Source organism: Rhinatrema bivittatum, chromosome 11, assembly GCF_901001135.1.
Source record: "Rhinatrema bivittatum chromosome 11, aRhiBiv1.1, whole genome shotgun sequence".
NCBI lineage: Eukaryota > Metazoa > Chordata > Amphibia > Gymnophiona > Rhinatrematidae > Rhinatrema > Rhinatrema bivittatum.
Genome location: NC_042625.1, coordinates 92,183,914 through 92,292,461, shown reverse-complemented (window position 1 = coordinate 92,292,461; position 108,548 = coordinate 92,183,914). Strand labels below are relative to the sequence as shown.

At 45.9% G+C, this 108,548-nt stretch overlaps 2 protein-coding genes across 4 annotated transcripts; one reads left to right on the top strand and one right to left on the bottom strand.

Annotated features, from left to right (window-relative positions):
- Positions 1-13,489: 13,489 nt before the first annotated feature.
- FHL3 (four and a half LIM domains 3) lies at positions 13,490-65,843 on the bottom strand. Of its 3 annotated transcripts, none has more exons than XM_029571213.1 (6): positions 65,821-65,843; positions 29,250-29,432; positions 28,067-28,241; positions 24,190-24,359; positions 23,152-23,338; positions 13,490-21,149 (listed from the first exon to the last, which is right to left on the bottom strand). In XM_029571213.1, the coding sequence occupies exons 2-6, from the start codon at positions 29,403-29,405 to the stop codon at positions 20,998-21,000; spliced, it is 840 nt and encodes a 279-aa protein (XP_029427073.1). In that variant the 5' UTR covers positions 29,406-29,432; positions 65,821-65,843; the 3' UTR covers positions 13,490-20,997. The 3 variants fall into 3 exon arrangements, with proteins under 3 accessions (XP_029427073.1, XP_029427072.1, XP_029427074.1); XM_029571212.1 differs by lacking the exon at positions 65,821-65,843 and adding an exon at positions 64,954-65,106; XM_029571214.1 differs by lacking the exon at positions 65,821-65,843 and adding an exon at positions 48,494-48,619.
- Positions 65,844-69,682: 3,839 nt separating this feature from the next.
- On the top strand, positions 69,683-90,156 carry UTP11 (UTP11 small subunit processome component). Its single transcript, XM_029571215.1, has 8 exons — positions 69,683-69,872; positions 73,894-73,955; positions 78,850-78,952; positions 79,640-79,753; positions 84,507-84,600; positions 85,517-85,647; positions 88,753-88,863; positions 89,543-90,156. Exons 1-8 carry the CDS (start codon positions 69,810-69,812, stop codon positions 89,624-89,626), a joined length of 762 nt encoding a protein of 253 aa, XP_029427075.1. The 5' UTR covers positions 69,683-69,809; the 3' UTR covers positions 89,627-90,156.
- The last annotated feature ends 18,392 nt before the right edge of the window (positions 90,157-108,548 follow it).

The following is a 108,548-nucleotide window of genomic DNA, read 5'->3' as shown; positions in this document are numbered from 1 at the left end:
AAGAACAAAAGAATTGCCATACTGGGTCAGAGCAAGGGTCCATCAAGCCCAGCATCCTGTTTCCAACAGAGGCCAATCCAGGTTACAAGTACCTGGCAAGTACCCAAACATTAAATAGATCCCATACTACTTACACACAAGGATAAGTAGTGGTTTTGCCCAAGTCTTCCTGGTTAATAATGATTTATGCATTTTTCCTCTAAGAACTTGCTCAAACCTTTTTTTTTCAACTGAGCTAGGCTGCTTTTACCACATCCTCTGGCAATTAATTCTAGATCTTAATTGTACATTAAGTGAACGAATATTTTCTCCTATTTGTTTTACATGTGCTATTTACTAACTTCAGGGAGTGTCCATGAGGTTCGAATTTTTTGAGAGAGTAACAACCAATTCATATTTATTCTATTCCACTCATGATTTTATAGACCTCTATCATATCTCCCTTCAACCATCTGTTCTCCAAGCTGAATGGCCTTAACCTCTTCAGCCTTTCCTCATCGTGGAGCCATTCCATGAGGAGCTAAAAATGGTTCATACCCTTGGATCCTGGACTGTGTGCCATGGTCATGTTGCAGCCTTAAGTGGCTGCAACATGACCATTCATCTTTGGGAAACATGCAGGCGCTCAGCTCTCATCTACTGCTCCATGAACATGGCCTCACTTTCTCTTGCTTGCAGCTATACTCTCTACCAACCTCTGCCACAGGCAGGAAGCTCTGGCTCTGCTGCACTCCGATAGAGAAGTGGCACAGCTGAGCAGAAGAAATGTGACTTGTAAATCTGACTGCAGATGGGTGATGGAAGGGACCCTAGTGCTGAGTGATGACATAGGACTTGGCCAGTGTGGAGAGCATGCAAGAACCTCCATGGCAGCCTGCACGTTCTGGACACTTTGTTAAACCAGTAAAAAAAACTCTGTTCTGCCATATATATTTTTCCCTATTTAAAAAAAAAAAAGCATACAGGAAGAGCAATGCCAGAGAGAAGGGGCAGGCTAGTCAGTATCCTTGGGGGTAAGGGGTGCTGGGGATCTCCTCTTTACCTTGTGTGGTTTTCTCTGTCAGCCAGCTGCAGTGTCATTACGGAGATGGAGGATTATTTTCTTATGTATCTCCCTTCACATTTCACTCAGGTATTTGTTGGTGCTCTGGTAGGGTGGCGTTGGACTGCTGCTCCCCATCTGTTTTCTTCCATTCAGGACCAGTCACTCTATCTGCCCATTCATCCCATTGCCTCTCCAGGTAGCTGTCATATAGCTACCCCCTGACAAATCCCTCTCCTCCTTTCTCCACGACTTTGATTCCTGGCTTTCCTTTTATCTTGATCCATCTTCCCCTTTCCTTATGCTTGGAGATTACAGCCCCCATGCTGATGACCTTAATGCCTTAACCTCCTCGCTTTACCTCCAGCTCTGCTCTACTGCCCCCCCTGCCTTGACCTGGTCCTTTCCTCCCACTTCTGTCTCTCACCCTTCTCCACCTCAGCTTTTCCTTTCTCAGACCTTCATCTGATAACTTTCACACTAAGCCTCTCTCCCCCACAGCCTTAGGGCTGCACTGGTCTGGCAGTGCTCGCTCCGTGCATTTCCATGGATTAACTTTCTGCTATGTGGACAGCAAGAGCTTGGACTAACATTTGTTTATAGAAAACATCTTCTTACTGTCCAACCCTGCCTCCTTAACAAAGGATTGTATTGTACATTTCCTAGGTCAGATGGAGGACAGCAGCACATCCACTTTGGGCTGAGTCACAGGATTTGGGGGCAATTTCGGTTGCAGGATTGGGAAACCCAGTTATCATTCGTTCCTTATCTTCTTTTCCTAGTGACTGGGACAGAAAATTATTCTGCAGGCAGTTGTAATGCAAGGAGTGAAATGTTCTATGCCAGCGGGCTCAGAAGATAGGCCCAGATCCTGAGGAAACATCCAAAGGCAAAGCATAAAATTCTGGAGCTAGTTCAGACCAGTGCATCCCTTCTGAACACAGGGCGCTCATACATAGCTCGTCCTTAATGGCAGCAGTGATCCAAGCTTCTTGGAACTACACGACTCCGTGATTCTATTGCATCTCGCTAATTTACCATTGGTTGCTGGTTGCCTTTTGATTTTTCCCATTTGACTCTTTTATAGCGCTAGAGATTTGTTTAAATGTTTGTTTTTTCCTAAACATTTGCTGTGACACTCGGCACTGGAGCATGTGCTGTGGTTATTAGTAATGGATTCCCCCAACAGATTAGCAAAGGAAACAAGCAGCGTGCTAAATCAGTTCTGTGTGAGTACACAACCCCTGGTGTGATAAATCATTCAAGGGGGGAGGGAGTTGTCAACCAATCAGATAAGTCCATGCTCTCTTCCTTTAGGGACTGGGTGCTCCTGTGGTGGTACTTAAAAAAAAAATTAGCAAAAGGAGAGTAGAAGGCACAGATGGATGAGAGAACTCCCTCACCGCTGAACAGAACATTTAGTAATGCTTCCTACCATGCACTGTATATGATAAGAGCAGCTAAAGGAATCCTGCTCTGTTATCAGGTCACACCCTGGCAACCAGGTCAAAGTGGATTCTTATGCACCGCCTAACCATAAGTCAAATACAGAGCCGAACCAGATTAGGGGCAGTCTGGCCCCCTCTCTGCTAAATGTTAGAACGAGCTACGGCGATCGCGTTGGCTGAGATGCTTAAGTGTCCATTCCCCCACCTCATGCGCACACACACACATACTGAACAGGTGGCCTCCGCATAGCCCTGGGATGACATCAGGGTGAACAATAACTCTACAGCATAACTGAACTGCTTGCAATAGATGAGTCACCAGATATGCTGGCTTTGGGTTGATCTTGCAACAGGAACTGGAGAAGGCAGGGGAGCCGCCGTGAGACCCATGAAGGTTATTAGGTGAAACAGTCATTTGTGCAACAAGCAGAGAAAGAGAAAAAAAAGAGCCATATAAAAAGTAAAACTTCCAGGACTGATTTGGGAGTTGAAGCCTTTTCATCTCCTTAATGATCCCAGATTTGGCTTGTTGGCATGCTCGTTGGCCAGTACAAGATGCAAACCAGGAACACCATAAGAGCTTTTACACTCAGGACAGTGGGAAAACGCCTTCTTTCCTCCTGCAGGGCCAGCTCTATGCTAACCGGCACCCTCTGGGAAAAACGAAATTTGCAGCCCTGACAAAAATGCAGTGCACACAGGGCAAATGGTGCCCCTTCCCTCCAATGGATCCCTGCTCCTCAGGGGCAAAGGGTAAGATAGTCAGACCGAGGGAAAGAAGGGAAAAAGGCTAACAAACCCCCCCTTTGGATTGATAGATTAGGAGCAGGGGCCACATTTTCTCAGCACCACCACTGCTAGCCTTAGACATATAGAAATACACATCCTCTAGCATCTACAGAAAAGGCATTTTTCATTTTGTATCACTAGTGAATCCCTGGATCACACATCACCAGCAGTACTGAGCCAAAAAATCTCCAACACCAATTTCAAATTTTGTCTAAATAACCAAGACGTAGAGCACACCTCTAGACTATGAATACCTTTGTCTGTCATCAACTAGATCTAGCAACTTCGCTATAAGACACTGCACGAAAAACTCCTGAGGGCTCTCCATGCAGTAAAGAAAGCCCTGGCCAGGTCTAGCCACCCAGCAAAACTATGTTTATCATCTGACTGCACTGCATCAACAATTTTACAAAATGGATACAAGATCTTATTCAGATGATATCTAACACTTCATCGATTAAAAAAAAAAAAAAAAATACACCCACCGTGTCCGCTAACTGTTGGAGAAAAATACACAATAAAGAGACCATAAAGCATAAATAGAAATGTGCAGACAAAAACTGAACTGGAACCTGCAACAAGCCAGAGTCTGGATGCAGTGCCAACAAACAAGAAATATACATCATGAATCAGAATAGTAAATATTTCAAAACATCTGATGAATAAAACATCCAATAATTTAAAAAATTAAGAATTTCACACAAAACCAATACAATATTTAAAAACAACAAACATCAAATAACCAAAATTAAAACTAATAAGGATTTAAAAATTTGTTCTGCTGTTAGCAGGAAGGGGGTCTGCTGCTGGCTACCAGGTTGCTGATTCTTCTGCTGCCACACGATGGGCTCCACGTTGGCCTGCAGACCCCCCTCTTTCTTCAGCCACCAGTGGGATGGGGCTCTGCTGGTAGCCACTGGGTTGCAGGTCCTCTTCTGTTTTTCAAGAGGAGTAATATCACTCCCCTTTCGCCCACGGTCATGGCATGGGCTGTAAGCGGCAACAGGAGTCATGGGTTAATCAACATCATCTTTTGTTGTTTCGGGGCCGATTTCATAGTAAGAGCTGCGAGATCCACTCTGTGGCAGCAGGAGATGAAATTTGGTTAAACGCCACTCCTGCTGCCAGTTGTGGGTGGTGGAAAGGTGGATGGAAGTGGAGGATCACTACAGTTGAAGGCTGCACTGGATTGGGCAGGGATTTGGTTTATCCCTGCCTGATCCAATGTATAACACTGGGGTAGCACTTGCCAACCTGTAGTGATGCCTATGGGATCCGCCACAGCACCCGCTCAATCACTGCACCCGGTGCAGCTCCACACCCCAAAAGCTGGCAATGTCTTCCTGACCTCCATGTCTTTGTGCTAATGGCAACCTGCACAGAGTGGCAGTTGCTCTATAGGGGACACAGTGGGATTGAGCATTGGGTTCCACGTGGCCGCCGGAAGCACTAGGTGGATGCCTAGAGCGCTAAACTTTTTGTCATTATCTGTCATTCAAAATCAAGTGTGCGTATCTATTTTTCTGAAACTTTTTTTTGTTGCATTTAAAACTCCACAATTCCTTTAGAAATTAAAAAAAAAAAAAAACAACTGCACTTATCTGAGTGCTGAAACGGCCGGGAACAAAATGTCTCCCTCCAAGGAGAGCACCAGTGTGTCTGATCTCCAAGATGTTTTTAACAACCTTCTTCTTTGCCCAACATTGCAATGTTTCAGAAGGAAAACTCCTTTCCCTCGTCAGGGGTTGTGCAGATCACACCCATGGTTTAAGTGGGAATCCCAGTTTCTAAAAGAATAATAAACTGCATTAAATGTCTTTTGAGAAAATTCTTACACTGTCTGGGTTATTTCTGTGATTGAGCATATTTATAGGTATGAGAGAGAGGAGAAAGGTTGTGAGCAACAATACCGCTAATTCATGAAAATCTCAGGGCATCTGGAAATCAAAAGGTCCCAGGCATGGACAGCAGGGAATTTGTGAAAATCCGTTTTAAGTATTGAGTGGTGTTTGGGTCTGCGGTTTTGAAATATTTTGTTGGTCTTGGGAAAATTTGAGTGTTATATTATTGGATGTTATTCTATTTGTCAGAAGTTTTGAAATTATTTTTACTAGTATGGGTTTACTTCTATTGATGAGTTATATTTTCTGATTTTGTTTGATGTTTATGAGGAATAGTGATGTTTTTGTTTTTCCATTGTTGCACTGCATACATAGTTTGGCTTCTTGCAGTTTTTGTCTGCAAGTTTTTGTTATTACTTTATGGTCACTTTATTCTGCATTTGGTGAGGGTCTGTTTGTATTTTGCATGTGTGACTGAGCTGGCACATTCTGTTAATGTGTAGGGATCTATAGCAGTTTGGCTTTTTCTGTTTTCCTAATAGGAGGTGTATTGGTGTTTTAGGGCTTGGTGAAATAATTGCAGTGTTGCCTTTTCATAAGTAGGGTTGTTAGTGTTTGAGTGCTGGCAGTTTTTGCAGTTTTGATATGGGAGATTTACTAATTCATTTTACTTGTGGCTTTTGGAGGGCCAGGCCCATACCCAACACACATTACAATAGACCTAATACCAATTCCAAGGGTCCTTTTATCTTTTCGGCAGGGTTTTACAGCACTGCATGTAAATATAATATATATGTTGTAAGTGACTGCACTTTTGATGTTCTGTTCCATGTAAAATCTATTATTATCATAAATGCATTATTTTTAAGTGTGTGTGTGGGGAGGGGGAGCGGCGAGCGGGAGTGCCTAGGGCACCTGATACCCTTGCACTGGCCCTGGGTCCTACTTTGGGTAAATTTCCTGGATGGGTCTTTTGGTCTTTATCCGCCATTTACCACATTTCTATGCTACAGATTAAAGGACCTACTTAACCATCGTGTCTGACATCAGTCTAGGATGAGTCACGCCAGCCATTTACAGGGGGGGCTGCAGGTCATTTAAGAAATGACCTATTCGCTTAATTCGTCCCTAGAGGAAGGCACAGCATGGAAATTTACTGGACCTGCTAAGCTTTCTCCCCCACCCTCCGAGACCCTTCTTAAGCTGTCATGACCCATCGGCTGCAGTTTGTCTGTGCTTAGCTTTCCTCAGCCTCTTCAAAGAGCAGAATCAGGCTCCCACCCTATTAAAGCAGCAGCCCTGCTTTAATGTTTTTGCTGTGTTGTATGCAGTTCATTTTACAGTATTTGTGAGATGGATATGCGTTGCATTACATCACCTTCAGTTGCTTTCATAAATCAGACCCCGGCAGTACCCACCCATGACCTATTCATGACCAGGATACAATCCAGATGTTTCACTCCTCAGCCCCCTCCCCTAGCTTTACTTCAACCATGGATGAAGCTATTTCCTTTCCTTTTTTGGCTAATATACGGTTCTCAAACTCCGAGGTGGCCTGACTGAATATCTCCTGACTCTGCTTGTAATAAATTACCGGAGCAGTGTCACACAGTGCATAATATGTGAGAGCAGATAAAGACCCAAGTGGTCCATCCAGTCTGCCCAGCAATGTGCTTATGGTAGTAACTGCCGCTCCGTGCAGGTTATCCCTAAGCCTTCTGACAAGGGCAGTAACTGCCGCTCCGTGCAGGTTACCCCCAAGCCTTCTGACAAGGGCAGTAACTGCCGCTCCGTGCAGGTTACTCCCATGTTTGCGTTAAGGGCAGTAACTGCCGCTCCGTGCAGGTTACCCCCAAGCCTTCTGACAAGGGCAGTAACTGCCGCTCCGTGCAGGTTACCCCCATGTTTGCGTTAAGGGCAGTAACTGCAGCTCCGTGCAGGTTACCCCGAAGTAGGTTCGACCTAAACAAAGGTTACCCCATTTATGTCTCATCATTAGGGATCCTCTGTGTTTCCCCCATGCCCTTCTGAATTCCATGGCTGTTCTTCTCTTCACCACCTCTTCTGGGAGGGCTTTCCATGAAGAAATATTTCCAGACATTGTTCCAGAGTCTTCCCCTCTTGGAGTTTCAGATCATGAACTCTGGTTCTACAGCTTCCTTTGTGCATCATTTATACCTTCAAGGTATTAAATATGTTCATATCTCTGCTGACGTTTCTCTTCTCCAGGGTACACATATTTAGGTCCTCTAGTTTCATCTGTGTCTTTTTGTGCAGACTTCATACCACTTTGGTTGTTATTTCATAGCAAAAGGGTGGAGGGACTGTTTCTTTGGGAACTGCATCCTAGTCCTCCTAATCCAGCTTGCGTGACTCTCTTAGTTCAAGTCATGTTGGGGCCCGGTACCTACGGTACCTGAATGCAATCTGCTTTGAAGTGGCTTAACCAGTCACCAAAATGAAAGTAGAGGCAGCTACAAATTAAACTATAGCCATCCTTGCAAGGTCCTGAGCGAGTGATTTCATGGGAGAATCCCTGCCACAGCTTGGAGGAAGAGAAATTTTCAAAAGGGACGACTGTGGTAAAATGGCTACCAATTTGGATGAGTAGCACCAAAGCTCCCTCCCAAATAAATGCCGCCTTTGGGATCAGTGTAAGAATTACACAAACATTTCTAAAGAAGGGGCCTGTGGGCTGGAGAAAGCAGTAAAAGGTCAGGCGATGACCAGTTCCTGCTGGAACCACTCACATTCTCCCTTCCACCCGCCGCACCGCTCTCAACTCTGTAACCGTTCCACCGTGTGCGCGCACGCAGCCCCGGCTGAGGACGGTGGGGAAACGGCCGAGGTCCCGGAGGGTGCACCTGAGCCGGTGCGTCCGAGATGCGGGAACACCATATGCGCAGGGGGTCCCGCCGTTGGCTGAGGTCTCAGCGCAGTAAGTGGGTCCCGTTGATGGTCACTGGGGTGCATAAAGAAATCGCTTTCAAAACCATGAAACTGAAGATTTGGGGAGCTCAAGCTTCTCCGAGGCAGGGCTCGAGAAGTCTCCGGCAGCCGCGCTCTCTTGCTTTCTCCAGGGGACTTCAGGACAGGTCCAGTAAATTCCTGCTGCCTCTTGGCTCCATCTTCCCCATCAGCTCGGCCGCCTTTCTTTCCAATCTGGAGACGTTAATTGTGTGATGAATTCGTTCCCGCGAGAGCTCAGAGTCTGTGGCGGGAGCGTACGCTGCAGCCAGAACGCAATGGAACAACACCAGCACCACTTCACTATTGCAGATTTTCAGCAATTTTTTTTTTCTGAGACTATTCCAGAACATCTGCCAACATTATTTTGTAAATGTGTCCTCTTCCCAGTGGTATTTCAAAATCTCCAGCAAGCTGTCTCTGCTTTGGTATTTCTGGCTCTGCTTGGATATGAAAAAAAAAAAAATAAGAGACAGAGAAAAAAAATATGGGGGAATTCCTGAGGCTTACAGAAGGGTGACTCACACCAGAAGGGGAAAAAAAAATCCTTCTGCGTCTTAAATGAAAAGAATCTGTTTCAGATGCTACAAAACAATCCCCCTGCAGCAAATACAATAATTGGTCAAGGCCTAAGAAGAGGAAATCTGCCCAAAATGGGACCAAGAACGTTTTACACGTGATCCTAGATTCCTAGCCAAATACATTTCATTCCAAAAGTACAAACCCCACCTCGAACGATCAAACTAGTACCTAAATTTAATGCAGAAAAGTTCAGATGAATCTAGCTCAAAAGGGACAAGCTGAGTCAGATGCACCTCGATAAAATCGGGCCTATTATAAAAAAAAAAACACAACAGTGGGGTTCCAGTCCTCTTAGAAAGGCCAGCAATGCACTGGGGTAAAACTGCGGCAGTCATCGCTCCTCTCCATGTGCCCTACTCCTCCCCTTGGGTGACCTTTAACACATTCAGACCCGTCCCCCATGGGCATCTCTACACATGCCTCCCACAACTCGCATGCACTGTGCACACGACTCGAAGACATTTCTGTAAGAGCCATGGCAGAGCCAGGGTTGCCACTCAGCTCCATGCCAGCTGCAACAGGCCGAGCCATGGCTTCCATGGATTTGTACTCTGTTTCTATGCCTTGCCTCAAGGCCGACAGGTTTGCAGATCCTGTTGCCTGTGGGGGCAGCTGCTCGCGGAGGTGTCTGTTTTCCATTGGTACGGTCCTCGGGTTACCAGGCTGCGTTTAGGGTCAGGGCGCCTGCTGTGGCTCACATTTCATGGGAATGCGCAACCAGTCCCAGGCACAAGTGTGAAGCAGGCACCTCACCAGAAGACAAAGTGTGGTAGCGGGACATGAAAGCAACAACACTGCAGTGGGAACAAATCCTGATAGAGGTCCACCTAAGCAAGAGCTGCTTGGGCCGGTTATCGCTTTAAGCTGGCCATTGCTATGGATCTCGCCAACCGTTGTTGGGAAAAAACATCTGAGCGCATGCTAGAGATGAACAAGGCAAATCACTTATCCAGGTGTGGTTACTTTATGACAGCCACACCAGGGCAAAGAATGGGGATTCTACTAGTCATTAATAAGAATTTGTTTGCCCAGATCGCTCTATGGAATGGTCACATTCAGGCCGATACAGTATGGTGTGTGTTAACGGGCAGGCGTTAACTTTGAAAGAACCGTGAAAGGTTTACAGAAGAGCAGAAAAAACTGCTTTCCTGTACACCCTCCGACTTAATATCATAGTGATATTAAGTCGGAGGCCCCAAAAGTAAAAAAAAAAAAAAAAAAAAATCTGCTCGCCGGCTGGCGGGTTGGAGAACAGATGCTCAATTTTGCAGGTGTCCGTTTTCCAAACCCATGGCCGTCGGCGGGTTCAAAAACAGACGCTGGTAAAATTAAGGAGGCGCTAGGGATCTCATTTAAATACAGCACACCACCTCATTTAAATACAGAATCTCACGCCCAGGAGAGGTACCTGGGTGCGCGTCGGGAGAGCCGGCGCTCAACTCAGAGCGCCGGCTCTCCCGCAGCTTTTATTAAATCGGCCTGATTGTGCATTACCAGGGCTATACTTGGAAAACAGACCTGCATCCAGATACACTAACAGGGTTTTCCCAAGGGAAAATAAGCTTAGAACATCTGGCCCCGTCACCAAAGTCTGCTCTAGAGGATGCATCAGACTTTGTGACATTTCGGTAGAATCAAAGGGGACAAACCCTGACATCTCATTAAAATGCAACAAAGGGAAGGGGGAGGGAAAAGAACCTTGCGCATTGGGGGTGGGGTGGTTAAGGCATGGGGAGATCCTCCCCATCTATAAATAGTTTAGCTTGCTAACTGCAGGTCCAGGGTTACTGCAAAAAAAATAGAAAGCCACATCCCCCAGAAACCCTCTTGGAGTGCTGTGGTCTGTGACTAAGATTACAGGGCCCTGCTTCCCACCAGATGGCAAGCCAGGCTCTGACATGGGCCGAGACTTCTGCCTGGTAGAGGAGGTGCCGCACGTAGGCAGTCAGGAAGCCAGGGATTAACCAGTGAAAAAAGAACAAAATGTTTATTTCTCGTTCAATACAGGAACGTACCACGAGATGCCCCTCGGCCTTTAGGTATCCGCCTGGCAGCCACCTCACTTTTACAAGGGACTGCCAGCTCACATCTGCAGACGTTTCTAAATATAGCCACCTTTGTAGTAAGCAATTAAATCCATGTGCACTCACTGCTGGACAGGGACAAGCTCCGAGAGCTTAGTGTCAAGGATTGTAAACTTAAATACATGTGGGAGAGACTCCAAGATAGTGATGCTCGACCTCTGAATGTATATGAAAGATGAGGGAATGGACAGTAGCAAGCGTTGAAGCCTTGATGATTGTCATTCTCACTCATAAGTGCTAATTCAACCCTTTTTTTTTTGTCTGTTTTCTAAGGTTTGAAACTTATAGGAAAAAAAAAATAGCAAGCACGCTGAAAAGGTGTCGGTCCTGGGCAGGAAGTGCCAGTGCTTTGCAGGGGACAGAGATGGAACGTGACAATTTCAGCTTTACGTGGCCAGTGACTTTGTTAGGAAGGTAGTAATGAGGTCTTAGTCTCCCGCTGATTCCTCTCAGCCAGAGGACGGAAATGATTTCTTCTTGGCCCTCCAGGCTCTCTGCATAAACTTCCAGACTCGTGCAGGGGATTCTTTTTTTATTATGAATTTTGATGGGGTCCCCGATGAAGTAAATGGATACCCAGGAGCTGTAAAGGGAAGGCTTCGGAGACCCCAGAAAACAGAGTAAGGAGGGGCCGACAGCCGGGATGAAGCGAAATGGTTACATTCTGGGAGGATCACACTAGGTTGAATTAATTGGCAAAGAACCTGATCTTATTCAATGTGGTGTTTACAGGCAGCGCGTGTAAAATAGTGTTCAATTTATTCTTACACGTGACACCTCCCTCACCCCCACATCCCCTGGTCAGTGTCCAAGTAAAGGCCCAGTCTGTGCACATGACCTCAGGCAACTCTTAAAGAAAGGAATCAAGAAATCTCCAAATTCACCCAGGCCTATTCACAGAAATAGCAGTATTGATGGAAGAGTCTTCAGCACAATCACAGAGTGATGTGTGGTTTGGCCTCAAAGAGCTGTTACCTAATGGTAGAATCCTAGAATACAAAACAAAAAACTTTTTACAAGGCCAAGGGCTTGAAGCAAAATCTTTGTTTCAATATTCATTTCCACTGAAGTGGACCGGGCTTAGACTTCCTCTCGAGGCCAGGCTAACCCTGTACAGAAGGGCTCGGATCCAGTCTTTCACAACCCGCAGGCACAAAATAAAGGCCACAATGTGGTTCCATATGAATACTTTATTATTATGTATGCTTTATAGAAACACAAATGAAATTTATTTTGCAGGCTACAGAAAATGTCTTTTCTAAAGACCCTACATCATGCTTACAGGTGATCCTCAATGTGTACGAAGGTGGCAGATTGTGATATGACAGCATTGACTGGTTTTTCTAGTTCAGACATCTGCATTTGTTTTATGGTCATTGCCTTTGGGAGCCAAATCTCACACCTTCGCCCCCATGGCTGCACGTTCAGAGAACAGGGCTAAATCACTGTAAAGCAGGCAAAAAAAAAGTAATTTGTGTTCAGCCACCAGACAAGAAAACAATTCAGTGATGAGGTGGACAACCTACAAAGCTCAGAACCCCCCCCCCCCCCCCCCCCCCCCAAAAACAAACACACTGCAAACTCTGACCTGCCTGCATCAAAGCTGTCAAAATAACAAAAAACTTAGTGTGAATCATATTATACACTTAATAACCAAGTACAACATGCATAACTTTATGGACAGGTGACTTCCTTCTGTTCCTTTGGCATCAGCTCAATCTGAACCAGCCTCTACCGCCTCCGCGGTGCTGTGAACCTCCACTCGCAACCACTCAGGGGGCATTTCCCCCCCCATCTCATTCCAGCCAGGAGCCGCAAACTGCAGCTCCATCAAACAAGTCCAGCCGGGACCCCGCGTACTGAGCATTTCCCCCATAGATACAAAATGGGTGAAGACCTTTAGCACCTAGCGCCCTGGGTGCTGCTGTCGTGCGATAGCCGAGATTCCCTTCGCTGCTCCCTCTGAAGCATCTGCAGCCAACTCGAGGGTCAAAGACCTGGTATGGCAGTGCCCAGCACCTGCCATGGGGCTGGCCCATTCCATTCGGAAAGGCAGATCTTGCCTGCGTTCCCAAACGGTGTCCAGTTACAAAGGTGACGCACATTTACATAGATATCTGTATACAAAATACCAGCCGAACAAAGTGAAAGTCTTCCTCCAGCCTGCATGCTCAGCTCACAGCGTACTGTACCTGCTCTTCTAAATCCTAAACCAGCTGCTCAAACTCATTTCCACTTTTGGTATCAAAACAGACCAAACACCTTCATTCTCTCTCTTACACGTAGAACTGTAAAACGGAGCAAAACATTCCCTGGTCTTGTGCTTCCAGAATGGGAGGTGCGAACAGGTGAGGCGAGGCTGGACTGCTCTCCCCCTTCACCCTCTCATGGGCAAGGCTGTCCAGCGCTGAAAAAGCCACAGAATGCTCCACAAATCCTGGTTTTTAATCAACCCCCCTCTTCCTCACAAAAACTACTGCTAGCTGCAATCAAATACACACACGTTATCTAAATTAGCATGACTGGGAACACGGGTCTATATTAGGCCTATTTGGCTGACCCAAGAAGACAGTCCTGGGGGTGTGCGCAGCAGCAGACCACATACTGTCTCCACCTCTTATAACCATTCACCGTTTCCACATCTATCTGATGAAATTTTCTGGGTAGAAATGAGACACTGACCTTGTTTACGGAGCAGTCAATCATAGACCTTTCACTTCGTACCTGCTTCATTTGGTGGATCAAATTGCAAACTCCCCTCCTTTTTTTTTTTTTTTTTTTTTTTAAAACACTCAATTACTGCATAGAGAAATTGGAACTGGAAGCTCAGGCTGTGTTCACCATCTGTCATCAAACAATAGGTCGGTCATTAGTATGTTGGCCTACTTCATGATCGACAGCGTTGGCCATGCCTTTACGGCCATCTCCAACGTCAGCTGTGCTGAGTGGGGCCAGTTGTATATCCTGGTTAAAAATACATTGTTGTTAACCTAATCTTAGGTTACGTTTTATGTTCTTTTGTACAGACTGGAAAAAACTATCTTCAATTCTGCATTGTTGTCATTGCAGAAGAGCTGAATGCGTTTGTCATTAGGAAAATGCTGCTAGACTGCTAAAAGAAAATTATTCCTTACCTGCTAATTTTCGTTCCTGTAGTACCATGGATCAGTCCATACCGTGGGTTGTCTCCCCCTTCCAGCAGATTGAGTCAGAGCAAAAACTGAGAAGGCAGTCCCTTATTAGCTGGTGCGCCCTCTGTATCCCCTCAGTATTAAGAATATCCAAGCAAGAAAGAAAAACACCTTGGATGGATCTGTCAAAACTAACTTGAACTGTGGATGGAACAAGCCAAACAATTAGAAAGACATGAGTAACCAAACAAGCGAAACTTGCAAAATGAATTCTTAGTCAGTTACAAACCAATCCTGAGACCGAAATGAGACAGTCGAGCTGAAAAATGTACCCCAAAAACCCCCCATATTCCAAGGGTGGGCGTCTGGACTGATCCATGGTACTACTGGAACGAAAATTAGCAGGCAAGGAATAATTTTCTTTTCCCTGTACATACCATGATCAGTCCAGACCATGGGATGTACCAAAGCTTCCCTAAGTATGGTGGGTCCCTGATAGCCCAGCTCGAATGACCTGCGCCCCAAAAGAACCCATAACCGGTGGCTGGAGGTTCAAACGATAGTGACGAGCAAATGTGTGCAAAGACTTCCAGGTGGCTGTTCTGCAAATTTCCTGCAGAGAGACCACTTGGCTTTCAGCCCAGGAAGCTGCTTGAGCCCGGAGGGAGTGAGCCTTGATGCCCACCGGAGGCTGTTGACCAGCACCAATGTAAGCGACCGAGATTGCTTCCTTCAGCCAGCGAGAAATGGAGGTCTTCAAAGCCTTGTGTCCCTTCTTAGGGCCACTCCAGAGGACAAAGAGGTGGTCCGATAGGCGAAAATCATTAGTAATCTCCAAATGGCGCATGAGCATACGCCTGAATTCGAGCCAGTGAAGTTCTCTGGAATCCTCTGCAGAAAAGGATGGGAGTTCCACCGATTGATTCAAATGGAAGGCCGAGACCACCTTTAGCAAAAAAGATGGAACTCGGGGCAAGATGGCGGCTGTGTAAGTTGGATCGGAGGAACGCTCTCTCTGTCTGCTCACGTTTCTTCTTAAGATGCCTCATAAAAGAAAGGGCAAAGTTCGCTTGTATCCCACCGAAGCTGCTATGCCCTCTTCACAGAGATTGATAACATCTTACCGTTCCACTCCAACCATCGAAAAGGAGGGTGAATTCCCCGCTGTGAGTAACCTCGAGGGAGCGAGGGAACCACCAGGGGAGGTGACTGAGCCCTCCGTACCTTCAACCTCCTCAGGTCCCGAGATTGTCTGGCTCCTCTCCCAAGCCCGGGGCGCCGTTGGACGACGTCGAATGTGTGACTCCGGATGGTGGGGGCTCGAGAGCGGTCTCACCCGGGCAGAGCTTAGCACAGTCGCGGTCGGAGGACCCGAATAGCGTTGGAGCTGGGGCGTGTTTTCTGACCTCAACGCCGGACAGAGAATCTGGAACCTCGGCTGGAGCGACAGGAATGCCCGGGACAGCAAGGGAGGAAAGTGACTTAGCCCATCTGGAAGATTTGGGTGAGTCTTTTCATATGCCACCTAAACCTGAGGTTGTAACGCTGGAAGCGTTATGGGATTTAATGGCCACCTTAGGCCAGTGTCACAAGGAACACGGGTCAGAACTGAGGCGTGTAAAGAAAAAGATGGAAGTGATGGAAGGGAAAATGGAGCAGCAGACTTCTGGATTTAAAGAACAGATTGGAAAAGCAGAACTATTGACCACTAAGAACTCAGACTGTGTGGTTAAATTAATCAAGGACATAAACTATCATAATAGGAGACTAGAACAACTGGAAAATTTTAATAGAAGATTAAACCTACGTTTCTTGAATTTTCCTAGAATTTTAGGCCAAGATTTGCTTATAACCTTGAAAAAGTTTATGTTGGACGTGTTAAGATTTGAAGAACAATATTTACCTGTAGTGAATAAGCTGTCTTTTGTACCAATAACTCCTAGTGTAAGAAACAACCAAAATAAGCCTGAGATACTAGAGAATTTAACGCAGTTCTTGGAAAGTTCTGTGGAAGAAGTATATAAACGGGGAACCCTGATAGTGACTTTTTTCAATGAGGCTGATTTAAGTCAAATAATGCAAAGATATTTTAAAAATTTATCAACTAGAGTCTTTACTCAGCAGGTCAGAATTTATCCTGACCTCACTCGAGTCAAACAGGAGAGCCGCGGTGAATTTCTGACCTTAAAAGCACCAAGTAACGGCTCTTGGTTATAGTTTTACACTAAGATATCCCTGTAAATGTCTCGTAAAAGTGAATGATGAGTCCTTCATTTTCTTTATTCCAGAACAACTGAAATCCTTATAAACGCTAGGACCATAACTACCCAATCCTTAGTAACAATCTAGTCCCTGAAAGTACACGTTATATAGTGTTGGATACACAGCCTGTTTCTATATATATTTTCTTTATTTACTCCCAGGATTTCTTCACCCCCCCCCTCTAGTTGTTTCTTTATTTCCTTTATTGTGGGGGTCATGAGTATATGATTAATATAGATTATATGTTTAAAGATTATTTTTGGGCTATCTGCTTGTGGATATTGTTGAAGATTTCCTGTGTTGTAACTGTGCTTTAACATATGCTTATGTATGTCTAATTTTGTTGGAAGTAAGAGTGATTACTTAATTGTAGATGAAAATGAATTAAAAAAAAAAAAAAGAAAGATGGAACTCTGGTCAAGGAGACTCCCGAATCCGTGAAGCGGAGGTAAGGCTCCCTGCACGATAAAACTCAAAGCTCCAAGATCTGGCGGGCAGAAGAAATGGACACCAGGAACACTGTCTTCAAAGTGAGATCCTTGAGAGTGGCTCCTCGTAAAGGTTCGAAAGGCGGACCTCCCAGAATCCGAAGTACCAAGTTTAAGCTCCACGAGGGGCATAACCCGCGAATCGGCGGTCTGACGTGTTTCATCCCTCGCAGGAACTGAACAATATCGGGATGTGAGGAAAGCGGAGCTCTGTCTAGGTGATGTAAGAGCGCTCCAAGAGCCGCCACCCGAACTCTCAGGGAATTGAAGACTAAACCCAAGTCGAGACCCCGTTGCAAGAAATCCAGTATCTGGGCTATAGTCACCTGACGTGGTGAGATATGCGAAGACACACACCAGGACTCAAAAACCTTCCAGACCCGGACATAGGCTACCGAGGTGGAAGTTTTCCGAGCCTTTAGGAGAGTAGATATAACCACTTCAGGATACCCTCGTTTTCTCAGCCTGCGCCTCTCAGAAGCCAGGCCGCAAGACAGAAGCATTCTACCTGGTTGAAAAATACTGGCCCATCGTAGGAGGTTCGGTAGATGGCCCAGATGCAGAGGGTCTTCCTCTGCCAGGTTGACTAAGTCTGCAAACCATGGACGACGGGCCCACTCCGGAGCCACCAAGAAGACGAGCCGCTGGTGAATCTAGATTCTTCGGAGTACCTTTCCCACTGGGGCCAGGGTGGAAATACGTATAGCAGGATGTTCTGCGGCCACTGGAGGACTAGGGCATCTACGCCTTCTGTGTCATGCTCCCTTCTGCGACTGAAGAAGTGCGGGGCCTTCGCGTTTCTTTGAGTGGCCATCAGGTCTAGATGGGGGACCCCCCACCTCTGGAAGAGAAGTGATACTGCCTCCCATTCTCCGGGGTCGATGTGCTGACGACTCAAGAAGTCTGCTTGAACATTGTCCACTCCCGCGATGTGCGACGCCGCCAGGCGGGAGAGATGGAGCTCTGCCCACGGCATGAGCTGGTCGGTCTCCTGCAATACATGTAGACTTCTGGCCCCTCCTTGATGGTTGAGAGTACTCGAACCGCGCGACCCTGAATCAGCGGAAGGAAACGCTGCAGCGCAAGGCGGACTGCTCTCGTCTCCAGACGGTTGATAGGTCAAGTTGCTTGTTCCGAAGACCATTGTCCCTGCACCACCTGCCTCCCGCACACCGCTCCCCAGCCGGAGAGACTGGCATCCGTGGTGATGACTACCCATTGGGGGATCTCCAAGTCCACCCCCTGCAGTAAGTGATCCAGATTGAGCCACCAGGATAGGCTGGCGCTGACCATGGGTGGGAGAGGCAGAGGGGTCTGAAATTCTTGGGATATCGGCTTCCATCAGGAAAGCAAGACTCTTTGCAAAGGACGCATATGCGCAAAAGCCCACGGACTACATCTAATGGAAGCCCTGGTTCCCAGGACCTGCAAGTAGTCCCAGGCTGTGGGGAGCTGGAGGTCTCGAAAACGCTGCACCTGAGAAAGAAGAGACTGCGCTCGCTCCAGATGAAGAGAGACCTTGCTCACTTCGGTGTCGAAGTGTGTCCCCAAAAAAATCGAGGAATTGTGACAGCATGAGCCTGCTCTTGGCAAAATTGATCACCCATCCTAACGACTGAAGAAGATGGAACACCCTGTCGATCGCCCGCTGGCGGAGCATTGAGCGGAGCGCGGCATGGAGCTAAGTAGAAAGTAAAGGAAAAAAACCTCCTTAGGCTGCCGGCAGCGGAACTTCCCCAATCAACGCTGCTACTGATAGAGGTGACCAAACAGTCAGGCGCAAGACCTGACTGCGTATATATATATATATATTTTTTTAAATCAGAGGGATGTCGCGTCTCTGACCGTATCAAGCTGTCCCTGAGGAAAACGACATCTCAGGACAGTGGGTCGCTAAAATGGGGGGAGAGGCTGGACCACCAACTTTCACCCCAGGCAGCAAAAAAGGGCAGTGCTGAAAGTTAAATTCACAACTTACCCCAAAAGAGAGAAAGGAGAATAATAGACAAAGTGATTGGAACGTCCCTGACAGGAGTCCTGCCTGCAAGTTCAGCCAAAAACAGAACACCACCAGAGACTCTTAAATTTCCTAACTTCTGGTGTTTTTGGGTTTTTTTTTTTAAGATCCATCCAAGTAAGTAACAAGAGAAAGGATAAAGATATACAAGTAAAAGAACTATCCTTTCTAAGCTTAGTGGGGAACCGTAGGTGCAACCGCCATCTGCTGGAGTCAGAGAAATACTGAGGGGATACAGAGGGCGCACCAGCTAATAAGGGACCTCCTTCTCAGTTTTTGCTCTGAATCCATCTGCTGGAAGGGGAAGACAACCCACGGTCTGGACTGATCCATGGTACGTATGGGGAACATAGAACATTTAGCACGCACATGCCCAGCCACAGCGTCTGCCACCGCAGGGACAAACTCCACATTCTTTGAAGAAAGATGCAATTTTGAGAAGAACCTTTGCACCCAGATGAAACGGGCATCATCTGTCTGCAAGCGTCACCCGCCACCTTTGTGGCACATAGACACTTGGAGAAAGCCCCTTGTGCCTGCCAGGCTCTCACATCTCATGGCCAGAGGTTGCTTGTGCCGACTGATCCACCCTGCTGAATATTTTATTACTGTGTTTGATAAGAACGGCCGTCTAAGCCCAAAAAGGCCATGCAGTTAGGTGGGCCGACGCTGACAGAGAGGACTCAAGTGCCATTTCAACTCAGCCAATCAGGTTGAAGTGCTGAGAGGGTGGATAGTGCTAGGATACAGCGCCACACTTCTTCAAAAGGGGAGAGGAGGGACTTTTAAATTCTTCAGTGTTTTTCTTCAGAAAGTCTGAGGCCTGCTTCCATCTGCTCTAATGCCTCCGGGGACTCTCAGGGATCTTAAAGCAGCATCAGGGAAGGAACAGAGGTTCAAGCCTACACCAAGCTCTCAATGTATTTTTTCCTTTTGGGATGATAACATTGCTGGTCTGACCCTGTGCTCCATGTAACCCCAGGATCCATGCTAAGAGCCTCAGCGTCACAATCCTGCAGCCACAGCTCCGATCTTGGAGGGCATTTCCTTCCCCATGTCCTTCAAAGTGAATATATGCAGGAAGGAGGAGGCCCTCCAAATGTGCTTACAGTCCCAGAGGCTCCAACAGAGGAGAAAGTGACCAAAAAAGGAAAGAAAAAGAGAAAAAGCAACAGGACTGGTTTGACCCTGCCTCTTATCAAAATCAAAGTGCGGCTGGGGGAGGGGAGAGCACAGCTCCCAGAGGCTGGTAGTACCTCCAGCCTACATACCAAGGCTCTGGGGGAGAGAGGTCTCCAAACAAACAGAAAGGCAGCTTACAGTCTCTGTGTGGGGTTTCTAGGAGCAGCGGCAGCTCCAGCGCAGGAACTCTGTCCCTTGTCCCATGTGCTGAAGGCTTAAGCCTCTCCTTCCTGGTCGCTGTCTGTCCGGTTTAGACAATGTCCGCTCTTTCAGCCCACACGGTCCACACAGAGAGGAGCACTACCCCAAGATTTTAGCTCTGCGTCTTTCCCCAGCACATTAGGACATCTAGAAACTGAATATTTTATAGACATGGAAACTCATTAAACCATTTTGTACACACATTTTTTTTTTTTTTTTTTGCAGGTAATGTAAAATGAAGGACCCATTTCAATGCCTGGACTATGCACAAGCCTGGAAAACCAAAAATATTTCAAAATGTATTGCAAGGGTAGGTGACTATCATTTCCCACCCTGTGTATAAACAGAGCTAGAACCAGGTCTGCTCTCGTTTTTTTATACCGTAAAATTAAACACTTTAAATTGAGGGGGTAGGGATATTATTGCCTTGGCTGGGGAGAGTCCAGTTACAAACATCTGGATAGAATCAAGCAAAAGACTGAGGAGTCACATGGTCAAGCTGAAGTTTATCCACTTAAAAATTGTATCTCGCGGGCATAAGCTGACATCAACCCTGAAGAGAGATGCGGGGCAGGGGTGGGACGGTAAGCCGGACCCATGGTGTACAAGAAGTATTATAAAAGGAAGAATTAAGGACTAGTTTCTTCTCCTCCCACTTCTCTGCAATGCAACCTTTACCCAGTTACAAAAAGCTCTCATATTACTATTTAGGATGGCTCCTAAGACAGGGGAATCAGGTAAATGGAAGAGTGGCATACTGAAGCTGTGAAATCTAAATTATAAAAAAATAGAAAGCTTTTTTTTTTTTTTTTTTTAAACAGCTTTTCCATTATTTTTTGTTGGTTTTTTTGCCACATGTTTCTAAGTGTCATTATTCAGCGAAGCTCTGCTCGTCTGCTCCTGAATAAGTGGATAAGCTTCTGAAATGTAGTCTGCGCATGAAAGCTCCTGAGGCAGATGGCTTCATAGGTCGCTGCTGCAGTTACGGCAGAATATTTCCCCCTTGCTGGGAATGAAGCCTTTCCCCACCAGTGAGGTTGCACAGCGGGAGCACTTGAAGCAGTTTTGGTGCCAGTGGCGATCTTCGAAGGAAATATATTTGCTGCCTCCAAACCCTGAAAGGAAAGGGGGGAGGGGAGGTTAAGGGAAGACACCCAAGCTTAGAGCATTTCACGAGCAGATACACAGATATCAACATCATGACTTTAAGGGACGAGGGTCGAGGGCTTCAGAGGGGTTAGGGAACATATGTTAGATGAGTAATGAATTAAAGCCATCCCTTGCCAACAGTGGCATGCAAACTGCAGAACAAGTCTTTAAGGGGGTGACATCAGGTCAGCATCAGATGAGCACTGCCTGATGAATGTTCAAGGAAGAACCAGACTTTGTATGCTCCAGACTAGAAGCTTTAACAGGTCCTTGAAGGGACAAGAAGTTGTTTGTTTTCAGTAATTAGTAAAACTGGGTACATTTCATATCACCAGACCCACATCGGTATCAAAAGAAAGCAATGGCCAGACCAAGGTCATTATTATGACCCGAGTCAGCTGAGTTTACAAAACATATCATGCAACCAACACAACTTTGAGGGATCCAGCCTATACTCACCTTAATCTGGCTAAGAGTAATGTCAAAATTATCTCAACTAATGGATGCCTGCTGATCTAATCAGAATTTAAAAAGTGCAAACATCCTTAAAATTAGAAAGGTCAGTTTGTAATCCAGTGTCAGAGTCCATGAACTGCAGAAAGTTAGATTCTTTGAAAAAGTATGGAATGTAACTTTCTTCATCCCCAGATAGATCTATCTATACACAGACAGACAGACAGACACAGACTTTTGCAGAAGGTTTAATAATCTTGCTTTTGGCAATTGTCTTTTCGTCATGTCCCCACTGGAGATGGGTAGCAAATTGCCATTTTTACAGGATCAGCAAAAGGCCAAGAAAAAAAAACCCAATCAACCAAACGTTCTCAGTTCAAGGCTTGGATCTTAGCCAAAAGGCCAAGAAGTGATCATCCCAGTGTAGTCCTTCAGCAAACACCTTTTCTTGATATAGGGGCACAGAGGCTGCCACCCTTCCTGCCTGAGTAGCACCCAAACTTGAAAGTGAAAAAGCACGGATCTCTTCAGTATCTTTTCTTTCCCTTAGGAAGCCTTGAACCACCACGCCAGGCACGGACCTCTCATAAAATGAAACAAGGCAGGTGTCGGGCGCTCTTCTCGCAGTGGTTGCTAAAGGAAAGAAAAGATCCATGGCATGTAAGTGCCATGCTCATTTTTTAAATTAATTCACTAATCAAAAACGTTCTCAAAAAATGTACCGAGACTGATGTTTCAAATCCCGAGCGGCTTCAAACTCTTGAGGTTCCTGCGTTGCCACTGATGTGCTGAATGGAAAATGTTATTGCAAATATATGCGGCTCAGACATATGAGGGGTTTTGGATGTGATCACTTTGCTTGTCGTGAACTGTTAGAACCCGGATTTTTCAGTTTCAAGTTCTTGTATCCACCTGTGGCATTTGACTACTTTAGTACCACTCTGGACATAGAGAGGTATAGGGTTACCAACTCCATCAGGGGCAGGCTCAGCTGGTCCTGCTTTCACCTTGTGGCATCCATAGGCTTGAAGTTGCATATTCTTTAACAATAAAGCAGGATGGAATGGGAGGAAAGCAGGACTGGCCTGGCCTGACTCTGATAACCTGGAGCCATCAAGCTTAAAGACAAACAATGGCTGCCTACTGTAGAAATCTATGAGATTCAGTCATAATAATAAGGGAGACAGGCACTGAGAGGCTGGAGGGAAGCCAGATTTCTTCCTGCGGGAGTCAAAGACCAGGCAAGCACCCTGGCTCTCATCCGGCAAGGCTTTGCACTAGTGTACAACTACAGGCACTTCCAGACATGCGGGGGATGAGGTTCATGGGTTATCCAAGCCTCATGCAGGGATTTCACAGCCTATCTTTGCTGAAACGTGGCATGGCTCGTGTGGGGACGTGAGGCATTCAAGTCAGCACTCAACCGTCCCTTCTAGAAGGCGCTAGCTGCAGTCTGTCCCCTGGAGAAGAAAAGTAATTTGTGACTTTTCTAGGGCTGTGAAGATGGTGACTTACCTGTGATTGGTGCTACGCAGGCTGAACATTTTTTGGCATAGAGATTCCCAAAGCATTTAATGCAGTACGGCTTTTCTTCCTGGGAGGTGAACTGCTGCCCAGCCAGCTGAGACTTGCAGCCCGTGCAGACGAAGCATTCCTTGTGCCAGGGCTCGTCGCGGTACGTCACACCTCCTTTAGTCAGCGACTACAGATGGAAGAGAAAGAGGGACATCACATGGACTGACAGACCTAGGGTTTGGGCTACTCCTTCCTCCCTCTCCCCTGTTTGGATTCTGCTGCGGCCCAGCCCCATATGGGAGCAGAGGTCTGGCCATGCATGCAGGACATTTGGTTTCTCCCGCAGGTTGAACTAGAGTCTTCACCAATGTGGGCCACATCACACTCCATGGAATCACGAGAATTTGACGCAACTCTGCTTTCTAATTTTCATCAAAAGCATTTCCTTTTGCCCTTCAGTCACCTAAAATGCTTCTCCAAGTGTTCGCATTTCCCACCCCAACTCTAAACCAATCCCAGTTTCTTCCACTTAAAGCAGCTCCTAAGGGCCAGCTATGGCTACAATGCCCCCTGCATAGATGTACAAGTATAAAGCTGCAGACTCTTAAAAGAAATAAAATGTCAGAGTATGATGCACATTTTCTTTGCTTCGGGACTTTTGTCCCAATGCTATATTTGAAGTTGCCCTGCAACCATGCCTTCTCGCCTCCCTCCCTGCCATGAACCTATTAATGAGCGATGGGAGGGAGCACGGCAGTTCCTGTTAAACACAGCTGGAGGTTTGAATGTCACTAGCTGGGAACACACAGTTCTCCAATGCATGCCAAGCCCCAAAATTATGGAAAATATTACTTTACTACTAAGTCCTTTTCTTCTTTTAAGGACAGAGCATTGTGCACCATTCAGAAGCATTTCAGCTCAGCTAATCTTGCTCAAGTCAGGTGGTCACTTGGCATGGCACTTGGATCATCAAGTCAGGTGGTCACTTGGATCATCCGTGCAACCAGCATCCAGCGCTCCAGGGGTCAGCAGCCTCACCTTCTTGCAGTGGGTGCAACGAGGTGCAAATTTGCTCTCGTAGCAGGGGATGCAGTAGTGATCCTTGTTCACGGGGATGAAGGAGCAGGAACCAATGGGCTGTTTGCAGCTGCTGCATGTGAAACAGAGCTCGTGCCAGGTCTGTCCATTGTACTCCAGCTTGCGGGAACCTGCCAGGACAAAGAGGAGGGGGGGGGGGGGAGAGGAGGTCACCGTGTTAGACAGGCAGGAGATGGCAGATTGGCTCTACTTTATTTATGTGAAGGTGGAGGGAGACAGCCCCATGGCTACACAGGTTCAATTCTCCCGAAGTAAAGCAGAAACTTGAGATGTGCATGGAGGTAGGTGGAGTACCCCCAGTGGCTCTCTCTGTTTGATTCCTTTTTCTTCCTTCCCCGAGAGTCCAGGTCGTCACTCCCTCCGGGATCTGGAAGGAGTCACACTTCTGGACATCAAAGACATGGCACCACCATGACATCTGCTCCATTCAGAAAAAAGAAGGCATTGGAGGGCATTCATTCTGTTATGCACAGAAACTCGGGCACTATTTTCATGTTTGACCACTGTTTCTCTTGAGGGGCCACCAAATGAGTCCATGGCCAGATGGTTGGAAACATCATTCAATAATAAATGGGACCTTTGGTTTCAGTTTTTATCTTATTTTTCAAGGAATTTCTATGTGTATTATAATGAACAAAAACAGTGGAAATCAATTGCCTACAGTACCTGAATGTAATCAGCTTTGAAGTAACTGAAAGGTAGAATATAAATTGCATAAATACATTTTACATGTTCAAATTACTCACTGGCTTTTGCCTATTTCTGTTCTTTATAATAAGCACTGATAAATTCCTGGAGAAAATACCCCCCCGCCCTTGAAAATGAAGGTCTCCAACAATAAAGCGTCTTTCTGAATATTCATAAGAACATGCCCCGTCCTGCCTCTCTGCAGTAACTGAGGAGGGAAAATCATTTTTAATCCAGAGATGCAGCCACACCAATTTTCCTTCCAGCTAAGACTGAAAACTATACAGAATAAGCAGGACATTCCTTTTCAGTTTATTTTTCCTGATAATTTATCAGCGTTTATAACAAAAATTACATTTACCCAGCAAAAAAAAAAAGCAAGTTTGCTTACCGTAAACAGCGTTTTCCGTAGATAAGATGAATTAGCCATGCTCAGTGGGGTGACGTCAACAGGCAGAGCTGCCTCTTAAAGCTAGCAGGGCTTTCAGCTGGACTGGTCATGCACGGCAATCCAGAGTTCCAGAACTCTCTTCAGTCTATTTCAAAGCTTTGAAGTCTTCTTCAGGGAAGAGGGCGGGATCGCATGGCTAATTCATCCTGCTATCTACCGAATACACCATTTACAGTAAGCAAACCTGCTTTTTTCCCCCATCGATAAGCAGGCTGCATTAGCCATGCTCATAAAACAGGGCAACTTGTTTGTCTGTATGAATCATTATGTCTTCTCCTTGAGAAAGTGAGGGAAGGCTATCAGTGCGAATCACGTTGCTCAGAGTTCCAATATGTTTCTGTGCAGACCTCTTTCCTGTTGAGATCAGAGATTCTGTGTTTTGAAATGATGTAGATTGGCTCCCCATCCTATCGTGGAAGCGTCGGTGGATAGTATAATCTGGTACGGCATTGGCTGGAGAGTATGTGTGGACGGATTCACCAGCAAATGTCTGTCTTCATGCGGCTTGTTATCTGAACTGTGGTTGATAGAGGATGAAAAAACTGATTCCACTGAAACTGGAGGCTTGCAGTGCATATGAAGGAGAGTTAAAAGGTACTATATGTAGAGCTGCTGCCATGTGTCTCAGAAGAACTAGAAAGTGGTGTTATAAGCAAACAAGTCACTAAGTTGGGTAGGGTCTAGGCTTTGTCCTTGGAAAGGAAGGCTCTTGCTCGGAGTCGATCTGAGCCCCTATGAATTGTAGGGATTGGGTTGGTTGCAGTATTGACTTTTTGTAGTTGATCAGGAATCCCAAAGTTTCCAAGCAACTGATTGTTGTTCGAGTCCATTAGGAGAACCTGTTTGTCAGGGGCTACAATCAGCCAGTCATCCAGGTGTGGAAAAACTCGAATTCCTGACCTGCATAAGAATGGCATCGCCACAGCAAGGCATTTTGTAAAGCACCTGGGGGCAAACAGTCCAAAGGGGAGAACTTTGGATTGATATGGTTGGTTAGCCACCTTGAAGCAAAAGTACTGCCTGCAAAATGGGTATATGAGGATATGTGCTGATGCATCCTTGAGGTCTAGTGAGCACATCCAATTAATTGTGCAGTTGAAGGAACCGCAATATTTGTTCCTGTTCATTCATTGCTGGTTGTCCCAGTGGTAAAAGGGAAGAGACTTGTTCTGGAAACTGGAGGCATAGACCTTGTTGTCATAGACTAGACATGAGCAAGGGTCTGGGACCACTAGTGGGAAAATGAATGGCAGTTTTATAGACAGAGTAGACTCCTCGTGGTAATCAGTGATGTAGCAAAGCTGCCCATATAAATGTCATATGTTGAGGCATGCTCCTGGTCTTGATGAGAAGGTGATGGACTCCCATGTGGGTGCAGTGGGCATGGAGTGCAGGCCTGTCTTCCCTGCTAGTCTCCATGAGCAATCGAGGGAGCAGCTAATGTCCACTGCCCCGTGATGATTGAAACAGGATCCTTGGACATGAATGCTTTGATGGGGGAGCAGGGACATCTTGGCCACGAATTATTGTAGGCAAATGGGCCGATGAAGAATCTTAAAGACTGATTATTTTTGCTGAGGTGTCTCTATAACTTGCTCAGTTGTGGCATTTTTCTTATGCTCCTTCAAGGCATGCTGTTTTTAAGACTTCAGCACGGTATGTGTCATGTGGCATACACAGAGAAGCCTCATGCGTCGATTGATGCTCTGTGACATGCGTCGGCTTGGATTGTGCTTCATGAGTCAACCGATGCGAGTTGCGAGCTATGTGCACAGCCAAGATTGGTGCCGAATGGTGTTTTTTTGGTTTGGCGCCTTGCATTTTCCCATACTTTAAAGTGGTTTTCAAAGCAGTCTTCAGCGCATAGGTCAATTCCAAGGAGGCCGGCCAGAGCTCCTGGGTTGTAGTCTGCACAATTGGACCCAGAGAGGAGAATGCCGATCACCTACCTTCCCTGCTCTGGTTCTTGTGGAGATGAGCTGGGGAGGCTGTGATAGGGGATTTCTCTTTTCCTCCCAGCAGAAGTCGGGCTATTTTCGCCATTGTTTCTGTGCTCAGGTCATTGTTCTTCCACAATCCCTGCAGGAGGCCTAGTCATGATCCAGCTCGAGGCATAGATGATAATTATGCCTGTCCGTTACGGACATATGTCCACACAAACAATATTTAAAACCGGAAGTCTTCCGGGCAGACATCGTAACACTAAATAGTGCTGTTGCTGGGTTGGCAGAGGTGAAAAAACAGTTGAGGAGAGAGAAGATTCCACTGTCTGTGCACAGCGCAGAGAAAAAAAAAAAGAGACAAAGGAGAGTTCTGAACAGTGGATTGTGCAGGAACTGCTGCACATGTCCAGTACAGCTGAAAGCTCTACTAGCTTTGTGAGACAGCTCCGCCTGATGCTGTCTGATGATGGCACCCCATTGAGCATGACTAATTCAGCCTGCTTATTGATGGAAAAAGGTCAAGTCATTTTCCCCCCACCAATTTCTCCCAGTATTTTGTTATAAAAAATGCTGATAAATTCCTGGGTAAAATAAAAACAAGAACTGAAAAGAAATAAAGAGATGTTAGGAGCCTCAGTGCCCTGGCTGCAGACAGCATGCTACCTAACACATGGAGTTAAAATGAATGAGGTTTTACAATGCGATGGAAAGCCACGCTCGCAGGCCTGTCGCATACCTGGCATGACCGTCTTCTCACAGTAGATGCACTTGGATGAGTATTCGCTACAGTAGCAATCGTTGCAGAGGAGCTCATCTCCCTGGCAGGTGAAAGGCTCATCTGCCAGGGACCGGTCACAGCGGAAGCAACGGAAGCAGTGCTCGTGGTAGTGACGGTCCTCATAGTACAGCTCCTGCGAGTCAATGGAAAGAGAAGAGTTGGGAAAGGGGATGCTCAGCGCACGAGGGAGACAGGGGAAGATCTGCCTTACAAGCAAGGCAAGGATTATTTCTAGGTGTGTGCAGTCAGTCTGCAATGCACATCGCAGGTGGTGCTGTCCTCTTTATTTTTTATTTATTTAAAATTTATGGTGTTTATGAAGGTGCTCTTCTAACTGGGGGTGGAACATGTTCACATGAGACTGCCAAAATCAGAAATGCCCTCTTAAGATGGTGCCCTGATAAGACGGGTCCTCGACATTAATTCATACTGTTCCACAGCAGATTGCCTTCGAGCTAAATCTCCAATGAGCCTCACCATTCATGGCCCTGGCTCATCGTCTTGTGTACTTACCTTCGGTGGGCAAGACCAAGCCTGGATTTGTCTAAGGTGCCAAATATCTGGAGCAAAGAGGAGCCTGTTTTCTCCTTGCTTTAGGGGCAAGCAGCACTTCAGAGAGGTGCCAGAGGGGCATTCTGCTCACTGCCCACACTGCTCTGCAGCAGGAAAAGAAGGGGCTACGGGTGCCAAAATCTTAAATCCAGCCCTAAGCATAACACAGCAAAGAAGGCCCCAGAAGAAGAGAAAGTATTTGAGGGTAGAACAGGGCGTCCCAAACTGGAGATTACAAAACCTTCAGTAGGGGGATAGCATGGCGGCACTCTTCTGGGGGGGGGGGGGGGGGGGGAGATGATGCTGAGAGGCGAGAGAGGATGGGAATGAGAATGAAGAGGGAATGGGGGGTGGGATGACAGAGAATCACTTGGGGGAGAGAGAGAATCAGCTGGAGTGTGGGGAGGGTGAGAAGGAGTGATTGTTGGAGGGGGACCGTACCTCTGCTAATTTGTTTTGGTCATCCATTGGGGCCATGTGAATTTTTAAGTGCTAAAATGGGGTCGCATTGGTTAGTTTGGGAAGCTCTGGAGTGGAGCATTTCTGTCCAGTTTCTCGTGTGCACGCCACTGTCTCATCACCTACTCACCCTCGCATCGTGGCCAATCAACTCTTTACATTCATCACACGTGTTAGCAAAAAGATTGTCGTAGCAAGGGATGCAGTGCGGCCCGTCATCCATCTGAATGTACTTCCTCCCATACAGGGATTCCTTGCAGCTGTCACAGTCAAAGTTATCACTCATGATTCTTTACTGGGGCTCCACCAGCAGCTGAGAAACGGGAGATAAAGACGAATTAGACAGAGAACACCTGCAGATGCACGCCCCCCTACCCCACCATGGGTCTGCTTTTCAGGTTACCTTCACTGAATATTCATGAGATCTCGCGGTCCATACATCCTGATCCAGAGGACCCGACCTAACAGGCCAATGCAACAATCTGGGCACTAATGAAATGTGCCCAGATTATTAATATTTAACAAAGCCCAATGCAGTAAGCTAAAGCTATGCAAACGCACATTTTAACTGGGTAGAGTGAGAGGAGGCAGCCCTTACTTAAAGATCCCAGCCACTTGTACTGAAATGCCTTGCAAAGTGGAGAAAACCTGTGCAGCGGGCTCCGGCTTCCCAGTGTCGGGCTAAATTCTTCATTTCTCCCTTTTCAGCCCATGGCCCTGGCTCTCACCCGCGTCTCCATAATCTTCCGATCTTTAGGGCTTTATCCGGGTACAAGGTGGCAGCTGTTGCCACTTCCCCGGATAAGTACAGATTTATTTGGGTAAGTTTTGCGCACAGAAAAAGCGCGCTGAAGTGTAGGCAGAAAGGTGGATTCGCCTGAATGCACCTTTCTGCATTGGCCTATTAGCGGGTACTTAAGGCAACAGGAGATAAAGGGGATAATATTTACAGCTGGATATAACTTACTCGGCTAAGTTCCACAGTATATTCAGCGGCATGGCTAAGCCGCTGAATATACACGTACACAAGCTGTAACTGTTCGTCTAAACTCAGCCACATAACTTATGCAACTAAGACCGAATATTGGTAGTCACATAACTTATATGGCTAACTCACTCTGCCCTGATCTGCCCACTACACACTCCCAAGTTATGTGGCTAACTTTTTAGTTGTATAAGTGACTTAGGCGGTTAAGCGGAGGCCGCTGAACAAAGGCACATAGTCAGGCTGCTACTTAGCTGTATAAGTTATACTTATCCAGTTAACTAGAGCTCAATGCACTTTGAATATTGACCTCCTTGTGACTTGTTCACAGTCACAGCATGTCAGTGGCAGAAGCAGGATTTGAACTCGGGTGTCTCAGCTTCTTGCCTTTTACTCTAGTTACTAAAAATGCATAAAGCTTCTTATTTGATCAGGTGGATCATTCCCCATGACTGAACAACAAAGCAGCTGCACCTTTAAGCAATCATTTCCCTTTCAGCTTTGCCAAAAGTTGATTTGGTGACCTCCAGTTATTGACCCACTTTTGGTTCCCCATTGCTAGATGATTGCTGAATTGTTTGAGGCTTTTGTAGGACAGGAGGACCTTGTTCGGTCTCTCCAGCAATTCAATTCACAGCAGCTTGGGGCACCATAAGGACTCTCTGTGTGTACTAACTGTTGGACATAGGCGGCCGACTCCAGGACAAACATCAAGGAGGGGCAACCAAAGGCCCATCACTTTACCTCCTTGCAGATTAACACAGGTAAGGCTGCCAAGCAATGCAGTTCTAGAACTCAATTTTCAAGCTAAAATGATTTAGAGGAGATTACGTGATTTAGGATCACTTTCAGAGTGTGTGTGTGTGTGTATGAATACATGTACAAGGGATTAGGTGTACAAATTGTGAATTTCAGTTTTTACTTATAAATTAATATATGCCAAGACAGCAGCAATAATGTGGCTTCACTGCATCATGTTCCTCTACCTCCTCTCTTCTTGCCCTAGTTATAGCTCTATCACTATCTTGGAATAAGGTGGTGTGTGGGGCCAAGTATGGACCTAGTCCCACCCCTAGTTTTATAATCTCGTTGCCCCATGTTGGCTCTTAAAATGTTCATGCTTTACCTGCCTCAGCTGGACAACTGCATATGGGGGGGAGCGGTGTCTGATAATGAACAGCACAGCAGCGGTATTACTCTCAAACTCAAAAATCAGGGAACTACTAAGAGGGACTCTCCAAACTACCCAAAATAAAAAAAGCTACTATCACCTTTTGAACATTAAGATCTCCTCACAAACAAATAAGAACAAAATCAGAACTTTAAATGAGGATATTTTAATGACTTCATCTGGTTTAACCACTTTTCTTCATCGGTACTGTTGCTTAAGGCAAGTCGCTGGCAAGTATGACAGAGTGCGCTGGTCTCTCGCACCTTGTGGCAGACACTCACTCACTCCAAAGCCCTGTAACAGGCATCCCAGCAAGAACAAATCTGAATGTTTTAAATGTATTTATTTCTAAGCAATAGGCAGCACCGCAGGGCCTGCTTTCACAGAGTTCTGTACATATAATGTCCCACACAGAACTAGTGCAGTCTACTTTCCAGCATTAATACCCTGGTCAGAACCCCGACACGTCCTGCAAACCTGGTGTGAACAGGATACTAAACACAAAAAAGACACACACACACAATCCTTTTTTCCTTCGGAACACAGGCTAAAAATATAGCAAAAAGGACTCTGCTTCCACACAGTATGGAGCAAGAGAATTGTTAGCACCTTGCAAGAAGCAAAACCTCCAGACCCACATTAAGGTGAAAGAGAAAAGGATCCGTTTGGGGCCATGAGTAAGCCTGTGACCATCAGCCCGTAGGAACCACAAAACATAATTCTGGAAGAATGCTTTTAAAAATGATTTTGATAGGGCTGAAAACATTCCAGGATTCTGACTAGCCTGGTTTTCTAACCCTCTCACCCAGTTAATCTTACTGTCATGGCTAGTGGAATTAAATATTGTGAAACATCAGTGGCTACACCCACACATGCCTCTGGATTTTTAGACATACTTTATCCTTCCTATGTTATGGAAGGGAGAGAAGGACAGCATCCATAGACCCTGAAAGTTAGGATCTATATAAATCAGGTAGTTAGAGAGGCAGCATCCACGATGAGCTGACCGGTCAGAAGAAAAACTGGCGTAAAAAAATAAATTCAGAAACATTCTTCTAGGCTTGCCTTCTCCAACCCTAAAATATATCCTCGTCCAGGGCTCTCTCTGAACAAATGTGAGGTTTCCAGTTCTCTACTTCCCCTTCATTGCCAGTTGATTCTGTCTTCAGTTTACCACTTGCAGTTCCTTTGCTAAGAAAGTTTGTGAGATTGCTCTGGGTGCTGACCCCAATACTCTGCCTTTGCTGTCCTACCTACAGAAGACGTTGGGTAGGGGAAGGGAGCGTGAGGCTTCTGGCATGGGTGGGATTTTTCCAAGATCCACATGCATTTGCGTTCCACAGAATGTCGTCTCCTTCAGGGGAACTGCAGTCTGGTACAACCAGGACTGGATCTGTCTGTCCTGAAAAACACATGAAAAACCATTGATCTAGTTGGGCCCTCTCTCTTCTCTCTTCTTCCCTCTCCTCAGGGACACTGGGTGTTGAGGGAAGATCCAAAAAGAGTGGTCATAAGCTCTCGATGTGGCTTCTACAATGTCCATTTGATGCCATTTGCAATGTCTCCTTGATGTTACCCCTAACATAAGGCTCCAGAAAGTTCCTTGGATTGTACACAACCAAAAAGTATGCCTTCGCTCTCCTCCCCGCCCACCATTCCCCAGCAGCTGGAAACAACTGGTGGGGAGAAAGAGTAGAGCACATGCAACTTTTATTACTTTGAGGATGAAACATCTCCATAAATGTAAGCTGCACAAATATTTCCAGGCTTTGCTGTGCCTATTCAGAAATCTAAATTGGCCAAAAATATACGTGGCATGAGGGAAACCTCTCTTGACATTTCCAAAAATCTTAAGCCCTGTAGACGCAAGAAGAGACATAAAACAATCCGCTAGGAAGGAGGCAATAAATCGTCCCCATTTAATGATGAATGCCCGATATCGGCTCTGGAATATTGACCTGTCCTGTCCATGTAAGGAGTTGGTGGATCACACAAGCAGCATATCTTTAGGGGAATGGAGGGTTCAGTGGGGTTAACAGGGTGAAAGGACACCGTATCGCACTAAATAAACTCATTGGGACTTGGGAGGGTGCACAGGGATGCTGCTCTCGCCATCTGAAAAAGAGGCACCGAGGGGACAGAAATCCAGGGCTTAAATACAGACCATAAAAACCCCCTCTAAATCCCTCATTCTAACTGGTCACATGGCCACCAAATTTCAGAGGTCCTGTGGCCAATGGCAATCAAATAGTGGTTTGGTTACTGGCAGGGCATTAGGTGCCCCAGGTGATCCTTGTCTTGTGCTCAAACCCCCCCCCCCCCCCCCCCGTCCAGGCTCCGGCCCTGACCTCATTCACTCAGACAGTCCCCGTCTTATACTCACTTAGGTTCCTTGACTCATTCACACACGCACCCTTCCACAGGCTCCCTAACACACACCATTGCTCTCTTGTACACACACAGAAAACCAGAGGCACCCTTTGTGGCTCCTCATGACTCTGCATTTCTCGGCCGCGAGCAGCATGGGTGCCGCTCGCGGCCCGCCTAGACTCTACTTCTCTCAGCTGTGAGTGGGACGGGCTCTGCTCGTGGCCCCATATTGCTGCTCCCTAATGGCTGGTGCCCTAGGCGCCTGCCTAGTTCGCCATTGGGACGCACCAGCCCTGGCTATTGGTTTTCATCACTAGCATGGTCAACTGAATCCTCCACCCCCAGACAGGTTGATCCAGTCCTGGTTTTACCCCATTGCATACAGGGACATAAGTAAAACCAGGACTCGTTCAGTCTGTTCTGGGGGGGGGGGGGATGGATCCAGCTGGCAATCCTCTCCCATGATCAGCAGGCTCCGGATGGATTTCTGCCTCCCAATCTTCATAGCACTTTCCTGTCACCGGGAACTGCAAAGGCATCCTTTTCTCAGGATCATGGAGTGACACCAAAGCTCTTAATTTTACATGACAGCATCCGGACTGGTAATGAAAAGGTAGGTCCGATGAATGCTCCCTTACTGGAGTCAGCTCAGGAACAAGGACACGGCCATTGGGGCCTCTCTTTGCCCCTCTACACCTTGCTCAGATTGCCACTGCACTTAGGACATGTTTGGGAGAGGGGTGGGGGGATTAACCCGGCAGCTTTCCTCCTGCTCAGTCTGGCCCCAGCAACTTTCATTTGCAACTACCTGGCAAATTTTTCCCTTATATTATATTCTCTCTCAGTCATTACAGTGACAATCCTGAGCGGAGGGGGCGCAGCACAAGGGCTCCTACTAGATCCCTGCTCTCATGGGGACCGAATCCAGCCACTTGGCGTCACCCTTAGACAATGCTACCGCCGCCCCTGCCGATCGGAGGACCGAATGCAGGGACTGAACCCGGGGCCCTTCTGCATGGCAGTGCAATTATCCACCGGGCCGGCTCCGGTTTATGACATCATTAAGGATGGTCTGTTCCTACCTACATCCTTTGTCCAGTCACCAGTCTTGAGGAGTCCTTAGAGGGTGCTCCAGCAGAGCAGGCCAGGTTTCCTGATCGGGTAAATGCTTCAGAAGACGAGCACTGCTCTCCTCAATGACAAAACCTGTGCAAAATATTGCAGCCTCGGCATGGAGTAGACAGCCTGCCCATGCCGGCTCCAATTAGGTTTTCTGAGCCATCTGAAGAAGCGTGATGCTCTCTGGTACCAGAGTTATTTCCAAGATCTCGGCTCAGGCTTCAAAATTGTCGTCTGTTAGAAGCTTGGATGTGCCACGAGAAGCCCTTCTGGAATGGATTAAACCAGGATCCGTTTCTGATGGGAGAAAAGATGGTTTACACGCTGTTGCGGTCTGTGGACAAACTCTGCTGTGGTGACGCTTCCAAAATACAGTTCACACGGTTCCCTTATTAGCTGCAGAATGTCTCTCTCCAAGCCCAGAATGCAGGAGAAAAAGAGAGAAAAACCCCTCTACTGATGTAAGAAAGTCCACAGATGCACTGGAGATATAATGTGGGCATGCAGGACCTCACTCGTTCGCAACCACCCCCTTACAATCCAATAATCACAGACACATTTCATTGTGGGTAAAACAAGGCCGCAGCTTTAATCATTCAGTGGTCCGAGCTTATATCCACACATTAACACAAACAACTAGGACTTTGGTATTGCCCACCCCCCCACCAGACTATCCGCCACCTTCCGGCAGGATAGCCTAACCAGCCTCTCTGTTACACTCTTTGGCCCCAACACGCCAGGTTCCGACTCCCGCCACACTCTCTTGCAAGGAGCCAACCCAGGTGTACTCCCGCCTCCAACTTGCAAGGAGTCTGGCCAAGCGGCCCCCGCCTCATCCGGCAAGGAGCCACACCCTGACAACAGCCCTCAGTTGTCAACCACCGTCGGCTTTACCAAAATCCAAATAACTTGAACAACAAAATTGAACAGTTATGGCTCGGACCAACCGCCCCCGCTGCGACAAATCCCCCAAACAAAACCGCAATTCCCCAACAACAATCGCCTAGAACTAAGGGTGGGTGGGAGGGTCGCGCGAACCTTCTGACCCTCTCTCGCTCACCAGCTACCGACTGAAGCCCGCGTTACTAAAACTGCTTAACCAGCAGTTTGAATTTTCTCCCCACCTATCCCAGCTCTCCACGCTTACTCCATCTGCCCCCCCCCCTTGCACCTAAAGCCAATCACTGCATTCCACGACTCTATGACACTCGCCTTCAGTCCCCCCCTCCCCCCCCTTCACGTACTTCACGTTGCAGCCCTACTTGTGTCCCCACGTTGTTTTCACCTCCGTCTATTCCACCTTCCCCCCCCCCCTCTCCAACCACACGCGCCTCGCCTCTGAAGTGGGCCTGCGCCCACATTACGCCGCCCGGCCGGACACGGGGTCCGGCTGGTCTTCCAAAAGCAGGAATAGCTCAGCCTGGCCCTTCAGACACGGAGCTTGCTGAGGATGGACAAACTCTGTTCAGGTAGGAACTCCATCTAAAAGCAGACAGTGCAGACCCCCGGGTTACAGCAAGTCAGCGTTTCCACGCAATCTTCTCCAGTCTCTTTAGAGTCTGAAAATGATAATCTGACAACAGAAATCTGCATCTTTTTACTCTGCATGTGCAAAAAAACCAAAAACAACCCACCTCTTTCAAAAGCAGGGAGAACGCATCATGGATTTGGAGAGCTTTTCAACCTTTTCCCCCGATTAAAAATAACCTTTCCCTTGCCAGATCAAGGCCATTTTCAACAGAGCAGATGCCAAGCCCCCTCCCTCTCACCACATTTCAACCCAATTGGTTCAACGGTGCCTCGCAACGAATGGATTTAACCAACCCACTTTAGGAGTTGAAAAGTACTCAATCAAGGATGAAAAGGCACCATTAAAAAAAATCTCATATGCCAACGCATCCCTCTGCAAAACGTCTCATGTGCAATGTTGAGTCCATGGCTAAATTTGCCCCTCACCGATTATCCTCCCCAAACAGGACACCTTGCAGGAAGGATGCTGGCTGTACAGTGCCTGCATTCCCTTAGGGAGGAGCCTCAACATCAAAAGCAAATAAATATATCTCTCGCACTAAAAAACTAAATCCTGGCCCATCCCTGGCCACCTCAAAGCCTTTTAACTGATCTCAGAAGTGAACTCTGTGAAGCAAAAGTAATTTTACCATAATGACAGGAAGAAAAGAAAAGGAGGAAAAAACCCAAAAGCAAACTTAGCTGAGGGAACAATGGCTTCTTATGTCTGCCTTTTGTAACCCTGCCAAACCAAACTCTCTCTGCCGTGTCCAATCTAGCAGGTCTACGATCAAAAAAGAAAACCTAAAATATATGCGCTATCTCCAGCATGGACATCCAACCTTTCATGCTGCAGAACGTTTTAAGCAGGGCCCAGTTTAAGTACTGCTGGTTTAGCAGCAAACTTCCCGATGCAGTCCCGTTAGTAGGGAGCGCAAGTAACCAAACAATCATAAATTTGGAATTTAAGGTGCCTTTCATCCAGACAGGAACCCCAAGCACTTTGCACGCTCACACTTGAGAAAGAGTTGCAACTGCCTCCGGGTCCCCAACTACGGCTGGGGCACAGGGAGATCAAATGACTTGTCCAAGGTCATCCAGAAAGTCAAAAGACATGGGAAGGACGTTGCAGCCCTGGATGCCCAGAATAGACATCCTGAGTCAGTGTGTCATGCTGTCTCTCTGGTTGTATTCCTGTCCACTCTGATAGCTCAGCTTTTAAATGCAACTACACAGTAACAAGGGCCAAATAGTCCATCCAGTCTGCCAGCAAGTTTCTTATGATAGCATCTGCCACACCGTGCTCGTTACCCCCATGCTTCTCTTAAGGGGAGTAACTGCTGCTCCGTGAAGTTATCCCCAAGCCTTATGATAAGGGTAGTACTATTTACAATCAAAACCAAACAGCTGTCAAACCCATAACAAAATTCCTGCTAGCAACATTTTTACAGGTGAGCAGCCTTGAAAATTCAGACAGTGCTGCTTGAAAGTGCTTTGCTTTTGGACTTGGCCCTAGAAGCAGTCCTGTGCTTTTCCCCCTTATGACTGCGTATCAGTTCTCCAGACTGTAAACGTCGGGGCCTGTGTCAGTTGTTGTCTGAATCCAATTTCCCTCCCCTCCCTGTCAAAGCAATAAATACAATCTTGTCCAGACAAAAAGTCTGAGAAGTGTAAGTTCCATACAGCAGGGATTATCTCATGTGTAGGTCTAGTACTGCTTTAGAAATCATTTTAATAGTAGTAATGGGGAATCTGAACTTACTGCTCAGTCCATTTCCTGCCCCTACATTCAGGACATCTGCTACATCACACACCACCTCCCTATAGGACTTAGAACATAAGAAACTGCCATACTGGGTCAGACCAAGGGTCCATCAAGCCCAGCATCCTGTTTCCAACAGAGGCCAATCCAGGCTACAAGTACCTGGCAAGCACCAAACACTAAACAGATTTCTTGCTGCGGATGCCACCAGACCCCTCATTCCTCACCGACTGCACACCTAGGTGGGGGAGGTAGCCAAAAGCAGTGCAGCCCATTATGGAAGGGACTGGAGCGCTCAGAGTAATGAATGGGTAACAGGCTGCCCTGTGTCAGTGGCTAGCCCTGGCATCGCTGTGCTACGCATGGCTACCCTCCACATTCCTTCCACTGCCCCGGGGGGGGGGGGGGGGGGGGGGGAGCAGGTGTCGCTAAGGTAGTGCGCAAAGCAGAGGAGGAAAAGCAGTGCCCTGGAGGGGAGGGAAGGAGACTTCTCCCTGGTTGTAAATAGCAGCAGAGCAAAGTCCAGAAGGGCTTAGCACAGCACCTCTCGCTTCGTTCACTTCCTTCACGCCAGCTTCCCACCACTGCTTTATCATTTGAAAATCGGAATTGTCTTTCAGTCTCTTAAGCAAGCATAACAGGATCCAGTGGTCAGGAGCCAGCTGAGCTGGTCCCAATTTCACCGGTGCGGTTCTCATGGACACCCTTAAAGCACAGAAACTCTCCTGAAATCAGCACAGCTGTTTGGTCAGTCCCAAGTATCACCAGGCCAGCTGAAATTGCTCTCTCATCTTCAGCTACTTTACTCGCCACCCCTGACAGAATTAGTCCTCCCTGCGGAAGATTGCCAGCTGATTCTGTTTGTTCAGGGATGGCTGATCCAGTCCTGCTTGCAGAGACCCAATGCTCTGATAGTTCCCTAAGAAACACAAAAACAACAAATGCGTGCATGCAATGGGGTGAAGGATCTGCCTGTGTTTGCTGGACATAGGGGTGGGGAGAATGGAATCTATGTTCATGCCAAGCTTGTGGGGAAAATTAACGTTTGGTCTTCAAACTGAAAAACCCTTTTGAAAAACATGATTTAACCTTGTCAGCTAGGCCGATGCGTTGCTCAAAGCAAAGTAATTCAGCTTGGTATGAAGCATGCTTTATCTTGTACTACCATTGCACAACAGCACACAGGAAACAGAAAACAGAAGCCTCCCTGTACCTTATCTTAAGCAAATACTACTAGCCTTCATCACACTTCCTTTAAAAAACAAACAAACAGGGACATCCTGCTCCCATCAGGCCTCCTTTAGAAACAGACATGCTTTTTCAGGAATATAAATGCAAAATTAAACTGGTTAATTCAAGAAAACATAGGATAACCTTAGTTACAAAGAGGTCAATGGGAGTCTGTGGCACCGCACCAGAAAGTGACTTGGGTAGACCGGATGGGCCTTACGGTCCTTAAGTGCTGTCACATTTCTATGCAAAGGTAAAATGGTTCAGGCTCTAAACAGCCATATGGGTCTGGAGGAGGACACTCGAGCTGCGATACATTTACTGGATCAGAGGAGGGCCAGCCTGATCCGGGGACCCCCTGGATCAGGTCTTCTGCACGCCGGGTCAAGCTGATGCTGTTGTGAAGGTAGCATCCACAGCCCCGGAAGGGATCAGACTCGTAGCAGTCTTTAATTGTACAGTTCTGGTCTGTGGGCAACACTGGAGCCCGGCTCCCAGCCTGCAGGGAAGGGGGGGGGGGGGGGGGAACCTCACAGGAATTATCCAAAAGATGACCACGTAGGATCCCTTCCACATCTGTGCTCCCTAGAACCTATAAAGAGGGGATCTAGGAGTCTCAAAAGGGAGAACATTTTTTAAAAAACCAAAGCACACCTGAGCACGCTCTGTGAAGGCAGCTGATCACCAGTCCCACAGGGAGATTTGCCCTTTGCTATTAGACGCATTGCATGAACATTTGGCTTACTTTATAAAATCTGCCTATGGCTTGACAAACACCGGCTATCTTGCAGGTAAGCTGATGGCACAGACCCACTGATGAATGCTTTAGCATGGTGCTCAAGCTGTTTCTAGATTTCCTCTAACCAAACCTTTTGCAGTCGGATAATTGTATTCCCTCCTGTTTTGTTTGTCTTGGTCTGAACAGGTGCCTGGAGGAACTAACATTTACACACCACCCATGACTATCCTCCGACACACACACACACACAGGGTTCAAGACTCCTGCGATGCACCTGATTGCCACTGAGTGGGGAGTGGCAGAGTACTTGCGTTTCTTGGGCCCGTTCTCTGGGATGGGGCAGAAGAACAGAGATTATAGATCTGGCATAATTCACCGTACCACAGTGAGCAAAGATGTTCCCCCTCCAGCACTGTGAACGACCAGTGCATCAACATGCCGAATGCCGGGCACAACTTTTTATTGTATTTATTTTAACGTATTCCGTCTGCCTTAAAAGCTGCTCAGAGTAAGGAGAGACAGCTGCTGTTGCTCTCAGGAACATGAATGTCCATCTAAATCCTGCAAATGCTTCACCAATCAAGAAATATTTCAGGATTATCCGGCAGGACGCCAGGAACAAACGGAAGGGGATATTGCCCCCTATGCTGGGTTCAGCAGGCCAACAGCAAAGCAGTCCTCAACATTTCTGTTTCCTGCTCTTCCAATCTGAAAGACTGGAGGCAGCTCATGCTGCCAGATGTTTGGGGAGGGGTTGCAGGGCACTCTTGTACATTCTCCGGTGCAGTATTCAGGAAACCGACTCAGCCTGGAGGATCTATGTTCACAGCATGGCAGGAAGCATCTGTCTTTGCCCAACACAAAGGCAATGATAAAAATGCTTTTTATCCTTAGCACAGGGGCTGGATTTAAGACTATGGATTCCACAGGCAAAGGACCTGGGTTGCTGGGTTTCACCAATGGAAATCAGTGATGCAGGTGGGGGCCGGGGAGGGGCTCAGTTTTGGGGTGCTTCCTGAATTTGGTGCTCTGGGCACATGCTTATGTTACCTATGCCTAAATCTGGCACTGCTTAGGATGGGCGCCTTAACTTTTCTCCTAACTGCTGCTAGAACGTGGCTGGAGCTCATACGGTTACAACACCAGCAGCTTCAGAAATGGATTCTGCCACATTTAAGAATAAAGCTGCAAGGAGAGGACACGAATCACAGTCGGGAAGAAGCTGCTCAGGGGGATAGCATCAACACTTTAGGGAAAAGGTATAAGAACAGAAGAAATGCCATTCTGAGTCAGACCAAAGGTCCATCAAGCCCAGTATCCCGTTTCCAGCAGTGGCCAATCCAAGTCACAAGTACCTGGCAAGTACCCAAACATTAAAATATCTCAAGCTACTATTACTTATTAATTAATAGCAATTTATGGATTTTTCCTCTAGGAACTTATCCTAAACTTTTTTAAACCCAGTTACATTAACTTCTGTAATCAGATCCTCTGGCAATGAATTCCAAAGCTTAACTATGTGCTGAGTGAAAAAGAATTTTCTTTGATTTGTTTTAAATGAGCTACTTGCTAACTTCATGGAGTGCCCCTTAGTCCTTCAATTATCTGAGAGAGTAAGTAACAGATTCACATTAACTTGTTTATGTCCTTTCATTATTTTGTAGATCTCTATCATATCCCCCCTCGGTGGTCTCTTCTCCAAGCTGAACAGTCCTAACCTCTTTAGCCTTTCCTCATAGGGGAGCTGTTCCATCCCCTTTATTATTTTGGTTGCTATTCTCTGTACCTTCTCCATCGCAACTATAACTTTTTTGAGATGCGGCAACCAGAATTGTACACAGTATTCAAGGTGCAGTCTCACCATGGAGCGATACAGAGGCATTATGACATTTTCCGTTCTATTAACCATTCCCTTCCTAATAATTCCTAACATTCTATTTGCTTTTCTGACTGCGGCAGCACACTGAGCCGATGATTTCAATGTATTATCCACTATGACGCCTAGATCTCTTTCCTGGGTGGTATCTCCTAAGATGAAACCTAACATCCTGTAAATACAGCATGGGTGACTTTTCCCTATATGCACCACCTTGCACTTGTCCACATTAAATTTTATCTGCCATTTGGATGCCCAATCTTCCAGTCTCAGAAGGTCCTTCTGCAATTCATCACAATCCGCTTGAGATTTAACTATTCTGCATAATTTTGTATCATCTGCAAATATGATCACCTCACTCGTTGCTCCCCTTTCCAGATCATTTATAAATATATTGAAAAGCTCCAGTCCAAGTACAGATCCCTGAGGCACTCCACTGTTTACCCTCTTCCACTGAGAAAATTGACCATTTAATCCTACTCTCTGTTTCCTGTCTTTTAGCCAGTTTGTAATCCACTAAAGGACATCGCCTCCTATCCCATGACTTTTTAGTTTTCGTAGAAGCCTCTCATGAGGGACTTTGTCAAACGCCTTCTGAAGATCCAAATACACTACATCTACCGATTCACCGTTATCTACATGTTTATTCATCCCTTCAAAAAAATGTAGGAGATTTGTGAGGCAAGACTTCCCTTGGGTAAATCAATGCTGGCTTTGTCCCATTAAATCATGTCTATCTAAATGTTGTCATTTTACTCTTTATAATAGTTTTCACGATTTTTCCCCGGCACTGAAGTCACGCTTTATAAGTCTGGTTTTGAAAGGCCTTTGGGGACAAATTTGTTCCAAGTTGTCGAGGGAGAAGGGTATCATGCACCCATGCCCAGTACTGCTGGCCTGGGTCTGCGTTCCAGGTCAATGTCACTTGTTTGGAGAGTCGGAGGCGATAGTGGAGGGTAGACTCCCACCACTATCTGGCTTGCAGGACTGCAGGAAGCAGTCGCCTGAAAGGTCCTGCACATAGCATCCTATAATGCCTTCCTTCTTTGTAAGTCAATACAAGTTATTGAAACTAAACAAATGATACCCTTTATGCCGATTTACCAAAGTGCTTAAACAGGAAAACAGGCCTATAACTGTATGTAGATCTTCTTTGTTTGTCTTATGGCTGAAAATGCTATCATTGTACCAGCAGGGGGAGGGGGGAGCTATTGCACACGTTTCTCATGAACAGTCTGGAAGATGGGTTGCACCATGTGCCAGGAGAGGGGTTTCCAGGGGAATCCACTGTGCAGGAGGAGGAGACTGGCTGGCCATGCCTGTAAGGGCGTGTTGGCACGCACCTACACCAGCTGGTTTTCAGGATCACTGCAATGAATATGCACGAGGTGTATTTGCATACGCTGGAGAATCTGTGCATGCAAGTCTCTCACACATATTCTTTATGGCTATCTGGAAAACCAGACAGGGTAGGGCTTGGGAAAATGCTACTGGAAGGGCATCTTCTTTCCTTCCAAGCAAGTTCATGACTTTTCAGTAGCGGTAACACTGTTTAAGAGGATGATGCCAATGAAGTCTGCAATGTGGAGGGCTTGATTTGAAAGGGTAATTCTTCCTATGAGAGTATGAATGTTAGGAATTATTAGAAAGGGAATGGTTAATAAAACAGAAAATGTCATAATTGCCTCTGTATCACTCCATGGTGAGACCGCATCTTGAGTACTGTGAACAATTCTGGTCGCCGCATCTCAAAAAAGATATAGTTGCGATGGAGAAGGTACAGAGAAGGGCAACCAAAATGATAAAGGGGATGGAACAGCTCCCCTATGAGGAAAGGCTGAAGAGGTTAGGGCTGTTCAGCTTGGAGAAGAGACGGCTGAGGGGGGATATGATAGAGGTCTTTAAGATCATGAGAGGTCTTGAACGGGTAGATGTGAATCGGTTATTTATTCTTTCAGATAATAGAAAGACTAGGGGGCACTCCATGAAGTTAGAAAGTAGCACATTTAAAACTAATCAGAGAAAATTCTTTTTCACTCAACGCACAATTAAGCTCTGGAATTTGTTGCCAGAGGATGTGGTTAGTGCAGTTAGTGTAGCTGGGTTCAAAAAAGGTTTGGATAAGTTCTTGGAGGAGAAGTCCATAAATTGCTATTAATCAAGTTTACTTAGGGAATAGCCACTGCTATTAATTGCATCAGTAGCATGGGATCTTCTTGGTGTTTGAGTAATTGCCAGTTTCTTGTGGACTGGTTTGGCCTCTGTTGGAAACAGGATGCTGGGCTTGATGGACCCTTGGTCTGACCCAGCATGGCAATTTCTTATGTTCTTATCCTCTTGCCATCTATAATTTTGTGATCATCAGGAGTACAAGTAAAGGTCGGCAGGCACTAGTTCACCCATGCCAGGGCTTCAGAATGTCAGAATAAAAAAAAAAAAAAAGTGATCAGCGTTAAGGGGATACTACTTGATTAAATGCCGCCCCTCTTCCTCCAAAGAAACGTTTCCTGGCCCCACCAAGAACTACTCGCTCAGCCCCCGTAAGACTTACTTTCTTGGCATAATGCTTTTAAAGTGAATAAACAGATTGTGCCTGCTGTTAGTCACGAACCTCAGAAAGCAGTACCCTGCTGAGCCCGGAGTCCAAAGCAGAGAGGAAGATTAGCAGATTCTCAGCTCATGCAGTCCAAATCTTGCCAAGGACTGAAGAGTGGGTTATTTCTAGCCCCACATCAATAATGAAGACTCCAAAGTCGGCATTCTCTCTGCCCAGCTACCTCACAGCCACACATCTGGATTCTATTGCAAAAGTATGCAGGGAGGCCTGGACAGCAGAGCCAAAAACGTCCCTTAACCAATTCGGGAATCGGATCTCTCTTCCGCCACAGACTTGGCAGAAACGGGGGAGCATTTTCAGTGCCAGAGGTTCTCCGTCACAGGACTGGCTCGGTTCTGAAAGTCACGAAGCCTACGCATCCCAATCTGAAAGAGCTCCCATGGTTTTGGTCGTCATAAGAGAAAATTTCAGGATGCTCTCACATTTTCAGGGAATAACGTTTAGTAGTCTGCTTGGCCGGCAGGCAAGCGAGTACCCTGCTAGTTGCCCAACTTTGTGTTGTCTCACTCATCTGCTGCTCCCTGCGCAGCACACAAACATGCAGCCGGGCTCGTCATATCTATCCTTCTACATCCACAGGAGGTATCTCCTCAACCATAAAAAGATTCAGCACCGCTACTCTCAAGTACTCTGCAATCAGGAATCAAAATGAGAAGGGAACACTGCCGCCAGCTAAGGCAAGATGTAGAATTAGGGGGCGCTTGTCAACTAGAACCAAAAACCAGATTTGCAATTATGAAAATGCTGTGAAATGACAGGGTCTCACTCTCTCTCTGCTAGTGACACAACAGATGAAACTGACCTAGGGTAGAGAAGCGCCCAACAGAATGTGTGCAGCGGACTCAGAGGCTCCACTCTCTGCCGCTGACATTACAAACATCACCCAAGCAGACCCACAGGATTTTGTGTTGACCATGTCTTCCCGCTGTCTACAACAATGTCTGGGCAGTGAGAAAAATGCATCTCCCTGTGTCTGCATTACTTGAGGCAGCTTTTTTTCAGGGGCTGCAACAAAGTTAGGATCTGAAATCACTAGAGAAGAAGGAAGCTATTGCTAACAATTATGATCCAAAAATGAATGCTTTAATACAAAGTAGTTTCACTTATGTTCAAAGATGTCTTTCAAAAACTTTTAAAGTCCAACCCTATAACTCAAAGGTACACTGTAAGTCATATAGCAAGTGTTTTGGTATTTTTTTACATGATAATGTTCATAATAAAATGGTATAAAGTACAGTAATATAGTCTGGTTTGACCTACAAAGCTAAGATAACATAGTAGATGATGGCAGATAAAGATCCACTAACCCATTCAATCCCCCAGCTTATTCTAGTCTACACTGCCAGGGATATATCCCAGCTGCAAAAGCTTGAGCACCTATGGGCTATCCTTATCTAAGCCAGGTTTTCTGGTCGCCTTCTCGTTCTCTACCATTCTGAGTGAACGAACATACAAGCTCCAAAACGTACTTATCTAAACAGCTACCAAAACTAATGAGACAGTTATATTAACATCCAGCCACCCGTTTCCCTTGCCGCCACTGACCCGATCAGTTTCTGAGAAGCTGGAGCCTGGCCTGGTTCCCATCCAGCTATCCCATGGCCGACAGTGCCACTAGGTCAGGGACAGGCAACTCTGATGTTCGAGGGCAGCAAAGAGGTCTGGTTTGCAAAATATCCACAAGCTAAATGCAAGATGCAGCATATTTGCATATAATGGAGGAAGTGCATGCAAATAGATCTTATGCATATTCAGTATGAATATGCTGAAAAGCAGGCCTGTTTGTGGCACATTGCTTACCGCTATGCTAGGCTATGCTGCCTTTATCTGCGCCTTGTTTTCTCCTTATTACCGCTCCCCTTGCATCTGTTCTGGAGTGGGGGAGGGGAGGGGGTGTGTCTGTAGTACTGCCACATCCTAACATTCAGGCCGATTCAGTATTTAAATGATGGCCCGCGGTAAAAAGAGGCACTAGGGACACTAGCGCATCCCTAGTGCCTCTTTTTGGACAGGAGCGGCGGCTGTCAGTGGGTTTGACAGCCGACGCTCAATTTTGCCAGCGTTGGTTCTCAAACCCGCTGACAGCCACGCGTTCGAAAACCGGACACCAGCAAAATTGAGCGTCCTGTTTTCAACCCGCGAGCCCATTTTAAATTTTAAATTATTTTTTTTACTTTGGGACCTCCGACTTAATATCATGGCTTTTCTGTACACTTTCCCGGTGCCGGCAGAAATTAACGCCTACCTTTGGGTAGGCGCTAATTTCTGAAAGTAAAATGTGTGGCTTGGCCGCACATTTTACTTACTGAATCGCGCGGGAATAATTAATAGGGCCATCAACATGCATTTTCATGTTGCGGGCGCTATTAGTCTCGGGGAGGTTGGACGTGCGTTTTAGACGCGCTATTACCCCTTACTGAATAAGGGGTAAAGCTAGTGCGTCAAAAACGCGCGTCCAATCGCGGGTTAACAGTGCGCTCCGCCGGAGCGCACTGTACTGTATCAGCCTGAATGTTCTTATCAGCGTCCTTTGTATCTGCCCCAAATCAGCTTGCAGTCATAGGTGTACGTTGCCTGCTTGCTTTTGAGGAGTCTGTGCAAGGGACAGGGAGATCACACTGGTGGTGGTTGGGGGCGGGGGGCAGATTTAGTACCAGCATGCACATCTGAGGGACGGGGGTACTGCCTCTCATACTACACCTATTAATTCTGTCAGTTTTGGAGATCCAGGACAGTTTAGCAGAATGGAAAACAAAGGCTCTACATTTGTTTCTATGATTATCTAGAACTTTCCACAGTAATTCATGGAATACATTGGGAGGACTTTAAGAAGACAATGTTCTCTGTGAATAGCACAACCAGACAAACTATAAGAATGCAGAAAAAACAGGCATAGCAGGCCCGACATACAGCCCAAATAAAGACTTCTTTACAATGGAATAGATGTTCTGCAGTTTATTGGACTTTTTAAATGATAAACTGTATACTAAAGGTGGCTCAGGACCGGGGTGAGTTATCAAATTGAAATAAATACATTTCATTTGCATCAAGGTAATGCTTCGGTCTGCACCCAAGTCTCTGTAAGATGGATACTGACCCTCCATACTCATCATAGAAACCCAGGACAAGACAGCAGATGAAGACGTCTCTCAGTCCCTTCTGTCCTTGTCTCTACCACCCTTTCCATAAAGAAATATTACCCCTTTCACCCTCCTCCCATGGAAACCTAGGAAGTAGTTACCCTCTTCCATGTCTACAGGTTTAGATCTTTGTGGTAATTTTCTAAAGAGACTTCCAAGGGCAAAATCCATTTTGAAAATGGGTGTAACTTACACCGCTCTGTCCCCATTTGCTTATAGGAAGGGCACTGCCAAAGCTCTGTGGAGTTTTTGGCTCTTCAAGCTCCCTATATTGCCATTTTGTTGGGAACATTACACTCAAACAAAACCTAATATATTAAGCCCGCCTGGTTCACAAGAAGAAAGCAATAGAAGGCAGACCCCCCTCCCCTCACTGTAAAATCAAAAGGCAAGCCCCCACCTTGTCTAACTGAGCAGTTGTGCAAATAACCCAGCAGGCTCCACAGCAAACAGGAAAATCCCACCTCCCTGCTCATTCCTATCAGCCAGGGATGAGCCACAAACTGCTCTTAAAGGGACAGGCGCAACTCCTGGGGCTGAATTTTCTAACGGATTCATGTGCAACCCACCCATCTATATGCACATAAATGGGGAGAGTAGGGACACAGAAGTGATCTGTCAAGTAATTTTATGCACACTGGAAATACGCATTCCTGAGACAGGCAAACCATTCTCACCCCAGACTGCGGTAAATCTACATGTCTGCTAAGCTGCTGGTGTAAACACATGCGTGTATATGTCACCAGGGCTCCATACATACAGGCTAATGTTCAAAGTGAACTTTACATAAATGAGGGCAGATGAAGACCATCAAGGTCCATCCAGTCTGCTCAGGAGCGATTTTATGCACACTTACCCATGTCAACCCTGAGAATTCAGGCTAAAGGCTGCAGGTACTGTCAACAGGCAGATTTTCGCCCGTCATGGGCGATATAAAATTATCCTCTTTCAGAGCTGCCTGATAAGTTTATGACTTGTAACACTAAAAAACAAAACAAACATGACTTGTATTACAAGTCATGTTTGTAATACATTTTATTTTAGTTATTTTAGTGTTACAAGTTTATGACTTGTAACACTAAAAAACAAAACAAACATGAACACAAAAGTTAGGAACTGTAAAAAAAAAAAAAAAAAAAAAATCCCACTAACTTCACACGCAGTCACAGCAACATTTTATTATACTTCACAACAATATCTTATCTAATCATTTTGCTACACATCTACATTTTATAATATTATACATATTTATTAATTGATACAGCTGGTTAAAATGCTTATAGTCGTTCTACAATTCTTCTCCTTTCATATCCGTTATTTTTCCATGTTTTTTGTAACTTTCTCACATCCAAAATATTGTTATAATATTTGTTAAGTTTCATACTATATTTGTTCTTGTATTGGGAAATGTTCTTTACTTTGTTACTCTCTGCCTTTACTCACATTGTTAATTGTAAACCGGGTTGATGTGATTCCTATCATGAAACTCGGTATAATAAAAATAACAAATAAATAAATAAATAAAATGAGCTGGTGCTGTGCGAGCTAAAAATAATTATTCTACGTCGTCACTGTCGCAGCTGTCCTTAGAAGGCAGCTCACAGCATGGGAAAAAAAGGCACAAACTCAAGAGACTCTGAAGTCCACAATTTCAACAGAAATTCTTACGTGTGTCATGACATGAATAATCCAGGTGTTTTTACACAGGGCTTCCACCCCAAAACTGTTTCAGAATTAGTTTTATTCTTAGGAGGATGAAAGACTGTGTTGACCCTGCTGGGATTGGCACCTCAGGAGGGTGTTCATGGTTAGACTGATCTTTTAGACAGCTGAGAGAGGCCTCCTCTCTATTCTCACATCTGCTATAATCCCAAAGGCTAATTTATGCAAATTGTAAACGATAAGAAAATGACTGGAGGCTGGTCATCTCTGCCTACTGTCCCTTCCAATGGTGCATGTGCTCAGTGCAGGGAAGGGGCAGGAAGGAAGACAGCACGGACAAAGGCAATCTGATTTTTTATTCCAGTCTTTCAGCCCTGCTCCGGTATTCGCATACACACACAGCAACTGTGCAAGACCTGTGTAATGAATCCTGGCAAATTTATTTTACGGTGCCTGAATTATAGTATTAGCTTAAATAAATAGAAGCACTGTGGGTGGGATACCTGTTGTTCTCTTTGACGTTCAGACTGTATGTCATCCCTTTCATCAGCCAAAACCTCAGGTAGGCACAATGACTTGTAGGGAAAGTATTACATACTCCAGGCCAAATCAGGCTTTAATTAGCATTCTGCCCCCATAGAAAGGAGCATCACTTGGTACCTGTTCATTCCACCCCCAGCAAAGGCCAGGTGCCCTCCCATGAGGAGGGCTCAGCTAGGACCTGCTCCCAGGAAAAAGCAAAACCAGGTCTCTTTTCCTTCCTGTTTCCAAAACAGAGGGAAGGTGAGGCCTTGGGAAAAAAAGCGGAGGGATATAGAATGTTTGGAGTAATTACAGGCCGCGCCCTGTCTGCATCGGGTGAGGCATGAATCATTAGCTTGTGAAAGGCAAGAGGATCTCCTGCAAGGGAAAAAAAAAAAAGATACATTTCAAAAGGGCCTTATGGTTTAAGAAAAAAGAAAAGGGAGAGTTCTCTTACATCTTTTGCCTATGGCAAAAAATACTTTGAAGGAGTATCGTTAAGTGACTGGATAAATGGATTCTTAATACAGCTTGTTTCATGGCTGAAGCCTAAGGGATCGGACAGGTCTTCCTATGCATCCTTTAACAAGAAAGCCATGAGTGACTTGAGGGCCATTGATAGAATAATTCTCCACCGTTCCTATTTTGGGACCTTCAATAGCCAAAAAAAAAAAAGTTTTTGTTTTTTTTAATGGCAAAAGCAAATGAAATGTGTGGAAATAAATAAGGAAGGAGTGCGACTATATCATGGCAAAAGAACTTACCTGGTGCTGGATTATTGCACACAGGAACCCCTCACGCCTCCCTAAAACACAGTCTGTACTCCCTGGCTCGTGACGTCATTGAGTTACAAGGGGTGGTCGATGGCCGGCCATGCCCTATGCAGGGAGAACAATCAGTTCTCTCTCAGTAGTAACTCTAAAACATGTAGCAGTTGGACATTAATGAAAAAGGTTTCACATGGAAACTGCATCTCCCATGAGCAGATCCTCGGGGTCAGCCAGCCAGCCAGCCCTGGTTTTGTCCCACCGTATTTAAATTTCCCAGGAAATAAAACTGAATTCCGTACCTAGCACCAGAAACGCCTGGGCTCCAGCATTCTGTGATATTTCAAAGCTCCAGGAGAATGTTTTGGGATCAAAGATGAATTTAGCAGCCACTGCAGTGAGAAGACCTGCTACCAGGAGGGGAACCTGCTACAGTGGGAAGCACAGGTCTCTCTCCCCCTTAAGGAGATGGATAGCAGGATTTGGGAGACGGCCTCTCCTCATATTCAGCAGCACAACCCTGTTTTCTGGCAGGCCTCCCATGGACTTTTCTACCACCCCCCACCCTGTGCAGGATTCCAGTAGTAGAACGAGCATCTGAATTTGGCAGGCTTAGGACTTTGCTCCCAGTCACTGGGAGGGAGCATCTGACACAGGAACACACCAGCCCCAGTTTTGGAATCAGAAGACAAAGTGTCTCTCCTGTCACAGTGGGCCAGACAAAGGGTCCTTCTGGCCTAAATCTGTATCCGACAGTATTGAGCCCCTAGTGCATAGAGGAAGTATTTATGAACCAGGGCATGCAATTTCCAGCAAGCATGCTTTAGTGATGCCCTGAACCTGGGGTGCTGTCCCTTACTGTTAAGCCAAAACAGAATCAAGAACATGAGAACATCAGACCTGCCATACTGGGTCAGACCAGCATCCTGTTTCCAACAGTGGCCAATCCAGATTATAAGTACCTGGCAGGATCCCAAGGGGTAGACAGAGTCCAAGCTGCTTATCCCAGAGATTTCTGCAAGTCCACCTTAATAATGGTTAATGGGCTTTTCCTCCAAGAACTTGTCCAAACATGTTTTAAAAGCAGCTACACTAATAGCTTTCACCACATCCTCTGGCAACGAATTCCAGAATTTAATTACACGTTAAGTAAAAAAATATTCTCTCATTTCTTTTAAATGTATTACCTAGTAACTTCATTGTGTGTCCCCTGGTCTTTTAACTTTTTGAAAGAGAAAACAACTGATTGTTTACTCGTTCCATTCCACTCATGATTTTAAACACCTCTATCATATCCCCCCTCAGCCGTCTCTTCTCCAAGCTGAAAAGTCCTAACCTCTTTAGTCTTTCCTCATAGGGGAATCGTTCCATCCCCTTTATCAATTTGGTTGCCTTTCTCTGTACCTTTTCTAATTCTGATGATCAGAACGAGGTCTCACCATGGAGCGATACAGAGGCATTGTATGTTTTAGTCTCCATTCAAAGGGGACAAAGGGGCTGGCTGCCAGGAAGGAAGGATGATCCACCATGTCCCACTTTGGAATCTTCAGTTATCATGGGCAGATTCCAACTGGGAATACAAGTCCGGATGACAGATGCTGCTAGCAAGCCAAAATGCGGGAGGGGAAATAGCTGCAGAGAAAGCCAAACAGGGAATCCATCATTTTGATAAAATAAGACAGGTTTTTTCCCCTAATGTTGCCATGAAGGTCCTAATTTACAATACACTACTGAACAGAGGCAGGCAGAAATGTGAACGAGATCATTGTGGCAACCGTCTCGGGGGGGGGGAGCCGACACGTGAAAGGATTAAAAAAATTATGGAATACAAATCTGAAACACTAGAACAGGTGGATAAATTAGCGCTTTCTTAAGCAGATGCTAGACAGGCTGAATGCCATGACATCACAGACCTCAGGGTGACATCACCACTGGGAGAAAGCTTAGTTCTGGATCAGACCTCGGCTTCAATCAGTGAACGGATCAGAACCCTGCATCTCACACAACGGTGTGCCAGGTCAGAAGGTAGATTCCCCAGAGAAAGGGCAGTGGTATTCCGGATCAAAGCCAGGCACAGCCCAGTGGCGCGCTGGAGCAGAAACCAGCTTCCTACTGAAAATTCAGTCAGTTCTGGCTCGAGATGAAATTAAAGCCAGTCTCTGGCAGTATCAGCCACGCAATCTATGTACCACAACACCACAGCCTCCAGAAACATGCTGGTGTTCACAAGAGCAAAAGCAAACAGCAACTCCAAAACCTCAGCCAGACAACACTGTCACGGAGAGAGAGTATTTTTTCCTGCCTACATCCTACTTCAGTACAGCAAATACCAGCAAGGACCCAAGAAGTTAGGACAGCTAAGCACTGTCAGTATCTAAAATCCACAAAGTATTCAGCAGGGACACAAAACAGAACCTCCAGGCACTCTGCACGGTAATGTCAAGAAGGACCTCGCAGAACCTTTGATTTAAAAAAAAATGATGGTCTGTCGTTTTAGACTTATCCACTGCCTTCCTTGAACAAAAGTCAGCCAGACATTATAATTAAAGAGGTCCTGGGCCTATTTAATGTCGATTAACGTCTCTGCCAGTCAGCAGCTTCTCAGTGCTGTCAACGTGGTGTGCACTGCTTTAGCATCCCACTTGTTGCAGTAGAAATGTGCTAATTCAATGGCTCCTGTAAGTGTGTGTATATATGCACAACCTTGATGATGATTAAATAAAGGAACGGCTGCCTTCCCCCCCCCCCGAAAGCACGTGTGTAGTCACTTTAATCCTACCCCATTACTACGTACAGCTTTGCGGTTACTTGTTGCTAGAATCATAATAAAGCATTTCTATTTTCTTCTCAAATGTCCCAGGTGAACTATTCTCAGGCCTCTGACAAACGTGTGTAGAGAAAGGGGCCACAAATTTTGGAGAGAGACAGCATGGCGCATCCTCTGCCTTCTCTCGTCCCCCCTACAGGAGCTCTCTGCAGCCAGGACCAGGCTGGGGCTGAATCAGATGTTAGCACAAACCTCCCCAGAGCAGAAACCTCAGACTGTTTCCATTCTCTCAATATGAAAGCATTTTTGTGGAGTGAGGTAAAGCAGTCCCAGCTGCCAGCGCTGCGCTCCATCCAGGCACGATGGCAGTTCCACAGGGAGGGACCTGGCTCTGATACCTAGCCCTGCTCTGGTTTGGGTGGGGGACAGGAGAGAGGGAGTCATTCATTCATCGGCAGATTTTAGGGCCATGATGCAGGGTTCCAGAAGGAGACCTGATGCATGGATCCAAGATTTGTGCACTAAATGCAGAGATGGACTTCCTTCCCTCCTCTCTAAGCACAGACACACTAGAGACCATGGGCCCTCCCACCCTCCACAGCAGAGACCACAGACCATGGGCCCTCTCTCCTCCTCCGCGGGTCATCACTACTGCAGAGGAAGAGGCGGCGGATCTTGCTTGACTGTCCAGTCTGTGGTAAAAAGAGTATGCTGGAAGTCATGTGCATGGCAGATGCCCATGTGGGAATATTTGCATTGTAGAGAAGATTCCACACGGCTGACTGAGCAGGACCATGGTTTAATGTCAAGGATTCTGAGATGATTACAAATCTTGTATCACCGTAGCCTTGTTGCGTTCGTGCCTGTTCTCGCCCTCGCTCCACCCTCTCTACATTAGTGGCGACTCCCTTCGGGTCTGACGGACAGATGCTGCCGCGGCTTCTCCTCGCTGTGCTTCCTGGAATCCCCGGGCTGGCCTGATGCTGCAGATCCGCCATGTTCCTGATGACGTAAGGGTGCGCATGCGCGCCCCAGAGTTTGTACCGGCAAGGCCGCGAACCTCGGGGGCGTCCCCCCGCAGTGACATCATCCGCTTCCAACTTAAAAGGTCTTCGTTTGCTACTACGAATCGAGTTAGCAAGGAGGAAACTTCTCTGCTGCTCTGCCTCCACAAACTTACCAAGGGGTACCCGCTCCTCGGGGGCCCCGCTCTCTCTTCTTGATTTCAGACTGCTAAGCGGGATCCGGTACTCGCTCTTCGAGGGCCTACGTCCCTGAATGCTCAGAAGACTCCTTACTGCCTGGAAGCGATCGCAGACGTGAACACCGAGTTCTATTACAGATAGGAATCGGTACTCGCTCTACAAGGGCCTATGTTCCTAATCTCTGAAGACTCCCTTCTGTCTAAGACGTTATCACAGGTACGGAGATCATGAGTTACTATTGCAGATAGGAACCGGTACTCGCTCCACGAGGGCCCATGTTCCTAAAACCCTTCATAGACGCTCTTCTATCTCAGAAGCCATCTCATACACAGATATTGTGAGTTCTTATTCCAGACTGCATATAGGAACCAGTACTCGCCTACAGCTCCTGTTCCTGAATATACTGAAGACTCTCTGTTGCATAGAAGCCATTACAGATATCTACAATTGTGAGTGTATCATCTACCACTGGTTATGTATCCAGCACACCCTGTCTACTCAATATCTATAGTCTCTCTCTACAGCTCAGCAACCCAGAGATCGCAGTTCCAGTATCCGAGGGACTTCAGCCCTGCCGGGCATATCAACTCACTACTGCCACCTCTGGTGGTTCTACTTCCTGTCTAATAAAGAACTATCTGTGTTGTCTCCATACTCTAGCCTAGCTGGTGGTCCCTCTCAGGATATCCTCCTGGGGGCGCTGTCATCTGCCATTGGCCCAAGGATTCACCAATTTCCACTAAGTGTTTATTCCTTACACTACTAGAATGGTATCATACAGACTGCCACACTGTGGAAGCCAACCTACAACAGATCATTGACCCCGCCTAAGGAGTATTACAGAAGGCTAGCTCCTCCCTTTGAGGGAGCAGCATTGATCATATTACTCACTTCTCCCCTCTGGAGGAGGTGATCTATAACATAAGAACATAAGAAAATGCCATACTGGGTCAGACCAAGGGTCCATCAAGCCCAGCATCCTGTTTCCAACAGTGGCCAATCCAGGCCATAAGAACCTGGCAAGTACCCAAAAACTAAGTCTATTCCATGTAACCATTGCTAATGGCAGTGGCTATTCTCTAAGTGAACTTAATAGCAGGTAATGGACTTCTCCTCCAAGAACTTATCCAATCCTTTTTTTAAACACAGCTATACTAACTGCACTAACCACATCCTCTGGCAACAAATTCCAGAGTTTAATTGTGCATTGAGTGAAAAAGAACTTTCTCCGATTAGTTTTAAATGTGCCCCATGCTAACTTCATGGAGTGCCCCCTAGTCTTTCTACTATCCGAAAGAGTAAATAACCGATTCACATCTACCCGTTCTAGACCTCTCATGATTTTAAACACTTCTATCATATCCCCCCTCAGTCGTCTCTTCTCCAAGCTGAAAAGTCCTAACCTCTTTAGTCTTTCCTCATAGGGGAGCTGTTCCATTCCCCTTATCATTTTGGTAGCCCTTCTCTGTACCTTCTCCATCGCAATTATATCTTTTTTGAGATGCGGCGACCAGATTGCTAACTCCGCCCCCGGGCGGCTTGATCCATAACAGATTGCTAACTCCTTAGCAGATTCACAACAGATTGCTAACTCCGCCCCCTTGGCGGCGTGATCACTAACAAGCCTTTGTCTGCTGTCGCAGTCGCTGAGGTCCAAGCATCTTCTATTGCCTGACCGACCACTGAAGATTTGTAACCCGATGGCTAGGGGCTGTGCAGGTTTATTATAGTGGCGGCCTGTCCTTGCCATGGTACGTACTGTCAAAGGATGCCCCTCGCATATTTCACAGCTAACCTAATCTGAAGACTGTTCCACCCTTTGCCACCTGTGGATGATGGCAACAGCCAGATGCACCCTCTCTGTACCAATTAAGACTGTCACATGAAACGTTACAATAATTCATTAAGAAAAGAGAAAAGCAAACAAGCTTAACTTGGGAAAGTAGCCTCAAAAGCTCTTCATTACCCTGTGCCAAGTTTTCAGCCAACTGCGAGTTTGCTGCAGTGAGCTTTAGGATGCGGGACCATGCCAATGAAAACCTGTACACAAAGCAAACGTAAACGCTTTTTAGAGCAGTTATTAAGAACCCTTCAGACCTTACTACCGTCCAGCTTTGAGGTTTTCCACCACGGTTTTGACAATGGAACTCATTTTCTTAGTTTTACTTGATCATTCAAGTTTAGTGTGTCGTTTGAAAACAATTGAAATAACTTCTGGAGTTTTAGACTGACTTGGGTCCTTTCTTTCAGACAGACTGCAGTGTCCTTTGCAGAGTCCGTGGCGTCTCCCTTGAAACTGGAGAGAGAGGGGCCACAGGGGTCAGAGTTATTTGCAACCCTTTTACTATTTAGATTTATGTGTTCTCAGCTTTTACCTAATTTGGCAGTTGGTTACTAGATATTCACTGAGGACATGCGCTTCTTTCTCTTATTTTGCCTTCTGTTGATGGGGCTCTGGTAAAGATGTCAGACTGACTCCAGGCTTTCAGAGAACAGGCTGATGTTAAATACAAAAAAAGACTGAAGTCATTTTCCATCACATTTTCCATTGGTAAACATTCCAACCAGCTTTTGTTTTGAGGGTGTTGAGATTTTTATCTCCAGGCAAATTTGCAATCTTGGCTTTTTTAATCATCAACTTTCAATATATAATAACAAAGCTTAAACACTCTGCCATCAAAACAAAGCAGTACTTGCAGAAATAACAATGAAACTAAAAGAAAACAATTAAGCAAATGCAATCTCCCTATTCAAAATTCTAACAGGAGGCGAGAGACATTAAAAATAAACACGAGGAGTATTATAGGACATTCAATATAATGAGATAAACAGGCTTGACATGGATCGAACAGCTAGTTAATGATGCCCTACTGAATAGAAATTGGAGATGTCACAGATTTCCTGGATTCCAAGAACTCTAAGTTACTCAGGCAAAAAGAATATGAAACACTCATTTTTAAAGTTGATAACACATTTACATGGGTAATGCAATTTAAAGGAACAGCCAATTGCTATAGCTTTTTGGCGTAAATCAAGACATCGTCTTCGACATTCTTGTGTTACCCGAGCTAAGTCAGGGAAAATGCTGATTGACTGACCGTTAAATAAAGAGGTTACATTCCTAAAGAACCTCTGGCTTACCCCTTACTTAAATCTTGAGTAGAATAAAAAGAAACAAACAACTTTCTACATTCAATAATTTCAACATCTGAATTTTCCAAGAAATTAGTTAAATCATGAGTAGTAACATTAGGTACAGCAGAATTTTTAGAGAGAAAAAATAAAATCGAGCAACACTTCGTAACCGGTTAAAGGCAAAACCCAAAACTTCCAGAAAATATCTCCTCAGAGTTACTTCCAGAATTTCCCCCATAAGCTTTGGGAGATTCTGTAGCCTCAGATTCAAATTCCTGGGTTGATTTTCAAGCTGCTCGATCCTTTTTGAAAGGCTAAGTTAACAGTTTGAATCTGCAATTATCCTCAATAGCTGAAACCTTAGAATTTATAGCCACGAGTTGACATTCATGAGAAGAAATTGCTCAAATTTAGAGGAAAGAGTATCCTTCTTTTGAATACAAGAGTTCAAGGATTTCCGAATCCTGTCATTATTTCCCAGAGGGAATCTAATGTCACTACAGCCGGCTGAGGTGGAATCGGAAGAGTAGAAATGGGTGGAATATTTTAGCTCACCCAGGATGCAACCAATGGAACACCATCTAGACCTTCCTCCAGTTCACCCACGTCTGAGGAAACCAAAGAAGAGGGGGAAAATGCCAGCAATCCCTCCACATGGAGCTTCTCCATAGGCAAAGATGAATCAAGCCGCCCCGAAACAGTCAAACCACCAGCCCCTCCCACGGTCATTGCTCCTGTGCCGCGATGCTGGATGAGGACTCGCACCTTTCAGCTGGCGGCAGACGATCATCCAAGGGACGCAGGGAAACTTCCTCCACCAGTGACCACTGAGGATCCTCACGGCAGGGCACATCAGGATCCTCAGTTCCCTGCAATGCAGAGGTAAAGTTGGTAATGAGCTGTTGTCCGAGAGGGTGGGGGGTTCGGAGGGAAAAACCCTAACCCAACCTTTGCATTTAGGAGGCATAAGTCTCCAAGAAGAAAACTTGCACGAAGAAAGGTAGGGAATTGCAGGTAACAACTCCACTACTACGGTATGCCGCAATCTTAGCTATATGATGGCTATGTCACGAACTTTGCGCCCTCCTGTAAAGAAAGCAGTAAGGATGCATTCCATAAGCTCTGGATGTTGCTGCAGTTAAAGCGTTTTCTCTCTGCGCCCAACCTGAAATTGGGATTCCACTTGTTAGTGATGTCAACACTCGATTACTGTAATGTATTATATATTGGTCTTCCTCAGACTACAGGAATACTGTGATTTAGGACCATACTACTCCCGTATTGCTTTAAATTACACCAGCTTCCATCAATTGGAGAATTGTGTTGCTGGACCATGTCTATGGAATAAGCAGACAGATAATTGAAAGATTGAGATCTCTACTATTCAGTTCTGAAAACTACTGAAAGTATCTACTTGAGTAGGCTTTTGAAGAGATGCCTTCACTGTTAAGTCTGTTGAATGCTGGGTGCCATGTTTTCAATTTTTATTTCAGAGATCCATCTTGGTTTTATTTGTGTTATGTAGGTTGGTGACGGTAGGAGTTCTAAGTATTTTAAATAAATTAATACATCCTGATGCCTAGTCTTTAAAAAGGTGACAAAATAGTATTTTGCATCCTGAGACATTTTTGTCCTTTCCCAAAACCTTAAGGCCATTGTAGTCCCCTTCTCGAAAATAAGCAGAGCTACAAAAAGGTAAGGGAGAGGAGTTACAGGCCAGAAGTTTCTTTCTGCAGATTGAGTCATCACATATTCAGATTACCGTTATCAAAAGAAAACAATCCAAACACAATTTGGCTAATACACTAAAATGTTTTTGTTCTGGGAACTTTGTTTTGCTTTCTGGGACCTGGAGACAAACAAAAAAAAATCCATCCTGCTTTACCTCCCTCGATTAAGCCAAAGCTGGAGAAGGTTATTCCTATCATGTCCAAGTGGCGTTTCGACACTGCAGTCCTTGGAGATTGCGTAAGCCTCCGTTTCCTCTGGGATCGCAATGCCAGTTAATGCTGGGGTGGGGGAAATTACGTCTTTGGAGTTTCAACATTATGAAATGCCTGGGAAGAAACTGTGTGGGGGTTGGGTTTTTTTTTTAAATTTTTTACTAAATGTTCTCATAAAAAAAGAACCTGAAAGCTGCTTCTTACTAAGTGGAAATCTGTCTGGGATCTCCAAACTTTCTTGGCATCCAAAATGGAGCAGAGGATACTTAGTTAATGCTCAAAAGCTTGAGGAGATTCAGTCCATTAAAAAAAGAAAGTCTTTTCAAAATATAAACAATATTCTGTCAAGAAATGCAAGTGCACTCCAAAATCCAAAGCCTCTTTTCTCCCCATCCAGTTCTCCCATCTTTTTTGCAGATTGGTTGGCATAAACTTGTTTATGCAATGTTTGAAACAATTGCCAGCAGTATTTCTTTTTGTTGTTTTTAAGAAGGGAAGAAAAGCCGTCACATCTGGAAAGTAGATTTCTGAGAAAAGCAGCTGTAAGGATGCGTCATGGAGAGGCCGAGACTGTTCAAGGTGCTCCTCTAGTCATGTTTCAGCAATAAGCCCTTCCAACTCCCCTCTGGGAAACCTGCGACGGCTCCAGGAGCTGGGCTAGTTAGCCCTGCCTGTTAAAATCAACAGCTCTAACTCATGGCGTTTTAACTATCAAACTTGGCTGGCTTGCTTCTTTGTTTGGGTGATGTGGCTCATTTAAATGAAGCTGACTGTACAGCTGTATCATAAGAGGCTGAGCTGAATCCTGGTTTTTAGCCTCACTGTATCTGTGGGCTCTAGTTCTAATTTCTTGAAGGCCGGCAGGACCTCAAGTGCACAGATGCAATGGGGTGAGAAGAAGGAGCGGCTCAGCCTGTCCCAACTTGAAGCCTGCTGGTGACCCTACACTCACTAGCAACTCTCCTCGGCCGTGAAGGGGTAGATCAGGGTGGAAATTATTTTAAACAGGTGGCACCACATTTACTTTCTGGAAACCATGAAAGTCCCCAGGATTTACCGGGGGCTCTGCACGCAGTTTATCTTGATCCAGATACTGTGATTTTGTCAAAAGCGTAAAAGTGGGTCCCACAGGCAGTTAGCTGGGAAAATTCAGAAGTCTCTCTCATACAGGTTTGTTTTGAATATCCTGAAAACCTGACCTGGAGGACTCTACGTGAGCCGGATGCTCTGGTGTTTTAAGGAATTCACATTTTCCATTGAGCTTACAGGGGAAAGACGTAATTTGAGGGCTAAATGCTCAATTGCATGAGTCCTAAATTAACCAGGACTTCGTCTGTAACACATTAAATGCCTCCAGAAGGGAACGGAACAAAACAAGGGAAATGCCAGGATTGTTTTGCTTCTGAAGATGGCAAGTAGGTTTCCCTCCATCAGCAGCTCTGGCTTTTCTTAATGGATATGTGGTTTTCTAGCCCAAGCAAGCAGGAGGTAATGGGGCAGAATTAAATATTGCGGAGTTATCCGTGGTTCCTTTGATGGTTGCCTTGCTAAGGAAGACAACAAAGCCATGACATCAGTGGTGTGAGGCGGGCAATTTCATAAGGACGTAGACAGACCTACAGCGCAAAAAGCTCCCAAACCTGCAATTAGCACTGCTCCCAACGAGCCTCTGTCCATCCTTAAGCAGCAGCTTCAATCATTCCAGCTTTTACTCTGAGCTTAATTAGGGAGCTTCTTGGAGGCTTTTTCTTACCTCCAAAAGAAAGGTGCAGTTAAGGACTTCTTACCTTCTTATTTAGGTACAAAGGCTACACACAATGGGAGTTTGGGCAATATTCCTTATTCCTACTTCTCAGGTCTTCCTTTCAACTGAAGTCCTTTTGTTCTGCCAGACAAGCTCTGCCCTCTTCCTCCATCTCCTTTTTTTTCTGCTATGACCAAGCAGCTGTTACAGCACCATCCTCCTATGATCATCATTATCTGGTGCCACATGTTCTCGGACACAGCTGCTTGCCTTTACACAGCACACAATGGGGACATCAAGATTAAAAGCCATAAGTCTACACCTAGGGATTACTATTCAGCTGCAGAGCCTAGCACAGGACGGAACTGTGCAAACAAGCTGCTGCTCTCTCTCCCAGGGCAGGAAACGGCTTCTCCTTCCTCACTCGATTCCAGCCTTTGCCAGCCTCTGTTGCCCTTCAGCTGGTGAGCTGCACAACCTTTTCCACTGTAATGAGGAAACAGACCTGGAAAGGACAATGGCAATGGAGCTCAAAGCCTGCTGGTCATGAAGAGGAGTCCTATAATGCAATGCATTGCAGTTACAGCCCACAGTTGTGGCACATGGAAGCAATCCCACTTCTCCCACCAGCATGTCTAACATACTGTTTGACCTGACATAATTTACTTAATCACACATAACAAACCCTAAGGGTTGAGAGTGTGCAACCCCGATGCTTACCTTATAAAGTGCGACATACAGACAAAACAGTTTTACAGGACAGTGTGTGAGCCAAAGAAAGTTATTTGTCAGCACATTTAGCCTTCTCATTTCCTTTAGATACTGATTCTACTGACAAGTCCATAAGGCTTGTGGCAGTTGGTCACGTTGTCATGTCAGTGGCCACCAGGAGTACCCAGAACAGTAGAAGGTGCAAAGCACTATCGCAAATACACAGGTGTTCCCCTTCTCCTCCACACACACACACACACACAAGCGTGCACACTCACAGGCTGTTATTGATCAGACAACCCAAGCAACGTGGAGTAATGTTTACTAATATGCTCTGTCTGCAAAGCCCTGTCTCATGTTCCCACACTCAGGAACAGGCAGGCAATGGCACACGCACACACACACACACACATGTACATACTAGCTGGCACATGCATATGCACACCACACACACTATCAGGCACAGATATCCCCAAACACACAGTCTACTTTATTACAACCTAGCTAAGCAACGCTGGGCACTTTTCATTAGTAGTAATATAAATACCCAAATTACAGATATCAGATAAGAATGAAAAAGATGGGATTGGACTGGAATCAGACAGGGAAAATCTAGTATTACAAAGGCTCATGGGCCACTTGGAACTTGACCTGGGCTGACAGCGTCAATGTAGCTCCATGCATCCAGAACCCCTGCTCCATCCTTCAGCACTTGCTGTGTGACCCTGAACAACTTAACCTGTATGGGCACGTCAGGCTGGGCACCATGTCAGTTATCTCTGCAGGGCAACTGCAGTGCATTCATGGAGAAGGCATCCCAGCTGTTGGTCAGGAGGAGTGACACCTACTGACTGTGTAAGCAGGGCTCTGGCAATGGCTGGGCTACACAGGACAGGAGATTAAAATAAGGGAAGAAACCCCAAGTAGATTCATTGTACCAAAGCCTGCAGTAAAGCTCCGTTCTGACTGAGCTGGAAGCCCAAATAAAGCGACCAAGACTCACCATTGACTAAAACTAGCTATATTACCACACCACCAACTCCAGCTCCTGTACATCCCAAGGCTTTTTTTTTGTTTTGCTGTGAGTCAAAAAGTCATTTTCAAACTCTACATACCATATCAGGGGCAATAAAGATGTGGTTCTTGTAACAAAGACTACCACAGGAAGGGTATTTTGAAATATTTATGCAGATCAAAGTATAGACATTCTTTGGAAGGCTAACAGTTATCCACTTTCACACAGAGCGGGAACAAATGCCAACACATCACAGGCCTGGACACACAATGCCTGCATTGTAATAAAGCTTGCCTGCAGAACGCAAGCTTCCATGCAAGTTATTCCGTCAAAATTAATGCGTTTAGGCCCGTCAGAAACAATGCACAAAGGGAAATAAAAGAAGTCATGTAAATGTATTTCAATAATGCATCAATTTCTACATTGCGCCCTCTGCTGCCAGCCCTGGTCCCCACATGATTAATCTGCTCCTGGCTCCCATCCTTCAGCCAAACTTCTAACTGCAGCTTTCATCAAATATATTCTTAAATTTACTGAATGATCAGTATTTTGCTTCTAGACAGAAAGTTTTAAAAGGTGTTCTACTGATTCAGTGGATAACTGGCTGTCTATCAAGGTCCACCCACTATAAAAATGCTGCATATTGATTTCCCTTGTCATAAAATGTGAATTATCACCAAGATTTGCTAATTACATATTACTTATTAACTCAACTACTGGGAAAAGCTATTTAATAGATAACTGAAAGTTGCAGGTAAGGCAGTCCAACGCCCAGACTAAATATCCAGAAAACAAGAAACCACCAACACACATTTAAACAGGTTTTTAAGAACCTAACCTGGCAAGACCCCAAATGAAAGTGCTTTCCAGTACTATATACAGAAATCTCTACAGATGAGATGCAATTTTATTTATAAACAACAGAGGAGTCTCTATATCGCTTTTCAAATTCACCCTACTAAAAACGATCGCTCATCAGGTTCTGGTCCGTGCCAGTCCAGGATGGCCCGCTCATCGGTGATCCTGAGCCAGACGGACAGTACGACCACCGTTTTGAAAAGCGAAGGCTCTCTCGTCGGGCTACATTTTCCCCGGCTCATTCCTACCCCCCTCCCCAGGCTTGGAACTCGGGGGGCCAAGGAACAAAAGTGCGCCACGGCTGCCCTCGATACATGCGCGCATGCTGTTTATCGCGCGTACTTACGGCCGATGTAAATGACATGCAAATGAATTAGATGGAAGGGTACGCACGTACATAGGGTATCGCAAAAGTTTGGCGACGATAAAGCAATTTCCAAGCATACTTTTTTCAGCGATATTGGGGAAACGACCTATTGTGCATAGGTTTGCTCTCATTGCTCCATTAGAAGAGATCTTGCATTAAAAGTATAGCAAGTTCGTCTAATGCGGGTTAACAGCAGTGTTTACACGTGCAAGCCAGTTTATACACCTTAAAGCTTGCAATCCCATTAATGCACTTCAGTGCACTGGTCCCCTGATTTTAAAGGCTTCTGTTTGCTTTGGGATCAGGTTATTTGAAATAATCAGTAGGATGTCACCAATGCCACTTAAAAATTCTTTTCTCTATTCAGCTATTCTGAAACTACTTATTTAGGATCAAAAGCAGCACCCCAAAAGTGAATCCTGCAAAACCTTTTCGGACTGAGAAGACAACAAACAACAGAGATCAATACGATTGTGGTTTAGGGGAAAGCATGACTGGAAATGGGGTGGTTGGCTAGCAGCTTCATCCCGTGGGTGCGACTTAACCTCTGCCCGACGGCAGCTGGCACGAGCTACACCCGGGCAGGGGCACGATCCCTTTAGGCCGCCGTCCCCGCTCACCTGGCCTCGTCTTCCCTCCGCTCAGCGGATTTCTCTCCTGGCCACAGAGTCCTGCTCTCTCCCCGGGCCCGCCGGCACCCCTCGGACCCGCAGCTCTGCGGAGTCAGCCGCAGACACAAGTGTGCACTGAGCCGGGGCAGCAGCGCCAGGCGGTCACAAAGCCCCGCCCGCCGCGTTTGCATAAGTCACGCCCTCCGGGGAAGGGAGCCACCTCGAGGGCGGGGCAACGGCACTGGGGCGGGGTCTGCGCAAGAGGTGCAGAGCAAGGGGCCAACCGCAAAGCAGCAAGCGGAAGGGCTGCCAGCGCTTCTTTGGTACTCGCGTTTCTGGGTAACACAAGGAATGTCTGGCAGGTCGTCTTAGGATCTGACGGGTACTTCGGTGACGGGATGCTGGGCTCCATGGATCTTGGTCTGATCCAGCATAGCGCTTCTTAGGTTCTTATTTTCATGCTTTGACAGGAATAAAAAATGACTCCACCCGTTCTCGCTACCTCTCCCTATTCCATTTTTTAAATCCTTATTTCCAGTTATTCTCCATGCTGACTTCATACTTATTGCATCAGCATGACGCCTGCATGGGGATCTAATGGGGACTCCCCCATTTATTTACAATAGATTCTTAATTGTGGGAGGGGCTAAGGAGGATACATTTTCCTGATTATATTAAAACCAGTAATATGTCCTCAGGATCAAGATTAAAAAGTGAAGACCTTGAAGAGTTTCTCAGTGCTTATATGGCTGCCCTTCTAAAGAAAACTGACTACCCTCAAAATTTAAGCGGGTTATAAATAAATACAAATATACCGAATTGTCCCAAAACAGATTATTATTATATAGAAATATCATCGGTTAATATTTCACATACCTTTGTTGCATTTCATTATGGCTACTGTATATGTTGTGTCAAATATTATATCTTTGCCTGGATGACAAATAAAAAATACAGAGATAAAATCTATTTGATACATTTTAAAATATCTTCCCCAGCTCTGGCCCTGGCAATGGTTTGTGACACAGCAGTGGAAGGGCTCTGAGATTCCTACCAGGTATGCTCATGGCATTCCGGGTCAATCTACCCCAGAGGAGCCTGACGTGCACCCAGGAATACGTTAATAGAAACGGGGAAGCTGGCCCTGTGAAGAATCCAGCCAGTTTTACTGCTCTCAGTAAGACCTTTCCATTAACTCCCAAGCAGCTTTTCTGCCAAAAGCTAAGCCGATGAAACCAAATTCTTAGCAGTCAGAAAAATAGCCTTTGCTGTTCTTTTCTTTTATCATGTAGGATGTCTGCGAGCTAGGTGTAGGGTGCTGGTGCCAGAATTTGCAATCCTCAGCCTGGTTTTTACAGAGGAATGTGTTGGCTTACTGTGAGAAAGGGATTTCTTTTATCTGTGGAATTTTCCACAGCTTGGCTAGCCTCTGTGGAAACTCTGCCTCAGATGTTAAATGCTACCGACCACATGTAGAAGAAATCCTAGCATGCCAATTAAAGGGTCATCTCATCTGAGAATACCCTATCAACCCACCAAAAACAGAGCTGGTTAAAAGAAAATCAACCACGTGATTGGGTAGAAATTATGACACTTTTTATAAGAATGGTATTTTTAAATATGCACAAGCTTTTGAGCTAACCAAGGTGCATTCCTCAAGCAATTCCTTGCAAATGAGGCCTTAGAAAAATGAACAGATTAGAGAGCATAATTTATATGCTCTAATATCCTAGGATTTTAGACTTCTGGGCTCTGTGCTTACTTCAGTTTTATATCTGCTAACTGAGCCCATGTCAGACCAGAATTTCCTCATTGTGCATTTAAAAAAAAGGGGTAAGGGTCAGCCTGGTAGCTCAGTGGAAGAACTGTGCAATGCCATAGAGGGGCCTGATGCAATTCCCAGCTTGGGTCTTTTCCTCCCTGGGTTGTCCAGGGGTGGGGATGCTACAGAGAGGGGAGGCTACAGAGAGGGAGTCCCAGCTGTCATGGAATAGTGGCACCTGGTGGCTGGATTTAGGGCCCATGGTTACAGGGTCCAGAAGGGGCATCACAGCTTGTCACCCAACTGAGGACCGTCTCTGCAATGGCTGACAAAAGTAAATCAGGAGGGGATATAAAGTAGGGGAGAAGTGTCCGTGTAGTTGCAAATAAAGACTCAAGGGGCCAGCTGCCTGCCCTGGTTCTGACTGAGCTGGAAGTTCACTGGCAACAGAAGGAAAACACCACCTCAAAAAAGGGGCATCATTCTGCTCTGGCCTTTTTTTTTTTTTTTTTTTAACCTACTTTCATTTCAGTTTGGAGTAAAGAATCCCAGCTAGGTTTGCCCTGAAATGTTTCTTCTCAAAGCTTCAAATGTCTCCTGTCCACATCACCCCCATCTATTCTCCAGCAAAATCAGGAAATCAACAGCACAATGTCTGAAAATGTTTGCTGCAGGACTAGAGGAGCTTTACAAAGTATATTTACACCTTGACTTTGAAGCCTTCCCTCCAACTGCTGTCATCTGTGAACTGTAGCTCTGGTACCACAGCATGGACTAGCTGTGCTACCACAACTACAGCTCCAGCAGAGGAACCTCCAACTTAGGAGGAGGCTCAAAGGAAAGGCAGAGGGCACATTGAAGCCCAAGGACCCTTTCGTCCCCAGCCCTATAATCATATTCCAGTATCCTCATATAAATAATAAAGCTGGTCTTCTTAGTCTTATCCTTTTCTTGAGGGGACTGAGTTTAGAAAGTTAATTTTATGGGGCAAATGTGGAGGAACCAGTATACAAACCTGCTTTAAAACAATAGCAAAGACTCCTATCTGAGAAGCCAAGAGACATACAAGAGGAACCTCTGGACCCCCTCTTTCCTCCCTTCTCTCCAGATGACTGAGATAGAAATTCTACAGATGACCATCACCAGTGGTGATTTTCTAAAAGGAAAAAAAGACTGTGCTGGGGTCAGCGACAGCCTCCACCTTCCACTCTGGCTGCAGAGGAGAAAAGGAAGCAATTTGCTGCAGTTTAAAAAGGTTCCAGGTCAGTGACCTACATGATTTGGTGGAAAACCAGAACTGGATCACATCCTGAAAGCTTTTGACAATAAGTGGCTTAATCTAGCTGAGCATCTCCCCAGGCCTCAAGGTAGCTGGGTTGATACCAACACACAAAACTCCCTAGAAACCAACCAGCAGGATGGTGGTGGCTGGGCATGGTCTACATGCTACGTGCTAATTCTACCATGTTAACCTTGTAAATGCACAAATATATGTCCTCCTTAACTGCCATGTTAACAGTTGCTTAACATACTAAGTCTTTCAATATGTAAATGCCTTATATTGACTCTGGGTGTTTTTCGTTATTTTGACCCAAAGGTTTCTTCCTGTTCCTTTGGATTTCCAGCTCAATCAGAAGCGGGAACTGGGATCTGGCACCAGGAACTTTCACTCGCAACTACCCGGGAGATCATTCCCCCCCCCCCCCTCATTGCAGAGATGGTCCTCAGCTGGGGGCTCCTTCTGGAACCTTGTAATCATGGATGCCAAATAAGGTCAGCATTGCGTGACAACTGCAACTCCCTCCTTCCATTCTCCCCAGGGAATGTGAACATTGCTTCCACAGTATTCCCAGGCTTGGGCGACCCAGGGAATGGAAGACCTGACCAGAAATGGGGCCCAGGTGCCTTCAAACAGCAGCCCCTTCTTTCTGTTACTTGCACTTTAGTTTCTACTGTGTTAATGTTTGCTTTTATACAAGTTTTATTTTTATCAATAAAGTTTATTTTGTTTCAAAAAATGCAATCGACATAGAAAATGGTAGCAGAAGGCTCATCTAGTCTGCCCATTCCTTGTACTGTAGAACCTACATTTTAACCTCACATTTGTGTAATTAAGGATCGTCTGTGGTTACCCCAGACTTTCACCACCTCTACTGGGAGACTATTCCCTCTGTTAAGAAATTATTTCCTAAAATTACTCTTAAGTATCATATCATGACACCTTGTCCTAGAACTTCCTTATCACTGAAAGATTCTTGCTTCTTGTACATTTAAACCTTTGAGGCATTTGAATATCTCTATCATATGTCTCTGTATCCTCTGTTCTAGGGTGTACATATTTAGGTCTTCAAGTCTCAATTCTTTTTTTTTTTTTCAAAAAAAACCCACCAGAAAATACATTTTAACCAAAATACATAGTAAAGTTTACCAACAGTTGGCTGCGAGCCTGTAATATGCATAGGATGGCCATAGACAACCCCCCCCCCCCAAAAAAAAAAAGAAAGTATAAGGCACCTCTGGTAAAAGCACTGTAACCTTTACCATTTTAATACAGCTCCCTTCCTCCCTGTTAGTCAGATTAGCGACAATGATGGCAAATCAGAAACTTAGAGCCACTGAAAGCACTCACTCCCAATCTCTGAGGATGCTCTTCTTCCCCCTTTTTTATGCTACGTTACTGTCCATCAGCTCCCGGGGCAAGGGCCACACTGCGCCAGGCCCAGCGGGAGCCTTCGCTTCACAGACCTTCAGGTTCTATCTAACTCGTACTTTCCTTACTTAAAACTGCACAAACCCTGTAGAGAACAGAATATCCGCGAATCGCACCTACAACTTTTTCATTAACTTTTAACACATTTTTTTGCTTTTCGGCGTCAAACGGCCCGAGTGACGTCTACCATCCAACGACTCTAACCGTCTCCTGTACGTGTCAAGCCTCTTTCTGGCCTTTGACAAAGCTGATTGGCTGAGCGACCCGGAAGTAAAGGCAGGGCGAGGGGCGGCAGCGAGGCTTGGCACGCAAGGCTCTAGCGCGCAGCGGCGGCGGCTTGGAAAGTTTGGGTCTCATCTTTTCCCGTTACGAGCGACTGAGGACGGGAGCGAGATGGCGGCAGCGTTCAGGAAAGCGTTGAAGTGCCAGCAGAAGAACCACAAGGAGCGGTCGCAGGTGACGGAAGGCTTCGGGGAGGTGGTCTAAGGGCCTCGGTTACAATATGAGACCACGTACGGGGGAAGGCCACGGGCCTCTGGGTACTTTTCAATATATATAAATGATCTGGAAAGGAATACGATGAGTGAGGTTATCAGATTTGCAGATGATACAAAATTATTCAGAGTAGTTAAATCACAGGCGGATTGAGATACATTACAGGAGGACCTTGCAAGACTGGAAGATTGGGCATCCAAATGGCAGATGAAATTTAATGTGGACAAGTGCAAGGTGTTGCATATAGGGAAAAATAACCCTTGCTGAAGTTACACGATGTTAGGTTCCATATTAGGAGCTACCACCCAGGAAAAAGATCTAGGCATCACAGTGGATAATACTTTAAAATCGAGGGCTCAGTGTGCTGCAGCAGTCAAAAAAGCAAACAATCCGGCCGATACAGTAAAGTCCGTGGGAGAGTGGACGGGAGGGCGAACGCCCGCTCTCCTGGCGCGCGCACAGGCCACTCCTGTGCGCTCGATTCTCTATTCAAATGAGGCCAATTTTGCCGGCGTCTGTTCTCGAGCCCACTGACAGCCATGGGCTTGGAAACTGAACGCCCACAAAATTGAACGTCCAGTTTTTGACCCGACAGCCGCAGGCCGACTTCAAATTTTTTTTTTTATTTACTTTTCGAAACTTTCGGGACCTCTGACTTAATATCGCCATGCACAGAAAATATCGCCAGTGCACAGAAAAGCAGTAAAAACTGCTTTTCTGTGCACTTTCCCGGTGCCCGAAGAAATTAGCGCCTACCTTTGGGTAGGCGCTAATTTCTGAAAGCAAAATGAGCGGCTTGGCTGCACATTTTGTTTTCTGAATCGCGTGGGAATACCTAATAGGGCCATCAACATGCATTTGCATGTTGCGGGCGCTATTAGGTTCGGCGGGTTGGACGCGCGTTTTCGGCCCCTTACTGAATAAGGGATAACGCTAGCGCGTCGAAAACGTGCATCCAATGGCGGGTTAACAGTGCACTCCGGAGCACCCTGTACTGTATCGGGTCGAATGTTAGGAATTATTAGGAAGGGAATGGTTAATTAAACAGAAAATGTCATAATGCCTCTATATCGCTCCATGGTGAGATATAGTTGTGGTGGAGAAAGTACAGAGAAGGGCAACCAAAATGATAAAAGGGATGGAACAGCTCCCCTATGAGTAAAGGCTGAAGAGGTTAGGGCTGTTCAGCTTGGAGAAGAGACAGCTGAGGGGGGATATGATAGAGGTCTTTAAGATTATATGTAACTGCCTTTTCCGCACCATTGTTATAGTTTATGTTTACTATGCACCCCTGTTTTATGTGAACCAGCATGATGTGACTGCTGTCTCGAATGCCGGTATATAAAATCTGAAATAAGATCATGAGAGGTCTTGAACAAGTAGATGTGAATTGGTTATTTACATTTTTGAATAATAGGACTAGGGGGCATTCCATGAAGTTAGCAAGTAGCACATTTAAGGCTAATCGGAGAAAATTCTTTTTCACTCAATGCACAATAAAGCTCTGGAATTTGTTGCCAGAGGATGTGGTTAGTGCGGTTAGGGTAGCTGGGTTCAAAAAAGGTTTGGATATGTTCTTGGAGAAGTCCATTAACTGCTATTAATCAATTATACTTAGGGAATAGCCACTGCTATTAATTGCATCAGTAGCATGGGATCTTCTTAGTGTTTGGGTAATTGCCAGGTTCTTGTGGCCCGGTTTGGCCTCTGTTGGAAACAGAATGCTGGGCTTGATGGACTCTTGGTCTGACCCAGCATAGCAATTTCTTATGTTCTTATGTACACCAGTTCACTGCCTGCTCACTATGGCTCACAAAGCTCGGGCTGTGTTCTGGGTACTGTCTGATACATGTCAGTCCCTGCTTCACTCCTTCAGGAATTCTGTGCAGAAAACTTGAAAATTCTGCAAAATAATGTATATGACAATCTTTAAGTAATTTATTTAAAACATAATACAAAAAAAGTTATTACTTAAAGGTGCAGAGTTGTAAACATTTTGGGCAGAATTTCCCTAAAAGTACACTGTAAGAATGTCCCTTCCATCCTCTCTCCCTGCTCCCCTGGCCAGTCTCCTTTCACTTTGCCTTCTCAGGACACCCCCCCCCCCCCCCCCCATCTCTCCCCTTCCCTGCTAGGCTCAACCCTATCCACTCGATCTCCACTCCCAGAGTTTGGCCTTGCTCTCTGGCTCCCTTTCTCTCCTGCACATGGACACCCCTTCATACAAACCCCCCCTCCCCCCCCATCTCTCAGGCTCGCTCACACACACACACACACACACACCCACACAGGTTCCCTTTCTCTCTCATGCATACACCTTAACACAGACTACCTATCTCTCTCTCTCTCACACACATGCACATCCCTACACACAGGCTTCCTCTGTCTCACATGCTTGCACACATCCCTCACTGCCTCACATTTATTACTTCAAAGTGTACATCAAAGCGGATTACATTCAGGTACTATAGGAGCTGGAGAAATACCCACAGGACTTAGTCTAATTTTGTATATGAAGCAATGGAGGATAAAGTGACTTGCCCAAGGTCACAAGGAGTAACAGTGGAATTTGAACCCTGGATTCCCTGGGTTGTAACTTGCTACTCTAACCCTTAAGCTACTCCTCTACTCCACTCACATAAGCACAGCAGCTCCCAGTTCTCTCACATATACACATTCCTTAGCAATCTCCTCATTTAGACTCCCTCTCTCTGGCGCCCGCACACACACAGAGACTCGCTCTCACTGGGGCCTGCTTCATCTTCGCTGCGAGCTGTATGGACTCCGCTGGCAGCATGCCGGGACCTATACCATCTTTTCCATGAAAGAAATGGGCTCCGCTGGCGGCACGCTGGGGCCTTCTCCCTCTTCACCACACCGCGGCATGCTGGGGCCTGCTCTTTCTTCGCCATGAACAGGATGGGTCCGCTTGCGGCCTACTGCAGCCTTCTTATTTGCCGTGAGTGGGATGGGTTTGCTCACGGCGCGCTGAGTCTACTCCATTTTCACCGCAGTGGCATGGGGTCCACTTACGGCATGTCGGGGTCTGCTCCAAATTCTGCTCAGAAAATGGAATTTCTGCACAGGGGGGGGGAATGCTGCGCAAATTTCTGCGCTCCGCAGTAATGTACAGTAATAGTCACAAGGCAAGGGTGGGGGAGAAAGGGTTGGGGAGAACAGCAGACAACCGTTTCAGGGAGTGTCCCAAAGACCTAGTGCTATTTGAAAGGGTAAGTAACTATTCCACTGTACTGCAAGATTTTATAAACTTCTATCATAGTCCCTCTGTGGACCCTTCTGTAAGCTGAAGAACCCTACCCCTTCTTCATAGGGGATCTGTTCCATCCCTGTTATTTTGGATGCCGCCCTCTGCACCTTTTCTAGTTCTGCTATGTCTATGTTTTTATTTTTTATTTTAGAACTGCATACAGTACTGAAGTCACACCATAGTTCTATAGAGAGGCATTACCATAGTCTGTTTTATTCTCCATTCCTCTCTGAATAATTCATTACATTCTGTTTGTTTTTTCTTAACTGCTGCTGCACACTGAGCTGAGAATTTCAAAGTATTGTGCAGAAAAACGTAAAGATTCTTTTCCTGAGTGGTAGTTCCAAATGCGGAACCCATTTTTTTCCCTCATGTGTATCACTTTGCACTTGTCCACATTGAATTTCATCTGTCATTGAGATGCCCAGTCTCATAATGTCCTCCTGTCACTGGAATTGACAGATAGGGTTTGTGGATATCGATGAGTATTAACTATCATCTTGGGTAGTTATCTTGCATTAAAGCATATTGTTCCGATGCTTCTGCTGTTCCAAATTAGTTTCACTCTGCAAATTGTCCACTCTTCCAGATTTAAAGAGGCAGAGCCAAGAGAATTATTTTTTTCTAGTTTGCTTCACTACTGATTTCTCCAAAGGTATTTTTTTCATACAAAAAGCATAATTTCTGTGTTCTTCTTTTTTTGTTGTTTTTTAGCCTAGTTCTCGGAAAAGATTGGGCCTTCTGGAGAAAAAGAAAGATTACAAACTTCGGGCTGAGTAAGTGAAAATTGTTCTTCATTTATTGGCTGGTATCTTTTAAATGTTTTATAAACTGTCTTCCCTGATTTAGAGGTCGGAGGTATAATTGGGGAGAAGGAGGAAGAGGAATCTTAGCAGGATACTTACTGGTAGTAGATGAGAAGCAATTTGATTAAACTAGTTTGATCTGCAGTGGGTATTGACTGACCATAGAATTCTGTTGGAGGTTGAATGTGACTAAGCAGCCTTCAAAGGTCATTATTTATTTATTTGTTTTTATAGACCGACATTCGATATGGAATATCACATCGGTTTACAGAGCACAACTCATGGGATAATATGACAACTGTGTCTTATTTTTACATAGTAACAGAATAGCACATTTAACAATTTGGAACTCTCGTTTGATATACACAGCAAGGCATGAGATGATGAGGAAGTAGTGTCTTTGTCTTCTTGATGGGGCGATTAATAGAGACTTGGCATTTTAGGCACTTGAATAAGGACTCGGTGACTGAAGTTATGTAGAGGGAGAGGGGTAAGGGGAGCATCTGTTTGGGGGGCTTAGCTCGGGTGTGCTGTGAGTAGGGTGAGGAAGGCAGTGTGCTAGCCATGAATATGGGGAGGAGTAGAGGGAGTTCATGTAGAAAGGGGGTGTCATTAACTCGCTGGCTGGAAGGCTTTCTGGAATAGCCATGTTTTTAGGATCTTCTTGAAGGTCTGGGTTGAAGGTTCCGTTCTGAGTTGTGTGGGTAGTTTATTCTATAGTGAGGGGCCTGCTATTGAGATGGCGCGTTCTCTTGTTGTGGTAAGGTGGGCCAGTTTTGTAGAAGGAATTGTTAGCAGTCCGGTGTTTCTGGATCGGAGGTCTCTATGCGAGTCGTGTGGGTGGAGGGCGTCCTTTAGCCAGTCAATCTTATGCATAAGGGTTAGGGCTTTGTATTGTATTCTGTGGGTTATGGGGAGCCAGTGGAGGTCTTTAAAAATGGCTGTGATGTGGGCGGAGCATTTGCTGTTTGTGAGAGATCTGGCTGCTGCATTTTGCAGTAGTTGAAGAGGTTTGAGGGTGGACGCTGGGAGCTCGAGGAAAAGGGAGTTGCAATAGCCTAGCTTGGAGAATAAGAGGGCCTGGAGCATTGTCCAGTAGTCATGATTGAAGAGGAGAGGTTTGAGTTTTTTGAGGACCTGTAGTTTGAAGTAGCCCTCTTTTTTATTATTGCGTTGATGTGTTTTTTTAGGTTCAGTTCGGAGTCTAATGTGATAACTAGGTCTTTTACAGCTGATACAAGTTGACTGGTTGTGTAATCGCGGGGTCTTGAATGTTCTTTTGGGGGGTTTGTTTGCTATGTGTAGTATTTCGTTTTTTTCTGATTGAGTGTGAGCGATATCTGAGTTAGGAGTTTTTGTATTTGAGATGAAAAGGACTCCCGTTGTAGTAGAGTGTTCTGTATGTTTTCTTTCATGGGAAGTAGGATTTGTACGTCATCTGCATAGACGTAGTAGGATAGGCCAGGTCTGAGAGGAGTTTGCAGAGGGGGAGCATGTATATATTGAAAAGGGTGGAGGAGAGCGATGATCCTTGTGGGTCGCCGTGTGAGAGGGGGAATTGCTTTGATTCACTCATATTGAGTCTTACTTTGTATGTTCTATTTGATAGATAAGAGCCAAACCATTTTATGGTGGTGTCATCTAAGCCAATCTCCCTTAGCCGGGTTAGGAGGATATCATGGTTGATGGTGTGGAAGGCCGCAGATATGTCCAGTAGTATCAGAAGGTAGGAGTGACTGGCGTCTAGTCCTCTTGAGTGCTGTGTCGGCGAGGGTTAGAAGGAGTGTCTCGGTGCTGAGTGACTTCCTGAAGCCGTGTTGTGTGGGGTATAGTATTTTCTGGGTTTCCAGGTGTTTGGAAAGTTGGTGGTTTACAATTTTTTCCAGAATCTTCGATATGAATGGTAGATTGGATATGGGCCTAAAATTGGCTGGATTGGAGGCATCAGGTTGTGGTTTTTTGAGTATGGGTTTAATTGTGGCACATTATAGGGATTCAGGGAAGCTACCTTGTTCGAGGGATGTGTTAATTATGTCTGCTATTGGTCTGGCGATGATTTCTGGGATTAGTTTTAAGGGTTTTAACTGGGATGGGGTTGAAGGGATGGGCGGCGGGGTTTATTTTTTGTATAATTTTTTTAACCTCAGTCGAGGCGATGAGCTCAAAGTTTGGCCCATGAGGAGACTGTTGTGACCAGAGGGTTCGGCATTTCCTTGCTTGCCTGGAGGATTGATGTTATTAGTTTTGCGATTTTCTCGGTGAAGAACTGGGCAAGTTCTTCACATGCCTTGTGTGTGTGTGTGTGTGGGGGGGGGGGGGGTGTTCTGTTATTGGGTGGATTGTGGCTTAGTTGCGTCAATTTGGAGATGAAGGCGAAAAGGGCTCTGGGGTTGAATTGGTGGTTGTGGATTTTCTTAGCATAGTATTCTCGTTTGGCTTTGTCGGTGTCTGTTTTGTAAATGTAGAGTAGCATTTTTTTTTTTTTTAATCCAGGTGGAGTGGGGTTGGGTATCTTCTCCATTTTTTTTTCAGCTTGTCTGAGTAATTGCTTGATGTTTTTCAGTTCTGGTTTGTACCATGGTGCTTTGTGGGGGTTATCAGTTTTGATTTCTTTGGTGATGATTGGACATTTGGATTTCGGAATTGATGGTGAGCCATGAGTTGATGGCTGTGCTTGCAGTGTTGAGGTCTAGAGGTATTAAGGCAGTGGGGAAGACTTAGATTTTGGGTACTTGCCAGGTTCTTATGGCCTGGATTGGCCACTGTTGGAAACAGGATGCTGGGCTTGATGGACCCTTGGTCTGACCCAGTATGGCATGTTCTTATGTCCTCGCTGGTGCAAGGTTTAGGGAATTCGAAGTACTTTTTGGTGGTGTTGGTTCCTGTGTGGTTGGTTTTCAGTCGAAGTGTGGCCTGAATGAGTTTGTGATCCGACCAAGGATGCTAGTTGCTGTAGGTGGGCTGTTGGTGCAGGATACTTTGTTGTTGATAAATATGAGGTCGAGGGTGTGGCCAGACTTCTGGGTCGGTGTGTTGATTATTTGTTTAAATCCAATTGCTGTCATGGTATCTAGCAGGAGTTTGCATGAGGGAGGCAGGGGAGTTGCATCTATGTGGAGGTTGAAGTCCCCTAAGATAATTGCAGGTATGTCCATGTTAATATGGGGGGGGGAATGGTTTCGATGAGAGAGGATAAATTGAGTTCTAGGCATTTCAGCAGGGCGCATAACAACATTATTTGTAGGTTTTTTGCTTTAAAGAGGCCTATTTCCAGAGGAGGAAGTAGGTGGTTGGGGTGATATGTGAGCTTGAATTTTTTTAAGGCCAGGAAGAATAGGCTGTTTCCTTTTTTTTTTTGTCTAGGCAATGAGAAGATATTGTATGCTGAATGAGGTAGTTGATTTATTAGTGCTGTGTCTGAGCTTTTGAGCCAGGACTCGGTGAAACAGAGAATCTGTCTGGGAGGTTGTCCATTAAGAGGTCATGCAGAATGGGGATTTTCTTGGAGACGGACTGGGCGTTGATCAGGAAAAGAGTTAGGACTGAGAGTGCTGCCATGTGGGCGTTGAGGTATGTTGTGTTTCTTGTTTAGGATGCAGTTGCAGTTTGGTGGTGATTTGTAGTAGTGGGTATCCATGGTGTGGATGGAAGGTGGAGGTGTTGTAGATGGTATGTGATGTCTTGTGGTACTAACTGTACTGGTGGTATTCTCGTAGTGGGGGTGAGTTTAGCTGGGAGGGTTAGGGTTGGTTGTATAAGGAGGTGCTATGAAAGGCAAAGGGCACCCTAAGTAGGAGGAGGGAAGGGGGGTGGGTCTTGTGGGCCGGTGAGTTTGTGTTGGTTCCGGAGGGGAGGGTGGAAAGCTGGTGGGAGGGCACAAAGGGGCGCACTAAGGGTCAGGCCCCTCTTTTGCGCTCCTTCGGCACGCGACACCAGTGTCCGGCGTTAGCCCTTTAAGGGCACGGGTCACGCTGCTGACGGTGATGGGCGGGGCTTACCGCCGTTTGAGGGAGGTCGAGCTGGGCTGTCTGTGGGCAAGCTGGGGTCGGCGAGCAGAGTGAGGTAAGTCCTTGACCCTGACGGGTCGGCGCCAATTGCATGGGCTTGAATGTGTGGCCAAGAGAGAGGAACTAGAATAGAATATCTGACTACCAGTAGTAATGGTGCCCTTGGGCAAGGGCATTATTGTGGCATACTTGCCATTGCCTGTTGGATGTTAGAGCCTTTTGCCATTGGCAGGGGCAGTTATCTCACAATAATACTCACTGCTGCAGCCACCACTGTTAAAACAATTACTCTGTCAAAGGGACATATGATAACCTCTGGTATCTTCAAGTAGTTTGAAAGGATAAGTACTGGTAACATGGATTGTGATGACATCCATTGCATAAAGAAATAATCTCATATTGCATTGCTGTTCGGGCTGTCGCTTGTGGTGTAGATGTATTTATGTTCACATTTTTTAATTCTTCCTCATGCATTCATTCATCCTACACATCACAGATAAGTTTATATCCTTCCAGAAACTGAGGCAACAAATACTTTTACAATATGTATTTATAAGGGAGAGTCTCCCATTATTCCTTTTTTGCTGCTTTTGCAGTGTTTGGGGAGAAGGGAGTTTCTGAGCTGTCTCTTCTCCTCCCTCCTCTCTTTCCTGAGAAGGGAAGGTATTGGTCCAAGAAGAGAAGCAGCATGCTTTTCTTGGAAAAGTGGAAACACCTTATGACTTTTTGCAAGTGCCACCAGATATTGGACTGTTTCCACCGCTCAGGGTTTTATTGGCCAGAGACCATGAAAAGACGAAAGCATAACTGTGAGGGGGGTGGAGGTGCATTTTAAAAATGTCTCTTCTGTTTTTCAGAGACTACCATAGAAAAAGAAATACACTCCATGCTCTGCGCAGGAAAGCCTTGGAGAAGAATCCTGATGAGTTCTATTTGAAAATGACGCAGACTCGGCTCAAGGTCAGACAAGTTTTCAGCTGCATGCAAACAAAAGTTACAATACCAGCAAATATAGAGTAGTTTGGCTGCCATATAAAATCATAAAAGCTTTTATGATTCACTTATGGCGGCCTTACTATATTTTCTAGTAAACGTAATCTTGTGCTCATTTGAATTCTGACCTAAAAGAGAGTATTAGCTCTCAATAGCTACTCAAGAAATGTATTGTTAGTCCAATAAAAAGGTATCACCTTCTATATATTTTTGTTTTTATTTGTTAATCTTTATTTCTTTGCATTCAAATGGACTAATAGCAACCAGACTGACATCCAAGTGTACGTGTAGTCATGGTAACTTAATTTTTTAGGTGTAATTTTTGTTGGCATCCTCCCATTGATCTACTCTTATTACACTTCCACCTTCTATCACAACTGTGCTAGTGAGACATGCCGTGCAGTCTGCCTAGGAGGGTTGTTTTAATTGCTTGTGTAATATGTAGTTAACTTTAGGCATAGTGTTTGGCTTAAGTTCCTCTTTATTCTGGTCCTGCATCCCATGGAGATTTCAGGGCCACCAGGTGCTGCATAGAGGGAGGCCCTGGAACCTAAGTGAAGAACAGGATGGTGCACTCTGAGCACCATTGTGCCCCAGACCCCTGGACCCGGGTCGGTGGCTCTGGATGGTTTTAGCTGTGACTGTGTCTTATAGGACGGCGTGCATGTCATGAGGCAGCCACAGGAAGAGGTAACAGAAGAGCAGCTGAAGGTGATGAGAACACAGGATGTAAAGTACGTGGAGATGAAGAGGGTAGCAGAGGTGAAGGTAAACCTGTTAATGTTTTTTCTACTTCGTCAAAAGCAATTACATTAAAAAAAAATTTAATCCACAAAAAATGGACCCATTTTAATAGCCATAATTGTTAGTTATAGTTGATGGTTAAGTTTTTTTAGTTTTTTACCTGCTTTAAATGTTACGTGTGTCATCAAAACCTCAGACCACTAGACCTCACTATAGTTCAGGTTAAATTTAAAGATAGTAACGTGTCTACTGACGACCCAAAATGTATAAATTTCACAACTTCGAAATAGTCAACATTCCTGTACCTACCCAGATCAGTCCAGAGAAGTGGGTTTTGCACCCCTACCAGCAGATGGAGGCAGAGAGCAAAACCCTGAGGCACTGCTACATAACAGCGAGAGCCACCTGCAGTCCCTCAGTGTTTCTCTGTCTCCAGCAGGTGGTAGAGGCGCTAACCTGCAGTCTGACCCAATTTAATTTGAGAGACAAATCTGGTTTTTCTGAAGTTCTGAATTCTACCTGAGGTGTTTGGCTCCTTCGTGGACCATTCCTCAGGTGGAGCAAAGCGACTGGGGGTCCTGATAGTCAGGGGACTGGCTCCTTCATGGTCACTGATGCCCCCTCCTGAGTCTGCCCCAGCCTGTCAGGAAGTATCCTGGTCCCTTTAATTAAGCTGTTTTAAAAAAAAAAAAAGGTCGTATCCTTTTTGCAGCAGCTGAAGGGGAACAGTCTGCGGTGAGTGCCTTAGTGACAGCGGGAGCTGTCGGCACTTCAGGAGGGGAAGGTAGGGAGGTGGTGGTCTCCTTTCTCCCTTGCTCCAGGGGCAGTGAGGGAAGTTTCAGCTTGGCTCTCCGGGACCGCCGGTGCAGTTTCCTTTCTCATTTCCTGTCAGACGGGGTCTCGGGCCGGCACCGCAGCACGCCCTTTGCCGGCAGTACCCTCTACTTTCACTTCGGGTTTTCCCGCACGCCGCTCCGGCCGCTTTTGGTGGGCGGCCGATGCGTGCTGATACTGCCATGTGTGCGGCCTGTTAGACCTGCTGTGTGCGCCAGCATGCTCGCAACGCGCCGGTTGAGCCGCATGTGGGGCCTGAACTGCTGCGGGAATGACACCAAACCGCGTGTAGCGGCCGGCAGGACCTGTGGGATTTGGTCTGCTTAGCTAAGCAGTAAATCCTTGTGTTCCAGCTGCAAGGTGGTAATGAAGAGACCTTGGGAGGTCCCCTGGAGAAGTGGGCCCTTCGGGGGGATCTTGGGGGGTGACTGTACCTGCTGGAGATCATGTGCAGGACTCTGCACCTAACAGAGACTTGCAGGATTGCCCTCCCCCTCTGTCTGTGGTACAAGATGATTTCGATGGGTTCAAGATTTGGAGGCCAGCCTTTCTGATTAGGGGGCTGAGGACCCAGAAGATTTTTCTCCAGAGTTTGTTCTACTCCTTCATAAGGCCTTCCTGGCAAGGAAGGGAGCTGATGTTAAGCATCCAAAGAGGCCACCCTTGCATGCTTCTAAGATCCCTAAGGTGGTGCCTACAGGGGGATACGGGGACCTGTTGTGATGACTAGGTTTGGATTGAGCATTTTTGGATGGAAACATTAAGGACAGTAATGGCAGCGGTCTGCAGAGGAGAGTTGTTGGCATCATTGGACCTGAATGAGGCATACCTCCATATTCCCATTCAATGGGAACATCAAAGGTTTCTGCATTTCAAGGTGTTGGGCCAACATTTTCAATTTCGGGCCCTTATCTTCGGGTTGGCCACGGCACCTCGGATCTTCACAAAGCTGATGGTAGTGGTGGCAGCAGCCCTTCGCAGAGAAGTTTTTGGACTACTGGCTGATTCGAGCAAAGATTGAGGAAGAGTGTCTGAGGTGGATCCAGAGAATTATGGTCACCTTGCTGTTGCTAGGTTGGGTGATAAATGTGGCAAAGAGTCACTTGGTTCCTTCCCAGTCACTGGAGTATCTGGGGGCGCTGTTTGATGCCCAGCGAGGCAGAGTGTCTTTGACATCCGACAGAGTGACCAAATTGCAGGTGCAGATGGCTTGGCTGCTTCGTCTATCAGTGCCAATGGCCTGGGATTATTTGCAGGTTCTGGGTCTATGGCGTCCACATTGGATTTGGTCCTGTAGGCATTCACTCACATGAGACCATTGCAAAGGGTGCCTTTATCCAGGTGGAATCCCGCGTCTGAGTATTATCTGCCTTTACCTCTCCTACAAGAGTCCAGATCCAATCTGTTGTGGTGGCTGTTGCATCCTAGCCTGAAGAAGGGTGTGGATCTGGAGACCTGGACTGGGTGGTAGTAACCATGGATGCCAATGTTCAAGGTTGAGGTGCAATGTGCCTGGGGTGTTCGGCCAAGGGTCTGTGGTCAGTGGAGGGGAGGGACCTGGTCCATCAATCGCCTGGAAACGAGGGCGGTTTGGGCGTTTGGAGATGTTTCTCCCATGGATCAAAGGCAGGATGGTCTGGGTTTTTTCAGACAATGCAACGACAGCAGCATACATCAACCGCCAAGGGGGGGCGAAGAGCCATGTGGTGGCACTAAAAGCTCAACAGTTGTTTGCCTGGGCAGAGCTCTATCTGGAGGGGATAGCGGCTTCTCATGTCGCAGGTGTGGACAGTGTGCAGGCAGATTTCCTCAGCAGGTTGCAGTTGGACCCGGGGAAATGGGAATTGTCCCCGGAAGCTTGGGATCACATCTGTGCCAGATGGGGTGAACTGCAACTGGATCTGATGGCCACGCAGGCCAATGCAAAGACAAGTTTATCAGTCGCAGAAGAGAGGTTGGCGCGGTATGCCTTGATGCCTTGGTGTGTGCCCTTGGCTGACAGGGATACTACTGTATGTGTCGTGTCGTTCCCCCCCCCCTCCCCCCTTGGCCCCTCATCGGACGTGTTCTTCGGCGCATAGTCTCGTCCAGTATTGGTGGTGCTGGTGGCACCAGTGTGGCCGCATTGCCCTTGGTTTGCAATTCTCATGGTCAAAGGACCCCTTAGATTGGCTCACCTGCCTCGCTTGCTACGACAAGGCCCATATTTTGGAATCAGGAGGATCACTTTTTTGTCTTGCGACTTGGCTTTTAAGAGGCGGCGCCTGTGTCTGAAGGGCTATTCGGAGCAGGTGATTTCTACCCTTCTCCAGGCGCTGTGACCCTCAACCTCTGTAGCATATGCAAGGGTCTGGAGGGTCTTTGAGACCTGGTGTCTGCAGCGCCGGCTAGATCCCGTTTCGGTGGATGTACCCCAGGCTTTATCCTTTTTGCAGGAGGGCTTGTCTAAGGGATTGGCCTATAATTCGCTCTGCATACAGGTGTTCGCTTTGGGTTGCCTTAGGTGCGAGGGAGGTGGTTAGCCTCCCACCTTGCTGTGGTTCATTTTCTGAAAAGAGTGAAGCATTTGCATCCACCGGGGCGGAAATTGTCCCGATTGGAACCTCAGTTTGGTTCTTCGGGTTCTTTGTGGGCCGCCTTTTGAGCCCTTGAGAAGGGTGACGTTGAAGGACCTTACCTTGAAGACAGTTTTTCTGGTGGCAATTTGTTCGGCCAGGCGGATTTTGGCGTTGCGGGCTCTGTCGTGCAAAGACCCTTTTTGCGTATTTCTAACGATGGGGCTATGTTGCGAACAGTTCCCTCCTTTTTACCAAAGGTGGTGTCCTCTTTCCATGTCAATCAGACGGTAGATCTTCTGGCCTTCCCAGAGGGGTCCAGGGATTCCCCTCAGGAGAGGGAACTGCATCTGTTGGATGTACACCGGATGATATTGTGTTATCAGGAGGTCACAATTTTTCTTTTTGGCACTCAGATCATCTTTTTGTGTTTGGAGGCGTGAGGAAAGGCGATAAGGCCACGAAGGCACAGTGGCAAAGAGAGGCTATTTGCTTTGCTTAAATTTGTAAGGTTCCAGAGGGGCTGAAAGCCCTGCAGGCAGCTTCTTGGGCAGAGTGTCTCAGGAGATTTGCAGAGCGGCGGTGTGGTCTTCGCTTCACACTTTCACCAGGCATTACCATTTGGACGTGTGCGCCCAGCAAGAGGCGCCTTTTGGTGAGGGTCTGTTGTGCACGGGTCATTCAGGTGCCCGCCCAGTCTAGGGGTGCTTGGGTACATCCACTTGTCTGGACTGATCTGGGTGTGTACAGGAAAGGAAAACTGGTTCTTACCTGCTAATTTTCGTTCCTGTAATACCACAGATCAGTCCAGAGACCCTCCCCGTCGCTGCTGAAAGACTCTTTTTCCTGATAGTTGTTGTAATCTGGTTGCTCTTGCTAATTAACTTTGTGTGTTTTCTGGAGATCATAGGGGGCTCCAGGGCAGGGGGTTTCCAGCCATGTTTTACCTGTTTGCCCTAGAGGGGTTTTCGTAGTTTAATTCTTTAGCTTGGGTACAGTTTTTAATACTGAGGGACTGCCGGTGGCTCTCGCTGTTATGTAGCAGTGCCTCAAGGTTTTGCTCTCTGCCTCCATCTGCTGGTAGGGAGGCATAACCCACTTGTCTGGACTGATCTGGGGTACTACAGGAACACAAATTAGCAGGTAAGAACCAATTTTCCTGTTGAGGTTTAAGAGCTGCATTAGCCCCACCTGCATCATATTTGTCCTAGTAAAACCCATATTGGCTGCCACAGGATTGGTGTGACTTTCTCTGTTCTGAAAACTCCCTGAAATATCTTGTATGCTGACTTTTCTGGATGGCTCACACTGAGGAGATTTATCCATCCATCTAGGGAACCAAATCAGAAATCTGTATTTTTGCATTTTGTTTTTCTTTTGTGCTACAGAAAATTGAAAGACTGAAATCAGAGCTCCATCTTCTGGATGCAGAAGGAACACAGCCTAATAAGCACATTTTTTTCTTTGATACAAAAAAAGAGGGTAGGAGGCTACTATTTTTTTTTCTTCAAATCAGTAGATATTTAACCCATTTCTGATTTTCTTGCTGTATTAGTATCTGTTTTCCTTGGTTTCTATGCTTATTCTTTTCTTAGATTTTTACACATTGGTGAAGTTGCAAAGGTAGCAATTGACTTCATGTGTAAGGATGCTGAAGGGCAGTGCTCGCATAATTCTTACCTAACTTGAAATGCAGGCCCCCAGCATTAGCACTGAAAGGATTTTTATTGGGGTATGGATGCTGGCCTGCTGTTAATATGGGCCCCCTATTAGGAGAGCCACTCCCACTTGTTTTGACAGTCTCTTTCCCTGTGACTCTCTCTCGTTTGCTCCCCATAGTGGTTTATATGCATTAATGGGGCACTTCAGTTAGGGTTCTGCCAGCTACCAGTACCCCTGATTGAATGGTGTATTATAATTATTTGTATTTAGAATGTGCCTATTTAGGAGGTTTGGAAGCCTTTCAATGCTAAGATCTGTTGAGGAAAGAAATATAACAAAAGGGGAAATTGATGTCCAAACTCCAACTGACCTCTCAGCAGATGCTGCTAGAGCTGCTGTTTTTAATGCATTTAATAAAGACGTTTTTATGGGACTGAATGGGATGGTTTCTGAAACTTTGTGTTGCATCCATTACTGATGTGTATTTTATTGTAATGCGCTTTGAGGGGTTTTTGACTTACCAGTGACATCATTATAATTGTCACTGAGGTACTTAATACGGTTCTGTTTTGTGAGCTTTTTTTCTGTTGTGTTCATTTTATCTTTAGAAGATCTTCCATGGAGGGAAGTGGAAAGGGGGAACTTGCTTGTTCCAGATAAGAGGGGTATTGCCCTCTTTTTATTTAATTTATTTATTTTACTTTTATGTTAACAAGTGTAATGTTTCCTATTTCAGTTGAGAACTTTGATCTTGCAACTCATCTGCAGACAGCTCCAGAGCTGGTAAAGAGGATCTACAACCGACCAACTATTGCAACGCTACAGAAGGCGCGTGTGAAGGGAGTCACTGACCCTTACTTCTTAGAGGTACAGATCCTAAAAGGACTGCGCGAGGAGAGTAGTGTTTAGGTGAAAATCCCTGCTCCGGGGGGGGGGGAACACGTATGCCCATGATGCCAAGCACATGCTAGACGACATGTTGATGCAAGCACAGCTCTGGCAGCATAGTCCATTAGACCACAGAGCTGTGGGGCCTGAACATTTTAATGCTGCAACCTCACTGGTGCCACAGACCTGCTGTGAATTTTAGCCATCTTGGACGTAGCCCGAGAATGCAAGCTTTTACCATTGAATTGATCTTGTATAGTGGAGGTCCCCTAACTCGGTCCTTTTGGGCACTGTCTCCATTGTATGCAAATAGATCTCATGCATATTCATTGTGGAAATCTGAAAACCTGACTGGGTTGACCTCTCTTGTATGGTATCATATGGACTTGTTTAGCTTTTGGAGTAACGCTTGCCTTTTGTGAGGAGTGGACTTGCTGTGTGGAGCTTCAAACTTTTTAAACTAAAAAAAAATATGTAAATAAATAAAAATTCTGTGCTCTTTACCTCCCTCCTCCCCCTGCCCTTAAACAGGGTCAACAGCAGTCTTACTAAAAATGTAGCTGCTGTTACCGTTAATGCCCACTAGAGGGTGCCTGGAGCATATATGAGACTGCTCCTTTAATACCCTATTAGAGGGGCTGATGTAATAAGCTGCATTCAGCAGAACATGCAGTTTAACCCACAGATATGTGTGTGGGTTGGTACTCTCTCAGCTAATGCCATAATTAACATGGGAGTTAAATATTACCCCCCTTTCAAATGCAGAAAGGTATACCAACTTACCTTGTGGTTTTTTTTTTGGTTTTTTTTTAATGCTGGATACTTCACTGCACTCCATCTTGGAGTGAGAGTTACGTTTCTGGGGTTACAGTTAGTCCGAGTGGAAGCTGGAGTTCGGTGCCAGGACATGTAGTTGGGATTGTATACACACAAATCATGTTATGTGCATTAAGCATTTTCTTTACACTCCATGGAGGTAATTTTCAAAAAGGAGTTGCGTGCGTATATGTAACTCCTGTTGTAGCAATTTTCAAAAGTCATTTACTGGAATGACGTGCACTTGCATGAGGAAATTCTAAGGACAATTCAATGGCACATGCTGTAGCCATCGTCAGAAGCCCACTTGAGTAAAATCCAGTTTAACTTGAGTAAATGCTTTTTAAAATCAGGCCCCATGTGTATTAGCTGATTGCATCAGGAGTTAAAACATTTGAGTGTGTGTAGTAAAGTTTGTGCTGAATTTCAGTCTTAACACTCAGCTTATTACTTGTAGCACAGAGTTTGCTGTTTTTCTCTACATAATCAGCAATCTTTTGTGGATGGGGCCCTTTTTTATGTTCTTGGTATTGAAATAATATGTTGGTTGTTAACAGAGCTTGACAGATCTTGCACCTGCCTTTTATTTAGGGATTGTGTTCATGTGTGTTATGTGGGGGAGGAGGTTCTGAAAGAGAAATGAGTTGGAGTGAATGCACTGAATTTTTATTTTTTCCTTCAAGTAATAATTTCTATTAAAATTATTTTCTCAACTATGCACCTTACTTGCTGGTGGGGGTCTGTCTTACCCCCCAAGTTGCCACGGAGGATCTACTAATCCATACTTAGGGGCCACCCTCTTCCCATCAGTAAAAAACCAAAACACATCAAACTAGTGTAAGCAGTTAACCTGCTTCAATGCATGTGATGCCCATATCCGTGATACGTGTGAGAGGGGAGGAATAAAGGATCTCCGTTCCAGGATGAGGTGGCACTGTCTTTAGGAGACTGAGGCCTAATTAAGCTGTGAAGCATGAGGTGGGGGTGGGGTTGGCCCTGGGGCACAGTTCACTCTAGGTGTGGTGAGCAATTGCGCCACCCCTCTAAGTGTCTTTACTGCAATTTCGCAATCTTATCTCTGCCTCCCTCCCCCAGCAAATGATTTCAAACCATTTGTTAGTTCAGAGTGATTATGGACAGCATCGAAGGACAAAATTCCCAGCAGCTGCTCAGCACAGAATTGCATTTTCACTGGAGGAGACTTTTTTTTTTTTTTTTAATTCTTAAATCCAGGGCTACTTTTTCCATTAAGCAAACTAGGCAGGTGCCTAGGGTTCATAAATGTTGGAGGGTGGGGGGGTTTATGGGGAGAAGGGCAGTGACAAAACACCTGAAAACCTCCAGGAGTCGCCTAGCTACTTTTAAGGCAGGGCACCATAAAAAAAAAAAGGAATGGATGCTGACTAGGTGTATGTTGGGGGGAGAGAGGATGCTGGGTACAGGGAAAAAAGCAGGTAAAGTTTGGTGCACTGAGCAGGGCACTGTGAATGGGATAAAGGGAGGGGGATGTCGGCCTTTGCAGAGAGTGAGAAAGGGGGCTACTGTGCCAGTAAGCAGGTACGTAAAGGGTAGGGAGAAAGACTGAAGATTCACCTAGAGTTCTGCTGTGAATCAGTGCCCTTTGCCAACAGGCAGCTCTAGGATGGCACCAGTTCTGAAATGGTAGGCACATGAATCCAGCCATCCGTAAGGAAATCAATCCCACTGGCTTGGTGCAAGGCCCGCAGCTTCTTAGCTCCTACCACAGGCATCTCGTGTCTGATAAGCTTGCCTGGAGTTGTCCTTCAGATGCCTCCTGTGCAGGAAGTGGGAGTCTGGAAACGGCTTTTTTGAACTTTGCTTCTTTAAAGCACTTTATTTATTTATTTTTTTTGGAAATCTTAAACACTTGTACAAATAAAAAGATAATGTAGTAATAGGAAAGAAAACAAGTCAGTGTTAAAAATATGGTAGCAGTCATAGTGAAAGATTGGCCTCTGCTGTTACTGTAAGCCATTCTGGCAGTGACCTCTGTGCTGTCCCCTTCCAGGCTGTTTCGGCAGTGGCATCCATACCTGGGCATCATTTAAAGCATATCAGGAAGGATTGTTTCAACAATCTTACAAGAGAATTAACTGTGTATGGTTTCCTTAATTTCTTACATAAGGAATAGGCAGAAAAATCAACTTCGTTTCCCTTGCTAGTTAAGAGGACTGAACATCATTTCTTTTGTTACTTCTACCTGAGCAAGGATTGTGCTGAATGCTGGAGGTGTTCTTTCCTTCTCAGAAACTATCCAGACAGAGAAAGCAGCAATATTCCCTGCTGAAGCAACGCATTGAGCGGGAGAAGAAGATGTTTGTGATGACTCAGAAGATTCAGACGCGCAAAGATTTGATGGTGAGGAGCAAAGTTCAGCCTGTCTGCAGCCTCCCCTCCAGGTCTCACTGCTGTGCCTGAACCCAGCCCGTGGCAGGCCCTTGCACCTTCTCTACTTCCCCCTATGCTTCTCCTGCTCTTGCTTGTAAAACAGGTGGCATTTTAATTCATGAAAAAGTTAAGTTAGGCCATAGACTTTGATACAGTGGGCAGGTAGAGGCTGGACAGACTTACATAGAGAGACAGCATGCCCAGACCTATCAGCTGAACCCACACAATCTCTCTGCTCTGTGCAAATCCCTGCTTTCCATGGCCCATACACTTTTCACCGAAACAGAATATGGCAAGACAGAAGACCTGTTTTCTTTTCCTGATCACATCCATATTTTCCATCACTTCCTTGTACCCTTGGTGCTTATCCCAGGCTTTCTTAAATTCTTACCTCTTAGGCCTCCATCACCTCCACTGGGTGGCACTTCCATGCACCTACCATTCTTTCTTTCCTAATGTTGTTCCTGGTACAGGCACCCTGTACACAGTCGCTGCCGAACTTTTCATCACATACAGACATCAACAAACCACCCTGCTGTCCAAATCTCTTTCTGTGCCTGTAATGGCATGAAGCCGGCTTCCTGCAGATAGTGAAGAATGCCCTCTGGATCCTTGCAGGCTAACAAATTCTTTTCTGCTCCATTTTCAGGACAAGACCCATAAAGTGAAGGTGGTGAAAGAAACGGCGGATCACCCAGCTATTTACAAATTTGAGTTTAAACGAAAGCGATAACTTGTGTACTGGATGATGGAAACAGGGCTAATGCTTGCAGTTACAAGTAGTGCTGGGGCAGCGAGCTTCCTGCGACTTCCACTCCCAAAACTCTGTGGTAGGGCTGCTCCCTTTGGGAATTGTAAAGTGTTTAAATTATTACACGGGGGTTTATAGTGTAAATGTGTTTTTTATTCTTGACAGCTGTGGCAGAGAGTTGGAGAATAAAAACTTTGCTAGTTTTTCACCTTCCCCTTCCTGTCTGTGTTCAGGATTTCCAAAATTAGAGTAGGAACAAACTGGATTCATAGTATGCAGATGAATCTTATGAATATTAATGACAGATATTCTGAAAAGCAGACCATTATACTCATTTTACATGAGTGCCTGGAATTACTTTGAACTGAGTGCTGGTTAAAGGCAGGATTAAGAACACGGCTTTTGTGCAGTATTAAGAGGAGCCAGTGCTTTGCTTTCTCAATCATTGCTGTGATTCAGAAAAGGCCCAGAGAATTGTCATTAAAGAAACTGTTTCCAGTCATTTCTATATAGTACCAGACTGGGGTCATTCAAATTCATTTTGTATTTTTTACTTGTTTGAATTTTCCAAAAACATCTGGACTTTCCTCAGGACCAGTGGGTTGTGCTCTCCTCTCCAGTGTTGAGGATAACTTTCAAACAAATGTGCGCGGGAGCCTACATCTACGGCTGTGAGCAGATTTTATAAACTGCACGTATGAGATACGTATGTTGTATAAAATATGCACCTCTCTGCCCTGCAACATATATGTGTAGAGGCTTCCACATGAATACATGCAATGCATTGAAACCACATCTGTCCCTTCTTGTTTTAAAAATATACGTTCATATATTTTACATGTGACAGTAAAGGAGAGCTTAATTATGTAAGTTGGCTAATTTTAAAACAAGCACACATAAATGAAATTAACCAGTTTATAAATTAGTCCTCCAGTTTGCCCAGTCCTTCTCCAGGTCATTGAGACCTTCCTGGTTCTTCAGCCTGAACTCCCACCCAGTCAGTACTACACAATAGGGGATGTGCATTAATACAAATCAACAATCAGTAAATAGGATGTGTATTTGTTACATTGGATACCCGCATACCTTATCAGCTTTAGAGTATGGAGTAAAAACGCATAGTATGTACATAACTCATTATAGTACACGAGTAAAAACAGACAGTATGTGTGTATTTTTAAAGTCCGCGAGGAACAGATGTACCCAACAAAAGAGACATAACAAACGCACATCCCTGCTACACAATAACCATGTTTAATATCACTTATGCCAGATCATTAGCAGGTGTAAAAATGCATAAATTGGCAAAAGTACGTGCATAAGTGTTGGTCCTGCCTTGGAATGCCTCTAGACCACCTCTGTTTGGTTTTTTTGCGTGTGGATGTGTGTGAGATAAAATACGGGCGTAAAGTTTTGAAAATTGTAATCTGTTTCTAGTTTGTGTTTTTGACCTCACATTAGGCAGCCCTGGCTTTCCCAGCCTCGATGGGGGTTTTATAAAATTAGTGGCGTCCTTGGAATCTCGGAGCAAGTGAATTTTGGAAAACCACATTAATTCTGTGCAAAGCCAGCATCAGAATGCTGCGATTTAGACACTACGGCCCAACTGGGTCTGGAGCTGCTTAGTGCCACTTGCATGTGTCACAGGTGCGGCAGAGAGTCTCTTTTTTCCTTTAATGGATGATGTGTAGCTCTTGACACACACACTGGCCATTTTAGTCTTCAATCAGTTAATATGTTGGTTCCTTAACCTGCTCTGTGTGTTTATGATATTGTTCCATTTAGTAGTACTAGCCATTAATTACAGTATGATGCATGGTGACTTCCATACCAACATTTAATCTGCAAGCCACCAGTGTTCCTTTTCATTAAAGAAATTTTGAACTAGTTGCCCTGAGTGGCAGCATCTGTCTCTGCAGCAGAACATGGGAACGATTCTAATATAACTGAAAATGTCTCCCTAGCACTATGTCTGTGCATAAAAACTAGCCTTGTCAGGCATGTAACATCCTCTCTTTATTGGCTGTGGTATTGCACATTTATTGTAGAATACAAAGTTATGACTTTTCTTCTTCTACTGCAGTGCTTCTCAGCCTAGTCCTTGAAGCACGCCTAACCAGTCAGATTTTCAGGACCTCCACACTGAATATGCATTTAACCATGCTCGAAACCTAGGAATCACCATAGACAAAGAATTATCTTACAAAACCCACATAACAAATAAAATTAAAGGATATCACAAATTACTTAGACGTCTTAAGCCTTTCCTTGCACAAGATGATTTCAGAACAGTCCTGCAACTACTCATATTTTCCAACCTAGACTACTGCAATGCCCTACTCCTTGGCCTACCACTTGCTACCATCCGTCCTCTCCAAATCCTACAGAACACAGCCGCCAGAATTCTAGCAAGAACAAAGAAACACGAGCATATTACTCCAACCCTCATCTCTTTACACTGGCTCCCAATAAAAGTTTTAACAATCCTCCATAAAATAATCACAGGACAGCAAAGCTACTGGCTGAGCAAATACATCGAACTCCATGCTCCAAAACAGAACCTTCGCTCAACGAATAAAGGCCTCCTCATAATCCTTCCTGTAAGATCCACTCATCTGAACACAACCCGTGAGAGAGCCATATCCGGCGCCAGCCCTGCACTAATGGAACTCAATACCAACCAAAATAAGAACTCAACCAAACATCAAAACTTTAAAAAAAAAAAAAAAAGTTGACAACCTGCTTTTAACAGAGCCTACTCAGATGCACTCAACCATCGCACCCAACATTTATACCATCTTGTCCACCCATGGAGTCTCACCGCACCATAAAACCCACTCTACGCTGCTCGAGAACCTTTTAATATGTAATAACGAACACCCAACCTGCTGCAACTATGTTTACCTAACTGTTTCACCTAATATAATCACTCTAGAAAACCTGATGTAACTTTGTTTACCTAATATGATCACTGTAAACTGTTATGATGGTGAAACTGAATGACGATATACAAAACATGTTAAATAAGAGAGATTTGCCTATGATGGAAGCAGTGCATCCAAATCTGTTTTATGTGTAGTCAGAGTGGAGATCCTGAAACCCTGACAGGCTCAGTGTGCCCTGAGGACTGGGGTGAGAAGCACTGCTCTACTGTAGACATCTACTATTGGGTAGTAAATTGACTATTTACTTTCAAAAAATACAAAGTCTAGGGTACAGTCCATGAAGTTACTAAGTAGGACTTTCAAAACAAATTGGAAGAGAAGCTTTTTTTTTTTTTTCACCCAGTGCACAATTCACTGGGGGAGGATGTGGTTAAGGCAGTTAGCATAGCTGAGTTTAAAAAAGGTTTGGACAAGTTCTTGGAGGAGAAATCCATAAACTGTTATTAAACAAGTAGAGATAGGGATTAGCCACATGGATCTGTTTGCTCTTTGGGATCTTGGCAGCTGCTTGGGCAGTGTTGGAAGTAGGATACTGGGCTTGGACTCATGCAATGTCACGTCCAGGAAGGTATAGCCTGACTTTGGTATTCATTGTGTCCATGCAATTTTGTGCTTTTTGTTAATGATATGCTAGATGAGGTGGGTACTGGAAACTTTCATTGTACTACACTCACCAGCGATAGACTTACCCCTGCCCCCCAATTATTAAAAAAAACAAAAAACCCTCTACATTTGAACTTAAGCATGAAAACGGTAGAAGACGTCTCAAAATGAACAGGCGGAAGCCTGAGCTGCCTGGTACCATTAAGCTACACCTAAAAGCTGGGCTGTGTTTCAGCTGCTCTAGTGTGGGTGCAGGCAGCATACAAGCCACTCTAATTACTGCAAAGCCTGCTTTATCTTGTCCATTGGCATCTTCTGCTCACAGCCGGGTCCTACACAAGTCCAAGTGTCTGCAAGAGATCTCTGACCCAGCTTGTTTCAGACTTAAGAGTCTCTGCCCTGGGCCCCTGCAGTTATAAACGCAGAGGTTTTACAGGAGGGCAACAGGAAATAAACTGAAGAAAAGGCAGGGGTAAGTATTGAAGCTTTATATCCTGCAGCCTCCAAAGTTACAACACTCGAAAGGACCTGGACCTGTTGACTTCACTCAATTTGGTAAATGAAATTGCTTTGAATACACCCTGGGTCAGGAATACTTGTATCTGTTAAAAATCCGTTTGCCCCCAGCGGCCTGTGCGTCCCACACCTCTATGCTATTCTGTGCCCTGTAGGCTGGGATCTTGGGGAAGTTTCCACAGGCGTTAATCCACCTTCCATATTATCAAAGATTTCATGCACTTTAACTGCTAACACTAAATAGGGTGGCAGAGAGCCACCCCAGAGGTGGCTGCATGTATCCTAATTTTGTTTTGAACATAAGATCAGAGGTGCAGGCAGCTGATTATTAGTAGTTAGCAGGAGCATAACTTCATTTACAAAATACAACTGCTTTTTGAATTTTCTTCCCAAAGAGGTTATTGATTCTCCCTGCAGCCACAGTGCTTCAGAAGCAAGCAGGGGCTGCAGGCAGAAGATTTCAGGCCTTTGATGGGCAGGTAAAGTCTCTGAAGGGGGAGAAGGGGAAGAGTCAAGGTTTATAATTAATATTTTAATTAACTCTATCTTCCTCACTTCTGCCAGTGGAGGGACTTTCCAAAGGGCACCAGGGATGATGATGGCAGAGCTTTGTAAAGATCCCAGCAGTGCTGAGCTCCAGGCCTGTGCTATGTCTTGAAAAGGCTAGGACTGTTCCATCCTGGTATATAATGCATACTACACCTTGTTCCCCTAAGTAAGAAACAATAGCCCTGCGGAGATGCCTTTACCCCATAGCTCCACTTTAGAAAGCCGTGCATTTCTTTTTAAATTGCCTGGGAGCCCTTGTGAGCTATTTGCTGTATTCGGAAGCTCTAAGTCCTTGGACAACCCTCTGCAATGTGCCTGTTTCCAACTGCGACGTTCTTCCCTCAGCTAAAAGTCCTTTGATTTGTACGTCAGACCCAATATCAATTTTTTCTGGGCCTCTGTCCCTCATGAGACAGCCCACGTGGCGAACCACGGTCCGTGTCGGGGGACTGAAACCTCTCTAAGCCTCCATGCATAAAAGATAGAAACGCTTGCTTTAAGTCTTCTCTTAATTCATTCACCACAAAGATCTGTGAATTCCTAGTGCTATACCATCTCTGTTTATGGTTATTCACCACTAGCGTATACCGCTCATCATCTCCACTGCCTATTGGCTGTTGCACCATGCATCTATACAAGAGCAATATGATATTCTCAGTTTTATTCTCTATTCCTTTCCAAATAATTCCTAACACTGTATTTGCCTTTTTGACCACTACCTCACATTGAGTTAAAGCTTTCAAGCCTGTGTCCATAAGGAGTCCAAGGTCCTTTTTCCTGTGGATTGACTCTTAACAGGGAACCCAATGTCTTGTAGGTGGGGTTATTTTCCCATATGTGTTTCACTGTGAAAATGTTTCCAGATCCAGGGCCCAGCTTCAGATCTCTTGGCCCTTTATACTGGTGTTCAGAAATCTGTTACAGTGCATCCCCTGATATGCACATACGGTCCATGGGAGTTTATATCTCCAAATTTCAAAGAAGAAAACGAGTGAGCTAAAGCTACTTGGAAGGTTAACCAGGGACAGCTGTGACTTACTATAGAAGTGGATAACAGGTGTTATTTATGATCTCCTTGTAACTAACTTTTCTAGGTATGCAGGACATGTTAGAGCATTGTGCATGCTGTCAGACTACATGAAAATTAATGAAGGGTAGACATCAACATTTTCTATTGCATGCAAGAGGTTTCATTTTTATGTTCAAACAGCCTGATTAATTATTTCAACACTGTGCCTTATTAACCCAGCAATTGGTTGCAGACATATGGAGTCTATATCACCGTATTAGGGTCTGTGCCAGGCAGTTTCTGTGCCATTTAGCTTTGAAATGCCTTCTCTGTACTATCTCCCACTGGCTCCATCAGCTTCAATCATGCACAAGCAAACTTCTCTCAGACAAGGCAGGAATGCCACTTTTTATGCCCGTAATGAAAAATGCCCACACGCACTGAGTGTGGAAGAAGTGGGGTCGCGGTAGAACTGTTTCCAGAGCTGCAGCCCATGGCTACCCTTACCTAGCCCAAGCTAACTTGTCTCCATGAGTCTGGTTACTCCTAGCCACTGGAGGGAGATGGCAGCTCCAGCACTGCAGGGTTCGAAGAGGGGATTAGATTAACAGCTGTCAGGGATGGGTTACGGGCAGTGCCTGGAGGCACAAATGGATTTAGGGGTCTTGTGGTCCCTTCCACCTCTGTCTTTGAATGGTTGCATGATTCTATTATTTGTAGAAAGACGGCTCATCCTTAGTACTGTACCACGTAACTATTAACCACTGAAATTATGCAGATCTACCAAAGGAAAGCACACTGCATTGATAACGCTGACAAGGTGTCAATTTACCAAAGAAAGCTCTGAAACTGTACCAGTTTACCAAAGGAGTGCACACAGCATTCATGATAAGGCAGCAGTTTACCAAATCAGCCTGCACTGCATTGATGGCACCAAGAAATGCTGATTTCCCACAAGCACATACTGCATCAGTAAAAGTGATAATGCACTGGTTTATCAAAAGAGCACACACTGCACCAATAAGACAGAAACTGGGCCAGTTACTAAAGGGCGCACACTGCATCAATAACTTTACCAAAGGCGTGTACAGCACAGGCAATGCTAACAATATGCTAATTTATCAAAGGAGCACACAGGCTATTGGTAATATCAGCAAGGCGTTGATTTAATTCTGCCCCTTGGCCTTTTTCCTGTCTGTACGGGGTCTGGGTGTGAGCATGTTGTTGGGGGGGGGGGGGGCAGATAAGGGAATTTCTATCCGATATTCTTTAAGGGGAAGGTTGATGTATGAGTAGATGGGGTGTGAGCCATAATGAGGAGTTGCTGTATGCGTTATGGGTGCTGGTCCGGAGGTGAATGGAACTTGCAAGATGGTAGTTTTATTCAAGGTTGCATGTTATTAACTAGTTCACTGGTTTTTCTTTGCAAATGTATTATTAGGGATGTTATGGGTTATTTATCATCGTTATGCAAAAATCTTTCGTGAAAAAAAATTATTTTTACAAAAAAAAAAAAAAAGATCTGGCGGTGAAGTCACCGATGTGGGCCAGCTTAGAGGTTACAGAACTTTTGAAATGAGAGCTCTTTTGCAGTTTTACAAAAAGTTCAGGCTGCCCGTGTTCTCTTGCAATGCTGCCTCAGCCACTGGAGCAAATCTCCAGTCAACGTGGACATTTTTCTTCCAGAGATGAATTAGTGCTGACTGTACTAAGGAGGAGGATCCTAGTAGTTAGAGCAGCGGCCTACGACCCAGGGGAAACCAGGGTTCAGATCCTGCTGTCGCTCCTTAAGTCACTTTACCTCCCTCCCCTTGCCTCACGTACAAAAAAATTAGATTGTAAGGCCTGTGGGGATAGGGAAATACCTACAGCACTTTGAAGTGCCAAAAAGAGGCACATAAAAATCTAAATAAATATTTAAAAATACTCATCCCGCATTTTATAACATCCAAGCAGCTTTACTGCTCCATTCTAGATTTAAAGGAGTGTGGCCTCTGCCAGGCACCGATTCATTCTGGAGAGCAGCCGGTTTGCCCTGGATACTCTCTTGGCTGTGTACCTTCGCCAGGCCTAAGAAGCTGGGGACCAGAGATCAGCATTTGCTTAAGCTCTAGGCCTGATGTACCTTTCTGGGAGAAGCTGCATTATCATCGAGGCTGTCATTAGTTCCAGCAGCCAGCGGGGTCTTCATTAGAGCCTGCGCTAAGGTCTGTTTTGGCTGCCTCATCAGCATCGGTGAACTGCGTCCCTGCGAGGTTTGCTACAATTTAATTAACCTAATTAAAAGCTCTGATTGCAGAGATGATTGGGGTAGAGCCAGCAGCGGCTGCAGAGTTATAAGGAGCTGCAAGGGATGGGAGCAGAGCCAAGTACTGTGCATGGCTAATGAGGAAGCGAGCCACCTTCACAGCTCTGTCGCTCCGTTTCCTCTCTCCGTACATTTTTATTGAATTCACAAGACATGTTTTACATCCAGCTTGGATATACCAATATTAACTTATCGAGAAGGATGCTTCTGCCATACTGGGCTGCGTTTTAGTAACAAACCAACATCCATCAAACAATTTGCAGCTTCCACACTTAAATCTTCCCATAATAAACTGCTGGGAGCTGTAGAATTACCCTGCAGTTAGGGAGGGCAAACAAAGGGAGCTCATTCCAAGCGGGGATAGCTTTAAGGATCCCCCCAGCATCCGGCTGCCGAGTGGGGCTGGAGGTAGTCTGTTCCCCCAAGCACAGGAGCAGGGGTTTGAGCGGGGCTGAATTTAGGATTTGGGCACTCATAGGCAGAACTGCAGGGGGGGGGGGGGGGAGAGGAGACCCTGGAAATCCAATAGTGGGTGAGGTCCACCTCCACTCCCCTCCAGTGCCATGGCAGTGCCCCTTTGAAGCGGATGACTGGAGCAGACTCCTCCCCTTTGGGCTGGGTATTTGCTGCCAGGCCTGGCGTGACCAGGTGTGCATACTGTGCACTTGCACAAGGCGGCATACCTGGGGAGCGGCGGGCCAGCATCAACAGCAGAGGCCACGGGGCTACCGGTGGGGCCTAAACCGCTGGTGGCTGAAGAAGGAGAGAGACCGCCAGCGGGAACGGAAGTCAACTCACCAGCGACTTAAGGGGAGGGTGGGGGTGAGCTAAGGCACCCAGGTGCCATGCTTTAGGGGGCGCCCGGTGGGGGCAGGGGATCCTGTCCTCCCCAGCCAAGAAGGGAACCCTGAGCTGCCAGGGGATTCCATCCCGCCCGGCGGAAGACATGGAAGAGGCCTGCGATTAGGCTCGGCGCTACCAGGTAAGCAAAGGCCAAAAAGAGAAGGACTGCGAGGCCACCGATGGCCTGACTGGATGTGTGTGTGTCTCAGGGAGAGGAGAAAGTTTGTGTATTTTCTCCTCCCCTGCTGCCTCACCTTTCCATTATTCCTGGACAATCTCAGGAAAACTGAAAATCAAGAGTTCCCAGGTATGCCTTGCAAGCATGCGCCCGTGCACAACTTTACCTGCAGGCACACACAGCTTCCTTCCCCCCCCTGCAAGCAGGAAGGCTGGTGGGCCATGGTGGAGCTCATCCCACCACAGCCCAATGACAACAGGATTCCATGTGTGTGAGTGAGTGGCAGCCTGTATGTACCTGTGAGAGCCTGTGGGCTTGTGTGTGTGTGCCTGTGAGAGCCTGTATGTGTCATATAGGCTTTCACAGGCACAAACACACGTAATGTATCTGTGAGGGAGAAGGAGCCTGTGTATGTGAGAGAGAGTGTGTGAGAGAATGAATTGTGCGTGTGTGAGAGAGACAATAAAATGTTTGGGGCCCTACCTCCCCCAATCCACAACAATCTCAGGGTGACTGGAAATCAAAAGATCCCAGGTATGGAGAGCAGGAGATTTTTTATTCCTTATTAGCTGTAATTATTGGGTGTAATTTGATGTTTCTGCTCTTTTGAAATATTTATTTTGAGGGGGTATAAAACATTTTTTAATTAATGGATTTTTTATTCATCAGATGTTTCAAAATATTTTATTGGTGTTTGGGAAATTTTAGATATTCTATTCATTAACTGGTTTGAAATATTTATTATTTTTATGAATATGATTTTACTATTATGATTGTTTTATATTTCTTGATTTTATTATTTAATGTTTTATGAAGAATGGTACTGTCTCTGTTTTTCTGTTGTTGCTCTGCATACAGAGGCTGGCTTGTTGTGGGTTCCAGTTCAGGTCTTCTCAGCACGTTTCTGTTTATACTTTCTGGTCTCTTTATTCTGTATTTGGTGAGGGTCTCTCTGTGTTCTGCATATGTGACTGAGGTGAGGTATTTTGCTGGCATGTAATTTCTGTGTAGGGATCTATAGCAGCCTGGTTTCCTAATAAGAGTTTTATCGATGCCCTAGGGCCTTATGAAATATGCGCAGTGTTGCCTTTTCATATATAAGGCTGTTGGGGTTGTTTTGGTATGGGAGGTTTACTATATTGTTCTGAAGTTTAAGCTCATACCCAACATGCATTACAAAAAATCTAATTCCTCAGGAATTCCAAGTGTCTTTTTTGCAGTTTTCTGGTTGGCACCACAGGAGTGCATATAAATATAATATACAAGTTGTAAGTGATATTTTTGTTTCAGACAAATATACTTTGTTATAAATGCGTAATTTAATTGTGTGTGTCTGTAAAGGGTGTGGGAGTATTCAACCTTTACACGTTTGACCTTGGGACGTCATTTTCACGGGAAGGAGCTTTCACTTCATTCCTAACCCAATACTAGCAGCATGCCACGTGCTTTATCTTCCCCGTAGATTCTCGCTGTTTATTGCTGATTTCCTGTCTGCTTACTCTCGGGCCAATACAGTAAACCATGCGGGAGAGCGGGCGAGCGCACAGTCCACTCTCCTGTGCACGGGATTCAGTAACTTTATTTAAATTAGGGCCCGCGGTAAAAAGAGGCGCTAGGGACACTAGCGCGTCCCTAGCAGCTCTTTTTTGACGGAAGTGGCGGCTGTCAGCGAGTTTGACAGCCAACGCTCAATTTTGTCGGCGTCGGTTCCTAAACCCGCTTACAGCCACGGGTTCAGAAAACAGATGCCGGCAAAATTGAGCGTCCGGTTTTCAAGTCGAGGGCCCATTTAAACCTTTTTTTTTTAAACCTTTTTTTTAACTTTTGGGGCCTCCGACTTAATATCGCCATGATATTAAGTTGGAGGGTGCACAGAAAAGCAGTTTTTACTGCTTTTCTGTGCACTTCCCCAGCGCCGGCAGAAATTAGTGCCTACCTTTGGGTGCGCGCTAATTTCTGAAAGTAAAATGTGCGGCTTGGCTGCACATTTTGCTTTCTGTATCGCGCGGGAATGACTAATAGGGCCATCAACATGCATTTGCATGTTGCGGGCGCTATTAGTCTCGGGGGGGGGGGGGGGGGGGGGTTGTTTGGACGCGCGTTTTTGACGCGCTGTTATCCCTTACTGAATAAAGGGTAAAGCTAGCGCATCAAACGCGCGTCTGGTGGAGCGCACTGTTATCCAGCATTTGGAGCGCACTGTACTGTATCGGCCTGCTTGTGCTTATAAATCTGTGCCACGCTGCTGAGGTAAGTTGGCATTAAAGCTGCAGCGGGAGGGTATTTCATCAGCCGAGGTTCACAGCAGGTGGAAAATGCGCAGGGGGCTTTCAAAATGAACCCCCCTCTCTCCCGCCACATGTCCGTTCCCTGACCTAACCCTGCCCCCGTTTTGCCAATCTGTTACCCACAGTGGGGAGGGGGGAAACGAACAATCTTCAGGGGCCCCTTTTGTGAAAACCGTCCTCATTCAAGGGTGGCCTTCGCCCTCACCAGATCCACATCTTGCTGTGATATTTCTTAGCTGCTCTGGCACTGCCAGAATCTTCTTCCTTTTCTGTGATTTTGTTTAGAACAATCAAAATGTCTTTTCCTTTCCACAGCTCTAGGATTTCCTGAGGCTGAGGGGTCTGAGGGCAGGAATCGGCATTGGTCTACCTTGTTTTTCGTTGCTACAGGTGTGCGAAGGCAGCCTGCGCACTCTTTCAGCCTCAAAGTCCTTCGGAAGCTCAATTGCAAGGAAACCTTGGCGGAAAGTCTCCCCTAATTTCACTGAAATCCAGAAAACGCTCAGATTGCTTCTCTATCTTCCAAGGCCCCCTTTCAGTTCTGCCGTGGTTTTGACTTTGTCCTGTAGTGGTGTCCGCAAGCGAGCGGCAGGGAGTTTGTCTAACCCCTTCGGGTCTGCTGGGTACTTGTGATCCAGACTGGCCACTGTCGGAAAAACTCCATGAACGTGAGGCAGACCAAAGGTCCTTTCTTCTTTTAAAGATACTTGCCCCCATACCTCTGTTTTAATGTCTTTGCTTGCACCATTATTTTTTGCTTTAAGTTATATGTTATTCTTAATCTTAGGCCAATGTTTTACTTTTTATTTTATGTGTTTACATGTCTTGTTTTTTTTTATCTTTTTATATTGTATGTTTTTATTGTAAATCGTGCTGGTTCCATATGTTAGAAACACGATAAATCAAATCTAATAAATGTAACTACTGCAGCGCTTTCATGAGCACGGTAAACGAGGTTTCACTCTGCTTCCTTGCCCTCAGCCATTTTCCGTTTGGGCCTTTCGATTCGGTGCGATGCCCTGGAAGCCATGACAGTTGTCTCCTGGGGTAAGGTATTTGGAAAATAGGCTTTTACTCGTTCCTGCCTTGCCCTGTGGAGAGCAGATCTCCTATCTGGCCATCCTGCAGCAAGCTCTCTAGTGCCCTCTGCCCCCCCCCCCCCCCCCCCCCCCGAGCGAGCGCCCTATGTCACCTTCCCCATCCAGAATTTCTTTTTATTTTTGGTGACTGCAGCCAGTTCTTCCTCCTGGTGGAGGCGCTCTGGAGTCTCTGGGGATCCCCAAAGGCCGCCTCCTATTCTGTTCCCACGATGCTAAATCCTCTTGGGACTCCAGGACGGGGTCTTTCAGGGCAGGGCATGGTTTTTCTTTCTCGCGGTAGCATTTCCAGGCGAGCTGGAGGTGAGGTGCTTACTCAAGATTGAAGCTGCATGCGGTTGACAGTTTGCAGCCCTTTGATGTTTGACTCAGCAGGGTCTCAGGTGGGCTTGAAGGTGAATGCTGACCATCATCTTTGGATGATTTCTGTTGTTCTCGTCTTTCAGGGCCACGCATTTTCCTCGGGCTCCTTTTGAGCTTCCGGCTCACATCAGGACCAGCCTTTCCTGGGTTACGGCACCATGAGCCTCAAGGCTGGATTTACCTCTCACATGCTTCCAGGGCCACAGGATCTTCAGTGCCTTCTCCTGAGCAGGAGGAGACGGGGAGGAGGGATCCCTAGTGCCGCTGCCTGATGGTTAATCAGGCCCTGCTCACAACTCAGAATTTTCCCCATTTTGAATCTTCTCCCTCCGCCACCAATCCCCTTGAGTCCAGCCATTTTTAGTGATGGTTCTTGGCCAGGGGCTTCAGACTGCAGGTCCTCACCTACGTGTGCAATCCCGAATCCGAACAGCAGGGGTTGCTGTTGTGCAGTGGCAGAGACTTCCTCTCCCTACTGCTTCCCCACTCCTCCAAGGGCCTTTAATGCTACTTCTACCTACAGCATCCCCAGCTCTGGCTGGCCCAGGGAGCAGAAGCCAAGCCCCGTAGCTGAATCTGGGTCTCCCAAACGGTGTGCATTACTAGTCACTAAGCCACCGCACTGGCACCCTCTCTGGACAATCCAGTTTTCTCCAGGTGTCTGTACAGTGCGGCAAATGTCTAGTAGAGCTTTTCAAACGGTAAACAGCAGTAACTACTCGAACATTGCACTACCAGCTTGCACAGAAAGCAGCCTGAACAAAAGTCCACGTTATCTTTGAAAATGTATACGATTTATAATCTTCAAACTTTAACATCGTTTTTTTCTGGGTTGGTTTTTTTTTTTTTTTTTTTAATTAGCTCCACTTGGAATCACTCCTAATTGTGATCTGAATGCACAGCAGGGTTACGGCGGGCGCTGCTGACTGCTGGGTCTCCAGCTGAATTGCACTAATTAAGTTATAAAGTACCATTCATTGTTACGCCAAACCTGATTTTTTTTTTTTTCCTCCTCTTCGGGGGTATTAAAAATTCATAAGCAGGCCTCGTAGCGCATCTGCCTCGAAGCGGGTTCTGCTCAGCCTGGATGCGTGCTCTCCTCTGAAGCCGACCGCATCTCGTGGCTTGGTGCCGGCTCTGGTGCGGAGACACAAAAGAGCCACCAGCGTGAGGGGAAAAAAAAAAAGAAAGTAAGGAAGAACACTCACGCCTTCCCCCCCCCCCCTGCGAAGTCGCATCCGAGGAACGGGGAGACAGGAAAGATCGCCGTTAGCCGGAATCTTCACGTTTTTTTGAGGCGCGGCGAGGTTGACGTCTGAGGAGGGACTTTCGAAGGGCCCCCCACGCAGCCTGAAGCCACGCGGTCACCTTTGGCGCACGCTGCTTTAGGGCAGATTTTCAAAGTGAAGCTGCAGCGCAAAGGACGTGCGGTAAAAGCGTCCGCGTCTGAGAGTCGCACGGGCGTGCGCCGTTTCTCTCCGCCGAACTGGAGGTGCCCATTCTCTCCTTGGTTGAAGGACGTAGGCCCCCACAGAGGCCGCGCGGGCAGTTTTTCAGTCAGGCCTTTTCACCTGGGTAAACGCCTTTGCAAAGTGCACTTTCTGAACGGGAGAGTGTAATGCTGAGGTGGTAGCTTTAGTGCCGGTCTTGGGCTGGGAGCCTCATGGGCAATACCTGAAGACGGGAGGCTGCAGCTCTTGCAGGTAGGAAGCCGAGCGGCCCCTCCTTCAGCTCCCAGGAAAATCTGAAACCGCTCGGAGTGCTGTGCAGTGGGGGGGGGGGGGGGTGTCTTCCTGGATCGCTGATCACACGATGGGCTGATGTCCCGCGGGACGAGGGTGGGATGGGGGAGAGGACCAGGGCTCTCCGTAGCCTCCTCAGAAAGTGGGTTAGGGGCTGGGTCTTTCTTCTTGAAGGCCTCCTGGGCACCGATCGGTTTCTAATTTATTTTCTGTAAACAAATTTTCCTTGAAGAATGGATTTTCTGCAAAAAAAAAAAAGACATGAAATCAAATGATTTTTACAGTAAAAGTTGGTAGTCTTGCAGACTGTGCAGCACTTGCATTGTTTCTTTCTGGAATAGAGTTGGCATTATCCATTCATTCACACCCCAATAATGCAACCAGCTGCTCCCGGGGTTACATTTTTTGATTCCTGTGCCGCACTTGTAAATAAATGTCCTGGGATATGGACAATAATGTTTTTATGAGCCTCCAAATCGCGCACTCAAGTGCTCTTTGTGTCTGACTAATAGCCAACGCGTGTCTCGCACTGAACTCCTGGAGCCCCGGCAGGAGAAAGCAAGGCAGTTGCGAACAAAATCTGTATTATTATTACTATTATTGTATATTTTTTTTTACACTGGCTGCTTTGTTTTCCAGAACTGAGAGAGCCGAGAGAATAACTTACTGTGTCGCACACAACCCGTGGCAGTTTGGCTTAACAAACCCTCACAAACTTGTCCGGAGATATAAACGTTGCCCTTCTAATCTACTGCTCTCCACCCACATAAAAAAAAAAAAGACAATGAATAATTCTCACAGAAAAATATTCTTTTCTTCTTCTGAGGACCCCTTTTGGTCAAAATTCTCTCTCTTCTCTGGAGTAATTGATGCGGATATTCTGTGATGAGGCACCACCCCACACTTGCTGTGTGGCTTTTTCAAGTCAACGAGGGCCGAGGCCTCTCGAATAATAATGTTATGCATTGAGGATTATTCTAGAGGAGCACAGAAAAGAAGAGGTGGAAAGGTTACAAGGGTCAATTGCATGCAACCCAACTGGTATTCCTTGGAGAAGAAGTAGAGGGCAGGGTTAGAGCAGACTGTGGTAGGTATAGTTTGCTGAGGGAGGAAGCAGCACTAATCTGTGGTGGACGAATGGCAGGCATTAAACTCTGCGCCCTCATTTGATGGATGCACCTGGACTAAAGAATTAGCAATTTTCTAGGGAAAGGAGGACGGTTGTTGGTGTGTTGTATGTCTGCTTTCAATGGTGTTTTCAGCAGTGTAGTATCTTACTTTTTATTGTATGTGTTATGGTAAGGAAACTGCCCAGCAAAGCATATTGGCACAGGGATGCACAACCTTTGACCTCTAAATGGCCTACCAGTGGAGCTGGTGGAGGCCAGTACTTTAGCAGAGTCTGGGCATGCTTGGAATGGATATGGAGGGCAATGGTAGGAAACGAGTGGATAGTTCGGGTAAAAAGACAAGGGAGGGGATTGGAACTGGTGTTTGGTTGCATATGGATGTTATGCGCTTGTCTACTCAAAATGGCAGCACCCAATATGGAAGAATCTCAATTAGGCAGACTAGATGGGCCAACCTGACCTTTTTTTCTACTGTCATTCACTATGTTACTGTAGTACATCTGTTGTAGATTTGTTGCTGGATACTCCTGTTGGAGGAGGAGTTAGCAATCTATAATGAATACTTCTCCTGTGAAGGAGGAGTTAACAAACTGTTATGCTCCGTATAATGGAACTGCTCCTGAGGAAGGAGGAGTTAGTAATCTGATATGCTCAGCTCCTGTAGAGGTAGAAGATAACAATCTGTTGGAGGTTAGACTGCGGAGCTAGCCATCTGTAATGAATCTGTTGCTGAAGACTCCTGATGGAGAAGGAGTAGCAATCTGTTACCAGCGGAGTGCTTGGAGAGGACACTCAGCTGTAGAGGAATGTACATAGGTGAATCCTTGGGCCGGTGGCAGATGACTGCGCCCCCAGGAAGATATCCTGAGAGGGATCACTGACTAAGCTTGGGTATGGAGACAGACACAGATAATTATTTTATTAGATAGGTTAGAAGAACCACCAGAGGTGACAGTAGTGAGCTGATATGCACGGCAGGGCTGAAGTCCCTCAGGTACTGGAACCGCGATCCCAGGGTTGCTGAGCTGTAGAGAAACTATAGACAGTGAGTAGACAGGGTATGCAGTGTTCATAGCCAGAACTGGATGACAAAACTCACCTAAGGTCTTGAGGAAGCTCAGTAGCTGGAAAGGGTTAGGCCCTCGAGGAGCGAGTACCTGGTTCCAGGGAAAGCTCTGAGAGAGCGGTGGTAACTCATGAATGTCTGTATCTGCGATAGCTTCTAGTCAATAGAGAATATTCAGAGTGTTCAGGAACATGGGCCCTCGAGGAGCAAGTACCGGTTCCTATCTGCAATCTGAACTAAAGAAAAGAGAGTGAGGCCCCCGAGGAGCGGGTACCCCTGGTAAGTCAGAGGAGGGAGAGTAGCTTAGAGAGACAAGCGAGTACAATTCAATCCCTGCTATCAATCCTTGCTAACTCAATTCGTTAGCGAATACTGAGACCTTTTATATTGGAAGCGGATGACATCATCTCGGGGGATGCCCCCGAGGTTCGCGCCCTTGCTGGTACATCAATCAGAGAGCGTGCGTGCATGCGCCCTATGTCATCAGGCAACATGGCGGATCCACAGCGTGGTGCCAGTCTGGGGACACCGGAGGGAAGACAGCAAGAAGATGCCGCGGCAGCTAACCGTCCATCAGTCCTGGAGGGAGTCGCCACAGAGGTAAAGAGGGAGGAGTGAGAGCGTCGAGCAGCGACGGACACAACAGTTACAAAGACTGGATGACTAAGAGACTGGCCTAGGGATGCAGAGCCTGTCACCGCTAGGACTGGAGGGCTCAGGGGATTGGCAGATGGGTATAGATTCTTTCATCTCGAGGACTGGACAGTTAGGACAACCAACTGCCCTGAAGGTGGGTTAAATATTTAGAGGTTCATGTTGAAAAGCATTTAGTAGGATAACTCAGAAGTTATCCGGCTAAATTCAAGTGAGCTATCAAAGTAGCTGGCTAAGTTGGGAGCATTCTGGGGGGGGTGAGTTAGCTGGTAGCTAAGCGATCTGGCTAGCTCCAATATCCTCTAGGGGTGGCACCATAATAAGCAGCTATTTATGCTACTATGGGAGGCCCACCTAGTAACTCGAGGTGAGGTTTAGGTAGTAGTGTAGGGGTTAGGGGCCACTTTTACATGTAGAGTGAGACGTACGAACAGAACAGTACACTCTTGTGAAGATCATCAAATCTCCTATAGTAGCATAAATAGCTGCTTGCTATGGTGCCACCCCCAGAGGTGCTCTCTCTTTCTCTCTCTCCCTCTCTCTCTCTCCCTCCCTCATCTCAGGGCCTTCCCCCACTCTCCTCCCACAGCTCAGGCCCTTCCCCAGCCTAAAAATGCCCAAAACAGAATTTGCGAAAAAATGGCAAATTACATAATGGGCATAACGTACGATATCGCACAGCTTAACGCAATTGAAAAAGGTGTAGTTATTTTTGGCGATAAAACTGCGATATCGTGCGTTATGGCTTCACGAAGCCAACCCACTTTTTTCTGAAATCCCACCCCCCAACTCCTTTAAAAATTTGCATCGCACCATGCGTTATGGTGCTTATCGTGTGTGTTAAGGCGTTTTTTGATTGCAAAAACGCCATAATGCAATTTGATAAATGACCCTGTAAGCCGACTAAGTCTGGTTGTGCCATTGAGCTGTCCTAAAGTTAGCCGGATAAAGTTAGCTGTCTAACTTAAGATAGCCAGCTATCCGGACAGCAACTAAATATAGAGCTCTTACTGATTTCCTCACCTGTATCCTGTAAGAGAATGCACTCAGAGAATTTATTTTCAGTGGGTGTGGTATATGTATAATATGCCCTATAGGACTTCCATGTGCATAACACATTCTAAGCTGGACTAGTAACCATCCAGAAAGTGGACTGTTCTACTACTGGGGGGGGGGGGGATCTGATGAAGATAAGCAAACACATAGGAATGTGGGTTTAGTGAGGGGTTTCTCTAAATAATAATGCTTTCTCTACAGGTCACCAAATCCTTTAGGGGGTGATTGCTCTAACCCCATTGAGCAATTGCTTGCATGTTGTTTTTCATCTTATTTGGATATTTGACTTCAAGCTCATTCACAGATGCTGTGACATTACAGCCATGTACGACAGCTCTGCACACCCCTTGCTTCTTCCTGGCAGACTCACATAGGGCACCACATGTTGACTGCGCTCTTGGTATTTCCTTCCATAGAATGTAGACTGTGGTTACTATTTTTTCCAATGCAAGAATAAGTTTCACTTGTAAGGAGGTAAAGTGAAGATTGTGCCAGATGTTGTTATGAACACGGCAATAGCTCATTTTTAGCCCCAGCTCTGCATTGTTACAAATAAC

Bases quoted from the DNA above. Each gene is read 5' to 3' on its own strand.
- FHL3 (XM_029571213.1), bottom strand. From the start codon at position 29,405: ATGAGTGATAACTTTGACTGTGACAGCTGCAAGGAATCCCTGTATGGG. The intron at 28,242-29,249 runs GTGAGTAGGTGA...ATTGACTCGCAG, and splicing joins TGATTGGCCACGATGCGAGG to GAGCTGTACTATGAGGACCG. The intron at 24,360-28,066 runs GTATGCGACAGG...TTGTCCTGGCAG, and splicing joins TGAGAAGACGGTCATGCCAG to GTTCCCGCAAGCTGGAGTAC.
- UTP11 (XM_029571215.1), top strand. From the start codon at position 69,810: ATGGCGGCAGCGTTCAGGAAAGCGTTGAAGTGCCAGCAGAAGAACCAC. The intron at 73,956-78,849 runs GTAAGTGAAAAT...TCTGTTTTTCAG, and splicing joins GATTACAAACTTCGGGCTGA to AGACTACCATAGAAAAAGAA. The intron at 84,601-85,516 runs GTAGGAGGCTAC...TTCCTATTTCAG, and splicing joins CTTTGATACAAAAAAAGAGG to TTGAGAACTTTGATCTTGCA.